At 46.2% G+C, this 131,799-nt stretch overlaps 1 protein-coding gene across 1 annotated transcript; it reads right to left on the bottom strand.

The window, feature by feature from the left end:
- Positions 1–19,395: 19,395 nt before the first annotated feature.
- Positions 19,396–78,924, bottom strand: CCNC (cyclin C). Its single transcript, XM_075340098.1, has 12 exons — positions 78,729–78,924; positions 72,820–72,926; positions 44,457–44,541; positions 41,872–41,941; positions 41,219–41,270; positions 39,593–39,648; positions 37,987–38,022; positions 35,970–36,061; positions 33,236–33,303; positions 29,274–29,353; positions 29,052–29,170; positions 19,396–20,621 (listed from the first exon to the last, which is right to left on the bottom strand). Exons 1-12 carry the CDS (start codon positions 78,758–78,760, stop codon positions 20,567–20,569), a joined length of 852 nt encoding a protein of 283 aa, XP_075196213.1. The 5' UTR covers positions 78,761–78,924; the 3' UTR covers positions 19,396–20,566.
- Positions 78,925–131,799: the final 52,875 nt, after the last annotated feature.

Genomic DNA, 131,799 nt, shown 5'->3' with positions numbered 1-131,799 from the left:
ATTCAGAATTTCCGTTTTTGTTACTTTTTTGTATTTAGAAATTTGTTGTCATTTTTTTAGCACCAAATACTTCAAAATTCCACACATCAAATATGGTGTTCTTCTTGTGTTTTACCTTTTTTGTTCCTTACTGAGGCCTCCCCTATGTGGCAAGTAGAAGCAGCTTTGCCTAAATAGCATGGGAGAATCGTACAGGCAATGAAGCTGGCTGGCAACATAGGCCATGAGCTGTAAGTAAGGGCTATAAAAATCCATCCATTCCAGAGATCAGAGAGGATTCTTAAAGAGTTAAAATCGCAAAGTTGCCTGTTTTTACAATGTAATAACTATTTCAGTTTCAGAATGATTTAACTAACTCCTTCATGGCAGTCTGTAAAGTGAGCCTGTCTGTACAATTTTGCAACATAAAGACATGGCTGTTATATACCTTTTTAGTACAGAAATCGGCTTTTTGGTTCTTTTTTAAATCACCATTTGACGTTTTCTGCTAGTTAGATTTTGTTGCACAGTGCACCTAATTGTTCCTCCTTGTCTGTGATTCCCCAGCTCCCCCTCCTACCTTCAGTCTGTGAATGATCTGCCTACTCTGATTGAATGACAGATCACTACTGAGATTTCAAAGACTAGAGGATGGGGGAGAGGGCAGGGAAGACAGCACCTAATCAGTAGAAAACTTAAAATGCTGATTACAGAAGAACTACAAAGAAGATTGTTTCCCCAAAGGTATGAATTTAATCTGTATTACAGAGCCATAAGTCAAGTTTACATTACAAAATCTTGCTGAGAGGTTCTCGCTAATACTTAGTAGAAAACCCTTTGAATGTTACAACCTGAATTTGAGCCTTGGCAGACTTAAAGATACTGTATGCTTTGGATCAAGGTCTTATTGAACACACAACATTTTCTCCGGATACTTGTTGGATTCAATCTTGCTGTTTTAATGTGTAAATTCTGCAGGATTCCAGTGCCATAAGAAGCAAATCAACCCCAAAGTATCATTGAGCCTCGGCCATGCTTCACTGCAGGCATTACCGAGCCACCATCATACCTGACTGTAGGCAGGGTGTTCTTTTCAGCATATGGTTCATATTCCTCCTATAGCCATACATCTGAACTACAGCCCTGAAAAGTTTGTTTCAGTGCTCCACAGAACAGTATCCTAAAACGTCTATGTCTTATTTATATGGTTTTGTGAATATTTGAGTCAAATTTTCTAGTGTTTTTTTTTTTTCCAGTAGAAATGTCTTATAGTGCCAGCATGGAGACCTTCAGCGTTTGGTTTTCTACTTATGCAAATTCAGTTCCTGGTGCGACTACCACAAAGTATTGCGGCATGTCTTTTGCAGTCACTCAAGGGTTATTGATCACCTTTCTCCTCGGTGAGCTAGTGGCTGCTAGCGTTGGCTTCCTCTTTCTTCCACGTCCAGGTGGTGTGGACAGTATGCCTTTGAACTTACAAATTATGCTTTCTACTGTCTCTGTAGGAACATTCAACACCTTATGTTTTTGTTTCCTTTTCCTTGTTTGTGCAAGGAAAGGATCTCTTCATTTTTAGGACCACTTTTTGACTTGGCTATATTTCTAACATGCAATAAAACCTCAAAGGCAACAAACCCCTAGCCAGTCATGCATTAGATGGGTTACATATCAAGCACATCTCCTGATGCAAATAATGAAGCCCTTTTTTATCAGCAGCTGGTATGCTTGAGTCAGTACCAGATTTACAAATGTTTGCTGTTATGAGGGATCTATTTAGGGGTTAAATCATTGAGACTGCAGTTTTCAATAAAAGTGTGATTTTGCATTAAAGGATTTGTTTGGGATTAGGGAAATAACATTCACAGCAAACTTTCCTCTCACCCAACTGACTCTCCTCAATTTATAATCTGGCTTTGGTCCCCACCACTCCATTGAGACTGCCCTTACTAAAATTTCAAATGGCTAACCCCAAAGATAACAGACAATTTTATATAGTCCTCCTAGACCTGTCCTCTACCTTTGACACAGTCACCTACTCTCTCCTACTACAGATTCTCTCTTCCCTTAGCATCAAAGACCTTGTCTTCTCCAGGATCTCCTCATACCTTCCTAACCATACATGTAGCATCTCCCATTCCTATACTACCTTCTCTGTTGGTTTCCCTATCTACACTTTTGGCTTTGGACAACTCAAAGTTCCTTCCAGTATCATCTATATGCTGATGTCACCCCTGTCAGACCAAGACGTCACCTGTCTGCTGTCCAGTATCTCAGAGTATCTAGCAGCCATATCCTCCTCCTTCTCCTAATCACACTTCCTTAAAGGAAATTAATTACGAGGATATTCGTATATAAGCTAAAGCCAGTGCTATACTGGCACTATCAGGCTGCTTATCTACATACCATTAGTGGTTAGCTTGGATGTTTAGGCTTTCAACTCCAACAAAGTAAACTTTAAAAAAATCATCAGCTACTTGATTGGCATTTGCAACAGAGCAGATTCATATGGATTCCCATCTCCTGCCTGTTGTTCCTCCCTCTCTCTGTTCTCTATGGTAAGTATTTTACAAACGATTCACTTTGCTGAAGGACCTGTGTGGTGTCATACCCATATGACCTGGTATCCAGCTTTGTTTCGTGAGACCCCGCCCCTTCTGGTCACGTGGGTATGACCTCACACAGGTCCTTCAGGAAAGTGAATCGATTGTATAATACTTACAATAGAGAACAGAGAGAGGTAGCAACAACAGGCAGGGGGGATGGGAATCCATATGAATACCCACCCAAAAATTATCTGCTCTGTTGCAAATGCCAATCAAGTAGCTGTTGATTTTTTAAAGTTTACTTTCTTTGTCGCTCCATTGGGAGACCTAGACAATTGGGTGTATAGCTTCTGCCTCCGGAGGCCACACAAAGTATCACACTTTAAAAAGTGTAACCCCTCCCCTCTGCCTATACACCCTCCCGTGCATCACGGGCTCCTCAGTTTTATGCTTTGTGTGGAAGGAGGCACACATCCACTCATGCATTCTCATATTAGTTATATCGGTTGGAAGAAAAGAGGGCCTCCACGGGGCCCCCGGCATGTTCCCTTCTCACCCCACTACGTCGGCGGTGTTGTTAAGGTTGAGGTACCCATTGCGGGTACAAAGGCCGGAGCCTCATGCCGTCTCCTTCACCATCCCTTAGCGGCTCTGGGAGAAGTGGGATCCTGACCGGTCATCCATTACTGGGACCGTGCTCCCTCCGCAGCCCCTGTGGGAATCTGCCGGACCGGAGTCTATTCAACCTCAGGGACCGGGCCCTGCAACTCTAAGGTACTCTGTGTCCCCATGGGGACTGTGCAGGGAGCGCCTTCTTCCCGGACGCTGCAGCAGCTGCTGATTTGAGAAGGCCGGCGGACTTCCGCGCCGACCGCGCCTGCTTGTCGGGCACGGTCTTAAATTTAGTCCCCGGCTTCATCGCGGCCTAGTAGCAAACATCCCGCCCCCGGGCCTGCCTGTCAGGGGTAAGGGCGGGACTGCCGACCTGACGTCGGATGTGAGGGCCGGAGCATCCTGTATGTTTCCTCCCCCCTCACTGATCACTGTGGGGACCCCAGATTCCCGCACTTTCCTGGCGCCGCCCACGGCTCCACTCCTCCCCTGAGAGCTCCGGCAGCCATTTTTTGGCATTCTGCCGGTGGAGGATTCTCAGGGAAGAGCTCTGCAGCTCTGGGAGACCTAAGGCAGGGAATCTGGAGGACACACGCTCCGCTTTTTAGCGGCGGTAAGCCACACCGGTCACCCGGTGCTGGTCCCCCTAGGGTGCCAGAATAGATACGTATTTATATATATATTTCTGTTCGGTCGGGCTGTATACCCTTTCCCATATACTCTCAGTGATCACTCTCCTAGGAGACAACAGCATGTCGTCCACAAGGAGCAAAGGTGCTAAGGCACAGGGTTTTTTTGCGGCCTGTACCTCTTATGGGGCTATGTTACCTGCGGGTTCCACCTACTCTCACTGTGAGCAATGCTCGACCCCTGCTTCGCTTGCTCAGCCGGAGCCTCGGTCACTAGTGGGCCCCTCGGCTCATGTAGACCCCCCTGCTCCCCCTGTCCAGGCGGCAGGGACAGAGTTCGCCTCTTTTGCTGAGAGACTCTCTGAGTCACTTTCACAATCCATGGCTCAGTCTATGGACAAATGGTCTGCCAAGCTGCTTGAAGCTTTGCAGTCCAGACCGGTCCTTACACAGGCCCCGGCCCCTGTTGGATCGTCGCCTCCAGGCCCCTCTCGGTCCGCACCGCAGCGCGCTCCCAGGTTGGGCCCTAGGTCTCACGTGGAGGACTCCTGCCCGGACCACACTCCTAGACAGGCTAAGCGGGCTCGCTGGGAATCTTCCCCGACTTCTTCTCGCTGCTCGGGTTCCCAGCTTGAGGACTCGCTGGAGGACGAGGCGGACGTCGCAGCTCAGGGCTCTGACCCTGACGTCGCCCTCAACCTTGATACACCTGAAGGGGACGCCTTAGTGAATGATCTTATCTCGTCCATCAACCAGGTGTTAGATCTCTCTCCCCCGCCTCCACCTGTAGAGGAGTCGGCTTCTCAGCAGGAGAAACACCAGTTTCGGTTCCCCAAATGTACACAGAGTGCGTTTTTCGATTACTCTAACTTCAGAGATGCTGTCCAGAAGCCCAGAGCGGTTCCGGACAAGCACTTTACTAAGCGCCTTACTGACACACGTTACCCCTTCCCCTCTGAAGTAGTTAAGGGTTGGGCTCAATGTCCCAAGGTGGATCCTCCAGTCTCTAGGCTGGCGGCTAGATCTGTGGTATCGGTTGCAGATGGCTCATCGCTAAAGGATGCCACTGACAGGCAGATAGAGCTCCTGGTGAAATCCATCTATGAAGCCACGGGCGCGTCTTTTGCCCCGGCCTTTGCAGCCGTGTGGGCACTCCAAGCTATCTCAGCTTGTCTGGCTGAGATTAATGTGGTCACACGTAATTCTGCTCCGCAGGTTGCGTCTTTGACTTCTCAAGCATCAGCTTTTTCTTCCTACGCCATGAACGCAGTCCTAGACTCTGCTAGCCGTACAGCGGTGACATCCGCTAACTCTGTGGCAGTCCGCAGGGCCATGTGGCTGCGCGAATGGAAGGCAGACTCGGCCTCCAAGAGGTTCTTAACTGGTTTGCCGTTTTCTGGCGACCGCTTGTTTGGCGAACAATTGGATGAGATTATTAAGGAATCCAAGGGAAAGGACTCCTCCTTACCCCAGTCCAAACCTAAGAGACCTCAGCAACGAAAAATACAATCAAGGTTTCGGTCCTTTCGTCCCTCCGCCAAGCCCCAATCCTCTTCGTCCAGCAGGCCGGAGAAAGGCCAGAGGAACTCCTATGCGTGGCGGTCCAAGTCACGCCCCCAAAAGGCCGCAGGAGGCACTGACTCCAAGGCGGCCTCCTCATGACTCTCGGCATCCCCGAGCCGCATCCTCGGTCGGTGGCAGGCTCTCCCGCTTTTGCGACGCCTGATGGCCACATGTTCAAGACCGATGGGTGAGAGACATTCTGTCTCACGGTTACAGGATAGAGTTCAGCTCTCGTCCTCCGACTCGTTTCTTCAGAACCTCTCCGCCCCCCGCTCGGGCCGACGCACTTTTTCAGGCAGTGGACGCTCTTAAGACAGAAGGTGTTGTGATCCCCGTTCCCCCTCAGGAACGTGATCGCGGCTTTTACTCCAACTTGTTCGTGGTGCCAAAAAAGGACGGATCATTCCGTCCCGTTCTGGACCTCAAACTACTCAACAGACATGTGAGCACCAGACGGTTTCGGATGGAATCTCTCCGCTCGGTCATCGCCTCGATGTCACAAGGAGACTTCCTAGCATCGATCGACATCAAGGATGCTTATCTCCACGTGCCGATCGCACCCGAACATCAACGCTTCTTGCGTTTCGCCATCGGGGACGAACACCTTCAGTTCGTGGCATTGCCTTTCGGCCTGGCGACAGCCCCACGGGTTTTCACCAAAGTCATGGCATCCGTTGTGGCGATCCTACACTCTCAGGGCCACTCGGTGATTCCCTACTTAGACGATCTCCTAGTCAGGGCACCTTCTCGGGTGGCATGTCAACACAGCCTTACCGTCGCTCTGGCGACTCTCCAGCAGTTCGGGTGGATCATCAACTTCCCGAAATCCAAGTTGACACCGACCCAATCACTGACTTACCTCGGGATGGAGTTTCATACACAGTCAGCGGTAGTCAAGCTACCGCTGGACAAACAGCTTTCTCTGCAGGCAGGGGTGCAATCTCTTCTTCGGGGTCAGTCACACCCCTTGACGCGCCTCATGCACTTCCTGGGGAAGATGGTGGCAGCGATGGAGGCAGTGCCGTTCGCGCAATTCCATCTGCGGCCACTCCAATGGGACATTCTCCGCAAATGGGACAGGAGGTCGACTTCCCTCGACAGGAACGTCTCTCCCTTGCAACCAAGACGTCTCTTCAGTGGTGGCTCCTTCCCAATTATCTATCGCAGGGAAAATCCTTCCTACCCCCAACCTGGGCTGTGGTCACCACGGACGCGAGCCTGTCAGGGTGGAGAGCGGTTTTTCTCCACCACAGGGCTCAGGGAACCTGGACTCCGGTAGAGTCTTCCCTTCAGATCAATGTTCTGGAGATAAGGGCAGTGTATCTAGCCCTATTGGCTTTCCATCGGTGGCTGGAGGGCAGACAGATCCGTATCCAGTCGGACAACGCCACTGCCGTCGCATACATCAACCACCAGGGCGGCACGCGCAGTCGTCATGCCTTCCAGGAAGTCCGGCGGATTCTGCAGTGGGTGGAAGCCGCAGCCTCCACCATCTCCGCAGTTCACATCCCGGGCGTAGAAAACTGGGAAGCAGATTTTCTCAGTCGTCAGGGCATGGACGCGGGGGAATGGTCTCTTCACCCAGACGTGTTTCGAGAGATCTGTCGCCGCTGGGGAACGCCGGACGTCGATCTCATGGCGTCACGGCACAACAACAAAGTCCCAGCATTCATGGCTCGGTCTCAAGATCACAGAGCTCTGGCGGCGGACGCGTTAGTTCAGGATTGGTCGCAGTTTCGACTGCCTTATGTGTTTCCTCCTCTGGCGATGCTGCCCAGAGTGTTACGCAAGATCAGGTCCGACTGCCGTCGCGCCATTCTCGTCGCTCCAGACTGGCCGAGGCGGTCGTGGTACCCGGATCTGTGGCATCTCATGGTGGGTCAACCGTGGGCGCTTCCAGACCACCCAGACTTGCTGTCACAAGGGCCGTTTTTCCATCTGAATTCTGTGGCCCTCAACCTGACTGTGTGGCCATTGAGTCCTGGCTCCTAGCGTCTTCAGGGTTATCTCAGGATGTCATTGCCACCATGAGACAGGCCAGGAAACCAACGTCCGCCAAGATCTATTACAGGTCTTGGCAAATCTTCTTATCCTGGTGCTCTGATAATGGTTTTACTCCATGGCCGTTTGCCTTACCCACTTTTCTTTCATTCCTTCAATCCGGAATGGACAAGGGTTTGTCACTCGGCTCTCTCAAGGGACAAGTATCGGCGCTCTCCGTATTTTTTCAAAAGCGCCTAGCCAGGCTTCCGCAGGTCCACACGTTCCTGCAGGGAGTTTGCCACATAGTCCCACCTTACAAGCGTCCGCTGGAACCCTGGGACCTTAACAGGGTGCTAACGGCTCTTCAGAAACCACCTTTCGAGCCGCTGCGGGATGTCTCTTTATCACGTCTTTCGCAGAAGGTGGCATTTCTAGTGGCAGTTACATCACTCCGGAGAGTGTCTGAGCTTGCAGCGCTGTCATGCAAAGCCCCCTTCCTGGTGTTTCACCAGGATAAGGTGGTTCTGCGTCCTGTCCCGGAATTTCTCCCTAAGGTGGTATCTCCTTTTCATCTCAATCAGGATATCTCCTTACCTTCATTTTGCCCTAATCCAATTCACCAATGTGAAAAGGATTTGCACTCCTTAGATCTGGTGAGAGCACTCAGACTCTACGTGTCTCGCACGCCGCCCCTGCGTCGTTCAGATGCGCTCTTTGTCCTTGTCGCTGGCCAGCGTAAGGGTTCGCAGGCTTCCAAGTCAACCTTGGCTCGGTGGATCAAGGAACAGATTCTCGAAGCCTACCGTTCTTCTGGGCTTCCGCTTCCTTCAGGGCTGAAAGCCCATTCTACCAGAGCCGTGGGTGCGTCCTGGGCATTGCGGCACCGGGCTACGGCTCAGCAGGTGTGTCAGGCAGCTACGTGGTCTAGTCTGCACACTTTCACGAAACACTATCAAGTGCATACCTATGCTTCGGCAGACGCCAGTCTAGGTAGGCGAGTCCTTCAGGCGGCGGTTGCCCACCTGTAAGAGGGGGCCGTTTCGGCTCTTTTTATCGAGGTATTCTGTTACCCACCCAGGGACTGCTTTTGGACGTCCCAATTGTCTGGGTCTCCCAATGGAGCGACAAAGAAGAAGGGAATTTTTGTTTACTTACCGTAAATTCCTTTTCTTCTAGCTCCTATTGGGAGACCCAGCACCCGCCCCTTTACCCTTCGGGCTGGTTGTTCTTTGGTGTACACATGTTGTTCATGTTGAATTGTTCTTTTGGTTCATGGTTTTCAGTTCTCCGAACATCCTTCGGATTGAATTTACCCTAGACCAATTTATAAGTTTTCTCCTTCCTGCTTTTGCACCAAAACTGAGGAGCCCGTGATGCACGGGAGGGTGTATAGGCAGAGGGGAGGGGTTACACTTTTTAAAGTGTGATACTTTGTGTGGCCTCCGGAGGCAGAAGCTATACACCCAATTGTCTGGGTCTCCCAATAGGAGCTAAAAGAAAAGGAATTTACGGTACGTAAACAAAATTCCCTTCTTCTTGGATTTAAAAACCTAAACATATGAGCTGACCACTACAGGTATGTAGAGAATCAGCCTGATAGTGCCAGTATTGCACTGGCTTTAGGTTATATATGAAAATCCTGATTGGTTTACTTTAAGCTCAATATTTGCGTGTAATAAGCAATTGTAGCATCGATAGGTTAATAGACCGAAAACTGATTACTCTAAAAACAATTTTTATTTATAAACATTAAAATTATAAGTTCAAGCTATATCTCATTGTATGTAGCTATATCGGTCAGTGAACACACAACCAGTCGTGCAGAGCTAGATATACTCTAAAGGGATATCAGACTAGGGAATTTAAGGATAGCCCAGTGAGGTTCTTCTTGATAGAAATTGTAATATCAACTAAGATGTTAAAAAATGGCCAGGTCATAGATCCCTAGTCCTTCACCTTCCTGGCAGCGGAGGTAAACACCATAATGTTTCGGGCGCCCCCGCTCCTCGTCGGCTATCCCTAGTAGGCCCTAGAACTGCCTGTGTGTCAATAATTGACCTAAAGCCCAGAAAGTGTGGTTAGTGCTGAAGTCAGGATTATTTAATCACACTAGGTGCATAGTCAATATGCTGATTAGTATTAAATATATTAGTTGGTCATAGGGGAAATCCCCATACAGAGTAGTTGTAAAAAATGCTCCCCTCAGATGCACTCTAATGGGTGAGAGGGAGTACACAGGTAGCTGTCAAAAATCCGTTACCCAGTGCAGATGACCAACTGCATTAAAGTGGACCTGTAAGAATTAAATCCCAGTAGGGTAAACTTAACTTGCTGGAGAACAACCTCACAGAAGATTCCCGACGCGTTTCCCCCACTTTGTTCGGGGTTCATCAGGGGATGTTACCATCTCATGACAATGCACATAATCCAGGTCACCTTTAAGTTTTCAGTGTCCTGCCAAAAGATCCCTCAAAGACTGTAAATGGTCCTCAGCACCTCACCCTGTCAGTATCGGGCTGAATAGGATCCTATTCAGCCCGATACTGACAGGGTGAGGTGCTGAGGTCCATTCTGCATTAACAGGAGGACCATCCGACTACCATTTACAGTCTTTGAGGGATCTTTTGGCAGGACACTGAAAACTTAAAGGTGACCTGGATTATGTGCATTGTCATGAGATGGTAACATCCCCTGATGAACCCCGAACAAAGTGGGGGAAACGCGTCGGGAATCTTCTGTGAGGTTGTTCTCCAGCAAGTTAAGTTTACCCTACTGGGATTTAATTCTTACAGGTCCACTTTAATGCAGTTGGTCATCTGCACTGGGTAACGGATTTTTGACAGCTACCTGTGTACTCCCTCTCACCCATTAGAGTGCATCTGAGGGGAGCATTTTTTACAACTACTCTGTATGGGGATTTCCCCTATGACCAACTAATATATTTAATACTAATCAGCATATTGACTATGCACCTAGTGTGATTGAATAATCCTGACTTCAGCACTAACCACACTTTCTGGGCTTTAGGTCAATTATTGACACACAGGCAGTTCTAGGGCCTACTAGGGATAGCCGACGAGGAGCGGGGGCGCCCGAAACATTATGGTGTTTACCTCCGCTGCCAGGAAGGTGAAGGACTAGGGATCTATGACCTGTCACCTGGCCATTTTTTAACATCTTAGTTGATATTACAATTTCTATCAAGAAGAACCTCACTGGGCTATCCTTAAATTCCCTAGTCTGATATCCCTTTAGAGTATATCTAGCTCTTCACGACTGGATGACCGATATAGCTACATACAATGAGATATAGCTTGAACTTATAATTTTAATGTTTACTCTAAAAACAATTTTTATTTATAATCAGTTTTCGGTCTATTAACAGTTGAATTCTCTAATTCCTATTAAAATTGGTGTGTAGCATCGATAGGTTCCCTTTAGTTGTTTGGTTTATTGTAAAACAGCAGAAAGCTTTATTTTGCTAATAAATCTACTTTGCAAGGTGAAAATGCAAAAACTTATTTTCGCTCACCGGTCTCTAAGATTGTTGGCCGAAGTTTTGGACGTGCTCACCACTTTGATATGTACAAGAAAACGATCCTCCAGCACCAACCTTCTAAAAGCTTGTGGTAATTTGAAATGTAAAAATAAAATCACAGCATTCAATGCGCAGAAAAAGCCCCGTCGGGCACCTGGTCAGCAGACATATTTCAGACTGACTTGTCCTTAGTCTTTGACTTATGGCAAGTTTTTAGAAGGTTGGTGCTGGAAGATCGTTTTTTTTGTACATACTTTGAAAGGTGTATTATGCTGTTTTGTAGCAGATGAGGTGTATTATGAGGTTCTGTAACAGTAGGTGTGTATTCTGATCTGCAACACCTGAGGTGTATTATGATGTTCTACAGTTGTGTTGTATATTATGAGGTCCTACAGAAGTGGAAGGATGTATTATAAGGTTCTGCAGCAACTGAAGGTGTAGTATGAGGTACATAACACACATCACATCTGCAGGAGAACTTTATAATACATGCCAGCTGCTGCAGAACCTCATAATACACACATCAGCTGAAGCAGAACTTTCTAATAGACACCTAAGCTCAAAGCAACTCAGCTGCCACAGAATTTCATTATACACATCTCAGTTGCTGTAGTACCTCCTAATACATAGCTCAGTTGCAGCAAAAACCTCATGATACATCTCATCTGCTGCAGAACATCATAGTAAATGTCTCAGCTGGTGCATGACCTCATAATACACACCTCAGCTGCAGCAGATTCTCAAATCTTAGGCTATGTGCGCACGTTGCGTAAATACATGCAGTTACGCTGCGCTTTGTAGCGCAGCGTAACTGCATGCGTCCTGCGTCCCCTGCACAGTCTATGGAGATTGTGCAGGGGCCGTGCGCACGTGGCGTTTTAGAGCGCAGCGCTTCGGCTACTGCCGAAGCGCTGCGTAAAAAGAAGTGACATGTCACTTCTTTCCTGCGCTTTGCCGGCAGCTCCTGCTCTGTCTATGGCAGGAGCTGCAGGCAGAGCGCATGGAATCGGCTTCACTACGGACATTTCTGCAGCGATTTAAAGCGCACATGTGCTCTTCAGATCGCTGCAGAAATTTCTGCAGTGAACTGTACGCAACGTGCGCACATAGCCTTAAAATACACACCTCAGGTGCTGCAGTACCTCATAAGTAAATTCTGACAAATGTTCTCTAGCGCTCCCTCGCCAGCTCTGATAAAATGTGATGAGCCGGCAGGAGAGCATAGTGTCAGTGCACATTGTAAGAAGATTAACCGGAATGCACGAAATTCAGAGACCAGAGCGCCACCCTGCAAGTTACGTGATGTTTCAGACCACTCCATTAACGGGAATCTGTCAGCAGGTTTCTGTTACCTCATCTGACAGTAACAATGTAGGCAAGAAGATTCTGAATCCAACTGTGTATCACAGATTACTGGGTGCAGTCGTTATCACATAATGAAAGAATTGAGTTTTAAGCATGTAGTTGTAGCCCACATCAGGCTCTCTCAATAAAGATTGACACCTCACATTCAATGCACAATCACAGCAATGGGCGTGTTGGATTTCCATGCACATGCATTACTAGTCCTGCAATTTTAATCACAGGGTAATAAGCCATTAGTTTAACCCCTTAAGGACGAAGCCAGTTTTGTACTTAAAAGGGAACCAAACATCAGCATTTTCCTATATAAGGTGCAGCCAGTGCAGTACTGGCACTATCAGGCACAGGCTGTACATACCATCAGGGGGCAGCTCGGCTGTTTATAAAGTTGAATTTCACAGCCTAATTCATGAAAATTCATGCACTTGTTGATTGACGGGTGCACCTCGCTGCTAATGTCTGGGTGGGTTATGCACGTGTATCCCCGCCCCTCCCCCCCCCCGCCGCCTGTTCCTCCCTCTCACTGGCCGTATGTAAATTTCTAATCTTCAGTTACACGGCGTCGGAGTTAGCGCCTGCGCATAGCGCTCATCTCCGGCGCCAGGTTTCTGAAGCCCACAGTATTATGGTGCATGAGAGGGCAGTGCATGCGCCCTCGCTTCTTCAGATCTGTTGTGACCGCGCGCGGTCACAACAGAACTGGAGAACAGCTGATCTTACCCTCATTAGCTGCAGCAGACGTCTCCTACGATATCGTCTGCTGCAGCTAATCGGTAAGATCAGCTGTTTTCCAGTCCTGTTGTGACTGCACGCGCTCCCGCGGTCACAACAGATCTGAAGAAGAGAGGGCGCATGCACCGCCCTCTCATGCACCATAATACTGTGGGCTTCAGAATCAGAAACACGGCGCCGGAGATGAGCGCTATGCACAGGCGCTAAATCCGATGCCGTGTAACTGAAGATTAGAAATTTACATACGGCCAGAGGGAGGGAGGAACAGGCGGCGAGGGGGCGGGGATACACGTGCGGAACCCGCCCAGACATTAGCAGCGAGGTGCACACGTCAATCAAAGTCCATGAATTTTCAAACTTTATAAAGTTGAATTTCACAGCCTAAACACCCGAGCTGCCCACTAATGGTATGTACACACTGTGCCTGATAGTGCCAGTACTGCACTGGCTGCACCTTACATAGGAAAATGATGATGTTTGGTTCCCTTTAATGCACAGGCCATTTTGTGCAATTCTGACCAGTGTCCCTTTATGAGGTTATAACTCTGGAACGCTTCAATGGATCCCCGTGATTCTGACATTGTTTTTTCGTGACATATTGTACTTCATGATAGTTATAAATTTAGAACAATATTTTTTGCTTTTATTTGTGAAAAAAAATTGGAAATTTGATGAAAATTTTGCAATTTTCAAACTTTTAATTTTTATGCCCTTAACCCAGAGAGTTATGTCAAACAAAATAGTTAATAAATAACATTTCCCACTTGTCTACTTTACATTAGCGCAATTTCTGAAACAACATTTTTTGGGATTAGGAAGTTAGAAGGGGTCAAAAGTTCAGCAGCAATTTCCCATCTTTTCAACAAAAAACATTTTTTAGGGACCACATCACATTTGAAGTGACTTGGAGAGGCCTAGGTGAAAGGAAATACTCAAAAGTGACACCATTATAAAAACTGCGCACCCCCCCTCCCCCCCTCCCCAAAGTACTCAAAACCACATCCAAGAAGTTTATTAATCCTTCAGGTGCTTCACAGGAACTAAAGCAAAGTGGAATGAAAAAAAAAGCAAAAAATAAAAATTTTACCTAAAATGTTGCTCTACTCCAAATTTATTCACTTTTAGAGGAAATAACACAACAAAATGGACCCCAAAACTTCTTATGAACGCGCCAATACCCCACATGTGGTCAGAAACCTTTATTTGGACAAATGGGAGGGCTCGGAACAGAAGGAGCAATATTTGAATTTTGGAAAGCAAATTATGCTGAAATAGATTGCGAGCACCATGTTGCATTTACATGTCCGCTAAGGTACCTAAACAGCAGAAACCCCTCACAAGTGATGCCATTTTGGAAACTAGACCTCTCAAGGCTTCTATCTAGGGGTATAATGAGCATTTTGGACCCACAGGTTCTTCACAGATTTTGATAACGTTACGTTGTCATATTGAAAATTTTCATTTTTTTCTCAAAAATGTTGCTTTAGCATCAATTTTTTCACTTTTTCAAGAGGTAATTCCAAAAATTTGACCTCAAGGTTTGTTAACCACTTTTTTATGAGCGCGGTAATACCTCACATGTGGTCTGAAACCTTTGTTTGGAGAAATGGGAGGGCTTGGAACGGAAGGAGCAATATTTGAATTTAGGAAAGGAAATTTGGCTGAAAAAGATTGCGGGCACCATGTCGCATTTGGAGGACCCCTAAGGTACGTAAACAGCAAAAAAAAAAAAAATAAGTGTCCCCATATTGGAAACTAGGCCCCTCAAGGACTTTATCTAGTTGTTTGGTGAGTACCCTGAACACCCAGGTGCTTCACAGAAGTTTATAACATTGAGCCATGAAAATAAAAAAATAAAATTCTACCACAAAATTGTTACTTCAACCAGATAGTTTTTTTTTCACAAGGGTAACAGGAAAAAAATCACCATGAAATATATTGTGCAATTTCTCCTGAGTTTGGTGATATCTTGTATGTGGTTGAAATCAACTGTTTGGGCACACGGCAGGGCTCGGAAGATAAGGCGTGCCATTTGACTGCAAAATTGGCTGGAATCAATAGCAGACGCCATGTTGCATTAGGAGAGCCCCTGAGGTGCCTAAACAGTGGAGGTCCCACACAAGTGACGCCATTCTGGAAACTAGGCCCCTCAAGGAATTTATCTAGATGTTTCGTGAGTACTCTGACCCCCCAGGTGCTTCACAGAAGTTTATAATGTTGAGCTGTGAAAATAAAAAATATATATTTTTACTACGAAAAATTGTTACTTCAACCAGATAGCTTTTTTTTTTTACAAGAGTAAAAGGAAAAAATCTGCACAAAATTTATTGTGCAATTTCTCCTGAGTATGCTGATACCTTATGTGTGGTGGAAATCAACTGTTTGGGTGCACAGCAGGGCTCGGAAGGGAAAAAGTGCCATTTGACTGAACAATTGGCTGGAATAATTAGCGGACGCTATGTCGCATTTGGAAAGCCCCTAAAGTGCCTAAACAGTGGAGATCCCCCACAGTGACCCTATTCTGGAAACAAGACACCTCAAGGCTTTTATCTAGGTGTATATTGAGCATTTTAAATCCACGAGTACTTCACAGAATTTGATAAGCTTAGGTTGCCATATTGAAAATATTCATTTTTTTTCACAAAAATGTTGATTTAGCATCAAATTTCTCACTTTTTAAAGAGTTATACCAAGGGGAATTTATACCAAGGGGAAAGTGTATCTTAGACCAAAAAATATAACCCTTTAAAAGTCAAGTTTATTAGATAAGCTTAAAAAAAATCAAAAAAGCCTCAGTGCAAAAATACCATACAAAAGGGAGAAGGGGACAGTTCTCACCCTAATAAGTACACCTCCCTCCTGTCCGCTACCTACCGCGGAGGTCGGCACCCTAATTAGATAAGAGATTGGCGCCCCCACTCCTCGACGGCTGTCCCTCAGGATTCCCTATCTCGTCCTCACAAAAGTAATGAATAGTATTAGGTCAGAGACAATTGGGCAGGGTTATACTAGTCTAGCGGACAAAAAAGTTGATTAACAACACATATGTACCATATTCCACTTTATATCAAAAGATTTGAAATATGGGCGCCCTCAGATGATATTAACAAGGGAGACAAAGTGTCAGCCGGATAACATGATAAATTGATTGTTATCCGGCTGACACTTTGCATACTATCTATCAAGCCTCTTGATCCTACTCTGGAGAAACGCGTTGAGGCAATTCTGAGACATCTCTGGGACACTCATATGAATTTTGCACGATAAGTTTATTAACTACCTCTATTTATTTGATTAGTTGCCCGAAAACTGATTGCACTTTATCATTTATGCATTAGCACTTTATATACGAGGTTTGATATTGAAGCATATGCACTTCATTAACCCCATGCACTTTATATGCTCGAACTAAGTTTTTGAACAGGGGCTGTATATTGCACTAGCACTTTAGCTATCTTTTGCTGGGTATTTGCATATGCACTTTATCATTAATATATAACCTTGTGATAGCAATTTGTGATTATGTTGATGTGCACTTTGATTACTATAATATAGGTATCCCTGTTTATCGAATTTCAGGGTATAGGAGGGCAACATTAGGGTAGTCTATCTGGTTACCATTCCATCTTTATTGGTAGTTTAGGGGAGACCTATATCTTATGGGATCTTCCTTGTTAATATCATCTGAGTGCGCCCATATTCCAAATCGTTTGATATAAAGTGGAATATGGTACATATGTGTTTTTAATTAACTTTTTTGTCCGCTAGACTAGTAACCCTGCCCAATTGTCTCTGACCTCATACTATTCATTACTTTTTTTGAGGACGAGATAGGGAATCCTGAGGGACAGCCGTCGAGGAGTGGGGGCGCCAATCTCGTATCTAATTAGGGTGCCGACCTCCGCGGTAGGTGTACTTATTAGGGTGAGAACTGTCCCCTCCTCCCTTTGTATGGTATTTTTGCACTGGGGCTTTTTGGATTTTTTAAGCTTATCTAATAAACGTGACTTTTAAAGGGTTATATTTTTTGGTCTAAGACTCACTTTTTAAAGAGGCAACAACAAAACGTGGACCCCACAGGTTGTTATTCAATTTCTTGGGAGCGCAGGGATACCCCACATGTGGCCAAAAACCTATGTTTGGATAAATAGGAGGGCTTGGAATGGAAGGAGCACCATTTGAATTTTGGAAAAAGTTGAAATAAATTGCGCGCACCATGTCACATTAGCAACGCCCCTTGGGTACCTATACATCAAAAAAAAAAAAAAAAAAAAAACAGAAGTGACCCCATTTTGGAAACTGGACCCCTCAAGGATTTTATTCAGGAGTATAGTAAGCATTTTGGTTCCACAGGTACTTCACAAAAATGTTGCTGTAGCAACAAATTTCTCACTGTTGGCTATGTGGCCATGATCCAGTGACACGGCGTCTAGTACACAGTGTCAGCCTTCCTGCAGAGATGTGAGTGTTGTCCACGGGAGACTGCAGCTGCCCATGCCCATAATTTGGGTTCAGGTGCTGTGGACTTTAGCTCTATTCTACCTGCAGAGAACACTCTTGTCTCCGCAGCATAAATTGACATGCTGAGGCTCGGGAAGCTGCACCACAGGTCGGTTTATGCTGCGGAGAAAAGAAGCACATTGGGCATGGGATTTCTAAAAATCCTTCCAGTGTGCTTCAACTGCACAACGCAGCATTATGGATGCAGGAAAACACAGCGTCCAAAATGCTGCAAACCCCAATTGTGGGCACACAGCATAAAATGCTACAATGGATGAATGGATAGATGTCAAACATATATAACGTCCCACCCCCCTGCATATTTAAGCTGGCGTCCTTTAGTGCCTTTCATGTGGCGCTAAAGGGTGCCTAGCCTTGTATTTAGCCAAAAAAAAGTTAAAATAAATGACGTGGGGTCCCCCCTATGTTTGATAGCCAGCTAGGGTAAAGCAGACAGCTGTAGCCTGCAAACCACAGCTGACAGCTTTCTCTTGGCTGGTGATCAATTTGGAGGGCTCCAAAAGCTGTTTTTTTTTTATTTTTTATAATTAAATAAATTAAAAAAAAACAAACAAACGTGGGTCCCCCCCCCAATTAGATCACCAGCCAAGGTAAAGCGGACAGCTGTGGTCTGGTATTCTCAGGGTGGGAAGAGCCATGGTTATTGGACTCTTCCCAGCCTAAAAAATAGCAGGCCGCAGCCGCCCCAGAAGTGGCGCATCCATTAGATGTGCCAATTCTGGCACTTCACCCCAGCTCATCCCGTTGCCCTGGTGCAGTGGCAAACGGGGTAATATATGGGGTTGATACCAGATGTTTAATGTCACCTGGCATCAAGCCCTGGGGTTAGTGATGTCACGGCGTCCATCAGACACCCGACATCAATAACCCAGTCAGTAATCAAAATAAAAGAAACAAATTTTATTTGAAAATACACTCCCCAATACATTCCCTCTTTCACCAATTTATTGAAGAGAGAAAACAAATACGGGTCTGGCGTAATCCAATATGGGGGTCCCACGACGATCAATACGCACTGTCCTAGTCAATGAAGAACAGACTGTTCCCCATTGGCAGGGAGAGCAGTGCAGTGACCTGAGCTAACATCATGAGGTCAGGCCAGGTGAATGCAGGGTATGACCAGCGCTGACTTCAGGGGGTTAGCTAGGTACATTACCTACGGTGATGGAAGCCGCTGCACTCCTGACTCGGCGCTGGTCACTGACTTCTATGCCCGCCGCGTTCTCAGATCACCTCTTGCGAGCGACCCGTGACGTCACCGCTAGTCACAGTCTTGGGCCGTCCGCGAGAGGTGATGTGAGAACACAGCTGTCAGTGACTAGCGCTGACGTCAGGAGAGCAGGAATTAATCACCGCACGTAATGAACTTTACTAACCACCTGACCGCAACGCTCATCATCCCTGCGGCTGCTCGCACTGCAGTGCGGGCATCTGCTGACAATACTGTGCGGGCAGCTGCGGACAAACGGCAGTGCAGGCAGCCGCGGGGCTGGCATGGGAGCGGACACAGACTGCACGGGCACTTGACGGAAGTCACACAGAAGTGCTTCAGTGGGTCCACAAAAAAAAAAAAAAAAAAAACCAGGAACTGACTAGGATAGACAGAACGGTCATGTAAATGAGCCCTTATATTCAGCATCCCTCAGCTCCCCTGCTGTGCAGGGTCCTCTTCTGATGCCGGCAAGTGACTTCAGCGTGAAAGTGGCGCAGCCCATGACTTGACTGCCATGAACCCTCACTTAGAAGCGAAAGTCAGCTAGTGGAATATTACCGTTTCCGACGCCTGAGATTATGGGCTTGGGAAGCAGTGAATATTCATTCTCTAACAACGAACACACATGATCACCCAGTCACTGCAGGAAGGCGACAGATGATTGATCAGGTGTGCCCAGTATTAAAAGAGAATGAATATTCACTGATCCCCATTGTCATAATGCCCCATTGTCATAATGCAGCCCACCACTTGACGTTGGCTTTAGTTTCAAGAGGTGTGTGGGATTATGGGCGTGACCAACTGAATATATGAGGGCACCCTTCCCCCTACTAGGATTTCCACCAGCAATAAGGCATATAGGCATTAGAGAGAGAAAAAGATTGCTGGACAACAGGGATCAACCAGAACATTGTGTAAATGATGAATTTTTATTAGTACAAAAATAAGTTTATATACAACCACACAAAGTACTGACTAATAAAAACAATTAAAATAGTCAAAAAAAAAAACAAAACAAAACCTATCAACATCCCATATGCAAACCCACAAAGGCAGAAAAATCTCTGTACACATATAAACTAGGCCTAAACCACATAATTGATTCAACCAATTGAAATGTATAAGCACAAACAATTATTGACTGGAATACAAATTGTTGTTAGAATATACAATCTGACACCACCATCACACTCTGTCATGAACAATAACCATATATCCTAGTGAATAGCTAAGAATTTAAACCTGCAAAAGGTGATCCTGGTCAAGTCCAGAGAGGTCTCAATCACAGTCTGAAAATCAGATGTCAAAAATAAACCCTCCCAACAAAAGATATATTACCAGTCCCAAGGATCAAATCAGAGTGTTAGGTGGTGGTTTACATTGTTCTGGTTGATCCCTGTTGTCCAGTAAACTTTTTCTCATGGATTACAGCTGTGAGGAGCAGTGAATATTCATTTACCTTATTAGAGGGCACTCATGTTCGCCCCAGCGCCAGCTCCTGTGACCCGCTCCCCCCCTCACAGCCACAACCAGGTACATCTGGACTATAAGATGACAAAGACTAGCATATCACAATATCATTTAATTGCTTAGGCGATTGCACTCCAGATAGCCAAGATCTGGATATTAAAACTTGTCACATAGCTACTGGCTGAAAAATAAAGAAATCTGTGCAAATATTTGAGAGCTGAAATCAGGGTTCAGCAACAGTGTGCTCACATTTGTAAATCCTTACTCATAAAAAAAAGTCCAAATAGTTTCTCCTCTCGTGACTGAAAAGGCAGAGACTGTGTGCCGACTGGTCAAGAATACTACTTCAGTAAAGATGGTGGATGATCACTATGGCAAAATCTTGATCCAGTTTGGTCCAGCGCTGAATAATTGCAGATTTTCACGACTGGCTGTAACTGGAGCTTTGGCTTCCATTTGGTCCTTGATCCCCTTCACTAGATTAAAAAAAAAAAAACCTGAAATATTAGCATTTTAGGTTGCAAAATATCCAAACTAAAGAATATGTTAAAGTTTTTTCCATCCGCTCAGATGGATAAAATTACAAAGTGCACAAAAAAAACCCCACAAGAATAACATGACTAATTAGCAATCCGTTGACCATAGACTCCAATGTAAAAACAAAAACGGATCCGGCAGACATCAGTTATTTTAAAACGAACAAAAAGTTGTGTTTGCAGAACTTTTTTGCCAACAGATCTCTGCAGGATCCATTTTAACAGATCGTTACAGGACTTGTGAACATAGGAATTTTAATAACAAGTAAGGCTATGTTTTCAAGGAGTCGTTTTTTGTTTTGTTTTTTTAATTTATTTTGTGCATGGCTTGATTGCCTATGTAACTGGCCACTGTTGCAGTGGTAGCCAAACATGAGCAGTGCTTACAAGCTCACTTTCACATAGATCTTGTAAGCACTGCTCTGAATTTGGATAGGATCGTTGTTAGTTTCAGCTCTTGGCTAACTTCATTGCCACTATGCTCCTGTAGTGCTCCAGTGACAAAGCTGACTTATAGCAGCACTGGAAGTGCACTTTTCTGGCCAGCAGTGAGACGATGCTTCTCATACAAATTGTCACTAACACAGGAGAGCATCATCCCTCAGGAAGCTACGAGGCTGGAGAGCTGTGCGCTCGTGAAGAGACGTTGGGGTCCAACCCTCAGGAAGCTACGAGGAAGGAGGGCTGTGCGTTCGTGAAGAAACGTTGGGGTCCAACCCTCAGGAAGCTACGAGGCTGGAGGGCTGTGCGTTCGTGAAGAGACGTTGTGGTCCAACCCTCAGGAAGCTACGAGGCTGGAGAGCTGTGCGCTCGTGAAGAGACGTTGTGGTCCAACCCTCAGGAAGCTGGGAGGGGAATGCCTTTAGACTTCAACCCCATTTTCTTTCCCTACTTTTATTTACTATTTTTACTATCACAATCCACGAGACAGAACTTTTTTATTTTTTGGCAACTTAAACATATAAAGGGCTTGTTTTTTGTGAGGAGTTGTATTTGTCAATGGGATCATGAAGTACATAAATTTAACTATTTTTTTTAATGGGAGGAATATAAACAAACCAGTATTTATTCAACTTTTTTGCATTTAATTTTACTCTTCACAAGCTGCACAACTGAAGTGTTAACTATATTTTGGGGAGGCGGCGGTGGTGGTGTGAAGTCACAGGTGGCAGCAGAGGTGCTGATGGCATCTGTACTGGCAGCGGCGGGTCTGTGCTGGTAGCGGAAGCTGCAGTGGCTGTGTGGCGCAGACCAGTGCGGCGGGTGTTCCAGATCCTCTGTTGGTGGTCTGGGCTTCAAAGAAATGGCGTCATGAAGTGGCGAGAGCTACATCTGTGAAAACGCTGACTCGGGCACCATCAGTTGAATCCTGAGCATCTGGGACACAGTCACTGCAACCAACACAGCGGTGGCCGCCCGCCCGCCCGCACAGAGGCCCTTGCACCAATTATCCACCTCCTGGTAAGCTATATTTGGATTTTAAGACACATCCCAAAATTTAGGGAGGAAAAGTGCGTCTTATATACGAAAAATACAGTAATTCATTTTTTGGCAGGAAAGTATGAATAAAAAAAAAAATAAAATCTTAAATTATTTTTCAATTTTATTATTCTATGTTGCTCACCTGGCATTATCTATACCTATATCATATTTTTTGGATTACAAGACGCACTTTCCACCAAACATTTTGTGAGGAAAATGAGGGGTGCGTCTTATAATGCAATGAATGTAGCTTACCAGGGGGTGGTGGAGAATGGTGACACACACACTCACTCTATCTCAATATCTATACACACACGCACATTTTTTAAAAAGTGTTTAAAGCGCTTCTGCACAACAACGAAGGGAATTTTGTTTACTTACCGTAAATTCCTTTTCTTCTAGCTCCAATTGGGAGACCCAGACAATTGGGTGTATAGCTATTGCCTCCGGAGGCCACACAAAGTATTACACTTAAAAGTGTAAGGCCCCTCCCCTTCTGGCTATACACCCCCAGTGGGATCACTGGCTCACCAGTTTTAGTGCCAAAGCAAGAAGGAGGAAAGCCAATAACTGGTTTAAAGACCAATTCAATCCGAGGAAACATCGGAGAACTGAACCATACCACATGAACAACATGTGTACCCGAAAAAAACAGAAAAACCCCGAGAAAACAGGGCGGGTGCTGGGTCTCCCAATTGGAGCTAGAAGAAAAGGAATTTACGGTAAGTAAACAAAATTCCCTTCTTCTTTTTCGCTCCTAATTGGGAGACCCAGACAATTGGGACGTCCAAAAGCAGTCCCTGGGTGGGTAAAAGAATACCTCGTGATAGGGCCGTCAAACAGCCCTTTCCTACAGGTGGGCAATCGCCGCCTGAAGGACTTATCTACCTAGGCTGGCGTCTGCCGAAGCGTAGGTATGCACCTGAAAATGCTTGGTAAAAGTATGCAGACTCAATCAGGTAGGTGCCTGACACACCTGCTGAGCCGTAGCCTGGTGCCGTAATGCCCAGGATGCACCCACGGCTCTGGTAGAATGGGCCTTCAGCCTTGAGAGAACCAGAAGCCCAGTAGAACTGTAGGTTTCAAGAATTGGTTCCTCGATCCCCCGAGCCAGGGTGGATTCAGAAGCTTGCGACTGTTTACGCCGACCAGCGACAAGGACAAAGAGTGCATCCGGGTGGCGCAGGAGCGCCATGCGGGAAGTAGAACCTGAGTGCTCTCACCAGAACCAACAGATGCAAATCCTTCTGAAATTGATGGACTGGACAAGGACACAAAGAAGGTGAGGTGATATCCTGATTGATATGAAAGTGGGATACCACCTTAGGGAGAAATTCCGGAATCGGACGCAGAACTACCCTGTCCTGGTGAAGGACCAGGAAGGGAGATTTGTATGAGAGCGTTGCTAGCTCGGAAACTCTCCTAAGAGACGAGACCGTTACTAGAAGGCCACTTCCCGAGAAAAGCGGGAAGGGAGACCTCTTTCAAAGGCTCGAAAGGCGGCATCTGGAGAGCAATTAGAACCTTGTTCAGATCCCAGGGCTCTAACGGCCGCTTGTACGGAGTGCTGAGACGACAAACTCCCCGTAGGAACGTGCGTACCTGAGGAAGTCGTTTCTGAAAAAATACAGATAGCGCTGAGACTTGTCCCTAAAGGGAACTGAGCGACAACCCTTTTTCCAACCTAGATTGCAGGAAGGAAGGAAACATAGACGATGCAACCGGCCAGGGAGAAACACCCTGCGCCGAGCACCGAGATAAGAATATCTTCCACGTCCTGTGGTCAATCTTGGCGGACGTTGGTATGCTAGCCTGTCTCATGGTGGCAACCACGTCCTGAGGTAATCCTGACGACACTAGGTTCCAGGACTCAATGCCACACCATCAGGTTGAGGGCCGTAGAATTCAAATGGAAGAATGGCCCTTGAGACAGCCAGTCTGATTGGTCTGGTAGTGCCCCCGGTTAGCCTACCGTGAGGCACCACAGAACCGGGAACCACAACATCCTCGGCCAATCTGTAGCGACGAGGATGGCGCGGCCGCAGTCGGTCCTGATCTAGCGCAGCACTCTGGGCAACAATGCCAGAGGTGGCACATAAGGTAGCTGGAACTGCGACCAATGCTGAACTAAGGCGTCTGCCGCCAGAGCTCGATGATTGTGAAACCGTGCCATGAAGCTGGCACATTGTTGTTGTGCCGTGACGCCATTAGATCGACGTCCGGCCTCTGTCAGCGGCGCCAGATCTCCCGAAACCCGTCCGGGTGAAGAGACCATACCCTTTCGGCCACACCCCGGCGACTTAGGAAGTCAGCTTCCTAGTTTTCCACGCCTGGGATGTGAACTGTGGATATGGTGGATGCCGTGTCTTCCACCCACATCAGAACCTGCCGGACTTCCTGGAAGGCTTGCCGGTTGCGCGTTCTTCCTTGGTGGTTGATGTATGCCACCGCTGTGGAGTTGTCCGACTGAAGTCGGATTTGCTTGCTGTCCAGCTGCTGTTGGAAGGTTTGTAGGGCAAGATACACTGCTCTGTGTTCAAGAACATTGATCTGAAGGGTGGACTCTTGCTGAGTCCACGTACCCTGAGCGCTGTGGTGGAGAAAAACTGCTCCCCACCCTGATAGACTCGCGTCTGTCGTAACTATCGCCCAGGATGGGGATAGGAAGGACCTTCTTTTTGACCATGAGGTGGGAAGAAGCCACCACCGTAGAGATTCCTTGGCCGCCTGAGAAAGAAAGACGACTCTGTTGAGGGAGGTCGACTCCCCGTCCCATTGGCGGAGAATGTCACATTGTAGTGGACGCAGATGAAACTGCGCGAAAAGAACTGCCTCCATTGCTACCATCTTACGTAGGAAGTGCATGAGGCGTCTCAATGTGTGCGACTGGTTCTTAAAGAAGAGATTGCAGCCCGTAGTGAATGCTGTTTGTCTAGCGGAAGCTTCACTATCGCTGAGAGAGTATGAAACTCCATGCCTAGATATGTTAGCGATAGGGTCGGGGTCGGATCTGACTTCAAAAAGTTGATGATCCACCCAAAACTCTAGAGAGTCTCCAGCGCAACGTTCGGGCAGTGTCGGCATGTTTCCTAAGAGAGTGCCTTGACAAGTAGATCGTCTAAATATGGGATCACAGAGTGACCCTGAGAGTGCAGGACTGTGACTACTGCTGCCCTGACCTTGGCGAAGACCAGTGGGACTGTCGCTAGTCGGAAGGTAGAGCTACGAACAGAAGGTGTTCGTCTCCTATAACGAAGCGTAGAAACGCTAGTGCTCTGGATCAATCGGCACGTGTGGATAAGCATCCTTGATGCCTAATGATGCTAGGAAATCTCCTTGGGACATTGAGGCGATGACATGGCGGAGGGATTCCATCCGGAACCGCCTGGTGTCCACGAGCTTGCTGAGCAGTTTTAGATCCAGAACGGGACGGAACGGCCCGTTCTTATAGGCACCGCAAATAATTTGGGGTAAAAACCGTGACCTTGTTCCTGAAGAGGAACGGGGGTCATCACTCTTTCTGCCTATAGAGTGCACCCTGTTTGCAGAAGAGTAGCGGCTCGGCCGGGAGGTGGAGAAGTTCTGAAGAATCGAGTTGGAGGACGAGAAGTGAGCTCTATCCTGTACCCGTGAGACAGAATGTCTCACACCCAACGGTCATTGACCTATGGCAGCTAAATATCGCCAAGGCGGGTGAGCCTGCTACCGACCGAGGATGCGGAGAGAGGAGGCCGCAAGTCATGAGGAAGCCGCCTTGGAAGCGGGTTTTCAGACTGTCTCTTTTTTGGGCGTGACTGAGCCCGCCAAGAATCTGAGCTCCTCTGATCCCTTTGAGTCCACATTGGACGAGGAAAAATGGGACCTGCCCGAGCCTCGAAAAGACCGAAACCACGACTGCCTCCTGCTCTGTTGGGGTTTGTTGTGTCCGGGCTGAGGAAAGGATGAATCCTTACCCCTGGACTGTTTAATGGTTACATCCAAACGCTCACCAAACAGTCGGTCAGCAGAAAAAGGCAACTGGTTAAGCAACCTTTTTTGGAAGCAGAATCTGCCTTCCATTCACTTAACGAGCAGACCAGGCTCTGCTTAAAAACACGGAGCAGCGGAGGCTACTGCCGTACGGTTCGCAGAGTCTAGGGCAACCTGAATCGCGTAAGAAACAAATGCAGACATTTGAGAGGTTAAGGATGCCACCTGCGGCACAGATGTACGTGTAACCGTGTCAATCTGTGTAAGACAAGCTGAAATAGCTTGGAGTGCCCCAAGGGTGAGAATGCTGGAGCCAACGGTGCGCCGACAGTCTCATAGATGGATTTAGACCAGAGATCCATCTGTCTGTCAGTGGCATCTTTAAGTGCAGCTCCATCTCCCACTGCAACTATGGATCTAGCTACAAGCCTGGAGATTGGAGGATGCCGCTTGGGACACTGGGTCCAGTCCTTGACCACGTCAGGGGGCAGGGATAACGTGTATCCTAAGCCGTTTGGAGAAGCGCATATCTGGATAAGTGTGGTGTTCCTGGACTGCCTCTCTGAAGGCAGAGTGGTCCAGAAAAATACGTGAAGCTGACTCCTCCACTGGAGGAGCTGGGTGAGAAATAACCAACATTCTATTGATGGACGCTATAAGATTATTCACTATGGCGTCACCATTAGGTGTATCCAGATTGAGAGCGGTCTCAGGATCAGAATCCTGAGCCGCTACTTCCGCCTCATTACACAGAGAGTCCTTCTGCTAGGACCCTGATGAAACCGAGGGCCGCTCATAGTGAGCCCGCTTAGGCTGTCTGGGACTGACGTCTGTGCAGAGCCGTGACTCTGGGATGCGTGTGACATTCCCGGAGCTGTTAGTTGTTCACACTGAGGGGGGCCATGGATCAATGATTCAACAGTGCCCATGTTGTGAGAGACATGTCCGGACTGCTAGGCTTCTAGTATCATAGCCATAGTCTCAGAAAATCTGTCAGTAAATACTGCAGACACCGTCCTCATCCTCTGGCCATTAGCAGAGACTCCGGCTGAGTTGGATATAATGGGGGTCTATGTAACCTGCCGGCCGTATAGCCGTACATGCTGTACCGGCTGCATAGAAAAACATGTGGTTCTGCACCTTTGTTTTACACAGAGAATATGCTGATAACTCCTCCGCACAATCCAGGAGGGTATATACAACGTGCGACCAAACAGTGCAATGTATATAGTACAAGCATATCTATAAGTGCACTTCTGCACTAGTGGGGTTAGCACCACAGGTGCTGCTTAACGCCTGTTGCAGCGATTGTGTGACTAACAGAATGCCAGGGTCTTCCACACTTGTCTCTGTATCGTACAGAAACTGACACTAATGGCTGCCGGCGTCCTTGTAGAGAAGGAAGCCGTGGGCGTGCCTGAGAAAGTGCGGGAATCCGGTTTCACAGTGCACACAGTGAGAGGGGTGGAGTATGCAAAACATACTCCAGCTCTCAGCGCTGCTGTGCTATGCAGCGTCACGCCCCTACCCTGACTGTCAGGCCTGTGGGCGGTAACGAAGGGAGACTAGGCCCAGAAGCCGGGGACTCGAGTTAATAAGCGCGGCCGGCATATCAGTGCTGGCCGGCGCGGAAGTCCCCGGCGCACCACAAATCCCAGCGGCGCCTTAAATAAAAATGGCAGCGGCGGTTAGCGCAGTAGTCACCCAATACACTAACACACCCAGCAACGCTGTGGTGTGCGATGGCACTAGTGCGGACAGCGCCGCTGTCCCTGGCGCACTAACACACCCAGCAGTGCTGCCGTGTGTCTGCGCGGTCCCCACAGGGACACAGAGTACCTCCATGTAGCAGGGCCATGTCCCTGAAGATACTCCGCTCCATGTCCAGCAGATACCAGGGGCTGTGGATGGAGCACGGTCTCAGTGCCTGGAGACCGATAGAATCCCACTTCACCCAGAGCCCTGTAAAAAGGGATGGGGAAGGAAGCAGCATGTGGGCTCCAGCCTCCGTACCCGCAATGGGTACCTCAACCTTAACAAACACCTCCGACATGAAGTGGGGTGAGAAGGGAGCATGCTGGGAGCCCTGTATGGGCCCTCTTTTCTTCCATCCGACATAGTCAGCAGCTGCTGCTGACTAAACAGTGGAGCTATGCGTGGATGTGTTGCCTCCTTCGCACAAAGCACAAAACTGGTGAGCCAGTGATCCCACTGGGGGTGTATAGCCAGAAGGGGAGGGGCCTTACACTTTTAAGTGTAATACTTTGTGTGGCCTCCGGAGGCAATAGCTATACACCCAATTGTCTGGGTCTCCCAATTAGGAGCGAAAAAGAAAATTAGGCTATGTGCGCACATTGCCTTTGTTACCACAAAGATGCAGCGTTTTTGGTCACTAAAAACGCACCCGCTGCAAAAACGCCTTGGTAAAACGCATGCGTTTAACGCGTTTCAGTGCGTTTTTGATCTCTGCGTTTTTCCAATGCATTGCATGGGTGGCATGACCATTTTTTTTTTTTTCAGCTCAAAAACACAGCTAAGAAAAAAGTTGTGCGCAGACAGCAAAAATGAAAACTCAGACTTTGCTGGGGAAGCAAAGTCATGCAGTTTTGAGCCCAAAAATGCCATGAAAACCGCACTGTGCGCATCTAGCCTTACAAGATAAATTAAAAAAAAAAAAATTCTGGTTGTCATATGGGGAGAGCCAGATAATTTCTATTTTTTGTGTGAAGGAAGAAAATTCCAGCATCTAATGAGGAAAGGGTTCTTTACAGTTAGAGCAGTCAGATTGCGGAATGCCCTACGACAAGAGGTAGTAATGGCAAATACCACCCGCATTTAAACTATAGGTGTAGGTTTCCCACCATACAACATAGTGATGCAGTAAAGTTCATTCTAAAATGTAGTCTGATTTCCAGTTACCTGTTGGGTGGTGGCTTTGGTTTTGGCATTTTACCAAGGATGGCAGCCATTTCTTTCCGCTCATCAAAATTCTTCCACTGATCATAAAGCTTCAGAATAACTCTAATAATTTCTAAGATCTGGCAATAATAATGATAAAAGAAGATACCATAAACCTAAGATGACAAGCAAACAGAATTAAAACACAATGATATGATGAGATTGAAGTGATAGGATCGATACCTTTTCCATGTCCACAGAAAGTTCTGCAAACCACTGACGTGCATCTTTCTGCTGAACAACACAAGCCACGTGCAAGCAGGCTGAAAGACAGTGGACATTTTTTACACTATATATCATTTTGGGTTTCTGTAAGTAAAATATTCTAGAAAATACTCTGTAACATTAACCTGAAGCCTGACAGCTATAACTGCAATGGCCACTTACAATATTACCGCAAATATTCTGAGCGTTATTACCATACTGTAGTTTAGAGATTGTGTGGTTGTGCTGGAGTATAACTTTCCCCTATTGTTAATAAAGTGATTATTTCATTCCTTCAACCCCCATCACATCAGACTGTACTTTACTTTTACACAATGTATTCTCTATTTTTAGATTTCTTTATGTTTTGGTGTGATAAGGATTTTTCCCCATCATCCTAAATGGAAAAAATTACAAAGTTCTTGTATATATACCTTGTTCCAAATTATTAGGCAAATTATATTTTTCTGATTGGTCGGTGCAAATGACAGTCAGTCTAATAAAAGTCATCACCCGTTAAAGTATAGATCGAATTTTCTTGAAGAATCCTCCCAATGATAACAATATAATCTTCAAAATTAAAAACCCCTCAAAATTCACTGTTCCAAATTATTAGGCTCCGTAGAGTTTCTAAACATTTTATATGCTTTAAAGAACTGAAAATGCTCATTTGTGGAATTTGCAGCATTAGGAGGTAACATTCACTGAAATAAAAAGCTATTTAAATCCAATACATCCTAACAGGCCAAATTACATGTTAACACAGGAAACCTCCTTTGATATCCCCTTCACAATTCTTGCATCCATTAAACTTGAGTTTTTGGAGAGTTTCTGCTTTAATTTCTTTGCATGTCAGAATAGCCTCCCAGAGCTGCTATTTTGATGTGAACTGCCCCCCACCCTCATAGATCTTTTGCTTGATGATACTCCAAAGGTTCTCTATAGGGTTGAGGTCTGGGAAAGATGATGGCCACAACATGGAGTTTATCTCCTTTTATGCCCATAGCAGCCAATGACACAGAGGTATTCTTTGCAGCATGAGATGGTGCATTGTAATGCATGAAGACGATTTTGCTTCTGAAGGCACGTTTCTGCTTTTTGTACCATGGAAGAAAGTGGTCAGTCAGAAACTCTATATACTTTACAGAGGTCATTTTCACACTTTCAGGAACCCTAAAGGGGTCTACCATCTCCCCATGATTCTGGCCCAAAACATGACTCTCCACCTCCTTGTTGACGTCGCAGCCTTGTTGGGACATGGTGGCCATCCACCAACCATCCACCACTCCATCCATCTGTACCATCCAGGGTTGCTCGACACTCATCAGTAAACAAGACTGTTTGAAAATTAGCCTTCATTTATGTCTGAGCCCATTGCAATTGTTTCAGCTTGTGAGCACTGGTTAGAGGTGGCCGAATAGTAAGTTTATGCACCACAGCAAGCCTCTGAAGGATCCTACATCTTGAGGTTTGAGGGACTCCAGAGGCACCAGCAGCTTCAAATATCTGTTTGCCGATTTGTAATTGCTTTTTAGCAGCTGCTCTCTTAATCTGATGGACTTGCCTTGCAGAAACCTTCCTCATTCTGCCTTTATCAGCACGAACACGTATGTGCTCTGAATCAGCCACAAATCTCTTCACAGTACGATGATCACGCTTACATTTTCATGAAATATCTGATGTTTTCATCCCTTGTGCAAGGCATTGCACTATTTCATCCTTTTCGGCAGCAGAGAGATCCTTTTTCTTTCCCATGTTACTTGAAAACTGTGACCTGCTTAATATTGTGGAACATCCAGTTTTCCTTTTATTAGGCTCACCTGGCAAACTAATTACCACAGGTATCGGAGATGGATTTCAGTGATCCAAAAGAACCCAGAGACAATACCATCAATGAGTTTCATTGAAAGAAAAAAAAATAATCGCTATGACACTTCAATCCAATTTGCATAACAATTTGGAACATTTTGTATAAGCAACATTGTAATCTATCCCTTATTAAAAATCCCCTCTGTTCTCAAAAATGAAAGTAATTCTATTTTTTACTGCTTGTTGCCAGGGTTACTGACACTTCTGCTGTCAATCCAGAGGCGACCAAGGTGTCAAGGAGTGCACACTTCCAAGATCTGCCATTGTGTTCCTTCTATTCTGCATTGGAGAGCTTGTGGCTGAACCATACTTCTTGTCTAAGCTGTCAATATTTAGAAGCACACCGATCAATATTTTTGCACTACATATTTCCCCCGTAACTGGGCAGTCAGATACAAAGGTAAACACCTATGTTGTCACAATCTGGGCAATGCTGGTTCTAGGCATTGGCTGCAGTTCTGTCATTTAGCAGTTGTCCCTGCGATCATGTGATCAAGAGAGACCAATGGCAGTGACACTGTGTATACAAGAAATGATTAACAACTTCCTTCCCTATTACTTGCCCTGCTGTTTCTGATTGAGGGCATTTAACAGAATTATCTGTGCAGCTACGATACTGCAGAACTTTATTTTTATGGCAAAGAAGAAGAGATCCCGTAAATGTATATAGGCACAACAGGGGATAAACGCTCAGCCTTCAAATGAGAGAAGTCTCTAATAGTGATGAGTGAGCACTACCATGCTCGGGTGCTCTGTACTCATAAAAGTCAGGCCTCAGACGGGCTCCAAAAGTGTACTGACTATAATGGAAGTCAAGGGGAGACTTCAGTATTTTTCGGGAAGATCATCCATAAAAATGCTCGAGTTCCACCATTGATTTCCATTATTTTCGATACATGAGTAGAGCCGTCTGACTGTTCTTTAGGAGTACAGAGCATCCAAGCATGGTAGTGCTCCCTCATCAGAACAGTCTAGTAGGTGACAGTAAAAGAAACCCCTATCTTTGTGGAAAATATCAAGAATTGTGAGTCTTGCTCATATCATAAATTTTTCTTATTTTAGAGATGATATTGAAGGGTTTTTTTCACGACAACCCCTCCTGGAACAGTTAGTCCCCATTAAAATTAAAACGGTCACTTCCTGTGTTGGTGCCGTTCATCGGTGTCACACTCACCTCTCCCAAGGCTCACATCACACGAGCTACGCGGCCAATCAGCGCGGGCTTTACTGTCACTGACTTCAGACGAATAGAAGAACAAGAGGAAGTGAGCGTCCAGCCAAAGCTATGACTTCCTCTTCATGTTCAATTCGTCTGAAGGCAGAGAGCGACGGCAGAGAGCGACGCCGGTACTAATTGGGAGCAGAGTTCGGGTGACACAAAATCCTCATATGAGCCCTGGGAGAAGAATGGTTGACACTGTTGGAATGGCACCAGAGGGGAGAAGAAACTTTTTATTTTACTGTGGGCAAAACACTAAGGCTGCTTTCACACATCCGGTTTTTCCTGTGCGGCACAATCCGGCGCTTTGCAGAAAAAAAACGCAACCTTTTTTTTTTTTTTTGCCACCGGTTGCATTTTTTTTTGCATAGACTTACATTAGTGCTGTATTGTGCCGCATGGGCTTGCGTTCCGTCCAATTTTTGCCGCATGCGGCAGATTTAGCCGATGCAGCGGCCGGATGGAACGTTGCCTGGCATGTTTTTTTGTCCGGCAAAAAAAAACCGCATCGCGCCGCATCCGGCCAATGCGGCGCGATTTGCAATGCATGCCTATGGACACCGCATGCAGCGTCCTGCGGCAAACACCGCATCTGGCCGCCGCATGCGTTTTTTTCCCCTGCGCATGCTCAGTAGCCGGCAAAAACCGGACGGGCCGCATCTCAAAAACTTATGCAAAGGATGCGGTTTTGTCGCCGCATCCGTTGTATAGGTTTTAGAGCCGGATTGGCCGGCTCTGCTAAAACCGGAGGTGTGAAAGCAGCCTAAGATTGAGAAGGGAATGTCTGAGTACTGGAAAACAATCCCTTTGACAGTAAAGATTTTTATTTTGATTTAAATGCCTTTACACTTACCAAGGGCAATCATGAAAGGAGGGTACAGCAGACACAGATCTGTCCTGTATGTGTCATTTACTATTCTCCTGCAGTAACAGAATAAACCATTATCAGTGACGCTCAACCCAAGAAAATACACAAAACACAGCTTGTGTCCCCTTTCGGGGACAATTTTCGTTTTGGAGCCTTCATTTTTTTCCTCCCCTTCTTTCATGAGTCTTAACAGTTTGTGTAAACATAGCTGTATAGGGGCTTGTTTTTTCAGGACAAACCGAAGTTCTTCCTGAGATCCTTAAAGGGAATGAGTCATCAGAAAATAAGCCATTGATTAAATCAGGCTTTTGTGTTCTATGGGTTTTTTTTGGCAAATACTATGTTTATATCACTTTGTATTGTATGCTGATAAATTGGTGAGACAACCAAAAAACAGTCAAGCAGGAGTTTCAATTTTCTCTTTACATTTTTATACTTTGATAAATCAAACTTTTACTGACAGGTCGATACCAAAATACACTTATTTTTTATTCTCCATTTTAGTAAATATAAAAAAAAGGTGAAGAAAAAAAAAAAAGGGACTTGAACTTGCGATTTTTCATTACTTGTTCTATATACTACAATATTGTGGTATTGCAATATATAGAGAAAATTATATTCTCCTATGATGCCTAGTCACATGTTTGAGGATTTTTTCTTTTCTTGCAGGAAGTGGTTTTGAAAGGTTTTACCTTAAACACTTTTTGCAGCCTTCTGATTGGACAGTGCAGAGTTTAAAATGGATCCCATTAGGAACCATTTCAAAGAGGTGACATGCACTTTTTATCACACCAGGCATTTTCCTAAATCTGAAAGGGCAAAACACAAAGGGTTTTTCCCCATCTTCAAGCTCCCATCCCAATTTACAGTAGATTTAATAATAATAAATAATAATATAATTAGCAAATACCTTCAATTGGAAATGTACTATATCTCTCCTGATATAGCCATGTCTCTTACCTTATGTTCAGGGCATTGCAGGACCTTACGTATCCATGGCTACAAACACTCATATAGTGAGTTAGTTGCTTGTGGTAGTAAGCATGGATACCTAAGGTCCTGCAATGTCCTTAACATAAGGTAAGAGACATGGCTATATCAGGACAACGATCCTACATTTCTAATTGGAGGGATTTGCTAATATTATTATTACACCTACTACATATTGGGATAGAATCTTAGAGATAGAAATACCTCTTTTAACATAAGAACAGCAAAGTGTTTTATACAATAAAAGTCTTTTAAACTTTTAGCCATTTCTCATGCGTTTAATGGAGCAATCTCACTTCAAAAATATCCTCAATAATCTGTGTGTGCACATGCTCCTGTATAGCTGCCAGGCACAGTTTCTGAGCCCACTCCATAACTACAGACTCAATATAAGATGTACTATTGCATCCTACATCGGGAAAAGGCCAATATTGCAGGAATACCCAGTTTATATTTTACACACACACACCAATAAAATAAAAAAAAAAAAAAAAAACAAAAAAATAAAAAACGACAACATGCGGTAGACTTATGTCAGCCATGCATGTTAGATGGATGTCGGCTGAACAATGGCCCATCTCAGTAATCTCTCCCATGCAGTGGAGCACTTGATCGGCTGAGCACTATTGTGCTCAGTATAAGTAAGCGGCTTATCTCAGAGAGAGCAAACGGATCAGCAATTCGAATTTGTACATTTTCAAGGTCCACAATACACATTAGACTATTGGTCGAATCTGTGGACATTGGAAGGTTCAGCTGACAAACGATACAATATGTCTGGGAAGGGGGTGGGCGCTTTACAGCACAAAGTATGTCACTAACAATGCAGAGTCACCAGCCCGGGATCACAAAATACATGCAACAGGGAAGAATTTTATTGATAGGCATATATAGGTTCCATCACTAATGGAGATAGCCAAGTACTGCTTGGAGTTGGTTAATAAGAATAAAAATGATAAGGTCATAATAGTGACTTATCTAATAATGCTCCACAGTGTATAGCTTTGGGGAATAAAGCCTGCCAGTTTCATTTAGTTAGGTTCTGTGGTTATTTAGTCTTAATTGACAACATCCAGAGGAGATTGTCTTATACTACTGCTGACATCGACTTCATGGAAACAAAGGTTGACGTTCTACCACCATCTGAGGAGGTGTGTGTGTATATGTGTATGTGTATGTGTATGTGTATGTGTATGTGTATGTATGTATGTATGTATGTATGTATGTATGTATGTATGTATGTATGTATGTATGTATGTATGTGTGTGTGTGTGTGTGTGTGTGTGTGTGTGTGTGTGTGTGTGTTACGCACATACGGATGCTCTATCCAGTGTCTAGCACCAGTCTGAGTGGACACCAGGATAATTGCTACTAACCGGCTCACTCTATGCTCCGTGTGAGAGCTGGAAGTCTCTTTTACAATGAAAGCCTATAAAGCCTTGTTCTGAAGCTCCATAGACTTACATTGTAAAAGTCACTTCTGGGTCTCACACAGCATGACCAAGAGAGTGTGCAGAGCAGTGATGCCATTGAGGAGTGTTGGACACCGGAGAAGGCGGCGGTAGGTATATATGTAGGTCAGTATATGTATTAGGGCTAGATTAAATATTCTATACTTTTACATTTTATCTATTGGACAACCCCACAGTGTATACAACTGAGGTGCAGCATGAAATACCCATTAACCACATCCAGACTTTGTACATTCGACACTAGAATGCAGCATTACCATGCCAGTGGAAGTAGCATGTCTTCTTGTCCCATATCTTGCACATATTGCAATAAAGGTCTATAAGGATGATAAACTATTAAGCAACAGTCCTGTATCAAATGGGCGACAAAATGATAAAAAGGGAATTAATAACTTTTGCCAAGTCATTCTGCAGGTCTTTATGCATTAGCTTACAATTAAAGGGAACCTGTCACCAGGTTTTTCCTTTATAAGCTGTGGCCACCACCTGTAAGCCCCTATATACAGCATTCTACAATACAGTATATAAAAGAGCTTAGGCCGTGTTGTATCATTTAAAAACACCTTTATTATATTCAGCTAGGGGGTGGTCCAGTCAGATGGGCGTCACTGCTCGTGGGTCCGGTACCTTCTCTCTACTGTGATCCAAGTACTGTAATACGCAGACACAAGGAAAGGGCAAAGACCGCCCACGCATGCGCACTACAATACTTTGATCTGCCATCAGCAGAGCAGATCAAAATGCGCCTACACAGGACCGTAATGCCAGCCTGTGTGGATGACTTAGTATGCATCATCCACACAAGGCTGAGAAGAAGGAGGATGGCAATTGCCGCAGAGAGGAGGCGCCGGACCCGTGAGCAGCAACACCCATCAGACCGCACCACCCCCCTAGGTGAGTATTATAAAGGTGTTTTTACATTATACAGAGCGGCCTGGGCTCTCATATACAGTATTCTGGAATGCTGTGCATAAGGACTCACTGGTGGTGGCCACAGCTTATAAAGGGAAAATCCTGGTGACAGGTTCCCTTTAATCTGGATTCCAAATTGAAGCTGTAAACATTTACCCAAGCTACACTTGTAATTCGTTTGTTAAAGTTATAACTGTCAATACTACTTAATGAACTTAAAGGAAATAGTAAGTCAGTTAGCAGGATTTCACCACCAAACTATGTGCGTGCACATCTAGCTCTTTCAATGTTGTGCTCAGCTTTCCATTTGTAAACCTGCCTGATGAAAGCGCCTCGGTACTCTGAAAGCTTGCAAATATGTTTTTGGTTAGCCAATAGTCATCACTCCTAAGACACTTGTCTCTTATTGAGGCATAAAAGTATTTACAAAGACAAGTCCAGCAATACTTTACATGGACAGTCCGTTTCTCAGTTACTGAGAAGTCAGTGTTTGTATTAATATGCAAATAAGGCAAAAGATCTATTTGTAGTTATGAAGCCTCTGTCACTCCAGCTCTATTCACCACTCAGCGTCACCTCCTCCTGTTTTAATGATAGCCTTTATGGTATGTGACTTCAGACAGAGAGCTGTCAATCAATCAGGAGGAGGAGGAGGGGAGTAGAGTTGTAGACGTGCTGAATCTCTGGGCCTCGTCACCTTAGACAGGGAATTCTGGCTCTGATGATTTGGTGTGCAACTCTGCTGCCAGATAGATATCAATGGACCATACTGAAAATATTAACACCCCATCTACAACAGAGGACCTCATTAGGCTAGGTAGGTGACTAAATAGGGCTTGGAGGTTTCCTAAGCATTCATTATGGAGGCATCTATATCAGGTCAGTGGGAACCCAACACTCAGCAGCTCCACTGATCAGCTCTTTTGGACTCCAGCGGAGGTAGGCTGTAAAGCATTGAACAAGGTGGAATAGCACAGCAGAGTGCAATGTGCAGTGACCCTGCTCATCAGCAGTACCCAGGAGCAGAGCTGTGCTGATCTGAGTCTGTATACCATTTCAGTCCAGCCTGTCCAGATCTGAAAACACATTATCAGGGGGATTGCCAGGTGTTGGACCCCCACTGATCTGATATGAAATATTCTAAGGATCTGTCATCAATATGATTAGTCTGAAAAATCACCTAAAGTGTATAGAAACAGAAAGTTTCATACACATCAAACAAACTTGACCGGGTATTGCTAAGGGCATTGAATACTTCACTTCTGGGATTTAGTATAGCCAGATTTTAATATCTGCCAACATATTTTCATTCCAAGAGGCAAGAATGAAATGGAGAGGCACGCCAATCATACAACCACTTACCATTAGCTCTAGCAGATAAAATTCACATTCCAGTATCTAAAAGGGAAGAAAAAACAAGTACATAATAAATAGGGGTTGTGGTCTGATGTGACAGATATACGTACAGTCACTGGGTGTTATGGTCAAATGGGTCCTGCCTTACTGCTACTGCATCATTGCGAGATTCCACTGGCTGCTTATAAATGCTATTCCTAATTATGGCGGCACGGGCCTGTGTTCTCGCGCTCTCGAAAAGTCCGCTTGACATTATGTACATGGAGAATCGGAATTCCTCTATTCAGGAGTTGTATACTTTCGCAATACTTGGTTTCAGTAGATGGAATTTCAACAAACGGCTGAATATCTCGAATTGTGATTATTCTCTACGACATGGTGATATAGTCTATATCACTTCTGTTCCCTTTCATTCCCCCTTTTTTCCTCCCATCCTATCCTTCTCTTTCTATCTTTATTCCTACATATAACTTTAATTAAACAAAAAAAGTTTTCCCGGTGTCTTCAGCTTCTATCGCCGCCGCTATGGACGGCCTCTGGTGATTTGTGACCCGGCAGGGGGCTCCAGTGTTCCTGGCCTCATTATAGCTCTTATAGAGTTACATTAGGAGCTTGCGACCTAACATCTGACTTCTGGCCAGTTAGAAGTTACTATCACAAGATAATGCTGCGGGAAAAGAGTGGCATCGGTAAAAGGCCAAGATGTAAAAAGGGAAGTATATGACAGGGGACTTAGATTTAAAGCACCACTCTAGCGCTGGAAAAAAAATTGCTAGAGTGGTGCTTCAACTGTCGGGGGGGTTGTCCTGTCCAGATAAATGAAACATCCGAGACTACTATTAGGCTATGTGCACACACAGCGTTTTTTTGATACTGCGTTTTTGGCCGCTAAAAACGCACAAAAATGCATAAAAACGCACCCGCAGCAAAAACGCGCAAAAAATGCACCGGTAAAAACGCATTTCACTGCGTTTTTGATCTCTGCATTTTTCCAATGCATTGCATGGGGGGGGGGGGGGGGGGAACACAGGAAAGAATGGACATGTTCATTTTTCTTTTAAGCTCAAAAACGCAGCTAAAAAAAAAAAAAAAAAGTTGTGTGCGCACAGCAAAAATGAAAACTCAGACTTTGCTGGGGAAGCAAAGTCATGCAGTTTTGAGCCCAAAAACGCACCTGAAAAACACGAAGAAACGCAGCGAAAAACGCACTGTGCGCACATAGCCTTAAACAGAGTGCAGAACAGATTAGATCTTCTGTGCCAGTGAAGACGCAGTAGTAGTGTATTGATACTATATCTAGGCAGCTATTACATGTCGTTCACACGATGACCAATAACAGCTGGTATTCGTATACTCCCCATTTGCCTTCACTGTACTTGGGGTGCAACAGCTGAACGTCTGTAGACAGGAGTCATTAGACCCACGTTTTCCTGACCGGGCCGTACATTAGGCAAGTCCTGTTCAGTGTATAATTAGCTACGAGATCTATTCAGTCATCCGAACATCTAAGTCTATTCATATCACAATAAAAGAAAAAGGCTGCAACAAACAAACAATCAGGTAATCCTATGTCTATAGGACAATGTAAAAAAAATGGCCATCTCCTACTTACATGGTTCATCCTGTAGGGAAACTCTTTAGGAAATGCATAGGAAAACCTAGTTTTTACTGTTAAAGAGGAAAATAGTATTTGTTTAATGATGGTGTAAACATGTTTTCTCATAACACTAAATAAGGAATAGGCAAAGTATTAAAAGGGTTATCCGGCTTATTTTGATTTTTTTCAATTATTTACACTATTGGGCTACATTGGGGCAGGTAAGTAGATAGTGACCACTTACCTGCCCTGCTGTCAGCCCCTCTCCCCCGGCTCAGAGGGGTCATGTGACTGCTCCTGCTGTGATTTTGCTACTTCCGGTCATTTCATGTCAACATGGGCAGGACCATGTTGACATGCAAATCTGCCACTGCATGTTGCCGCCCTGCTGGGCGGGTACAGTGCGATGAGCCCCGCCCCCTCCCTGTGCCCTGTATGTGCTGGACAAAACACAGGGTTGCCCGCTCTGTCTAGGACACTGTGAGCGCTGTTTGCCCAACAGTGTCCTCAGCTCATTATGTTGTATGGTGCCCGGGCAACTGTGACCCCCCTTCCCCGTGCGCTGTCTCTGATGAATGCAGCCTCCCGTGCTCCTCGCTTCTGAATACAGTCAGAAGCAGGGATGTCACCTGACACCAGCGAACAACAGCACTGAGCTCTGTATCGCTCAGCTGTAAGGACACTGCAATCATCATCACAGCATGGAGGAGAAGAGACAGCATGCTGCATGGGTGAGGAGAGGGGGGGGGCAGAGAAGAGCGTGCACAGCTGACAGAGTGGGGGGGCAGAGAAGAGAGCTCATGGGTGACAGCAGGGGGGCAGAGACGAGACTTATATATATTATATAACTCTAGGGGTGTGTGTGTGTGTGTGTGTGTGTGTGTGTGTGTGTGTGTGTGTGTGTGTGTGTGTGTGTGTGTGTATCCTATAGACTCACATTAGGGGCTATATATAATTTTCATTACATAGTACTCATTTATCTATCAGGTGCTGGGGCAGAATACTGACAGGGAATGTGTGTGCAGAGGGCGGGCATATGGCGGGGCTGGCAGGGGGCGGGGCTGGACACTGAGGACGGGGGCGGTGCCAGCTGTGACTGTGGGTTTGGCAGTCAAACATGTCAGTTAAGTTGTGCTGAATGTAAACAAAGAGCTACAGAGAATAAAGTGAAAAATCAAGAGAAACAAAAGTTAGAAAACAAAAAAATAATGTAGGGGTGTTTTAAATGACAATACAGCACAGATTAACTTACATTTTTTTTTGGAGTTTGTCGGACAACTCCTTTAAGAACCTCAAAAACCAAAATTAATTCTTCACGAAGTATAACACTGTGTGGCAGACGAGATGTCCTAACTCCTACACCATGTAGGACAGTTGACTGAAGGTCTCAGCCTCATGGGCAATTGTCATTTTTCAAGGCTATAATGGACAATACCTCTGGAGCACATGGCTGCACAAGTTATCATTTAATACTGCTTTTTGCATAATGAAGGCCCAGATAAGCAGCTAGACCTCACACTAGAGCATTACATGCACACACTAAGATAAATGGGCACTGTATAATGCACTGGGTTCCCCATTTGTGGCAGTTCTCGGGGTTTCCAATAGTTCCTGACCTCATGCTCACCTATAGATACTTACACACAGAAGTAGCAGCAGAGATTAACCTTGTGTTTGAAACAACACCAAATTCCTGAAATGGAAAGAAAAGTATTTTTCTACACAAGCCTCATAAATCTCAATCACAATGTGGAGATGGTAAGTAGATTACACTTTGGTCCGATCCATTCACTCCGAAGCGTTTACATGTTTATGGAGTAAAACACCTTGAGGCTATGTGCGCACTAGAAATGAGAAGTTTCTCAAGAAAATTTCTTGAGAAACTTCTGGGAGTGAAAGATTTCCGGACCTCCGGAAACAATCCGCACCAAATCCGCATGTGGATTTGCCGCGGATTTGCCGCGGAATAGCCGCGGAATTGCCGCAATTTTCCCGCGGGTGGTTCCCTGCGGAGTTTTGCAGGCTGTACTGCCGAAATCCGCAGGGTACCTGCGGAAATAATGGACATGTTCATTTTCTCAAGAAAGTTTCTCGAGAAATTCTTCTCAAGGAAATTTCTTGAGAAAAATCCGCACCAGTGCGCACAGCTTTTTTTTTTTTACCATAGAATTTGCTGGGAAATGTCTGCACAAAGATTGCAGACATTTCTCAAGAAATTTCCGCGGCAAATCCGCGGGTAAATCCGCAGGAAAAACGCACTAGTGCGCACAGAGCCTGAAAAGTCTTTGCCTTACCTCTACTTTGGATGCCAAAAAGACGCAGGTAGGTGCCATTAATACAGGGTCTATACTTTTTAAAGAATACCTGCAAAAACAAAAAAAAACATATGAAGAAGATTGAAACAAATTGCTTGCCTTTCTATTTCTGAGTGCCCACTTATTACAGCACTAGTGACTTTTCTGTCTGCTGCATATATGGGATGTACTCAGAACCCCAGTGACAAAGATTTAGGCAAATGGTGAACAAAATATGAAGCTTTAGCAAGAAAGGGGTATTCTCAAGTGAATAAGTTGCTTTCATTAGTGAAACAGAGTGGAAATAACTTTTCATTGTCTTGCTTTTTCTATTTTCTGTGACTCTCCTGCAATGAAAGCTTTTATTTTACATAGTGTGCAGCTTGTTTCCATGGAGCTTTATCATCAGAGCTGGCCCAAATAAGTGCAGTAGTTACAAGAAAAGTTAACTCCCAACATCCCAGTCACTTCTCTGCAGCCTATTGATTTCTATACATCATTTTGCTGCTCAACTCTTTCCCTCCTCCCTCTAAGCTCCTGACAGGGCTCTTATCAGTCCTGTGTAATCACTTGTCCATTTTATCCCTACCATTCCAGTAAAAGTTCCCTATTCCTCCCTGCTGGTCTTCGTTTATCCTTGCAGCAATCAATCATGTGGGGTATTTCACCACTGATCTCAAAGGTAATTAGATGACCAGCAGAATGAAATGGGGTTGCTGAGCTGAAATAGTTGGGGATGCAGACATAGCAGATATGTGGAGTGCACAGGATGTGAATGCTGCATCCAATGAAAACAGAGGGCCATCAGGAATAAATTAGAAAGTGAGCCGGCAATGGCAGTGATGAAACTGGCGAGAATACGTTTGCTCGTTGTCGCTTTACTGAAGCCTGTATGCTGATTTTTAATTAAAGGGAACCTGTCAGGTGCAATATGCACCCAGAACCACAATCTGGGTACATATTGCTAATCCCTGCCTAACCATCCCTTTATGTAGTAGTAGACATAAAGAAATCTTTATAACAAGTATATTCTAAAGATTTTTTATCATGTGTTAATGAGGCCAGCGACTAGTCGCAAGGGCGTTATTTCCATTGGCTAGTCGTCCCCCTTAACATGGAAGCCCGCCTTGGAAGTCCAGGGATGTTCTAATCTTGCACACTGAGCCAAAAACCAGCAGTGGCAACAGGAGGTGAGCGCGACCATGCCTCTGATGCTGCACATTCATTAGCATGTTAGCACGCCCACAGAGACGTGCTTACCTGCTAAGGGGGCCGACTAACCAGGGGAACTAACACCCTTCCACCTAGTCGCTGGCCTCATTAGCATATGATAAAAGATCTTTAGAAACACTTCTTCTAAAGATCTTTATGTTTGCTACTAGATACAGGGACAAAGGCAAGGATTAGCAATATTCACCCAGAACAGCTCATGGTTCTGGGTGCCTATTACACCTGACAGGTGCACTTTAAGTCAGAAAATCCCTTCAAATTATAGCAACCAAGTCCCTTATTCCTTTGAATATCTACAATAGTATTTTTGTTCCTACTGTAAAAGAGCTAAGTGCCAGCGTTTTTAGTACAATACCACAGTACAGACTCAGTAGTTGTACCACTTCGCGCTGCTAGCACCTTCTAGAATAGGGATGTCAAACTCAAGTGCACAGAGGGCCAAAGTTAAAAAAATGGACCAAGTTGTGGGCCAACTTAGTCCTGGGCCCCAGATAAGCCCTCCATACGGAACAGCGGGCCCCACATAAGCCCTCCATACGGAACAGCGGGCCCCACATAAGCCCTCCATACGGAACAGCGGCCCCACATAAGCCCTCCATACGGAACAGCGGGCCCCACATAAGCCCTCCATACGGAACAGCGGGCCCCACATAAGCCCTCCATACGGAACAGCGGGCCCCACATAAGCCCTCCATACGGAACAGCGGGCCCCACATAAGCCCTCCATACGGAACAGCTGGCCCCACATAAGCCCTCCATACGGAAAAGCGGGCCCCACATAAGCCCTCCATACGGAGCAGCGGGCCCCACATAAGCCCTCCATACGGAGCAGCGGGCCCCACATAAGCCCTCCATACGGAGCAGTGGGCCCCACATAAGCCTTCCACTCTGAATAATGGGCGCCTGACATTGCAGTGGTAATAAAATAAGACTGTGGCCCAGAGTTTGACATATGGGCTCTAGAACATTAGTACAGACATGTAACAGACAAGAATATAAAATCTCGTTTTGTAGCCCCTTGCATAAGGTGTATAGGCATGCTAGTGGGAAAATAACCACGACTAAGCACTATTTTATGTCAGACATTTTTTGCCTTGATACAATATTTATAATGTACTTGGAACCTTTACGCTCTAATATATTTGTGAGGTTTTATATCCAAATGGCTTGATACAATCATCTGAATACAAATATTTATTCCTCTGTAAATGCCCTATTAGCGATGTATGGGCCCAGCTGACAGAGGAGTACCCCCATTCCTGTGTTGACTGATTGCCTAGGGTCAGTACAAGATTACAAATTGCTACACAATGAATAACACATCATGACAAGGATTATCAAGCTGCTAAACTTACCGAGCATAGAACCTTTTGAAGTAAACAGTAGCAGTGGCGATGACTTGCTGTCTTAACTTAAGGTGTTCCCCTAAAGCTTGGATGACTAAAAAAATAAAAGACTAAATAAACCATTTGCATATCACACAGCATGCTACATTAACTTAACAATATGAAACTTAAAGAGGTCCTCTACACTCACTCCTGCATTCAGAAGAGAAGCTGAGCCCTGACGTCACATCTACAGGATACCCACTGCTTGAGCATACGACCCACGGGTATCTTACAACGGTCATACTCCGGATGCAGAAGTGAACAGAGCCACAATACTTGTTTATCACATAAATCAAGTTCATATAAAATATCCCAAAAGTCTAATAATCGCTAGGATCACCACCTCGAGAATAAACTAGGATTCAGGTCAGAAGGGTGATATAAATATATAAAAAATATCTAAAATATATATATATATATATATATATATATATATATATATATATATATATATATATATACACACACATATATATATATATATATACATACATACAACAACAAGGCAGAGTCCAGCAATACCGTGAGCAATCCAGGATGCTGTTAAAATTTTTTTCCTTTTTATTCATAAATTCATTAAAATATAATGGTCCAAGCAATTCAGAACAGCATTATCGCAGGAAAATAGCGCAGATAGGACTACGCGTTTCAGCGGTAAAATCCGCCTTCTTCACGGTCCAGAATCTGATCTGCTTTCCAAACATAGAACCTTATATACATCTCACTCCCATCAGGGTAATTACTAACATGTGTGAGAGATTTAAAAACATAAGCTAGAAAAGCAAATCAAACATGTAAGCTATCCGCATATTAATCAATATACAGCATGCATAAGAGTTATAAGGAAAGAATTCAGCATTTTGGAGAGAAATACAATCAGAAAATCCAATAACCTGACCATAAAATTATTTTTTAAGTGATACAAAAGCATAACACATTAGTAATAGCCAGCAACATATAATGCAACAATGTATCAATAGTGCATAATGATATCCATATGATTGTTAAAGCCCTGTGGCATGCGAGTCCCCAGCTCAAATATCCACCTACTCTATCTTGCTAGCACTTTATGAAAATCTCCCCCCTCAATGTTTTTTTTTCGCGATACGATGTATCACATATTTGTCCAGATACAGTAATTACGAGGATTCCATCCAGAAGTTTATTGTCTCTTCAATTCAGTTTCTTTTGGGTCACAATTATTTTTCGTTTGATGAGAGATACTTCCTCCAGACACAAGGCGTGAGCATGGGCGCTAAGTTTTCACCTTCCCTAGCTAACCTGGTTATGTCCGTGTGGGAGGAAAATTATATTTTTAACATTGATAACCCATACAAGGATAATATTGTTTGGCTGGGTAGATTTATTGATGATCTGATATTTGTCTGGAGGGGTAGTCTCTCGTCTGCGAAGGTTTTTTTTTCTTATTTGGATTCGAATGATTTCTATCTAAAATTTACGAGTAGTAGTCATGAGGTATCAACAAACTTCTTGGACTTAAAATTGACCGCAGATTTGGATAGCAATAAGGTCTTGATATCTCCCTATAAAAAAAATCTACTGCATGCAATAGTATTTTTTCTATGTTTGGAAAGCAGATCAGATTCTGGACCGTGAAGAAGGCAGATTTTACCGCTGAAACGCGTAGTCCTATCTGCGCTATTTTCCTGCGATAATGCTGTTCTGAATTGCTTGGACCATTATATTTTAATGAATTTATGAATAAAAAGGAAAAAATTTTTAACAGCATCCTGGATTGCTCATGTTATTGCTGGACTCTGCTTTGCCGTTGTTCACATTTGTATGGATGGACTCCTACGTCCTGATCCGGGCACAACGGAGTTAACCAGGTCAGCTGAGGATCCAGGTGATTCACAGGAGTGAGCTGGTCTACATTGTTGATTATTAAAGCAATTTTAAGAGGCATAAAATGTAACTTTTAAGGTCCAGTCACACTAAGCAACTTACCAGCGATCCCAACAACGATAGGGATCGCTGGTAAGTTGCTAGGAGGTTGCTGGTGAGATGTCACACTGCGACGCTCCAGCGATCCCACCAGCAACCTGACCTGGCAGGGATCGCTGGAGCGTCGCTACACGAGTTGCTGGTGAGCTCACCAGAAACCAGTGACCAGCCCCCAGCGCCGCGTGGAAGATGCTGCGCTTGGTAACTAAGGTAAATATCGGGTAACCAACCCGATATTTACCTTGGTTACCAGTGCACGGAGCTACACGTGCAGGAAGCAGTGCACACCGAGCACTGGCTCCCTGCTCTCCTAGTTACAGCACACATCGGGTTAATTACCCGATGTATGCTGCAGCTAAATGTGCACAGAGCAGGGAGTAGCGCACACTGCTTAGCGCTGGCTCCCTGCTCTCCTAGCTACAGCACACATCGGGTTAATTAACCCGATGTGTCCTGCAGCTACATGTGCACAGAGCAGGAGCCGGCACTGACAGTGAGAGCGGCGGAGGCTGGTAAAGATAAATATCGGGTAACCAAGGACAGGGCTTCTTGGTTACCCGATGTTTACATTGGTTACCAGCCTCCGCAGAAGCCGGCTCCTGCTGCCTGCACATTTAGTTGTTGCTGTCTTGCTGTCACACACAGCGATCTGTGCTTCACAGCAGGACAGCAACAACTAAAAAATGGCCCAGGACATTCAGCAACAACCAACGACCTCACAGCAGGGGCCAGGTTGTTGCTGGATGTCACACACAGCAACATCGCTAGCAACGTCACAAAAGTTGTTCGTTAGCAGCGATGTTGCTAGCGATGTTGCTTAGTGTGACGGGGCCTTTAATCTAGTTATATTAAAAGCTTTTTATCAAGCTAGTAACCCAAAGCTCACTGGACTGCTGGTGCAACCAGCTTAAAAGCGTAATGTCCAGGGAGCCTACGACATATAACAAAATAATCAAAAAAACAAAACATACATAAAGAAAATATTGAGCATGATAATCTCACTCAAGGAAGAGACAGTGGTCCCAATAATGAGTGCCAAAAAAATTATCAAAATTAACTCAATATAAAACCATATAGCGTGAAGTGGCCCTCAAAGGAGGAATCCACAAATATTAAGGCTTATTTACAGAATGAGTTGTAAATTATCTCACCCATTCATCGCAGCTTGGGGTAAACGAATCTGCCTCTATGGGTCCTCACAGCATCCAGCTGGCCCTATAATATCCCTGAGGAAAACTAATAGTATCTGTTACCCCAATGACTTCCGCCCTCACAAGGGCAGACCACATCTAACCCTCTCTTAGTGCCCCTAAAATGTTCCTGGCCCTCGTCCCGACGCGTTTCATCTCTCTAGAATCATCAGGGGACTCTGGAAACACATAGGAGGTCAGAGGTCCTAAGCCCAAGCTCACATAGCACCAGCAGTCCAGTGAGCTTTGGGTTACTAGCTTGATAAAAAGCTTTTAATATAACTAGATTAAAAGTTACATTTTATGCCTCTTAAAATTGCTTTAATAATCTATTTCTAAGTGGTATCCCTCTTTGAAGGATTGCTGTAATCATGGTCTACATTGTTGGACTCATATGCTGTTGGGAGCTTTGACCGTGCTTGTCTCCACAAAGAACAGCCTTTTACTATAGCAGGATTTACCTTTATTGATCAACTGAATACAGCATGTTACCATCCAAGGATTCCATGGGAGATACACATGACCATACGGTACGTCTCAATAAGCTTGCCAGTATTTTTCAGGAAGATATAAATGAAAATTGTCCTGTTGTTGAAAGTACTAACTCCATACTAAATAATTTGGAGCAATCCTTGCGCAAGGAGCAAAAGCTCTGGTGGGACCACAATTCCCTTAATGGTTATTTGGAAAGGAAAATGATACCGCGTCGTCTCAGATTGAAAAAAACAATCTACTACTGCTTATGGAGCGGACTTTCAAAAAAACTGGGACATTATTCTGAGTGAGTGTTCACTTAAATTGATTATAGAGGAGGAAGATAAAGAACTTGTTAAAATTAATAAAGAAATTGAAACTATTAAAAACTCGGTTAAGGATCTGGAAATTTCAGACACCATTACTAAATTCCAGGACTGTATGTATAACAACTTAAAGAGAAGGGAGAATTCCATTATAGCCATAAAGAAAAGAAAATTCTTGAGAGATCTTGAGGATTATAAGAATGATAAAATGTATAATTGGGCTAGTAATCCTCCCTCCATTTTGAGAAAATACAAGCCTTGGTAAAAGAAACCTAAGGTATCCTTCAATTCCACGGCCAATTATGATACCTCTTTTGGAGAAACATCGGATGAATTAACGGACTCCTCGGTTGCTTCAGTAGCCAGTATTCAGACTGGTGGAAAAAAACACCAAAAAAGGAACTTCCAGCAAGAAGGTGCCTTGCCAAAAAACGATCTTGCAAGAGGGGAGGAAGGAAACATAAGTCCAAAAGTCTATCATATGACGTTCCGCAAGCGCCATTAACAGAGATTCCTATATTTAATCTTTCTAGTTATATTCTGACAGATTCACAAATTGGACTTTTGTCTAAAGGACTAGGTTTCTCTCCAGTCAAAAAACTCAATTTGACACTATTGTTGATATCAATAGATTTGCACGCAATTTGACCCTTAAAGTTCATTATAATGAGGATAATATTCATGTGTATAATGATTTATCATCTACCAGTGTATCATTGGATAATAATTGTATTCATTTTAGTGAACAGGTAGCGGTCTCCAATCTAAGACAACTAGAGGGGGAGACAGAGCTGGAGCATAGGGTGAATTTAAATGACAGGTTTCAGACTCGTAATCCTATATTTTACCCAGTAAAATCGAGACCTCCTTTCCTTGATTTTTTTCAGGAAACAATTGAAAGTGAGTTGGTGTCTCTTTACAACCAGGTGGAACATCAAGAGGTTAAATTCAATCTGAGTACTTCTGAACATAGGGCAATTAATGAGCTGAGAGCAAACAGCGATCTCCTTATTGTCCAGGCGGACAAGGGGGGCGCTGTTGTAGCTCTCAATGCTGGTTTATACAGGAAAGTGAACTTGTTGGATCTGGAAAATAGTAGCACCTATGTTGAATTGCCATCAAATCCAACTAATTCATTTAATTCTGAATTATTACATCTGTTACAGGAGGGGATCAGTATGGGTGCTATTTCAGATAGAATTAAGAAGTTTATCTTTTGTGAAACACCGATTGTCCCAATATACCACTCACTCCCCAAAGTTCATAAAGAGGTTTTTCCTCCCCCTCTCAGACCTATTGTGTCTGGGATAGGGTCATTCAGTGAGAAACGAGGGGAGTTGGTGGATTTTTATCTTCAACCCCTAGTGCCATTAACACCAAGTCACCTTAAAGATTCCAAAAGTATGATACAGATTATGGAAAAATTTCACTGGCAATCTGACTATATGTGGCTATCTTGCGATGTGGTGGGGTTATATCCCTCTATCCCCCATCACGTCGCGATACGATGTATCACATATTATTTGTCCAGATACAGTAATTACGAGGATTCCATCCAGAAGTTTATTGTCTCTTCAATTCAGTTTCTTTTAAGTCACAATTATTTTTCGTTTGATGAGAGATACTTCCTCCAGACACAAGGCGTGAGCATGGGCGCTAAGTTTTCACCTTCCCTAGCTAACCTGGTTATGTCCGTGTGGGAGGAAAATTATATTTTTAACATTGATAACCCATACAAGGATAATATTGTTTGGCTGGGTAGATTTATTGATGATCTGATATTTGTCTGGAGGGGTAGTCTCTCGTCTGCGAAGGTTTTTTCTTCTTATTTGGATTCAAATGATTTCAATCTAAAATTTACGAGTAGTAGTCATGAGGTATCAACAAACTTCTTGGACCTAAAATTGACCGCAGATTTGGATAGCAATAAGGTCTTGATATCTCCCTATAAAAAACCTACTGCATGCAATAGTATTTTAATGGCTTCCTCTAGTCATCCCAAACATGTCATTCAGAATATTCCTGTGGGGGAGCTTATTAGACTAAAAAGGAATACCACATCTAGTGATAGATTGGAGGAAGAAATTGAAATAACTTGTAACAATTTAAAAAAAAGGGGGTATCCCAATTGGTCTTTGGAGAGAGCCAAGAAAAAAATAGCAGGCATTGATAGGGTTAAGCTGTTGGATTCTACTAAGAAAAAAAGACAGTTTGACTCCAAAAAGTCTGGGGTAGTTTTCAGCACCAACTATAGTCCCCAGTTTAATTCTATTGTCAAAATTATCAGAAAATATCTTCCGTTATTATCTCAGAATGATATTTTGAAAAACATTGTGGAAAATAATGATATTGCCTTTGTGGCAAAAAGAGCCCCAACCTTAGCTACATTATTATCACCTAGCATGTTCAAAGATCCAGACAAATTCTCCCCTAGCAACTGGTTAAAAACAATAGGATTTTTTAAATGCGGTGCTAATATCTGTAAGTGCTGCGGTTTTGCTAATAAGTCTAAAATATTTACATCTATTTCCAATGAAAAACAGTTTAATGTTCGTTTTATAAACTGTAATACGGAGAATGTAGTTTATCTAATTAATTGCAATATATGCCGCATGCAATATGTAGGCTGCACGATGAACCCCCTTAAAACCAGAATCCGCAAACATCTTTCAGATGCTAGCAATTTGCCAATGGTTGGTGCATCAGTAGTATCCCGACATTTTTCAAAAAAACACAATGGGGATTTACGCGGTTTTTCTTTTATGGGCATAGAGCATGTAAAAAGACCATTGAGAGGGGGAGATTTTCATAAAAAAGTGCTTGCAAGAGAGAGTAGGTGAATATTTGAGCTGGGGACTCGCATGCCACAGGGCTTTAACAATCATATGGATATCATTATGCACTATTGATACATTGTTGCATTATATGTTGCTGGCTATTACTACTGTGTTAGGCTTTTGTATCACTTAAAAAATAATTTTATGGTCAAGTTATTGGATTTTCTGATTGTATTTCTCTCCAAAATGTTGAATCCTTTCCTTATAACTCTTATGCATGCTGTATATTGATTAATATGCGGATAGCTTACATGTTTGATTTGCTTTTCTAGCTTATGTTTTTAAATCTCTCACACATGTTAGTAATTACCCTGATGGGAGTGAGATGTATATAAGGTTCTATGTTTGGAAAGCAGATCAGATTCTGGACTGTGAAGAAGGCAGATTTTACCGCTGAAACGCGTAGTCCTATCTGCGCTATTTTCCTGCGATAATGCTGTTCTGAATTGCTTGGACCATTATATTTTAATGAATTTATGAATAAAAAGAAGGAAAAAATTTTTAACAGCATCCTGGATTGCTCACGTTATTGCTGGACTCTGCTTTGCCGTTGTTCACATTTGTATGGATGGACTCCTACGTCCTGATCCGGGCACAACGGAGTTAACCAGGTCAGCTGAGGATCCAGGTGATTCACAGGAGTGAGCTGGTCTACATTGTTGATTATTAAAGCAATTTTAAAGAGGCATAAAATGTAACTTTTAAGGTCCAGTCACACTAAGCAACTTACCAGCGATCCCAACAACGATAGGGATCGCTGGTAAGTTGCTAGGAGGTTGCTGGTGAGATGTCACACTGCGACGCTCCAGCGATCCCACCAGCAACCTGACCTGGTAGGGAATCGCTGGAGCGTCGCTACACGAGTTGCTGGTGAGCTCACCAGCAACCAGTGACCAGCCCCCAGCGCCGCGTGGAAGATGCTGCGCTTGGTAACTAAGGTAAATATCGGGTAACCAACCCGATATTTACCTTGGTTACCAGTGAATAAAAAGAAGGAAACTTTTTTTAACAGCATCCTGGATTGCTCACGTTATTGCTGGATTCTGCCTTGTTGTTGTTCACATTTGTATGGATGGACTCCTACGTCCTGATCCGGGCACAGCGGAGTTAACCAGGTGAGCTGAGGATCCAGGTGATTCACAGGAGTGAGCTGGTCTACATTGTTGGACATACATATTATATATATATATATATATATATATATATATATATATATATATATATATATATATATATATATATATATATATATATATATATATATATATATATATATATATATATATATATATATATATACACATATACATATACATACATACATACATTCATATATACACATAATTTTATTTATTTATTTGCGAGTGGTCGGCACAGGTGACATCAGCGGTGGGTCGTGGTCGGCACAGGTGACATCAGCGGTGGGTCAGGGCCAGGGGGCCCGTTGCGGCCCCAGCGGTGGGTCAGGGCCGGGGGCCCGTTGCGGCCCCAGCGGTGGGTCAGGGCCGGGGGCCCGTTGCGGCCCCAGCGGTGGGTCAGGGCCGGGGGCCCGTTGCGGCCCCAGCGGTGGGTCAGGGCCGGGGGCCCGTTGCGGCCCCAGCGGTGGGTCAGGGCCGGGGGCCCGTTGCGGCCCCAGCGGTGGGTCAGGGCCGGGGGCCCGTTGCGGCCCCAGCGGTGGGTCAGGGCCGGGGGCCCGTTGCGGCCCCAGCGGTTGCTCTGAGTTTTATGACTTGAAAATGAGGATAAACCTGTCACACAGTCCATGAAACAGATGGCATTCGAGTGCTATCCAAGTGAATCACGGACACCTAAACTTGCAGTATAGTTTTGATCCGACCCCCGCATCAATATCAAATATGACTCCACTATTTTGAATGGACCCATCAGTCCGCAAAAAAAATAAAAATGTAATATCACAAACATGTGAACAACCATATAAACTATCAAAAATACAAGTTCTACTTCCGGATCCGGTCCTGGCTGAGGTGGAAGCTTAGAAGAGAAGCTCCTGCCACCCCTCACAGAAACTGACTAAAAAAGACCCCCCCGGATGAGCCACCAAACAGAGAGCAGCACAGGAGGTTACCTAAAGCAGCCAGCTATGGAACGGTACCTCCTGAGAAGCGCTGGAAGCGGGGAGGGAGCCTGGAGAAGCTGTGACATGGACAGAGGAGAAGATAAGATTATGGCGCTGAGGAGCCTGATGGGGAGGAGCCTGAGCGCATGGTGGGAGACACAGAAAAGCAAACACAGAGCTGGAGGGGGAGAGATAAGGGAGATATGAACGAGGAGTCACAGGAGGACACAGCAGGAGAGAGGTGGATGCAGGGGACTGATGAGGGCGGATCGCAATGGGAGGATGAAGGCGATATGGAGGCAGAGGGGAGAGAAGATGCAGGCAAAGCAGGGCAGCTCAGAGACACAGCAGTGTTGGAGGATGAAACTGACAAACAGTACAGGGAGATTAATCCCACTCAGACACACAGGAAGTCAAATGTAAGAATTAATAGTACCCCTTACAAAGGAAACAAAAAACAGCCTACTACACCAACATCACAAGCCTGCAAGTTATTGGGGGATGGAGGTAGTGGCCCAGTCCAGACAAAGAGAACTAAGAAAACAGCACCACCTGCAGGCCAAGACAAGTACACACAAAAGCTTAATGTGGACTATAAAAAAACTGGCTGAAGAAGTGACATCACACTTGTCAAAAGAGATTAAAGTGGCTATTGAGGCAGCCATACAAACATCATTAGCTAATATGCAAAAACAGATAAATGCCCATGCATCTAGACTGGCAGAATCAGAGCAGAGAATATCTGACTCCGAGGAGACAATACTGGCTATGCAAGCACAAATAGCAGCTCTAGAAAAATCTAATGAATACTTGAAGGATAAAGCCGAAGATTTGGAAAACAGATCGAGACGAAACAACCTACGTATAGTCGGGTTACCAGAGTCTGTGTCGATTGGACAGTTGGATAATATATGCGAGTTGGAGCTACCGCAGGCCCTGGGCATAAAGGCGAAATTCAGAGTTGAAAGAGCCCACAGAGTGGGTCCACTGAGACACCAGGAGGCGAATAAGGGAGAGGGCCAAAACTCAAACAAGAATACCCCGATAAGAGCCAGACAGGTGATTGTCAAGTGCCTTGATTATAAGCATAAGGAGGAAATATTGAGGGCCTTTAGAGAACGAAAGCGTCCACTACAATATCAAGGCAACAGACTGCTAATTTTTGGGGATTATTCAGCGGAAGTATCCAGAAGGAGAAAAGAATTTACCAAAATTTGCTCATTTCTGTACAACAAAAAAGTAAAGTGCCAGCTATTATACCCTGCTACACTGAAAGTTAGAAACCCCAATGGCTCGTTTGTATACTACAAGGACTACAAAGAAGCAGAAAACATTCTCATGGCAGAGCTCGACAAGACTAGGTCAGAAAGGCAAGAAAAAGGAGCTAGTGGAGAAGGGAATAATAGAAGAGGATCCCCCACAAGCTCAGGAAGAGATGTGGGACGTCTTGGGGGACAAAAGCAAGTCGAGACCAGGGAGGAAAGGAGGCCAAGCCCGGGTCTACAGCATAATTCTCGCCCGGAACACAGGAACCAACCCTTGGGAGAGAAACCATGATACCTTAACTGGAACTCGCTCATTATTTTTCCTTTTTTTGCCTGTTTTTTTTTTTTTTTTTCTTCCCAAACAGGAAGAGGCGTTGAGGAGGATGCATTACGGAGAGAGGGTTGAGGAGGTGAGAGGAGGAGGGGGAAGGGAGAAAAGAGAGGAAAACATCCCAAAGTCTGGGTCCTCTTCCCCCCCCCCCCCCTCTTTTTTTTTTTCTTTTTCTCTTCCTTCTTTCTCCATCTTCTTTCCCCTTGGTCTATTTTCTTTTTCTCCTTTGTCCAGGAACGTCATCCAAATTCAAATGAAGTGGGCTTGTTCTGGGCAGACTGATGGCTACCTGGAGTCAGAGATAAGTAGGACTGGAGAATCTTGCTGAGGTTTTGACATACTGTACTAATTTTTGCATAATTTTCAAAGGCTTATTCAAGTTAGTCCGGGGATAGAACATATATTTTATGGGGGGTGATTAGGGAGCTACATATTTTGGCTAGGAATAGGGGAGCTCACCAACGTGGCGGAAAGCACCGTGGATTTCTCGGAAGGGAAAATATGTTTTACAGTTACATGCTTTTTGTTGTATTTGTTATATTTGCAAGGTGGGGAAAGGGAGTGTCGATTTTGTGGTACCAACTGTGATTCTAGTGTCGAACATCTCGTCTTCCTTGATGCAGGGGCCCATAGGGGAGGGAGTAGTAAAAGCAGAATACACAGGTAAACATGATACAGATAACTACGTGGAATGTTAAAGGGCTGAGATCACCTAACAAACGAGCAATGATATTGAGACATCTGAAAAGACTAAAGACAGACATTGCCTTATTACAGGAAACCCACTTGGGGGGGTGGGGGGGACTTTTTCCGCATGAAGAAACATTGGGTGGGCACCGTTTACGGGGCAGCGGCACAAGGTAGAAAAGCGGGCACTATGATCCTAATAAATAAACAATTCAGTCATGAGGTAGTGGCACATGAGGCAGACGACCATGGAAGGTGGCAGCACTTAATCGTTAGTCCAGCGGGTAAACTCAGTATTTATAATGTCTATGGCCCAAATTCACAACAAATCACATTCCATGATGACATAAAGGCCACCATATTAGCAGATGGGGAGGCTAACATTATAGTGGGAGGCGATTTTAACACCGTCCCAGACTCAGCTGAAGATAGGAGGAGGGGCGAGGAGAGGACAGCTAATGTGGGCAGGAGTTTAGACAATAGGGATGTAACATTAGAAGACGTAGGACTGAAAGACATCTGGAGACTAACTCACCCACATGACAGAGTATACACACTTCTCTCACCCTCATGATAGCTGGTCACGTATTGATCAGTTCTGGATCTCGCAAGATTTACTGAGTGGAACGTAAGATTGTGTGATAGAGAATATGGTGATCTCTGATCATAGTCCGGTGAGATTGGGCATTAGAGAGAAATTCAGGAGAGGTACAGATATCATATGGAGATTCCCATCGTTCCTTCTCAGGCAAGATAATTTCCACAAGGTGCTACAGGAGTGGTGGGGAGAATTCGCAGAGGACAATAAGGAACATAGAGAGTCCCCAGTGATATTTTGGGAAACGGCAAAAGCGGTCCTAAGGGGCCGTCTGGTGGGGTACGCAGCCATGATCAAATGGAAAACCAATGAGAATTATAATTTCCATAGTGAAGCAGTACGGGTAGCATATACAAATTATGTGACAAATAGATCTCCCATGACAAAAGGCAGATGGCTGGAGGCAAAAGAGGGATTTGACGAATGGGCCAAAAAAAAGGAACAACCATTCTGGTCGCACAAGGAGGTTGACTTACATAGGTTTGGCAACAAGGCGGGAAGGATGTTGGCCAATCTGGCAAGGGGCAGCAGAAAGATGACAGTGATCTCTAAACTGAAAACAAAGGGGGGAGAGGTGACTACGGATCCTAAGGACATTAATAAACTGCTGGGAGATTACTATAGAAAACTATATGGGTCAGGGAATAACGACATGACTGATGAGGCAGAGTGGCTAAGACAAACCCAAATGCCTAGCTTGACGGAGGAAGATTTGAGTGCCTTAAACGCAGATATCACAATAGAGGAGGTGACGAGAACAATTGGGGAGCTTAACACCAACAAGGCACCGGGGACCTGACGGTTTTAACAGTGAATTCTATAAGGCTCTGAAGGATCTGATCTCGCCGGATCTAACCTCAGTCTTTAATGCTTTCCTGGGAGGGGCGGAAATACCCAAAAATTCCAACATAGCATATATTAAATTACTCCCCAAGGGAACCAAGAACCTGGATGATCCCTCTAGTTATAGACCTATATCGCTCATAAATCAGGATTTAAAAATTATGTCCAAGATCATGGCTAATAGACTGGCCGAGATCTTACCTAGGATCATTACGAATCACCAGGTGGGGTTTATTAAGGGGAGAAATGCAGTCACCAATATCCGAAAGACAATTCTAGTGGTAGACGCGGTTAGACTGGGTCTCACTGAGGGAGGGGCTAGACCTGCCCTAGTTACACTTGACGCAGAAAAAGCGTTTGATAATGTAAATTGGAGGTGGTTAGACAGGGTAATGGAGGCCATAGGGATTGTAGGCAAGATGAGACTTTACATTAGAAACCTTTATGCCAACTCGGGAGCTAGGGTACACACTCCGGGCTTTCTATCAGACGTGTTCCCTTTGATGAAGGGAACAAGACAGGGTTGCCCATTATCTCCTCTTTTATTCAACCTGGCAATCGAGCCGTTGTCAAGAATACTACAGGGACAAAATAGCTTTAAAGGAATCAAGATAAGGGGTTCAGAAGTAAAGACAGCGCATTTTGCTGATGACATCATACTTTATATGGGGAACCCCGGTGCGGATTTGCCACAGACTCTTGCCTTGATTGAAAAATTTGGCTCATTCTCCGGTTTCAAAAAGAACAAAAAAAAGTGCGAGATCATGTTCCTAAAGGGGCATCATGGGACAATGGGGGGACAAATAAGGGATGGCTGTCTATGTGGAATTCCTATAGCACAATCTTCAATTAAATACCTGGGAGTGCATATAGGAAGATCGGTGGAAATAATCTATAACTTGAACTATGGACCGCTAATCAGGAAAATTATAGTTCAATTAAAGGGATGGAAAGGTCTGCCACTTCCATTACTGGCAAGATAACACCTGATAAAAATGATGAGCTTTCAAAGGCTAAGTAAAGGTACGTTATTCCCATTAACAAGATTTTTTATTATTAAAGATGTAAAACACACCATCAGTGGAAAAAAATAGACCAACAGGTCACAGTGAAATAAATACAGTGAACACATACAGAATATAAAATTCCAATTTCTGTGGGACCAGAGGGCTCAAGACTTAACTTGGAAACAGAAAAGCATTCAGGCAGCGCCACAGATAGGAGGTTTTGGATGCTTGCTGTCCATGAACGTCCAAATGAATGTAAGTCAGTGCTCTCCAAGCGTCCCCTTGTTTCTTGTAAAATCAAGGAATGGCAACTGTTTCATTCAGTTTAGCAGAAATAAGCCATTAAATTCAAGATTTACATCAGTCTCCACCTCAACGCGTTTCCCCACATAATAAATATGTGGTTCATCAGGAGGCTACAAAAAAGATAAGTTCTATCAGCAACAAGTTGGAAAAAGTGTTCACCTAGATTGCACACTCATACATTACATCACAAATAGGCATGTAAAATAACAGAACAACACAGTAATACAATAGTACTTGCCCAGGGAGAAAGGGGTATTAGATGTGCAGATCCATGGCGCCCATCACACAGGATCCACGGCTAGTCAGGCAATGCTGAAAGAAATGTACTGCCATAGTCCAGAGAGGCGTCATGGAACTGCACAAAACTGGGAGATTTAAATAGCCCACGGTCTTCTGATCAGCTGTAGGCGGTCAAGGCAATCATGCTAATGCCGATATCGCCACCTGTGCGCATGCCTGATAGAATGCGCACACCTGAGAAAAACCCAGGAGACTGATATATTGTAGGCGCCTCCGTCCGCATCACAACTGCGCCTGCCCAGAATCTAAATGGCAGCATGCATGTGCCGACGGAGGCCCTCATGTGCCAAAAAGTAGGTGGATGTAAACAAGGGGACGGCGCATGCCTGAGGATCATGAAAATCGTGACGCCCACAGGAACGCCGCCGTCCAGATCACCACTGCGCCTTCGCAAATAAACAGGCAGCGCGCACATGTGGACGGAGGCCTCATGGTGCCAAAGTTAAGAAGAAGTAAATAGAAGCACAACGCATGCGCAAAAAACCAACGGAGCCTGCATATAGATAATAAGATAGTGCAGAAAACCGTATATATATGCGCAGGCGTAAGTAAAAAAGTACTTAGTGCCTCTTCCATGAATACAATATTCACCTTTAACCCCCATTAATATAGATATATCCTTAAATATATCAATGACGGTAGTGGTGACTATGGGATAAAAATAAGATAGATAATGAAAAGGACGCCACGACAGACATGACCCTTATTGATAACAGTGTATACCACAGAGGCGTACATGATCATACAGAGACGCCATATCAGATCAAACCCCTAGTAGGCACATAGATTACATAGGCATAGTATGGAATTTGATGAACAAACTGATAACATCGTGTTGTATGAAGTACTGTCAAAAAAGTTCAACAGAAATACAATCATTCCCAGTCAGACAAATCCCCCACTAGGTGAGGGTACATCTGTAACCAGGCTCCCATAGCAAGGACTACAATGCATAGATATTTACCAACAATATGGTCCATTCCAAAAGGAAAGAAGGTTTGCAAAGTAAAGCAAAACAGGTTTAAACTATACAAATTTTGACACCGCTTCAAAGCTAGGTGGGAAGGAAGCAGCCAAAGGAGAGCTGTTCATTCAGCCCCCTTGGGGTTAAAGATCCCATTTTGAATATCCAAGCGGATTCCTTCTGCAATAATGTCCTATCAAAGTCCCCTCCCCTAAGGTTGGGTTTCACCACCTCCAAAATGGAAAATCGGATTTGGGCTACATCCCCCCCATGTATCATATTAATGTGGCGGGAAATTGAAGTGTCCCGTTCATTCCTAATATCCGAAAGATGTTCACCTACCCGCCTCCGGAGTTCTCTTAGGGTCTTACCTATATAGTCAAGAGGACAAGTACAGGTAGCCCTATAGACAACTCCGGAGGTTTTGCAATTGCCAAAATCACGCAGAGGAAAAATCTTCCCTGTAGCTGCACTGATCACCCTCTTACATTGTTCCATAGATCCACAGTATTTACAATTCCCACAGCGAAACATCCCACAGATGCGTCTATCTAACCAAGTCCCCTGTGGTCTGGGTCCCTGGTACATACTATGTACTAGCTTGTCACCTATGGTACGGCCCCGCCTGTAAGTAATACTTGGAAACTTATTGATGTGCTTCACCAGATCAGGGTCAGCCCTCAGAATTTTCCAGTGCTTTTTTATCACTGAAAAGACTCTTTCGGACTGTACATCATATGTACCAATAATACGTGTGATGTTATGATCATTATCACGCACTCGGGGGACCATGATGTTATGTCTCTTGGTATTCTTAGCAAAGGCATAAGATTGCTGAATGATCCTTTTTGGGTAGCCACGGTCTAAAAATCGACCGAACAGGTCAGTGGCTTGTGCCTTAAAGTCTTCTTCCCTAGAGCAGTTTCTGCGTATTCGCAGAAACTGCCCTTTAGGAATACCCCTCTTAAGGGGAATAGGATGGTGGCTGTCCCATTTTAAAAGGGAATTGGTCGCTGTGGGTTTCCGGTGGGTCAAGGTGTGAATCTTACCCCCCTCATCTTTTTGTATGACCAGATCCAAAAAGGTAATGGATGTCGGGTCGCAGGTGTGGGTGAATCTCAGGCCTAAGGAATTGTTGTTGAGGCCCTTAACAAATTTCTCAAACTCAAAAATAGACCCTGTCCAGAGGATGAGAATGTCATCAATGTATCGGACCCAAAGTCCGATACATTGATGAGGTTCCCCATCCTCTCCCCCAAAAACTACTGTTTCTTCCCACCAGCCCAGGTATAGGTTAGCATAACTGGGGGCACAGGGGCTCCCCATTGCTGTACCCCTGAGCTGGTGGAAATACTTAGTGTTAAATAAAAAATAGTTATGATACAGGGTAAAGGACAGGAGCTCTCTAACAAACCTATTATGCCTCACACAATCTACAGCCCTTGACCTCAGAAAAAAATCAACTGCCCTGAGTCCCAGGTCATGGGGAATGGAACTGTAGAGTGCCTCGACGTCAATGGAGGCCAGGATGGTATCCGGGCCCACATCGACGTCTTCGAGGATTTGCAGAAGGTGGGGAGTGTCCCGGACATATGAGGGGAGGGATGTAACGAAGGGGCGTAAAACCTTGTCGACATAGTTGCCAACATTTTGGGACAAGGAATTAATGCCTGCCACAATGGGCCTACCCTTCAGAGGTTCAAGACCCTTGTGCACCTTTGGAAGTGCATAAAAAACTGGTATCACTGGGTGTTGCGGTACCAGATATTCATATTCACCCAGTGATATCAGGTTATCCTGCCTAGCCTCATTAAGTATAGTGTGGAGAATATCAGTGTAGGCTTTTGTGGGGTCACATGTTAACCGTTCATAGGTATCCAAATCATCAAGCAAGGCGTGACACATATCCAGATATTTCGTGTGGCTCAAGACCACAAGATTACCGCCCTTATCCGATTGCTTGATGATAAGATCCCTATTTTTTGATAGTCGGTCTAATGCCTGTTGTTCACCTTCCGTGAGATTAGACCCTATGCCATATAGAGAATGAGGTATTTTTTGGAGGTCCTCTTGTACAAGTTTTAAAAAGATATCAACACTAGTACAATTGGTGGTAGGAGGAGATTTTTTACTTGGTCTCTTCAAATCGGTAAAGGGACCATCACCCCTCCCCCTCGTGTTGTCCCTAAGTAGATCAGAAAGGGACTGAAAACATTCAAAGTCCTCCTCTAATATACCTAAGTCCCTACACTGTTCCCTAGTGTGGTGTTCAAAAAACAATTTCCACCTAAGCTTTCTTCCAAAGAGTTCCAGGTCTTTAATCCAGCCAAAACAATCGAACCTATTGGAGGGAATGAAACCCAACCCCTTAGATAACACTGTATAGTCTTCATGAGATAGAGAGGTATCGGAAAGATTTAATATCCTCCCCTGGCTTGATGGGCTCTGGTATGGGGGTACTGGCCCCCCATATATCGCTGCTCCAAAAAAGAAGAAGAACCAGAGGGGCCAGATGGCACATGCTGGGGCCCCCGATGTCCAAATTGGCCCCCTTTTCTTTTCCTTGATTTCCTTGGGCCTACCCATGAATGAGGGTTATGAGGTAATACGGCAGAAGAGATCGTATTGGTCCTAGATCTCTCGGAATCTGACGTATCCAGATCCGAGGATGATACTACTGAAGGTTGTCTAGTGGGAGGTTGGAAAGCCCTATCCTCCCTATATTCTGCTAGGTCTCTAACAAACTGAGAGTGTTTCCTCTCTTTAAGGTTGTTCTGAAATCTTTCTATTGAGGTCTGCAACAACCCTTCCCTTCTAATAAAATCAGGGTCGCTTTTTAAGCGTAGAGTATTATCAATAGCCGTATTCAACGCAGTGGTGGATGTTGCAAAAAGTTTTTTCTCCTCATCAAGTAGCAGATTCATAAGCCTTAAGGAGGATGCTGTAGATTCCTTCCGCCACAGAACCAAAAAACTCTCAGATGCTGTTCTTGGGGATGGATGTATATTAATTCTAAGCCCCCTAGGGACGATTTGATGTTTAAGATAGTTTTCAAGGCCTTTAATCTCCCACCAAGACCGGATATTATTCTTATAAAGGGCAAAAAGTTCCTTGAAGGAATCTTTCAAAGTGGAACCCGTGTTACTAGAGGAAAATTCCTCAGTAGAAAACACTTGGCTAGCTTCCTCAACCCAAGATGCTGTATTAACGGGACCTGTTAGAAATCCTGCCATACTTCACAAATTAGGTCTAACAAAATTAGGGACAAAGCCCGGGAATATTTATAAACAGTAAAGGTACGTTATTCCCATTAACAAGATTTTTTATTATTAAAGATGTAAAACACACCATCAGTGGAAAAAAATAGACCAACAGGTCACAGTGAAATAAATACAGTGAACACATACAGAATATAAAATTCCAATTTCTGTGGGACCAGAGGGCTCAAGACTTAACTTGGAAACAGAAAAGCATTCAGGCAGCGCCACAGATAGGAGGTTTTGGATGCTTGCTGTCCATGAACGTCCAAATGAATGTAAGTCAGTGCTCTCCAAGCGTCCCCTTGTTTCTTGTAAAATCAAGGAATGGCAACTGTTTCATTCAGTTTAGCAGAAATAAGCCATTAAATTCAAGATTTACATCAGTCTCCACCTCAACGCGTTTCCCCACATAATAAATATGTGGTTCATCAGGAGGCTACAAAAAAGATAAGTTCTATCAGCAACAAGTTGGAAAAAGTGTTCACCTAGATTGCACACTCATACATTACATCATCATCATCATCATCATTTTTATTTAACACTAAGTATTTCCACCAGCTCAGGGGTACAGCAATGGGGAGCCCCTGTGCCCCCAGTTATGCTAACCTATACCTGGGCTGGTGGGAAGAAACAGTAGTTTTTGGGGGAGAGGATGGGGAACCTCATCAATGTATCGGACTTTGGGTCCGATACATTGATGACATTCTCATCCTCTGGACAGGGTCTATTTTTGAGTTTGAGAAATTTGTTAAGGGCCTCAACAACAATTCCTTAGGCCTGAGATTCACCCACACCTGCGACCCGACATCCATTACCTTTTTGGATCTGGTCATACAAAAAGATGAGGGGGGTAAGATTCACACCTTGACCCACCGGAAACCCACAGCGACCAATTCCCTTTTAAAATGGGACAGCCACCATCCTATTCCCCTTAAGAGGGGTATTCCTAAAGGGCAGTTTCTGCGAATACGCAGAAACTGCTCTAGGGAAGAAGACTTTAAGGCACAAGCCACTGACCTGTTCGGTCGATTTTTAGACCGTGGCTACCCAAAAAGGATCATTCAGCAATCTTATGCCTTTGCTAAGAATACCAAGAGACATAACATCATGGTCCCCCGAGTGCGTGATAATGATCATAACATCACACGTATTATTGGTACATATGATGTACAGTCCGAAAGAGTCTTTTCAGTGATAAAAAAGCACTGGAAAATTCTGAGGGCTGACCCTGATCTGGTGAAGCACATCAATAAGTTTCCAAGTATTACTTACAGGCGGGGCCGTACCATAGGTGACAAGCTAGTACATAGTATGTACCAGGGACCCAGACCACAGGGGACTTGGTTAGATAGACGCATCTGTGGGATGTTTCGCTGTGGGAATTGTAAATACTGTGGATCTATGGAACAATGTAAGAGGGTGATCAGTGCAGCTACAGGGAAGATTTTTCCTCTGCGTGATTTTGGCAATTGCAAAACCTCCGGAGTTGTCTATAGGGCTACCTGTACTTGTCCTCTTGACTATATAGGTAAGACCCTAAGAGAACTCCGGAGGCGGGTAGGTGAACATCTTTCGGATATTAGGAATGAACGGGACACTTCAATTTCCCGCCACATTAATATGATACATGGGGGGGGATGTAGCCCAAATCCGATTTTCCATTTTGGAGGTGGTGAAACCCAACCTTAGGGGAGGGGACTTTGATAGGACATTATTGCAGAAGGAATCCGCTTGGATATTCAAAATGGGATCTTTAACCCCAAGGGGGCTGAATGAACAGCTCTCCTTTGGCTGCTTCCTTCCCACCTAGCTTTGAAGCGGTGTCAAAATTTGTATAGTTTAAACCTGTTTTGCTTTACTTTGCAAACCTTCTTTCCTTTTGGAATGGACCATATTGTTGGTAAATATCTATGCATTGTAGTCCTTGCTATGGGAGCCTGGTTACAGATGTACCCTCACCTAGTGGGGGATTTGTCTGACTGGGAATGATTGTATTTCTGTTGAACTTTTTTGACAGTACTTCATACAACACGATGTTATCAGTTTGTTCATCAAATTCCATACTATGCCTATGTAATCTATGTGCCTACTAGGGGTTTGATCTGATATGGCGTCTCTGTATGATCATGTACGCCTCTGTGGTATACACTGTTATCAATAAGGGTCATGTCTGTCGTGGCGTCCTTTTCATTATCTATCTTATTTTTATCCCATAGTCACCACTACCGTCATTGATATATTTAAGGATATATCTATATTAATGGGGGTTAAAGGTGAATATTGTATTCATGGAAGAGGCACTAAGTACTTTTTTACTTACGCCTGCGCATATATATACGGTTTTCTGCACTATCTTATTATCTATATGCAGGCTCCGTTGGTTTTTTGCGCATGCGTTGTGCTTCTATTTACTTCTTCTTAACTTTGGCACCATGAGGCCTCCGTCCACATGTGCGCGCTGCCTGTTTATTTGCGAAGGCGCAGTGGTGATCTGGACGGCGGCGTTCCTGTGGGCGTCACGATTTTCATGATCCTCAGGCATGCGCCGTCCCCTTGTTTACATCCACCTACTTTTTGGCACATGAGGGCCTCCGTCGGCACATGCATGCTGCCATTTAGATTCTGGGCAGGCGCAGTTGTGATGCGGACGGAGGCGCCTACAATATATCAGTCTCCTGGGTTTTTCTCAGGTGTGCGCATTCTATCAGGCATGCGCACAGGTGGCGATATCGGCATTAGCATGATTGCCTTGACCGCCTACAGCTGATCAGAAGACCGTGGGCTATTTAAATCTCCCAGTTTTGTGCAGTTCCATGACGCCTCTCTGGACTATGGCAGTACATTTCTTTCAGCATTGCCTGACTAGCCGTGGATCCTGTGTGATGGGCGCCATGGATCTGCACATCTAATACCCCTTTCTCCCTGGGCAAGTACTATTGTATTACTGTGTTGTTCTGTTATTTTACATGCCTATTTGTGATGTAATGTATGAGTGTGCAATCTAGGTGAACACTTTTTCCAACTTGTTGCTGATAGAACTTATCTTTTTTGTAGCCTCCTGATGAACCACATATTTATTATGTGGGGAAACGCGTTGAGGTGGAGACTGATGTAAATCTTGAATTTAATGGCTTATTTCTGCTAAACTGAATGAAACAGTTGCCATTCCTTGATTTTACAAGAAACAAGGGGACGCTTGGAGAGCACTGACTTACATTCATTTGGACGTTCATGGACAGCAAGCATCCAAAACCTCCTATCTGTGGCGCTGCCTGAATGCTTTTCTGTTTCCAAGTTAAGTCTTGAGCCCTCTGGTCCCACAGAAATTGGAATTTTATATTCTGTATGTGTTCACTGTATTTATTTCACTGTGACCTGTTGGTCTATTTTTTTCCACTGATGGTGTGTTTTACATCTTTAATAATAAAAAATCTTGTTAATGGGAATAACGTACCTTTACTGTTTATAAATATTCCCGGGCTTTGTCCCTAATTTTGTTAGAGCTTTCAAAGGCTGCTGTATCCCTTCCAGACAATCCCGCTATTGCTAAAACTAAAGGATGTGAATAAGCTCAACTCCGCGTATACAGAATTTCTGTGGGGGGGAAGGAAACCCAGAATAAAGCTGCGTACGCTGATGAAGTCAACAGAGGAGGGAGGTCTAAACTTTCCAGATGTCCAAGGATATAATCTTGTATGTATCATGAGGCATGTAATTGATTGGGTGAGAGGAACGAGTAGGCACTCAGATCATGCGATGGAAACTAAATATGCGTCACCGTGGGATCTGACGTCCATTCTGCACTCCCCACTATCCAGGGTTGAAGGGCACATAAGGAACTCAATTATATTCCGAGACACCATGCTAACATGGAAGTCCATAAGGAAAAAACTGGGGCTCTCATGGAAAGTGTCCAAGTACTTGAACCCCTGGGCATTCCCAAATTTTCCCCTGGGACGAGAAAACAAGCTATTTACTAGATGGAAAGAGAGGAGAGTCAGGAGAATGATAGATGTCATGAATGTGGAGGACAGGAGGTGGATGACAGGTCGGGAAGTGTTGGATAAGTACAACCTTAATAGCTCACATATCATCCAATATGAACAATTGAAACATGGAATAATAGGAGACCTTGTTGTGGTTGGAAGAGAGCAGAACAGAAGTTCGATTGATGAGTTACTGGAATGTGATGTAACAAGTATAAATGTCTCTAAAATTTATCGATCGCTAAGGGGGGTGCTTATCTCACGGGAGGATAGTCGGACTTTAACAGCGTGGGGGAAACAATTGGGAAGGGAAGAAGTGGTGGATGATATACTGAGAGGATGGGTACAAGTGCGAAAACATTACCAATGAGAGATGGAGAGACACTCAATTCAGAATTCTATATAGGGCCATTATGGGTTTCAACATACCAGGTAGGGATAGGTGGTGTCCTAAGTGTCAAAAAGAGAAAACGGATATGCTGCATGGGCTATGGGAATGTGAGACAATCGCTAGGTTCTCGAACCAAGTCAGACTATTTGCCCAGTCAACATGGGGAATTTTCAGCAAACTAGACTTAATGGTGTGGATTTTCCACTCCTTTGAGGGAGGAGTAGGAGGAGGACCGAGCACGCAGGAAAAGAGGAAATACGCAATAACGCATGACATAGCCATGATAGCTAAGCGTTGCATCTTAAAACACTGGATTCAAAGGGAGGGCCCATCCATAAAGGAAGTTATGGGCGAACTACACAACCTTCTGAAGTGGGAAAAACTAGAAGCGGAGAGGGATAAAGATGGGTTGACAGCCAAGTTTTTTGTGAGATGGAGACATTTTATTGAAAGCCAATTCACACAGGGAGAAATAATTAATTAACCTGATGGCACCTTTTGTTCACTCGGAGTGGTATATCCTGAGCGATATCCAGGACAGCCTGGTTAAACTAAGAATCACCTAGGAGGGGGCTCTGGAGGGAGGGGGAGACGAGACGATTGGGAATACCAAGGCACGCTAGCAAAATTGAAATCATTCAGGGACGACAGAGATTTAACGAATTGTATTGCATATGTTATATTATATTTCATTACCTCTGTTTTGGTTTAATGTTACTGTATACTATCTTAAATCGAACAGCAACATGGAACTCCAAATTGGGGTATCACCCACCTCTATGTCACATTTTGTCAGACGAATGTTCTTCTTTTGCAATGATACTTGTCATGTTTTTACAAATTTGAAAAATCAATAAAAAACGTTTTGGAAAAAAAAATACAAGTTCTGTGAAATACACGGAGAGAACGTGTACTAAAAAAAGCTGATGTTTGAATGAGCTCGTCAAACTTATCCTCTACATCTACACAGGCCACAGAATCCAGTTGTTGAATGATTACATTGTCACCATTCCGGCTTTGTCTCAGAGAGCATCTCCCCTTGATTGTCCTTTCTAACAATTAAAGCGTACTTTTACTTACAAAAGAAAGTGATTATAGTGCAGGACTCTGCAGTATAATCATTATTCTAAATTACTACATGTTTCATACCTGTTCTTGCTGGTAACCTGTTCACGGACCGCCTGCAGCACGGACTGCCTGAAGTCTATGTTGTAGGCTGCACTATACTAAGCATCATCCTACCTGTCACGCTTCATTACTATATGACGCTCCCTCCTGCACTGAAGACAGAGGCCTAACAGCAGAAGGCCGCTGCCTAGTTTGGTGCAGCCCCCAGCACAGACTTCAGGTGGTCCGTGCTGCAGATCAGCAGTGAAAACATTTAAATAGCGCGATTTAGAAAAATGCTCATACTGCAGAGTCCTGCATTAGGATTGCTTTTCTTTTGCAAGTGCAGGTACCCTTTAAGTATTAGAAAAGACAAAGTACATTGCACAATCCTTCCCCCCAACTCAAGTACATTGGCAGTTCTAGTCAAGGGACCTTGGATGGAGTTATGAGCACAATCTTCTGAAAAAGTGTTCCATTAATTATGGCTACTGTTTGAGGCCTCCTTCACCCCTCCATGCAAAACACAATGTTTTACACGGTCCGTGGTGAAGGTGCATGTATGTGTTCTACGTCAACTGTTCCTGTGCTGTCCCTATGACATCTGGATAGCACACATACAGCATGACCTGGTATACTTACCTGTCCCCAGCACGGCTGTTACTTCTGGGTCCGCAGTCAGTGCAGTGAATATGCAATAATGAGCGGCCCGGAAGCAACAGCAGCGCCAGAGGCAGGTAAGTATATGGTGCTTAAAAAAAAAAAAAAAAAAAAAATGTATACACCCTTTGAACTATCATAGAAAATTAATTTCCCGTTCTACAAGGTTAAATTTCTGAAAATGGAAAGCTTAAAAGTCCAATTTGAAAAATAAATAAAATGTAAATTTAACCTTGTACAACTGAGAATAAATATTGTATGATAATTCAAAGTGTGTATACATTTTTTTTTTTAAAGCACCCTGTATAAATCTTCTTTATTTTTACATGACCTGTGTTTTCTTAGACACATTTCACGCGTGTGTTCCACATGGACACATGATCCATGTCAAAACACAGACATGTGCGCAGACCCATTGAGTGTAATGGGTCTACAGGTGTTTGTGTCTCCAATACCTGTGAAAATGGATGTCACAAGTACCGTAGACATGGATGTGTGAAGGTGGCCTGAGGGTTAGCAACTAGTGTCATAAATAAGTTGAGTAATTCTTAGCTGAGATAAGTAAAAAGACAAAAAAAAAAAAATGTGTTGTTGAGCTCAAAATAGCTGCAAAAATGAGTGTGAGTGTATATTATACAACTAACTGATAAACTGAAATGTGAAAGTACAGTGGAACCTCGGTTTACAAGTAACCCGGTGTGCGAGCATTTCGCTACACGAGCAAAACTTGCTGTAAATTTGTAACTCCGTTTACGAGCAAGCTTTGCTGTACGAGCAAATACCGAACACACTTCCGGTTCCATACTTTCACTGCGCTCTGACCCACTCTTGCAGTCCGCACAAACACGCAAGCACACACACATATTATGCTCACCTTACCTACTGTTCCATCACCGGCCTCATGGTTCTTGTAGTTAATGGAGGAACTTCCGCTTTCAGCCACTACTCAAAGGCAGCACGCTGGTCAGAGGCAAGCGACTCCTACCTTTGATGTCAGCGCGCTGGCAGCGGAAGCTCCGGCATCGGTCGCGATGGTTACCCGATACACATCTGGTACCGGCGGACTACAAGAACCAGGAGGCCGGCAAGGGAACAAAAGGTAAGGTGAGCATAATGTATGTGTGTGTGTGCCTGTGTGGAATGGCACAACAGGGGACCAGGATGGGACATTGAAGTTGTGGAATGAATTGTCTGAGCTTGCATTATTTCCTATGGGAAATCTTGCTTTGCTGAACGAGTAACTTGGTTTACAAGCACAGTACCAGAACGGATTGTTCTCATAAACCAAGGTTCCACTGTATGTCCAGCACAGGAAGAAGAAAAAGCCTTATTTATTGGTCAAGTTAAAATCTAAAAACAACCATTCCATTTTTTGTTGCAATAATTTGTTTGGCTGTCCCAGCTGATGCACAGAACGTGTAGGTGGGCTGGCGATTGTAAAATATATTTACTTGGTAAACTGAGTGTCATTCCATATGAAAACGGCCGGCTACCTGTCGATTTCAACAGCTGTGCTAGCCCCATAATGCATCACAGCTGACACAAGGAAGCGGACTAAGCCATTGAAATAAGGCTAGGTTCACATTTCCGTTGTTTTGCATCAGTCACATGCGTTGCTTGACGCTTGTGTCTGATGTGTTGTACAACGGATGACAAGAATTGTAATTCATTGTTATCATAAAGCGGATTCCGTTGTAAAACGGGAGAGAGAGAACGATCAGCTGATCGATCTCAAAAGCCAGCGGCCGGGAAACCGATCGAGAGAGAAAATCGAGACCGATCGAGAGAGAAAATCAAGACCGATCGAGAGAGAAAATCGAGACCGATCGAGAGAGAAAATCGAGACCGATCGAGAGAGAAAATCGAGACCGATCGAGACCGATCGAGACGCACATTCATTTGAATAATTAAAAAACACAAGATTCAAGCATGCGCAGTGAAAACATAAGGATTCCGCTGCTCAAAAAACGTTACATGCTGCATTCCTGCTGCCCGATAGTCAGTCGTTCCACGACTGATGAGTCGGGCGGCGGATGCAGTGCAAAGGCATCAGTCGCAATCCGCCGCTCATACAAGTCTATGGGAAACAACAGAATACGCCAAACGGATTGCGTTGTTTATAAGAGCGGCGGATTGTGACTGATCATAAACAACGGAAATGTGAACCTAGCCTAAGACGTTAGCCAGCTCCTTCACACACAGCGCTGGTCATGTGCTGACAAAGAAAGGTTTCCTTGTCCACAAACCTAGGGGCCACACTGCCTGGACATGGGACCGCAGCAGCACCTGGGCAGTTACATTGTATTAGTATCAGTAAGTTATATAACATTGTATTTCGAGACCATTCTTGGCCGGACAACCCATCTATAAAAGAGAAGATAACTCATTTCAAATATTATTAAAACTGCAGCAAACGCTCCTTTAGGCCCCTTTGCGACGTCTGTGTTTCAGGTACTTGTGACATGAGCTTTTAATACAGATGCCACACGTACACATGTTATTCTCGGGAGTTACTCACACGTCCGTGTTTTCACACGGACCATGTGGCCCTGCACAGACAAGTCCGTTTTTCTCCGGTAGCACGGGTGTCATATGGACCACACACTGATGTGATCCGTGTAACATTTACCAGAGAAAACACGTGTCTTTGAAATTAAATGATTTTCTATACTCACCAGTCTCCAGCGGCGCTGTCTTTGGCGCTGCTGTCTCCTGCTTCAAGGCCCACTAATTATGCTCATTGCATATTCACTGCACAGCAGACCTGGAAGGAGCAGTATCGCTGGAGACATGGGAGCATCCAGCAAGCAGTGTGTGTGCAGTGACGTCCAAGAGGTCATCGGACTATCCAATGAACTGGGATGACCTTCTGATGACGCTCATGCGACACCAGTGCTATCGAGGGTGTCACGATAGTGACTTAAACTGGTTCATCAGAACTCCGATGAACCCGTGACGTTATTGCTGCGACACCCACGGTAGCGTGGTTGTCATCAGAAGGTCATCTGAGTTCATTGGATACTCCGATCACCTCCTGGATGTCACTGCACACACTGCTTGCTGGATACTCACCTGTCTCCAGAAATGCTGCTTCTTCCAGGTCCGAGGTGCAGTGAATATGCAAAGATCATAATGAGAGGCCCTGAAAGCAGAAAACAGCAGCGCCAAAGACAGCACCACTGGAGACAGGTGAGAATAGAAAATCATTTTATTTCAAAGACACGTGTTTTGTCCGATACGTGTCACACTGATGTCACACGTATGACCATATTGACGAGCGTGACTTGTACCTGTTTAAACACTTACGTCTGAAAGGGGCCTTAAAGTCATCCAGATACATCCAGAAACAGCTCATAAATGAGATCCCCTATAAGCAGTAAATTAAAGAATCTGGCAGCAGGTTTTTGCCACCTAATTGAGGGCAGCATAATGTAGGGACAGAGATATTGATTCCAGCGAAGTGCCACTTACTGGGCTGCTTAGTGTAGTTTTGATAATTACTGCTGATGAACCAGTGATTTTATCATTAGAGGACTACTTGGCCTGCTGTCAATTCATGAGCTCTGTATAACTGCTAGATCTGTAGAAGAAAACATTCATTTTGTCAAGCAAATGACAGCTCAGTAAGTGGCATCGCTGGAATCAGGGTCTCTGTCTCTACATTATGCTACTCTCAGATAGGGAAGCAAAAACCTGCTGACAGATTCCGTTTAATGTGCCTACAAAAGCAAGAATACCAAACATTAAACTGCTTACCATTTGTAAAAAATATCTGCAGCTTCCAATACTCTTCCTCACTTAAGAATTTCAAGTCTTTTTGTCGTTCCTTCAATAAATCTTGTTTATCGAGTATCCACTGCAAGCTAGGAAACAAAAGCACAAGAATGGATGAACATGTGAGAAGTATTATGTCTGCGGTTTCTAAGCTGAAGACTGGCAGGGTTGGGGGAATCTTTGGATGAAGAGTCCCCACAGTAACGTGAAGGGCTATTGTAGACGGGAGATACCACGTCCAGTCACTAGAGGGGAGCTGTGTAGCTGGACTAAACCTTTTCCCATCAAAATTACAGTTTGGGGATCGTGTGCCTCCTGGCAAAAAACAGATCAGTGATCGCTACATGGGAGCCCTCTCTAAGGCAACGTGCCCACGATCAGTATTTGTTGAGTTCTTAACGCTGCAGAATTTCTGTACCCTAGTTTACTTGCAGTTTTTCAATGTTTTTTAGTGTGTTTTTTTTTAATGTGCATTTTATTAAACATTTTTGATGCTGCTTTTTTTTTTTATGTTTGGTATGTCATCCTTTAAAGCGCACCAATCACCAGGATTTTCCTATATAACCTAAAGCCAGTGCAATACTAGCATTATTAGGCTGATTCTATATTTATCTTTAGTGGTCAGCTTCGCATGTATAGGTTTTGAAACAAGCAAGTAAAGTTTGTTAAATGAGCAGCTTTTGATTGACAGCAGCTGCCAATCAGCAAATAGCGGGGGTGAGTTTTCATAGTGATTCCTGCCTCCCTGCCTGTCTGTCTGTCCTCCCCTATCTGTTATTTCTGCTAATTCTATTATAGAATCGTGTTACTAAGTGGCTAGAAGGACCTGTGCTGATGTCATACTCATGTGACCAGAAGGGGTGGGGCCTCAGCCAACAGAAAAATAATGTTGCTTCCTGATATCAGCTATGTTGGCTGAGGCCCCACCCCTTCTGGTCATATGGGTATGACATCAGCAAGGTCATTCTAGCCACTTAGTAAAATGATTTTATAGTAGAATTAGCATAAATAATAGATAAGGGAGGAACAACAGGCGGGGGGGGGGGGGGGGGGGGAGTAATCACTATCAAAATCCACCCCAGCTATTTGCTGATTGGCAGCTGCTGTCAATCAAAAACCTGCTCATTTTACAAACTTCACTTGCTTGTGTTTCAAAATCTATACATACGAGCTGACAATTAAAGGTATATATAGAATCAGCCTGATAGTGCCAGTATAGCACTGGCTTTAGGTTATATAGGAAAATCCTAGTGATTGGTGCACATTAAATAAATCTGTATTGTTTTTGTAATGTCCTGGTATTGACATTAGGTGCAGATTACATGCTTCTTGGATGCGTTTATGCTGCAGAAATGCACTAAAAATAAGTGCATTTTTTTCACCTAATCTAATACAAGTCTATAGGGGGGGGGCGGGGGGGGGGGGAATTTAGAAAGATCAGCGGACCCCCAAAGAGAAATAAACATGTGGATTGGAAAAACGCACTGCAGCGTAACAAAGCACAGTAGATACGAGATTTCTACAAATCTCATCCGCTTGGCTTGAACTATAAAATGTCACACAGCGGAAATAGGAAGAGTCAAAAATGCAATAAAATCTCATTGTGGGCGCGTCCACTAATAAGACTTCATTCACACCTGAACTGGAGGCCTACTTTCCGATACTGTTACATTTACTGCAACAAGTAATGCAGCAATCAGCTTATTTATTCCAGTAACATTCAGCACAACAGGATGGTAAACCAACAGGCCCCAAACAAGTCAATGGGGCACAAGAGGCACTACTGGTATCTGGCATACAAGAGGTCCGGGGACTGCCAGCATCTCTAGACTTCTGCTCATACAATGAAACTTATAGGGAACCTGTCAGGTCCAATATGCACACAGAGTTACGAGCAGTTCTGGGTGCATATTGCTAATCCCTGTCTAACTGCCCCTGTATACACTAGCATAGATAAAGGGATCTTTAGAAAAAGTATTTCTAAAGATGTTTTACCGTATGCAAATGAGCGAGGGCACTAGTCCCCAGTCGGCTCCATTAGCATGTTAGTACGCCCCTGTGGGTGTGCCATCATGCTAATGAATGTGCAGCATCACAGGATGATTTCACTCACCTCTCTGATGCAATCGCGTCTGACGCTGGATTTCGGCTCAGTGCGCATGATCCCGGACTTCCGGTTATGCGCACTACTTTAGTTTGAAGCCAAGACGCGTACACCCAGCTTCATAGTGCGCATGACCGGAACTCTGAGGTCATGCACACTGAGCAGAAATCCAGCGTCGGACGAGATAGCAGTGGAGAGGTGAGAGAGATCATCCTCCGACGCTGCACATTCATTAGCATGATAGCACACCCACCCACAGGGGCGTACTAACATGCTAATGGAGGCGACTAGCCAGGGGAACTAACCCCAAGGGACTAGTGCCCTCGCTCATTAGCATACGGTAAAAATCTTTAGAAATACTTTTTCTTTAGATCCCTTTATCTATGCTAGTGTATACAGGGATGGTTAGGCAGGGATTAACAATATACACCCAGAACTGCTCGTGGTTCTAGGTGCATACTGGACCTGACAGGTTCCCTATAAATAGGAAAAAAGCAGCTCAGATGTAAATAGTGTCCAACTATCCAATGGGGTATATGAAAATAGGTTTTTGTAAACTAGGCGATCCATTTAATCTACAGAAATATGGATGCTGTGACTAAAATGGGATAGTACATGTAACTTGTCACCTGGAATGGTCAGTAGCACCCAATGAACCTGGTCTATTGCCTCCTTTGACATTTGCCATTCATGTACAGGGATGTGTGCACTGTGTGTGTGCAGCGGCCTCAGTAACGGAGCCTGTTCTTCTCTGCAGGCATCGGAGATGGCTCTGATCACGCTTTTACCTTCCTACGTGCCCTGACAATTGCATCAGCAGCAATTAAAATGTTGGGGGTGATGTAAAGTGTCCCAGCTACTATCGGTCCTCACAACACGAAGGTGCCAACAGCTTTGTTATGGACCAGGTGGGCCTACCGAAGGACCCCAAGTGTGCCCAGTCTATGGCTAGACTGCATAGGGGATAAGTGTACAGTAATGCAGGGCATTGTACAAGCACGTCAAAAGGATGATGTCACGTAGGAGACTAATAAAAAGGGGGAAGAAAAGATAATTGTTTCTAAAGGTTCATATCCCTCCTCCTCATGTTGGAAAGTAAACAAAATTCTAAAATAAAAAACATTTGGCATCGCTGCGAGAAAACTCTCCGAGCTAAGAAAATATATATCCAGTACTTTAAATGGCGGGACCAAGAGAACGGTAGAATCACTGTTTGTGGGCACAGCGCCCCCCAAAAAAGTGGAATAAAGACCAGAAACTCACCACAGAAAGGGTCAATTAGTCTATTATAAAAAGCCCTGATGAAGCGCTACTGACTGAATGGTAAAGCAATATTAGGTCAGACAGGGTGACCCCCCACCCCCCCAGACATCAGCCCCCCAGACAGGGTGACCCCCCACCCCCCCAGACATCAGCCCCCCAGACAGGGTGACCCCCCACCCCCCCAGACATCAGCCCCTCAGACAGGGTGACCCCCACCCCCCCAGACATCAGCCCCTCAGACAGGGTGACCCCCACCCCCCCAGACATCAGCCCCTCAGACAGGGTGACCCCCACCCCCCCAGACATCAGCCCCTCAGACAGGGTGACCCCCACCCCCCCAGACATCAGCCCCTCAGACAGGGTGACCCCCACCCCCCCAGACATCAGCCCCTCAGACAGGGTGACCCCCACCCCCCCAGACATCAGCCCCTCAGACAGGGTGACCCCCACCCCCCCAGACATCAGCCCCTCAGACAGGGTGACCCCCACCCCCCCAGACATCAGCCCCTCAGACAGGGTGACCCCCACCCCCCCAGACATCAGCCCCTCAGACAGGGTGACCCCCACCCCCCCAGACATCAGCCCCTCAGACAGGGTGACCCCCACCCCCCCAGACATCAGCCCCTCAGACAGGGTGACCCCCACCCCCCCAGACATCAGCCCCTCAGACAGGGTGACCCCCACCCCCCCAGACATCAGCCCCTCAGACAGGGTGACCCCCACCCCCCCAGACATCAGCCCCTCAGACAGGGTGACCCCCACCCCCCCAGACATCAGCCCCTCAGACAGGGTGACCCCCACCCCCCCAGACATCAGCCCCTCAGACAGGGTGACCCCCACCCCCCCAGACATCAGCCCCTCAGACAGGGTGACCCCCACCCCCCCAGACATCAGCCCCTCAGACAGGGTGACCCCCCCCCCCCAGACAGGGTGACCCCCCCCCCCAGACAGGGTGACCCCCACCCCCCCAGACAGGGTGACCCCCACCCCCCCAGACAGGGTGACCCCCACCCCCCCCAGACATCAGCCCCTCAGACAGGGTGACTCCCCCCCCAGACATCAGCCCCTCAGACAGGGTGACCCCCCCCAGACAGGGTGACCCCCACCCCCCCAGACAGGGTGACCCCCACCCCCCCAGACATCAGCCTCTCAGACAGGGTGACCCCCCCCCCCCAGACATCAGCCCCTCAGACAGGGTGACCCCCCCCCCCCCCAGACATCAGCCCCTCAGACAGGGTGACCCCCCCCCCCCCAGACATCAGCCCCTCAGACAGGGTGACCCCCCCCCCCCCCAGACATCAGCCCCTCAGACAGGGTGACCCCCCCCCCCCCCCCAGACATCAGCCCCTCAGACAGGGTGACCCCCCCCCCCCAGACATCAGCCCCTCAGACAGGGTGACCCCCCCCCCCCAGACATCAGCCCCTCAGACAGGGTGACCCCCCCCCCCCCCAGACATCAGCCCCTCGGACAGGGTGACCCCCCCCCCCCCCAGACATCAGCCCCTCGGACAGGGTGACCCCCCCCCCCCCAGACATCAGCCCCTCAGACAGGGTGACCCCCCCCCCCCCAGACATCAGCCCCTCGGACAGGGTGACCCCCCCCCCCCCCAGACATCAGCCCCTCAGACAGGGTGACCCCCCCCCCCAGACATCAGCCCCTCAGACAGGGTGACCCCCCCCCCCCCCCAGACATCAGCCCCTCAGACAGGGTGACACCCCCCCCCCCCCCCAGACATCAGCCCCTCAGACAGGGTGACCTCCCCCCCCCAGACATCAGCCCCTCAGACAGGGTGACACCCCCCCCCCCCCAGACATCAGCCCCTCAGACAGGGTGACCTCCCCCCCCCCCCAGACATCAGCCCCTCAGACAGGGTGACCCCCCCCCCCCCCCAGACATCAGCCCCTCAGACAGGGTGACCCCCCCCCCCAGACATCAGCCCCTCAGACAGGGTGACCCCCCCCCCCCCAGACATCAGCCCCTCAGACAGGGTGACCCCCCCCCCCCCAGACATCAGCCCCTCAGACAGGGTGACCCCCCCCCCCCAGACATCAGCCCCTCAGACAGGGTGACCCCCCCCCCCCCAGACATCAGCCCCTCAGACAGGGTGACCCCCCCCCCCCCCCAGACATCAGCCCCTCAGACAGGGTGACCCCCCCCCCCCAGACATCAGCCCCTCAGACAGGGTGACCCCCCCCCCCCCCAGACATCAGCCCCTCAGACAGGGTGACCCCCCCCCCCCAGACATCAGCCCCTCAGACAGGGTGACCCCCCCCCCCCCCAGACATCAGCCCCTCAGACAGGGTGACCCCCCCCCACAGACATCAGCCCCTCAGACAGGGTGACCCCCGACATCAGCTCCTCAGACAGGGTGACTCCCCAACATCAGGCAGGAGCACACTCAAACTACCAGTGGGGAGCGGTTCTGTTAGCAGGGTGCCCTCAGTCTGTGGTCCTCCAAGTAAGGACACCCCAGCGCTCCTCCCCGGAGGCCCGAGCTCCCCGCCTGCCACTTGCGGCACTTACTAGTGAGAGCTCTGCCAGAAGTTCCCCGCCATGAGCGCCACACCGGGAGCAATAACACCGAGCGCAGGGTGACGGTACTGCGACCTGGGATCCGCCGCTCTGCACCGACCGCAAAGAGCTGCAGCAAAGACTCCTGGAAGAGAGCCGGCGCAACCTCCAAATCCGTCCGGCCGGAACCAACAGCGCCTGGGAACCAATGACAGGCGGCTTCCGTCTGCTCTCCGCTCATAAATGATGCTTGGTAGAGGCACTTTCTGAGGCTGCATTGCTCAATGATTATAGTCTCTCAGAAGAGGGATCAGTGCTATTCACTGCAATCATCTCAGACTGAACTATGAATCTGCTCATCCTGAGCTACCCGATTCATGTCTGTGTATACGGAAGTAAAGGAGGTGATGACACCTGTGCACAGCTGGGAGACAATGACTTTTGACACTAGTTTATTTCAGTAATTCATAACAAAAAGGGAAACACATACATTATATAGAGTCATTGCACACAGAGTGATCTATTTGTTTATTTTTGTTATGTTAATGTTAATGATTATGACTAGGGCCGGACTGGGACTAAAATTCAGCCCTGGCATTTGGGGGTGCACTGGCCACTTTTAGCATGGTGACTGTGTAATATCTGTGTGCAATTACACGCTGCGACATCGCTAGCGATCTCGTTAGCGATGTGACATGCCAGATCTGCCGAGATCGCACATGTGACCGGCGCTATAAACGACCTATGTGCGATCTCGGCAGATCGCATCTGCAATCTGGCGTGTCACATCGCTAACGAGATCACTAGCGATGTCGCAGCGTGTAAAGCACCCATAAGGCTAGTTTCACACTTGCGTTAATTACCTTCAGTCGCAATCCGCCCTTTTGGAAAACAGCGGAATAGACTTGTATGGATGACGGATTGTGACAGAAGTACCTGCGTTGCTTCCGCTGGCCGACGCAGCATGTAACGTTTTTTGAGTGGCGGAATCCTTTATGTTTTCACTGCGCATGCTCATCTTTTTTTTAAATCACAGAAACTTTATTTTGTCTTTCGGTGGCCGAACGATCAGCTGAGCGCCCGGCAGCCGGCTTTTGAGAGCGGTCAGCTAATCGCCCGGCAGCCGGCTTTTGAGAGCGCTCAGCTGATCGCCCGGCAGCCGGCTTTTGAGAGCGCTCAGCTGATTGCCCGGCAGCCGGCTTTTGAGAGCGCTCAGCTGAGCGCCCGGCAGCCGGCTTTTGAGAGCGCTCAGCTGAGCGCCCGGCAGCCGGCTTTTGAGAGCGCTCAGCTGATTGCCCGGCAGCCGGCTTTTGAGAGCGCTCAGCTGAGCGCCCGGCAGCCGGCTTTTGAGAGCGCTCAGCTGAGCGCCCGGCAGCCGGCTTTTGAGAGCGCTCAGCTGAGCGCCCGGCAGCCGGCTTTTGAGAGCGCTCAGCTGAGCGCCCGGCAGCCGGCTTTTGAGAGCACTCAGCTAATCGCCCGGCATCCGGCTTTTGAGAGCGTTCAGCTGAGCGCCCGGCAGCCGGCTTTTGAGAGCGCTCAGCTGATTGCCCGGAAGCCGGGTGATCAGCTGATCGTTCACAATAGTCTGCTGCCAGTAAAACTAAAGAGAAAAAAAAGCTTTCCGTTGTTTTGTACGATCCATTGCATCCGTTGCATCCGTCACACAACACAATGCAATGGATGCCATTCAACGCAAGTGTGAAACTAGCCTAACACGACCATATAACATAGTCACGGCTGCATCCGGTATTACAGCTCAGGCCTATTTATTGCTCTTAGCAGCAGGACCTGGTGAAGCCGCTATTTTCCCTACAGAGCTGGGGCCCATAGATAATGAAGAGGATGCTGCTCTCCACATAATACTGCGTCGTCATATAGCTGATGGGCAGAGATACAAAATCAGATCCCCTGAGCTAATATTGATGACCTCTTCTACAGATAGGTGATCAGGGAAGCTTTTGTTGTCACTGGTGATAATTTTGGACACATACCACTTAGGGAATGTGCAATTACATTTTTTGGGGGCAGATCCCACCATGGAAACTACTATGAAAAATCCTCGAATGACCATCTGCCTCTCCTCGCTGTGCACAGGATCAGGCTTTTGAGCATCTTTTACCCACTTCAGGTTCCTAAAACCACCAAGTGATTAAAAGAAGTGGCCGGTCCATTCTTCTGGTGTTTTCTACTCGTTCTGTATTTTTCAATGCAGATCAATGGGAAGGCTCGGAAGATGCCGGAATCTACAACTCCCAGCTTGTCCTTAACAATGGTAAGGAGATTCTGGCAGTTGTTATCAGACCGGACCATACAGGAACCACAATACTGATAAGACGCAGGCAATATCACAAATAATCATTTACATCCAGGTACCTTTATAGGTGACATCTTCTGAGTCGTTCCCATCCTTTTTGTCTCCACGCAGTACAGACGCCATGATGAGGTTTCGTGCCCACCGCTCGTCTCTGAAGACCTCCATCTTTATTCTTCAGCAGCACTTCCCCTCACAGCACCTTTACAAATAAAAGTATCATTATACTGCCCCATAAATATAAATATCCCCCATGCTGTGCCCCTGAATAAATAATTGCTGTGCTTCCTTCACAAAATATCCCCCAACACTTCCCTTATCTAAAATACCTCCCACACTGCCTCGCTCCTTAATATACCCCCACGCTGCCTCTCTCCTTAATATACCCCCATGATGCCTCTTTTCATAATGTCCCCATACATAGCTTCTCTCCATAATGTCCCCTCCACACTGCTCTCTTAGTAATATACCCCCGCACTGCCTCTCTCCATAATGTCCCCCATATTGCCCCTCTACATAATATTCCCCCAAACTGCTCTTTTGTAATCCCCGCACAAACGCACAATACAATGCACCCCCATCACCCCCCCCCCACACACAATATAATGCACCCCCCATTACCCCTCCCCACACACAATACAATGCACCACCCATTACCCCCTCTGTTACGGTTGCTGCGAGCACTGGAGACTATGTCCAGATTTCTTGCTACTGCACATGTGCGAGCGCTGGAGACTAAGTCCAGATTTCTTGCTACTGCACATGTGCGAGCGCTGGAGACTAAGTCCAGATTTCTTGCTACTGCACATGTGCGAGCGCCGGAGACTAAGTCCAATCTTGGAGCCATTGCACATGTGTGGGTGACATCATCGCTGACACGAGGTCACATGTCTCTGACACCTTCTATGCCGATTGGTCGCTGGTCATGTGCTTGTGACGTCTTGCTCGGTGATAGGCCAGCATGACGTCACTCCTGTCGTTCTGGCAGCGGATTGGCTCTGGTGTCCTCCATCTTGGATGAGGCACAGAGTCTATATAAGACCCTGACACACGCCGCATGGTGCTCAGTCCTCTTGGTTCATGCATATGAGTAGACGCTCTGTGCGCGTTCCTCTAGGCATTCCTCTGTCTATGCTAGGTGAGCGCTACCGGCAGGGTAGCGTTCTTATACCTTACAGCTTCGGCTGCTGTCCGTATCCTTACCTCTTAGGGGAGCGGACATAGGCAGGTGCCTGAGGCACATGGTCTGGCTGGGCCTTGTGATTCTACTCGTAGGTGGACGTTGCCGCTAGGGTAACGTTCCTTATACTGCGTCTGGCAGTTGTTCGTATCCTCGCACACTAGGGGAGCGAACAGAGGTAGGAGCTTTGTGCGGCTTACGCTGCTGTTCGTCTCTTTTGCACCACTAGAAGAGCGGACCTAGGCAGGTGCCATATCTAGTGGTTCGTGTCCTCGCACACTAGTGGAGCGAACGCAGGTAGGAGCTTTGTGCGGCTTACGCTGCTGTTCGTCTCTTTTGCACCACTAGAAGAGCGGACCTAGGTAGGTGCCATTTCGCACACATTGCCTTTGTCTCTGTGATTGTTAACAGAGATCATTCCACACACCCTCCAAGTAAGGGAGGAATTGCTTTACTTACTTATTATATCCTTCTGTGAGTTAACAGAGGTATTGCACTCTGCCATAGTCTGCAGCAAAGTCTTTGCACGGTGGACCCTGACTGTCTGATACTCCTTTCGGTTATTATCAGACAGCCCCCCGTAACATTAGGACTGAGCCAAGGGTCTGGCAGTTATGGCAGAATATCAGCAGTTACACCGTTACATACAAGTACTTGAGTCACGGCTCAAGAGTATAGAGGATAAACCTCAGACCATGGTGACATCTGCACATGATCCTCGACTTGCTCTGCCAAACAGATATTCTGGCGATGCCAGATCATGTCGTGGTTTCATTAGTCAGTGTCAGATACACCTAGAGGTCAACTCTTCTCGCTTCTCTACGGAGAGGTCCAGAGTAGGCTTTATCATCTCATTACTTCAGGACAAAGCCTTAGAATGGGCGACTCCCCTATGGGAGCGCTCTGATGTGGTTACTCTGAGACATCAAGACTTTCTTGATGCTCTTAAGGCGGTATTCATGGGTCCGCAGGTTACCCATGATTCGGCCCTGAGACTGTTAGATCTATCTCAGGGTTCGTTATCCACTAGTTCTTATGCCATTGCTTTTAGAACTCTGGTGGCAGAACTAGATTGGCCAGAGAAGGTGTTGATTCCTATCTTCTGGAGAGGGTTGGCAGGCTATGTCAAGGATGCCCTTGCTACTCGTGAGGTCCCTGCTTCTCTGGAGGACTTGATCACAGTTGCAACGAGGATCGATGTACGCCATAAGGAACGTAGACTCGAGGTCTCTTCCTCACGCCCTAAGCATCGGGCTATTCCAGTTGTTGAGGGTCCACTACCATCTTCCTCAGCATCTGAAACATCTCCCACTCCTATGGAGTTAGGTCATACGTTCTCCAGACTACGCAAGTCTGGTCCTCCTATATGTTACGTATGTCGTCAGGCTGGGCACTATGCCAACAAGTGTCCTAGTCGTCAGGGAAACTCCCTGGCCTAGTAACCATTAGAGGGGGGTTACTAGAGACGTCTTCTGCACCCTCTAAGTGTTGTATCCCAGGTCAGCTCTCGTTATCTGAGAATACATGGCCTATTATGGCTTTTGTGGATTCCGGAGCTGACGGGATTTTTGTGTCCTCAGGATTTGTAAAGGGACACAATATTCCCTCTATCATGTTAGAGGCGCCTATTCCTGTCCGTGTTGTTAATGGAACTATGTTGTCTGACTCCATTACATTGAGGACAGTTCCCTTGCGCCTTTCCCTGTCTCAGGGTCACATAGAGGAGATTTCTTTTCTTGTTTTGCCTGAGGGTATAGACGACGTCCTTCTGGGTCTTCCATGGCTTCGGACTCATGCTCCTCACATTGACTGGGAGTCTGACAGCATTATTAGTTGGGGTTCGAAATGTCAGTCCCGATGTCTTCCCTTACCACCTAAGGTCGTTGCGGTTGCATCAACTGATCTCTCTCCCATACCTACACCCTATTTGGATTTCGCTGACGTGTTCTCCAAACAGGGTGCTGAGGTTCTTCCACCCCATAGGCCGTATGACTGTGCCATAGACCTTATCCCAGGTTCGGTTCCACCTAAAGGCAGGGTTTACCCCCTGTCGATACCTGAGTCAGAGGCCATGTCGACCTATATAAGAGAGAGTTTAGAGAAGGGGTTCATTCGTAAGTCTGTCTCTCCCGCGGGAGCTGGGTTTTTCTTTGTTCGGAAGAAAGAGGGTGATTTGCGTCCCTGCATAGATTACAGGGGTCTCAACGCAATCACAATAAAGAACAAATACCCATTACCTTTAATTTCGGAGCTCTTTGACAGACTGAGAGGAGCTCAAGTTTTTACGAAGTTGGATCTGCGGGGTGCGTATAACTTGGTACGAATTCGAAAGGGTGACGAATGGAAGACCGCTTTTAACACCCGAGACGGTCACTATGAATACCTCGTCATGCCTTTTGGGTTATGTAATGCACCCGCAGTATTTCAGGACTTCGTAAACGATGTGTTCAGGGATTTACTGTTATCCTCAGTAGTGGTGTATCTGGACGACATCCTGATTTTTTCTCCTGATCTGGAGACTCATCGTCAGGATGTCGTTCGTGTCCTTTCCCGTTTAAGGGAGCACTCATTGTTTGCTAAACTCGAGAAATGTGTATTCGAGCAGTCCTCATTGCCTTTTTTGGGTTACATTATCTCACAAGAGGGTCTGGCTATGGATCCTGCGAAGCTCTCTGCTGTCCTGCAATGGTCCGAACCTCATTCCTTGAAGGCGGTGCAACGCTTCTTAGGATTCATAAATTATTACAGGCAGTTCATACCCCATTTTTCTACTTTGGTGGCCCCTTTGGTGGCCTTGACTAAGAAAGGTGCTAATCCCAAAGCCTGGTCTACTGAGACATCTCAGGCTTTTGAGGCAGTAAAAAGACACTTTTCAACTGCTCCCGTTCTTCAAAGACCCGATGAGAATAAGCCCTTCCTCTTAGAGGTTGATGCCTCTTCAGTGGGTGCTGGTGCGGTCTTGTATCAAAAGAACGGTGCAGGTAGAAAAAGGCCGTGTTTCTTCTTTGCTAAAACCTTTTCACCGGCAGAGAGAAACTATACCATTGGGGATAGGGAACTGCTCGCCTTGAGATTAGCCTTGGAGGAGTGACGTCACTTGCTGGAAGGAGCGAAACATCCTTTCCAGGTCTATACAGACCATAAGAATCTGACGTACTTACAAACCGCTCAGCGTCTGAATCCTCGCCAAGCCCGCTGGTCCTTGTTTTTCTCCCGCTTTCACTTCTCCATCAACTATCTGTCTGGGAGTAAGAATAACAAGGCAGACGCCCTGTCTCGCTCTATGCTTTCTACCCAGGAAGAGATTGACGAACCTCGTCTTATCCTTCCCTCCAGGGTTTTTCATACGCTCTCCCCTGTGACGTTAGACCAAATCCCACCGGGCAAGACCTTTGTTCCGCCTGATCGACAGAATGATATACTGTCATGGGCCCACACCTCAAAGGTGGGTGGGCATTTTGGTATTAGGCGGACACGAGAGTTACTGGAGAGGTGGTATTGGTGGCCACACTTAGCCAGCCACGTCAAGAGATATGTCGGTTCCTGCTACTCGTGTGCTCGCAACCGTCCATTACGGCAGAGACCGGCTGGGCTCTTGCATCCTTTACCAGTGCCAGATAGACCATGGGAGGTGGTAGGCATGGACTTTGTGGGTGATCTTCCATGTTCACAGGGACATAGATTTGTGTGGGTCATTACGGACCATTTCTCCCGGATGGTTCATCTCGTACCGTTATCGAGAATCCCATCTTCCAGGGTACTAGCCAAACTATTCCTCAAGCATGTCTTTAGGCTTCACGGGATGCCAGATCGTATCATTTGTGATAGAGGCCCGCAATTTACTTCCCGTTTCTGGCGAGATCTTTGTAGCCTTCTGCAAATTGAGTTGAATCTCTCTTCGGCATACCATCCGGAGACTAATGGTTTGGTTGAACGTACCAATCAATCTATGATTATATACCTTCGACACTTTGTTGCTGAGAACCACGATAACTGGTCCTCCCTCCTACCCTGGGCAGAATTTGCCCTTAACAATTCGCTGGCTGAGGCCACTGGGCAGACACCGTTCGTACTCAATAATGGGCAACACCCTAGGGTACCGGTACCGTTTCCCGCTGCTGCACCTCCTCCTCTTGTGGCCGACTGGGCAACTAATGCCAGAGAGGTTTGGGATCGGACTCAAGAGTCGATCCAAGCAGCTAAGGACCGTATGAAGACGGTGTCCGATAGGTTTCGTCGCCCGGCTCCTGTCTTTTCTCCAGGGGACTTTGTGTGGCTCTCTGCAAAACACGTGAGACTTAAAGTGAGCTCTGTCAAATTTGCTCCTCGCTTCCTGGGTCCTTATGAGGTTCTTCGACAGGTAAATCCTGTAGTCTATCAATTGAAGTTACCTGTCCATCTTAGGATTCATGACAAATTCCATGTCTCACTGCTAAAGCCGGCTATTTTACCTCACGCTCGTGAAGTGCACTCTCCTGCCTCTGATTCCTCTCGCTCTAGCTATGAGGTACGAGCCATAGTTGGTTCTAAGATGGTTAGAGGGCGCAGGTTCTTCTTGATAGATTGGGAGGGCTATGGCCCGGAACATCGCTCTTGGGAGCCTGAGGAGGCTGTCCATGCTCCCGACTTAGTTGCCGATTACCTGCGTCGCCGGGAGGGGGGCCCTTGAGGGGGAGGTACTGTTACGGTTGCTGCGAGCACTGGAGACTATGTCCAGATTTCTTGCTACTGCACATGTGCGAGCGCTGGAGACTAAGTCCAGATTTCTTGCTACTGCACATGTGCGAGCGCTGGAGACTAAGTCCAGATTTCGTGCTACTGCACATGTGCGAGCGCTGGAGACTAAGTCCAGATTTCGTGCTACTGCACATGTGCGAGCGCTGGAGACTAAGTCCAGATTTCTTGCTACTGCACATGTGCGAGCGCCGGAGACTAAGTCCAATCTTGGAGCCATTGCACATGTGTGGGTGACATCATCGCTGACACGAGGTCACATGTCTCTGACACCTTCTATGCCGATTGGTCGCTGGTCATGTGCTTGTGACGTCTTGCTCGGTGATAGGCCAGCATGACGTCACTCCTGTCGTTCTGGCAGCGGATTGGCTCTGGTGTCCTCCATCTTGGATGAGGCACAGAGTCTATATAAGACCCTGACACACGCCGCATGGTGCTCAGTCCTCTTGGTTCATGCATATGAGTAGACGCTCTGTGCGCGTTCCTCTAGGCATTCCTCTGTCTATGCTAGGTGAGCGCTACCGGCAGGGTAGCGTTCTTATACCTTACAGCTTCGGCTGCTGTCCGTATCCTTACCTCTTAGGGGAGCGGACATAGGCAGGTGCCTGAGGCACATGGTCTGGCTGGGCCTTGTGATTCTACTCGTAGGTGGACGTTGCCGCTAGGGTAACGTTCCTTATACTGCGTCTGGCAGTTGTTCGTATCCTCGCACACTAGGGGAGCGAACAGAGGTAGGAGCTTTGTGCGGCTTACGCTGCTGTTCGTCTCTTTTGCACCACTAGAAGAGCGGACCTAGGCAGGTGCCATATCTAGTGGTTCGTGTCCTCGCACACTAGTGGAGCGAACGCAGGTAGGAGCTTTGTGCGGCTTACGCTGCTGTTCGTCTCTTTTGCACCACTAGAAGAGCGGACCTAGGTAGGTGCCATTTCGCACACATTGCCTTTGTCTCTGTGATTGTTAACAGAGATCATTCCACACACCCTCCAAGTAAGGGAGGAATTGCTTTACTTACTTATTATATCCTTCTGTGAGTTAACAGAGGTATTGCACTCTGCCATAGTCTGCAGCAAAGTCTTTGCACGGTGGACCCTGACTGTCTGATACTCCTTTCGGTTATTATCAGACAGCCCCCCGTAACACCCTCCCCATACACTATACAATACACCCCCCATCACCCAGTATATATACACACACACTACAATGCACCCCCCATCTCCCCCTTGCCACATACACACTACAATACACCCCCATCACCTCCTACACACACACACACACACACAATACACTCCCCATCACCCTCTTGCCACACACACACACAATACAAAGCACCCCCCATCACCCCCTCCACACACACACACACACACACACACTACAATGCACCCCCATCACCCCCTCTACACACACGCACACTGTACACTGCACCCTCATCACCCCCTCCACACACAATACAATGCACCCCCTATCACCACACACACTACAATGCACCCCCCATCACCACACACACATACAATACAATGCATCCCCCATCACCACACACACAATACAATGCACCCCCCATCACCACACACACACACACACACACATACACACACAATATAATGCACCTCTCATCACCACACACAATACAATGCACCCCCCATCACCACACACACACACATACATCACCACACACATTCAAATACAATGCACCCTCCATAACCCCCACACACACAAATACAATCCACCCATCACCACACATACGCACACACAATGTACCCATCACCACACACACCCGCCCCTCCCTCGGAATACAGTAGTCCCCCTCTGCCTGTCGCAAAGTTGTGTTCCTTCACAAATGTTCCACCATTATGTGCCCTCGGCTTGTCCCCACTCATCCACATTAAATTAAACCTGTCATCTTCAGCTCCTCCATGGAGCACTAACTGCTGCCCGTGTGTCTGCGTCTCCCGCAGCACTGTGATGACGTCAGCAAGGTGCTAATGTCATCACGTCGGGGGCGGGCCGTAGTCATGGCACTACACACTGTTCAAATGTATTTACATCTGAAAGACGCAAATACATTTTGAATAGGAAGGAGGAAGCTGCGGTCACCGCCACCGCCACGCTCCTCAGCAGTGTGTGCATGCCACGCACAGTATCACACAACAGGGCCGGCACAGCACAATGCGCTACCTCCTGATCCTGCTGCAGCTAGTGTGCGCACGGCAAATAATGCTGCCCGGCCTGCACACTGCTGAGTAGAGTGGCGGTGACTGCAGATAGAGCGGCCCACTACAGGCACCGGCCCACTACATGGACCGGCCCATCTGGCATTTACAAGAATTGCCCTATGGCCAGTCCAGGCCTAATTATGGATTACAGCCAGTGAAAACCCAAAAGTCATTATCTCAGAAAATTAGAATAATTATCACACAACACCTGCAAAGGCTTCCTAAGCATTTAAAATAGTCCCTTAGTCTGGTTCAGTAGGCTACACAATCATGGGGAAGACTGCTGACTTGACAGATGTCCAGAAAGCAGTCATTGACACACTCCACAAGGAGGGTAAGCCACAAAAGGTCATTGCTAAAGAAGTTTGCTGTTGACAGTGCTGTATCCAAGCATATTAATGGAAAGTTGAGTGGAAAGAAAAAGTGTTGTGGAAAAAGGTGCACAAGCAACCTGGATAACCACAGCCATGATTGGATTGTTAAGAAAAGGACATTCAAAAATTTGGGTGAGATTCACAAGGAGTGGATTGCTGCTAGGTGAGTGCTTCAAGAGCTACCACACACAGATGTATTCAGGACATCGGCTACAACTGTTACATTCCTTGTGTCTTGCACTCATGCCCAATAGACAATGCCACAAGCATCTACCTTCGTCAAGGAGAAAAAGAACTGGATTGTTGCTCAGTGGTCCAAGGTGTTGTTTTCAGATGAACGTAAATTTTGCATTTGGAAATCATGTCCCAGAGACTGGAGGAAGAGTGGGGAGGCCACAATCCAAGCTGCTTGAGGTCTACTGTGAAGTTTCCACAATCAGTGATAGTTTGGGGAGCTATGTCATCTGCTGGGGTAGGTCCACTGTGTTTTATCAAGAACAAAGTCAGCGCAGCCGTCTATCAGGAAATTTTAGAGCACTTCATGCTTCCCTCTGCCGACAAGTTTTTTGTAGATGTAAATTTAATTTTCCAGCAGGTCTTGGCACCTGTCCACACTGCCAAAAGTACCAATACATAGTTTAATAACCACAGTATCAGTGTGCTTGATTGGCCAGCAAACTTGCCAGACCTAAACCCCATAGAGAATCTACGGGGTATTGTCAAGAGGAAGATGAGAGACAACAGACCCAACAATGCAGACAAGCTGAAGGCTGCTATCAAAGCAACCTGGGCTTCCATTACACCTCAGCAGTTCCACATTCTGATAGCCTCCATGCCACGCAGAGTTGTTCTGAAGCCACTCCTTTGTTATTTTAGCTGTGTGCCTAGGGTCATTGTCTTGTTGGGAGGCGAATCTTCGGCCAAGTCTGAGGTCCAGAGCACTCTGGAAGAGGTTTTCGTACTTGGCCGCATTCAGCTTTCCTTCAATTGCAACCAGTCGTCCTGTCCCTGCTGCTGAAAACCACCCCCACAGCATGATGCTGCCACCACCATGTTTCACTGTTGGGATTGTATTGGGCAGGTGATGACCAGTGCATGGTTTTCTCCACACATACTGCTTAGAATTATCACCAAAAAGTTCTATCTTCATCTCATCAGACCACAGGTTTGTAGTGTGATCCAATTTACTTGTATTACGCTGTAATGTAGCAGTGACACCTAGCAAACTTTGTGGCTGTGTAATCCTAGCCTACGTAAAGGACTAGACTCCGATGGGCCCTGGTGCAAAATTTGTCTTCCATCCTGGTATATACAGTACGTCTTCCTTCCTGGGCCTCTTCCTGGAAAATATGTCTCCCATCCTAGTTTATATGTTCCATCCTGAGCCCATTTCTTGTAAATATGTCGCCATCCTGAAAAAATATGTCTCCCCATCCTGGGCCCATTCCTGGTAAATATGTCTCCCATCCTGGTATATACAGTACATCCACCATTCTCATAGATATGTCTCCCATCCTGGTAAATATGTCCCCATCCTGGGCCCCTTCCTGGTAAATATGTCCCCAATCTTGATAAATATGTCCCATCCTGGGCCCCTTCATGGTAAATATGTCTACCATCCTGGCAAATATGACCCCCATCCAGGTAAAAAAAAATCTATTTCCACCTGCTCGCTGGATTCCATCTGTTTCGCTCCTAATCCTGGTAACTATGCCCCCCATTCTGATATGTTTACCCAATCCTGGTATACATGTCAACATCCTGGGCCCCTTCCTGTAAATATGTCCCCATTCCTGGTATATATGTCTCCTTTCTGGTAACATATGTCCCAATCCTGGGTCCCTTCCTGGTAAATATGCCTTCTATCCTGGTATATATGTACGCCATCATAGCATATATGTCCCCTATTCTGGTATACATGTCAACATCCTTGGCCCTTTCTTTGTAAATATTTCCCCAGTACTGGTAGATATGTCCCCATCCTGGGACTCTTCCTGATATATATATATATATATTCCTTTATCCTAGGCCCCTTCCTGGTAAATATGTTCCTCATCCTAGTAAGTATGTTCCTAATCCTGGTAAATATGTTCCCCATCCTGGTAAATATGTTCTCCTTCTTGGTATATATGTCCCCATCCTGGTATATATGTCCCCTTCCTGGTATATATGTCTGCCATTCTAGTATATACAGTGCCTACAAGTAGTATTCAACCCCCTGCAGATTTAGCAGGTTTGATAAGATGCAAATAAGTTAGAGCCTGCAAACTTCAAACAAGAGCAGGATTTATTAACAGATGCATAAATCTTACAAACCAACAAGTTATGTTGCTCAGTTAAATTTTAATAAATTTTCAACATAAAAGTGTGGGTCAATTATTATTCAACCCCTAGGTTTAATATTTTGTGGAATAACCCTTGTTTGCAATTACAGCTAATAATCGTCTTTTATAAGACCTGATCAGGCCGGCACAGGTCTCTGGAGTTATCTTGGCCCACTCCTCCATGCAGATCTTCTCCAAGTTATCTAAGTTCTTTGGGTGTCTCATGTGGACTTTAATCTTGAGCTCCTTCCACAAATTTTCAATTGGGTTAAGGTCAGGAGACTGACTAGGCCACTGCAACACCTTGATTTTTTCCCTCTTGAACCAGGCCTTGGTTTTCTTGGCTGTGTGCTTTGGGTCGTTCTCTTGTTGGAAGATGAAATGACGACCCATCTTAAGATCCTTGATGGAGGAGCGCAGGTTCTTGACCAAAATCTCCAGGTAGGCCGTGCTATCCATCTTCCCATGGATGCGGACCAGATGGCCAGGCCCCTTGGCTGAGAAACAGCCCCACAGCATGATACTGCCACCACCATGCTTGACTGTAGGGATGGTATTCTTGGGGTCGTATGCAGTGCCATCCAGTCTCCAAACGTCATGTGTGTGGTTGGCACCAAAGATCTCGATCTTGGTCTCATCAGACCAGAGAACCTTGAACCAGTCTGTCTCAGAGTCCTCCAAGTGATCATGAGCAAACTGTAGACGAGCCTTGACATGACGCTTTGAAAGTAAAGGTACCTTACGGGCTCGTCTGGAACAGAGACCATTGCGGTGGAGTACGTTACTAATGGTATTGACTGAAACCAATGTCCCCACTGCCATGAGATCTTCCCGGAGCTCCTTCCTTGTTGTCCTTGGGTTAGCCTTGACTCTTCGGACAAGCCTGGCCTCGGCACGGGTGGAAACTTTCAAAGGCTGTGTAGGCTGTGGAAGGCTAAAAGTAGTTCCATAAGCCTTCCACTTCCGGATGATGCTCCCAACAGTGGAGACAGGTAGGCCCAACTCCTTGGAAAGGGTTTTGTACCCCTTGCCAGCCTTGTGACCCTCCACGATCTTGTCTCTGATGGCCTTGGAATGATCCTTTGTCTTTCCCATGTTGACTAAGTATGAGTGCTGTTCACAAGTTTGGGGAGGGTCTTAATTAGTCAGGAAAGGCTGGAAAAAGAGATAATTAATCCAAACATGTGAAGCTCATTGTTCTTTGTGCCTGAAATACTTCTTAATACTTTAGGGGAACCAAACAGAATTCTTGTGGTTTGAGGGGTTGAATAATAAATGACCCTCTGAATAAACTTTTCACAATTTAAAAAAAAAATAAAAAAAGAAATAACATTCTTTTTTGCTGCAGTGCATTTCACACTTCCAGGCTGATCAACAGTCCAAATGTCACAATGCCAAGTTAATTCCGAATGTGTAAACCTGCTAAATCTGCAGGGGGTTGAATACTACTTGTAGGCACTGTATGTCTTCTATCATGGTATATATGACCCCATTCGGTGCCCCTTCCTGGCATATATGTCCCCTATCCTGGTATATATTTCCTTATTCTGGGTCCCTTCCTGGTTTGTATGTTCTCTCTTTTACCTGTAAAAACAAAAAACATCAGGAGTAGGCAGACCCCTTCCACCTCCGATCGTGATTGCTACCTTTGCGACCAAGATCGTTACACACCTGCTCAGTTTCTTTATAAGACTATTGCAGCTCTTAGTAGAACATTTTGTCAAGGAGTACAACTCCCTTTAATGCACCAATTCGATCATTTTTTTTCACTGCTGGAGTGCTGCTTTAAATCTAAGTTCCCTAATCCTACTCTTATACTCACCCATTGGCATATTCTCTTCAATCTAGCTTCAAGAGGAACCTGAAGACCCACCTCTTCCGACATGCCTACAACCTACAATAACCCTCAGTCCAGTACACCACTGCGCAACCAGCTCTGTCCTGGCCTACTGTATCTTCACCCATCCCCTGTAGACTGTGAGCCCTCACGGGCAGGGTCCTCTCTCGTCCTGTACCAGTCTGTTTTGTAATGTTAATGATTGTTGTACTAGTTTTTCTGCATACCCTTTTCACTTGTAAAGCACCATGGAATAAATGGCGCTATAATAATAAAAAGTAATAAAATAATAATAATATCTTCTGTCGGTCTCCTACAGTTTTTGACCTGGCGGCTGCTTTGAAATTTCATGTAGCGAGCTAAAGGTCATTCTTCAATGCAAGTCTACGAGAGCCTTGGCCCTCATAGACTTGCATTGAGAGCTGGTGATGTAACCTTTGACTTCCAGCCAGTCAGAAGTTCCAGTCACAAAATGGTGCCACAAGACTGTAGTGGCGGCATTAAAAGGTGAAGACACAGAAGGGTGAGTACAGTGAGAAAAAAAGTACTTAGTTAGCCACCAATTGTGCAAGTTCTCCCACGTAAAAAGATGAGAGAGGCCTGTAATTGACATCATGAGACCTATGACAACTATGAGAGACAAAATGAGAAAACAAATCCAGAAAATCACCTTGTCTGATTTGGCAAGATTTTTTAAAAGTTATGTTGGAAAATAAGTATTTAGTCAATAACAAAAGTTAATCTCAATATTTTGTTGTATATATTTTGTTGGCAATGACAGAGGTCAATTGTTTTCTTTAAGTCTTCATAAGGTTGGCACACACTGTTGGTGGTATGTTGGCCCATTCCTCCATGCAGATCTCCTCTAGAGCAGTGATGTTTTGGGCCTGTCGCTGGGAAACACAAACTTTCAACTCCCTCCAAAGGTTTTCTATGAGGTTGAGATCTGGACACTGGCTAGGCCACTGCAGGGCCTTCATACGCTTCTTACGAAGCCACTCCTTTGTTGCCCTGGCGGTGTGCTTGGGATCATTATTATGCTGAAAGACCCAGCCACGTTTCATCTTCAATGCCCTTGCTGATGGAAGAAGGTTTGCTCACGATACATGGCCCCATTCATTCTTTTATGTACACGAATCAGTTTTGATCTTCACCATAGTGGATTGTGACTGTTTGAGGTTGTGAACAGGTGTCTTTTATACTGATAACAAGTTCAAACAGGTGCCATTACTACAGGTAATGAGTAGAAGACAGAGGAGTCTCTTAAACAAGAAGTTACAGGTCTGTGAGAGCCAGAAATCTTGCATGTTTTTAGATGGCTAAATACTTATTTTTGACCATAATTTGCATAAAAAAATAAATAATAAAAAAAAATCCTGCCAAATCAGACAAGGTGATTTTCTGGATTTGTTCTCTCATTTTGTCTCTCATAGTTGTGGTCTACCTATGATGTCATTACTTACAGCAAGATGGAATTGCAGCTGTATATTGCTCAGGCCAAAAGACTACTGCTACTCCAGCAGGATACAGCTAAACCCCCACTAGGTGGAGGCAACACAGGTGCAGGTGGAGCCATTCACACTCACTTCCAAATATGGAGGAGAATATTTTCTTTTTTGCTTTTTTATATTACCTATGATGTCAATTGCAGACGTTTCTCATCTTTTTAAGAGGGAGAACTTGCACAATTAGTGGCTGACTAAATGCTTTTTATCCCAACTGTATATTACTATGGGCTTGGATCTTTGATTAAAAGCACCACTCCAGCGCTGCCCCCCCCCCCCCCATTGGAGTGGTGGTTTAATAGTATTTCAGCTATATAACTGTAGACTTTCTGGTTTTATCATAGTGCGACACTTGAACGGTTTTACTTGTTGTGACCTTTTTATTATCTAATGATGTGCAGTTATTTTCTAGTGCAATGTCTTCTGACATAGTAGATTGAGTCGTGTCAGGTATACTGCAAGTGCTCTGAACAGACATGACAGATTCTACCCCTCACTCTGTAAAATATGCTTCAATAAGTTTTTAACGATTCATTCTGCTAGAGGAATTGCTATGCATGAATACAGATGTTAGCGCACAGCATAAGTGGTTACTGTTTTTTAAAGAGAAAAACCCTAAATGACATTTTACCAGACGGCAAACGTAATATTTTAAACTGCTAAATATATTTAAGGTATCAAGGGATATATGCAGTTCTATCAGTTTATGGAAAAACCCAGTGAATATACCAGTTACATTTCTGAAGGACCCTGCTAGTTTCACTGATACTAATTTTGTAAAATGTAATAGTGATGATCGGGCACTAAAATGCTCGCGTGCTCGGTACTCTAAAACGAGTAAATCGAAATGCTCGGGTATAATGGAAGTCAATGGGAAACGCCAGAATTTTCCAAAAGACCCTCGCAGGACATCTGGGTGGGGGGCATAATAATAACAACTGAAATGGATAGAATAAGCACACAAATGGAATTGGAGCAGCATTGGTAAGATGCCTGGATACACCTCTGACTCCCAGGTTGCTGCTTGGAACAATGCTGTGAGAGTACTACACCACTTTTGTGGATTGACAATAAAACATACAAAACCAAAGATAAAATTGATTTTACAGGAGAAAAATGTTAGGAAACTTTCCTTCCTGCATAAGAACTTGTATATAAGGCAAATTAAAAAAAATAAATAAATTTAAAAAACGCCTCCTCCCCTTATGTATGTGTTCACATGTAGCAGTTTTCCTATGTTTTTGGATTTTCTCATTGCTTTCAATGGTGTAAAAACATTCACTGGTAAATGTTATTTTACTAGTTTACTTCCTTATCTGGGGATGTGGTGAGTGTGATATGGTTAGACACATACTGTTTTATTTATGAAGGAGTGACTCTGAACCTCACAAAGCCTATTCGGACAATGCAAGAACTGCCAAAAATGATAAGGAAGAGGGACTCCAATACACACTGTATTAGACCTAAATGAGGGCCTCATACACATTCTGTTAAAATTGTTAGGTAGGGACTCCTACACTCATAAAGCCTATGCACTAAGCAAGGGCTGCCAAAAATTAAAAGGAGGGACTGAAATACCTCTTTGAAGACACAGAGAGAAGGGCCTCAGACAACATTTTATTACCATTTTTAAGGAATGGGACGCCTAGACTGGTAAAGCCTATGCAGTTTTTGCAAGGTATAGGAAGAATTCCAACAATGAATTGCAATACTGCCCGCAACAGATGTAGAGGGGGACTATGATTCAATTCTGATACAATTTTAAAAACATTCTGACTCAGAGACTGGGTATTATCTGTCTTCCAACCGACAACCTGTTTGCACTGTTTAGCCTTCAGGAGTGGTGTCTCGCATCCCCCTGCAAAGTGCGACAGGAAGGTAGGTCTCATGGATGAGCGTGTTTATTGTGCTCATGCAACAGGCACAATTTCACCTAGCCCATGACCTCGGCTTCTGCATGTGACATCAGCAGCACGTCCACTTCTCCGTCCCTTAACGCACGCATATTAAATTATGTATGCAGCTAACAGCTGTATTAATAGGGAGTAGAATCTAATATATGTGGCTCGGTCAACGTTTCTCGGTTTTAGGTTGCACCAGCAAGAACTGTGAGGAAAGAAACCTTGCCTATATGTCTTTTATGGTAAACTATCACTTCTTCAGCAGCTAGCAATACAGTAATAAAGCCTTCTCATAAAGCCTATGCACTAACTACAAGAATTGCAAGAAATACAAAGAGGCAGTCTGATACACCCTGCAAGACATGTAGAGGAAGGTCTTGCTATGGGTCGGTATGGGTGGGACTTCTACATAGGTAAAGCCGATGCACTAAGTGCAAGGGCTGTAAAACATAAACCATAAAATACTTAAAAAAGTATGAAACAACTGAAAATATGTCTTATATTCTAGGTTCTTCAAAGTAGCCACCTTTTACTTTCATTACTACTTTGCACACTCTTGGCATTCTCTTGATGAGCTACAAAAGGTAGTCACCGGAAATGGTTTTCCAACAGTCTTGAAGGAGTTTCCAGAGATGCTTAGCACTTGTTGGCCCTTTTGCCTTCACTCTGCGGTCCAGCTCACCCCAAACCATCTCGATTGGGTTCAGGTTTGGTGACTGTGGAGACCAGGTCATCTGGCATAGCACCCCATCATCCTCCTTCTTAGTCAAATAGCCCTTACACAGCCTGTAGGTGTGTTTGGGGCTATTGTCCTGTTGAAAAATAAATGATGGTCCAACTAAACGCAAACCGGATGGAATAGCACGCCGCTGCAAGATGCTGTGGTAGGCACGCTGGTTCTGTATGCCTTCAATTTTGAATAAATCCCCAACAGTGTCACCAGCAAAGCACCCCCACACCATCACACCTCCTCCTCCATGCTTCACGGTGGGAACCAGCCATATAGAGTCCATCCGTTCACCTTTTTTCTACAAAGACACGGTGGTTGGATCCAAAGATCTCAAATTTGGACTCATCAGACCAAAGCACAGCTTTCCACTGGTCCACTGGTGTAATGTCCATTCCTTTTGTTCTTTAGCCCAAACAAGTCTCTTCCGCTTGATGCCTGTCCTTAGCAGTGGTTTCCTAGCAGCTATTTTACCATGAACCAAACTTTTGGTCTGTACTGTATATATATATATATATATATATATATATATATATGAGATTATTTGAGGAAGGCCTCTACAAATTTTGTATAAGGGTATCAAACACACCCAAGAAAAATTGAGAGAGAGGGTTGCATCATGACACTGTTGAAATGGTGGATGAGGAGGACACATAGATGAAGAGAACCAGGACTGTATACCCATGTTTGCATGAGAAGCTGTGCATGGGAATACCTCGCAATACAAGGAACATTACAATTGCGTTTAGATTCGGCTGCTGTCATCCGGTGAGGTTAACACTTTTTTCATTTAGATAAGAGTCAGCCTGTCAGCATTTTCAGTTGACAGGCAGATGCACCTATCGGTTATTATGCCTCCTGCACGACTAAAAACTTGCTCAGACAAAACGCTAGCAACAAGGCAGGCCAGGTGTAGAGGGACAGTTCATGTAATGTCTCCAGATTGGATTCCTATATAGATGCACAGCACAGAGGAATCACGGAGGACGGTGGTATGGTCGACTAGTTAATCCTTCTCCATCTCCATAAACTTTCCCTCCTTGTCAGAGTACTCCTAGCATCAGGGCCTGGGCGCTGGAAGGATCTAATGAAAGTCTCCCAGATTTTTGATAGTGTTCCCCTGCCTCTATTGGTCCTGTGTGTGTGTCTCCCTTCTCTCTACTCCTTGGTTGTCCAAAGAAGTCTGACCTCTGCCTTGCCTCCAGCGTTGTCAGATGGGATTTTTTTGAACAATAGTTCAACTATGGTTTTCTGGTATTGCACCATTTTAGTAGCCCTCTCCGCTGCAAAAAGGAGAGATGGAAATTTCTCAATGTAGCTTGGATTGGGAAGGTGCACAACCAATAACTGGTGTTGGCTAAAATGCATATAACACAAGGGTAACGAGAAAGGCAGCAAGACATAAAGTCTGCCATGTGTGCCAGACACCCTACAGGCAAGACTTCCCTGTCTCCATCAGAGGAACAACTATCCATCTCCCACTCCCTCTCCTTCTTCTGGTCCTCCTCTTCAGGCCATCCACGCTGAACATATGAGAAGCTGGTGTTGGTGGTAACCTCTGTAGCGCAGGCAACTGTCGCGGGCGGAGGAGGGGACGCTGCGCTCTCCCACTGCTCGGGTCCAGCTGCCGCTGCGGCCTGCTGCTGCTCGGTGGCTCGAGCGATGGGCCGGATCCCGGGGACTCGAGCGGCGCTCCTCGCCCGTGAGTGAAAGGGGTTTGGTTTTTTTGGGATAGTTTATTGTCCGTGACGCCACCCACGGTTGTGGTGATTGTAGGGACACCACCGCTGCTCTGCATGGGAATCCCGGGAGCGGTGACAGGGAGCAGCAAAGTTGTTAGTTCTCCCCTCCGTGGGTAGGGGGTTGGTTGTCCCGGGGCCCAGTGATGAGTTGAGGGATAAGGGATGGCGGGGCCGGTGCAGGGCTTGGTGGGGTGCAGGGACGCGGGGGCAGCACTGTGGTACTCAGTCAGCCTGAGATGGTGACACAGTTCTCGGTAAAACACACGGCTGGAAAGACGGTTCCCACGGACGGCTGCTGTTGCTTTTCCCCGGTAGTTGACGGTGACGGTCCCTTTTCCTGCACCTAAGTCTATGTTGGTAACGATGGGTTCCAACCGGTAACCCGCTCCCCGGCTTGGATATGTGCCGGAGGAGCCCCTCTTTGCCCGCAGGCGCTGGCCCTGAGAAACTGGTGCCTTGGCGGTGGCGGTGTCTCTCTCTAATGGTCGGACTGTTGCCTTCAATCGGGACTTGGTTGTTGGGAGACCCAGAGGTTCCCTTCACTGACGGATTTGGCAAATTCACGGCGACTCCTAGCCTTGCCGGGATCCGAAAGGCCCCTGCCAATGGTGCTGGCTTCTCTTCATATACCGCTCCGGTACCGCCGGGCCCCCACCCGTCCGCGGTCCTTTCGGCAACCTCCAAGTAGCCTCTCCTGCAGACGGTCACCGCCATCTGCTGACCTTGCTGTCTCAGTCCAGGGCACACACCCGGACCAACTTCAGGCTTTCTCAACTGTCACTTTTCTCTGTCACTACTCTCACTGTCCTCCTTCTCCTTCCTCTCACTTTGAACTCTCCACTTAATCTGCCTGGTTTTCCCGCCTCCAGGGCTGTGAACTCCTCGGTGGGCGGAGCCAACCGCCTGGCCCACCCCCTGGTGTGGACATCAGCCCCTGGAGGAAGGCAACAAGGATGTTTGTGTAGCTTTGGTGTACCTATCCGGGGTGTAGGGTGTGATGGTGTTATGACCTGTGACCCCTGGCTTGCCCAGGGCGTCACACAACCATCTCCTGTTTCTCCTCCTCCACAGCCTCCTAATTCTCATCATCACCTAATTTGAGAAAATGAGGCTGAGCTGGGTAGTATCACCCTGTGTACTTTCTTCCTTTATCTCCACCTGGTCCACAAGCAAAGCTTACTCTTTAATTGTGAGCAGCGAGCATTTGAATAGATACAGAAGCTTGATGGTGACACTGATTATGGCATCATCGCCGCTCACCATCTTGGTTGATTTCTCAACGTTTTGTAGAACCACATAAATATCTATAGCCACTCTTCGGGTCTTATGTGCGAAGGCTATACAGAATACCGCCAGGCATGTTGTAGCGAGCATTTAACTACGATTATGGGACATGTGCATGTGTAAGGCAGAGCCAGAATACCGAGAGATATAGTGGTGACTGGGGACCAAGTATCATGGGATGGCCATCACCATTAGGTTGAAAAAAGCCTGAGTGTCCACAAACCTAAATGGCATTAATTCCAGGGCAAGCAATCTGGAAATGTGACCCTTTAGTGTTTGGGCTTGTGGATGGGTGGCTGGGTATTTCCACTTACCTTCCAAAGCCTAGTGTAGAGACAACTGAATGCTGCGCTGGAATAAGGAAGTGGACAAGGTTGTTGATGATATTGGCAAATGTACAACGACAGATGCAGAGCAAGAGGCATCTGCTCCTGCGTCCTGGACAGGGAATTGTCCAGTACGTAGCACAGGGTAAGGCCTGAAACACACATCCGTGAAAACCACGTCCGTGTAAAACGGGCCGTTTCTCGGGTCCGTTTTCCGTTTTTAGGTCCGTTTTTATGGTATGTGTGGCCTGCGTGTGTATCCCGTATGCTAGCCGTATGTGCGTGTGGAATGTCCGTGTGTGCGTGAGTGAAATAACTGACATGTGTGTGTGTTGTTCGTGTGAAATGTACGTGTGTGATGCAAAATGTCGTTACTACATGTCGGAAGACAGAGTAGCGGGATGAGAATGAACTCGGGTGAACTTCACCCGACTTCATTGTCATGCCGCGGCTCTGTCTTTGTGCCGTGTACTGATTAGCGGTCACCTGTGAAGGATTCACCAGTGACCGCTAATCCCCCGAGTGACTGAAGTGTCCCCCCCTCTCTCATACTCACCGATCCCCGGTGCGGCGCTGCACGGCATTCACACTGCTCCGGCGGCTTTTTCTAATTTGAAAAATCCGGCCGCTCATTAAACAATCTCGTATTCCCTGCTTTCTCTCCCCACCGGCGCCTGACATTGGTTGCAGTGAGACACGCCCACCACGCTGAGTGACAGGTGTCTCACTGCACCCAATCACAGCAGCCGGTGGGCGTGTCTATACTGTGCAGTAAAATAAATAAATAAATAATTAAAAAAAACGGTGTGCGGTCCCCCCCAATTTTAATACCAGCCAGATAAAGCCATACGGCTGAAGGCTGGTATTCTCAGGATGGGGAGCCCCACGTTATGGGGAGCCCCCCACCCTAACAATATCAGTCAGCAGCCGCCCAGAATTGCCGCATACATTAGATGCGACAGTTCTGGGACTGTACCCGGCTCTTCCCGATTTGCCCTGGTGCGTTGGCAAATCGGGGTAATAAGGAGTTATTGGCAGCCCATAGCTGCCAATAAGTCCTAGATTAATCATGTCATGCGTCTCCCCGAGAAACCTTCCATGATTAATCTGTAAGTTACAGTAAATAAACACACACACACCTGAAAAAATCATTTATTAGAAATAAAAAACACTAACAAATTCCCTCATTACCAATTTATTAACCCCGACAAAGCCCTCCATGTCCGGCGTAATCCACGGACCTCCAGGGTCGCATCCAGCTCTGCTGCATGCAGGTGACAGGAGCTGCAGAATACACCGCCGCTCCTGTCACCTCCACGCAGCAAATGAGATGAGTAGCGCAATCAGCTGCTGTCACTGAGTTTACCCGCAGCCACCGCTGGATCCAGTTACCTGACTGACAGCAGCTGATCGCGCTACTCATCTCATTAGCTGCGTGGAGTTGACCGGAGCGGCGGTGTCTTCGGCTGCTCCTGTCACCTTCATGCAGCAGAGCTGGAAGCGATGCTGGAGGTCCGTGGATTACGCCGGACATGGAGGGCTTTGTCGGGGTTAATAAATACGGCCTTCAGCCGTATGGCTTTATCTGGCTGGTATTAAAATGGGGGGGGACCGCACGCCGTTTTTTTTAATTATTTATTTATTTATTTCACTGCACAGTATAGACACGCCCACCGGCTGCTGTGATTGGGTGCAGTGAGACAGCTGTCACTCAGCGTGGTGGGCGTGTGTGACTGCAACCAATCAGAGGCGCCGGTGGGCGGGTAAAGCAGGGAATACGAGATTGATTAATGGGCGGCCGGCTTTTTCAAAATAGTAAAAGCCGCCGCAGCAGTGTGAATGCCGTGCAGCGCCGCGCCGGAGATCGGGGAACGGTAAGTATGAGAGAGGGGGAGGAACTGACCGACAGACAGCTAGAGGGACAGATAAGACAGAGAGACCGACCGACAGACATAGAGACCGACCGACGGACTGAGGGAGAGAATGAAACAGAAAAAGAAAAAAGACCGACATCACATAAAAAAAGCACAAAACGTACAGGGAGCAAACAGAGATGCATCCGTGTCACTCGGACGTGCGCACAGACCCATTGACTTTCATTGGGTCCGTGCTGCGTGTTGCGTGCAGAAAACGGACATGCTGCCGTGCAAAACGCACACAGGTACGGATCACGGACACGGACAAACGGACATGCATCAAAAACGCACGTGGAGCTTTTATCATACAATAACATTGGTGCACGTTTGGCCGTGTCTCCAGTATACACGGAAACGGACCAAACACGCACGTGTTTCACGGATGTGTGTTTCAGGCCTAAGAGGCAGTGGTGTCACCCACAGACAATGATTGTGGACCCAGGTGTTGGCCCACCTAATTGGATGCTTGGGTGACATGTGCCTGAGCATGGTGATGGTCACACTGGTTGTGGTCTGGCCCCTAATGAGTAGTATGGCACAGGTTGCAAATCACCATTTTCTTGTCTTCTGAACTTTCTGTAACAAAGCGCCAGACTTGGAAACACTTAACCCTTGGCCTGGGATCTAGCCACATGTGGGAACTCTGGGAAATAGTTTCCTGCCTTCTCTCTCTGGCCACCCCACTGCTTCTTCCTGGCTATTGTGGTGCTGCAGAACCCTCCCCTTCTGTGCTGCTGTGCTCGCTCTGCATGCCATTGTCCCAGATGCGTCCCGCCCCAGAAACGGTCGAACTGTTTGGTTCCAGACGTCGCTACTCGTGGCTCGTGGGTCTCCAGACCTGGGGGCTTGGGGTCCTGCCGAAACGTGATGGGGGGTTTTTTACAGGGGAGATAGGTAGTTCATGACGCCATCCGTGGTGTGTGGTAATATGGAGAACCGCCGCTGCCGTTGGGAGTACCCGGGGTGATGGAGTGGGGCAGCCAGATGACGTTACCCTCCACGGGTAGGGGAAGGTTCCGGGATTCTGGATGGTGGATCGGGGTGCAGGGGAAGTGCAGGCTCGCTGGTTGCAGGGGGAATCAGGTACTCACTCAGAAGGAAGGCAGACGCTGACAACGTAGTAAACCAAGTCTCTGGGTGCCGCTGCCCTCTTTGGGAGCTCGTCTGGGTCCCGTCTCCTGCAGCACTGCCTGGTGATCTGTGGCCTGCCTCTGGGCACAGTATTTTTAGAGTGTCTAGGTGGCCTGTCAGCTTGGAGCTTTCCAGGCCCCGCTCCCTACTAAGAGTAGCAGAGGAGCTTGCTCTCAGGGCTCACGCTTGGGATTTCAGTGGGCTGCTTTGCTTGGACAGCCCTATTCCCCTCATTGCGCTAGTGCCCCTTTCTCTGAGCTTCATGGGAATAGTCCATATAGGCCCTGTCCTCCGCAGGTTAATTGCCGGGTTGCTTGAAGCTTCTCCCCGACCTAGGGTCCATGTACCCCGACGTGCCTTCAGTCCCAGCCTGGCTATTAAACTGCGGCTGCTGGCTATCCTCCAAGACTAGCCAAGCACCCAGTCCCAATCTCTCGCGACCGGGTCTCTGACTCCACCGGGTCCAGACCACCGTCTGCAAGCTAGTCTGCTTCTCCCCTGGGAGCTCCAACTCCCAGCTTCCTCCGAGCTCCTCACAGCTCGAGGGCTACCACTGTTCTCTTTGCTCCCCTGGAGCCGACTCACTTGTCACCTCCCACCTCACTGCCTGGCCCCTAGGTGGGCAGCCTTATTCCAGCTTAGCAGCCCACTGGTGTGCCTGACAGGGTGTGGTGCGAGGTGTCACTAGGATTTGTAGATGCTGGTGGAGTCAGTACTGCAAGATGGGGACCCAGAACCATGAGGATTGAGTCCTGCACTAGAGATAAAGAACGTGCAGTACCCTGTGACGACCTGACTAGTCCAGGGGCGTCACACCACCTTCCCAGGCTGGGTCAGTGACCTCATCATCCATCACCTCATCTTCCACTTCAGCACTCTGGTCCTCCTCCTGACTTGTAAATTTAATATGACTTGTTGGCATCTTTGTCTCATCATCATCCACCTCTTGAGACAGTAATTGCCATTCCCCACCATCAGCTTCTTCTGACCGTGGCTGCTCAAATTTTTGGTCATTATCGCACACAATCTACTCATGTGACTCTTGCAACGTGCATGGTGAGATGCCATAAATAGAAAGGTAAAATGCTCCTTAAAGTGTCAAAGTGTGAGGTCACTTGTCTTCTGGTACTCGCCATGGTGGAGAAAGAAGAATCAGAGTTAGGATTATGTGGGCCAGATCTTTTGCTAGTGATGCTGGACCATGTAGAACACAGAGTGGTGCTGGGAAACAGACTGGAAGCATTATCTGCCATGCAAGCCACAGCCTGCTTGCACTGTCCTGTCTTCATATTGGTGATCCGCACCCCACTACAAAGTAGGACAGGAAGCTAGGTCTAGATGATGCATGTGTTTGGTATCCTCCCACAGCAGACCCAGTTTGCCCTGGCCCATAGACATGGCCTCTGCGTGCACCACCATCAGAGGGACGTCCACTTCCCTGTCCCTTACCTCATGCCTTGCATAATTTAAATTATGTATGCAGCGGTTTTATTAGAGAATAGAATGTATTTAAATTAGCTCTGAAAGGGACTGTTGGTTGCATGTGGCAGCACCAAGCATTGTACCTCAATGAACCCTGCCTAAATGCCTCTACTACACTAAACTAACCCTACAGTAATTGCACATTAAGAGCAATATTATTATAGAATAAAATGTATTTCAATTAGTTCTGAAAGGACTGCCCATAAATTGTAGGTTTTTTAACCCAAGAGAGGCATTAATTTGATAGGAACCCACCAATAAGAAGTTGCCATGGCGTTGGCTGTTGGACTCACATAAAACTGGCCAATTTTGTGTGCTAAGTATCTCATTTTTTATATGTTTTCAATAGCAGTAATGCATGTCTATATTCCCATATTTATTATAACACATGTCTGAGCACTACAGAGTACAACTGTCTCCTTTTTGTTACTGTTTTTTTGAATTGGCACGATGCTGGCATGATTTTTTCTTCAGGGCACACTGATGTAAATGTTTGTCTGGGTCACTTTGATGGTAATGTTCACAACAAAACTTCACTAAGTTGAAAGCACAATAATTTTAGTTTTTCCAAGGGGAAATATGAATCGCCGGCCCCAGGGTCGGGGTACTCGCCAGACTAGTCCTGGGATGTCAGCGGTGGCAGATCCCGGCTCTGTGACTCTGGCGGAGTCCTTTAATAAAAGAAGGGGGATGATGGCTATTTACAGATGGATAGAATTCATGATGCCACCTGTGGTTTTTGCAGCTATGAGGCTGCAGCTGCTAGATGGGACCCCCAGGGATGGTGTTATGACAGCTAAGGTATTTATGCTCCCCACAGGTGGAGTGGATAACCCCGGGGCAACCGTTAGGAGAGTCAATAGTAGGGATCAAGTAAACTTTAGCAGGAGCGGGATGTCTGGGAGTTGTAGTACTTCTAGCGGTATTCTTCAGGACTGACAGGGCACGGGAAGAAGTAGGCAATACAAGGGCTGCGGTTCAAGATGTCTTTACTCACATATTGTTCCTTATGCCCGCAGGGTGCCGGTCTCCACCATGACGGGCTCCAGGCGATCCTGAATTCCTTGGTTCCTAGTGCTGGTTGTGTGACCTGGTGGGCTCTTCCTCCATGCACCTGTTTCTTATTGGTGAATCCCCGTGACCTGAAGCGTTCTGGGGTCCCCTCTTGGTTTCACTGTCCTGGCCCGTACGGCAGGCAGCTTGAACCTCTCAATGGGTTGGACCTCTGTCCCAATTCCCAGGTTCTAGGTCTGCTGCTGTGCCCTAGACACTCTGGTAGACCGAGAAACGTAAAATCTTCTCTCCCGGTAGATTTATTAGGCAAGCTTAAAGCATCCCCTAATCTAGAGCTATACTGTATATCCCGTCTGTGCTCGGTCCGATGAGAACCGACACTGTACTCTCCCAGCGACCGTACGCCTTTTTCCACCAAAGTCACTAAGTGAGCTACTCCCTGGACCAAAGTCCATTCCTCGCTCTCCGTAAACTCCTGACTGACTCTGTCCACAGTAAACTGTCACTCTCCAACTTAGCTCTGCCCACTAAGCTCCACCCCCTAGATGGTTCTAGATACAGTGCACGCGGATTAAGCACCATAACCGGGTTACTGGTCGCAATGCATTAATGGGACCTGCCCCAGCCTTGATCTAATGTGTGAGCTAATCTGTTGTGTGTTAGGATGTGGTGTTGTGTAGAACCGACACTGATCACCCAGGAATCCGGGATGAGCACAGCTCCTAGAATCAGGTGCCGTACCCTCTGGTGACTGAAGCCTCAGGGGTGCCACATATACATTCTAGCATCACCCTAAAAAGCTGAAATACGGCTCTTGGCAGAACTGGCAAAATTCTGCTTTAGGCCTGAAACACACATCCGTGAAACACGTGCGTGTTTGGTCCGTTTCCGTGTATACTGGAGACACGGCCAAACGTGCACCAATGTTATTGTATGATAAAAGCTCCACGTGCGTTTTTGATGCATGTCCGTTTGTCCGTGTCCGTGATCCGTACCTGTGTGCGTTTTGCATGGCAGCATGTCCGTTTTCTGCACGCAACACGCAGCACGGACCCAATGAAAGTCAATGGGTCTGTGCGCACGTCCGAGTGAAACGGACACATCTCTGTTTGCTCCCTGTACGTTTTGTGCTTTTTTCATGTGATGTCGGTCTTTTTTCTTTTTCTGTTTCGTTCTCTCCCTCAGTCCGTCGGTCGGTCTCTATGTCTGTCGGTCGGTCTCTCTGTCTTATCTGTCCCTCTAGCTGTCTGTCGGTCAGTTCCCCCCCCTCTCTCATACTTACCGTTCCCCGATCTCCGGCGCGGCGCTGCACGGCTGTTATAAAAACTTCGGCGGCTTTTACTATTTTGAAAAAGCCGGCTGCCCATTAATCAATCTCGTATTCCCTGCTTTACCCGCCCATTGGCGCCTGTGATTGGTTGCAGTCACACACGCCCACCACGCTGAGTGACAGCTGTCTCACTGCACCCAATCACAGCAGCCGGTGGGCATGTCTATACTGTGCAGTGAAATAAATAAATAAATAATTAAAAAAACCGGCATGCGGTCCCCCCCCATTTTAATACCAGCCAGATAAAGCCATACGGCTGAAGGCTGGTATTCTCAGGATGGGGAGCCCCACGTTATGGGGAGCCCCCCACCCTAACAATATCAGTCAGCAGCCGCCCAGAATTGCCGCATACATTATATGCGACAGTTCTGGGACTGTACCCGGCTCTTCCCGATTTACCCTGGTGCGTTGGCAAATCGGGGTAATAAGGAGTTATTGGCAGCCCATAGCTGCCAATAAGTCCTAGATTAATCATGTCAGGCGTCTCCCCGAGATTCCTTCCATGATTAATCTGTAAGTGTCAGTTAAAAAACACACACACACCTGAAAAAATCATTTATTAGAAATAAAAAACACAAACAAATTCCCTCACGGCGTAATCCACGGACCTCCAGCGTCGCGTCCAGCTCTGCTGCATGCAGGTGACAGGAGCAGCAGAATACACCGCCGCTCCGGTCACCTCCACGCAGCTAATGAGATGAGTAGCGCGATCAGCTGCTGTCAGTCAGGTAACTCGCGGCCAACGCTGGATCCAGCGGTGGCCGCGGGTAACCTCAGTGACATCTCAGCTGATCGCGCTACTCACCTCATTTGCTGCGTGGAGGTGACAGGAGCGGCGGTGTATTCTGCTGCTCCTGTCACCTGCATGCAGCAGAGCTGGAAGTGACGCTGGAGGTCCGTGGATTACGCCGGACATGGAGGGCTTTGTCGGGGTTAATAAATTGGTAATGAGGGAATTTGTTTGTGTTTTTTATTTCTAATAAATGATTTTTTCAGGTGTGTGTGTGTTTTTTAACTGTCACTTACAGATTAATCATGGAAGGAATCTCGGGGAGACGCCTGACATGATTAATCTAGGACTTATTGGCAGCTATGAGCTGCCAATAACTCCTTATTACCCCGATTTGCCAACGCACCAGGGCAAATCGGGAAGAGCCGGGTACAGTCCCAGAACTGTCGCATATAATGTATGCGGCAATTCTGGGCGGCTGCTGACTGATATTGTTAGGGTGGGGGGCTCCCTATAACGTGATAACGTGGAGCTCCCCATCCTGAGAATACCAGCCTTCAGCCGTATGGCTTTATCTGGCTGGTATTAAAATGGGGGGGACCGCACACCGTTTTTTTAAATTATTTATTTATTTATTTCACTGCACAGTATAGACACGCCCACCGGCTGCTGTGATTGGGTGCAGTGAGACAGCTGTCACTCAGCGTGGTGGGCGTGTCTCACTGAAACCAATCACAGGCGCCGTGGGGGGAGAAAGCAGGGAATACGAGATTGTTTAATGAGCGGCCGGCTTTTTCAAATTAGAAAAAGCCGCCGGAGCAGTGTGAATGCCGTGCAGCGCCGGTGATCAGGGATCGGTGAGTATGAGAGAGGGGGGGACACGTCAGTCACTCGGGGGATTAGCGGTCACCGGTGAATCCTTCACGGGTGACCGCTAATCAGTACATGGCACAAAGACAGAGCTGCGGCATGACAATGAAGTCGGGTGAAATTCACCCGAGTTCATTCTCATCCCGCTACTCTGTCTTCCGACATGTAGTAACGACATTTTGCATCACACACGTACATTTCACACGGACAACACACACACGTCAGTTATTTCACTTACGCACACACGGACATTCCACACGCACATATGGCTAGCATACAGGATACACACGCAGGCCACCCATACCATAAAAACGGACCTAAAAAACGGAAAACGGACCTGAAAAACAGCCCGTTTTACACGGACGTGATTTTCACGGATGTGTGTTTCAGGCCTTATCTGTCTTTTCCCTGGCTCCTTCCTCACAATTCTCCCTCCCCAAAGAGACCTTCACTTTAGCAAGTGAGGGTATGTGTATATGACTACTTTTATTTTCAAGGGAACTCACTGAGTTTTTTAAGTAAAGCCATTGTTCAGAAAACTGGCCTTTTTTTTTCGTGAGCATTTTTTCAATTTTTTTTGGAGAGTTTTCCAATGTTTTATTGTTGTCCATTTTTATCATCATTTGGAAGTGACTACCATAATGGATGATGTTGATCTCAACGAGATTACATTTTACAAACAGTCAATGCTCGTCAGTTATTAAAATACTTTTGCAGTAGACAGTGAAATGTTGCATTTATCATGTTAACATTAAGCATAAACTCCACCATTTGTTTCTTTTACACATTAAAGGAGACACACGGGGATGATTGATGAAGATGATGACATTAGACGGCATTCTTCTTTGTGATGCATTATCCTGTTCGCCCAGTGATAGTGTTCATGTGACAGATTAAGTTTTATTCTGAAAAATATGGTATTTTTTTGTTTTATATGGGAAAAATGAATGAACAGTATTTTTTTTACAAGAGTGTTATATAAAACCTAGGATAATACCCTGCAGTAAGAAAATAAATAGTAATATCACATGTAATTAACATAGGGTACTTAAGGCTGGTTTACATGCGTCGATATCTCGTGCGATCGCAGTTGCCCCAATCGTTTGTGCGGCACGGGCAATTTGTTGCCTGTGTCGCACAAAGTCGTAACCCCCCGTCACACGTACTTACCTTCCAAATGACCTCGCTGTGGGCGGCGAACATCCACTTCCTGAAGGGGGAAGGACATATGGCGTCACAGCGACGTCACACAGCGGCCGGCCAATAGAAGCGGAGGGTCGGAGATGAGCGGGGCGTAAACAACCTGCCCACCTCCTTCTTTCCGCATTGCCGGCGGGATGCAGGTAAGCTGTGTTCATCGTTCCCGGGGTGTCACACGGAGCAATGTGTGCTGCCTCGGGAACAATGAACAACCAGACGTTCGATTTATAGAAAATTAGCGACGTGTCAACGAGCAACGATAAGGTGAGTATTTTTGCTCGTTCACACTCGCTCGTAGCTGTCACACGCTATGATATGTCAAACGATGCCGGATGTGCATCACTTACGACATGACCCTGACGACATATCGTTTAATGTATCGTAGCGTGTAAAGCCTGCTTTAGCTGACACTATTTTGGTAAAAAATGTGTGAAAGCCATCCTACCATGACAAGTTGTGTTCAATAAGAATGGTCCTATCTCTAGTAGTTCACCCTGTTATGAGCCAGCAGGCCTCAAAATAGAGCAGGACCCAGGCGGGTGTTACCGTATATACTCTGCCAAAAAAATCTAGAGAACAAATGACAAATTAATTGTGATCAGCCACGCTGCCGCCATAAGAATTTAGTGATTAAGTTGTATTTTCAGTCTAAACTTGTCTTTTCTACAGAAAATCCTTCTCCTCGCTGTGAATGGGTTAAACAACAAGTGAGCCTTGCAGTACTAGACTGGAAACCATGGACAGTCAGGGACTGGGACCAGCATATCACAGGGACCTCCTCCCCATCTGCCTGTTTGTGTTTTCCCTCTGGCTCCTGACATCAGCTGCAGCATACTACTGAACATACCTATGGCACATTTGCAATCCTGCAGGGACCTACAACGATGAGCGAAGCCTCGAGACCCATACATTTTATCCTCCAAGGAATATTAGTCTTCCCTTTAAGTATTTTTAAGCTCATCATGATATTTCATGACTTTTCTGTAAATTGAACCGTAGCGAAATATGTCATTTTTATTATTTCCCGGCTGTCCAAGAGCTCCTATTAGGGTGAATCCAAAAAATCAAGTTAGAAGCCGACTAAATATGCTACACAGTCATAACAAATGAGAGCTGCTGTGCTTCCCATTACAGGACGACGTTTGGCTGGGAATAGGGTTACTTTTTGCCTATATTTTTCGCACTTTCATCTATTTTGTGTCCCTTTCTCTCTTGAATTTTTCTTTAAAATATTTCGGCAGCACTGATATTACCAGGATGCCTCATGTACAAAACTCTTTTCCATATCCTCCCTGATGGAAAGTTAACAAGGATTGACTCCCGAAGAACTAGACAATCTATGTTAACCTTTTCCTGACATTGCAATTTTTCCATTTTTACGTTTTGGTTTTTATTTCCCTTTCTTTCAAGAGCCTTTACTTTTTTAATTTCCCATTTTTAATCTATTTACACAGTTGAAAAAAATAAAAAAATATATATATTATATATAATCAATATATATATATATATATAGATTATATATAATCTATATATATATATAATATATATTTTATATATACAGTTAGGTCCAGAAATATTTGGACAGTGACACAAGTTTTGTTATTTTAGCTGTTTACAAAAACATGTTCAGAAATACAATTATATATATAATATGGGCTGAAAGTGCACACTCCCAGCTGCAATATGAGAGTTTTCACATCCAAATCGGAGAAAGGGTTTAGGAATCATAGCTCTGTAATGCATAGCCTCCTCTTTTTAAAGGGACCAAAAGTAATTGGACAAGGCACTCTAAGGGCTGCAATTAACTCTGAAGGCGTCTCCCTCGTTAACCTGTAATCAATGAAGTAGTTAAAAGGTCTGGGGTTGATTACAGGTGTGTGGTTTTGCATTTGGAAGCTGTTGCTGTAACCAGACAACATGCGGTCTAAGGAACTCTCAATTGAGGTGAAGCAGAACATCCTGAGGTTGAAAAAAAAGAAAAAAATCCATCAGAGAGATAGCAGACATGCTTGGAGTAGCAAAATCAACAGTCGGGTACATTCTGAGAAAAAAGGAATTGACTGGTGAGCTTGGGAACTCAAAAAGGCCTGGGCGTCCACGGATGACAACAGTGGTGGATGATCGCCGCATGCTTTCTTTGGTGAAGAAGAACCCGTTCACAACATCAACTGAAGTCCAGAACACTCTCAGTGAAGTAGGTGTATCTGTCTCTAAGTCAACAGTAAAGAGAAGACTCCATGAAAGTAAATACAAAGGGTTCACATCTAGATGCAAACCATTCATCAATTCCAAAAATAGACAGGCCAGAGTTAAATTTGATGAAAAACACCTCATGAAGCCAGCTCAGTTCTGGAAAAGTATTCTATGGACAGATGAGACCAAGATCAACCTGTACCAGAATGATGGGAAGAAAAAAGTTTGGAGAAGAAAGGGAACGGCACATGATCCAAGGCACACCCCATCCTCTGTAAAACATGGTGGAGGCAACGTGATGGCATGGGCATGCATGGCTTTCAATGGCAATGGGTCACTTGTGTTTATTGATGACATAACAGCAGACAAGAGTAGCCGGATGAATTCTGAAGTGTACCGGGATATACTTTCAGCCCAGATTCAGCCAAATGCCGCAAAGTTGATCGGACGGCGCTTCATAGTACAGATGGACAATGACCCCAAGCATACAGCCAAAGCTACCCAGGAGTTCATGAGTGCAAAAAAGTGGAACATTCTGCAATGGCCAAGTCAATCACCAGATCTTAACCCAATTGAGCATGCATTTCACTTGCTCAAATCCAGACTTAAGACGGAAAGACCCACAAACAAGCAAGACCTGAAGGCTGCGGCTGTAAAGGCCTGGCAAAGCATTAAGAAGGAGGAAACCCAGCGTTTGGTGATGTCCATGGGTTCCAGACTTAAGGCAGTGATTGCCTCCAAAGGATTCGCAACAAAATATTGAAAATAAAAATATTTTGTTTGGGTTTGGTTTATTTGTCCAAATACTTTTGACCTCCTAAAATGTGGAGTGTTTGTAAAGAAATGTGTACAATTCCTACAATTTCTATCAGATATTTTTGATCAAACCTTCAAATTAAACGTTACAATCTGCACTTGAATTCTGTTGTGGAGGTTTCATTTCAAATCCAATGTGGTGGCATGCAGAGCCCAACTCGCGAAAATTGTGTCACTGTCCAAATATTTCTGGACCTAACTGTATATATATATATATATATATATATATATACACATATATAATTTTTTTACTTATCTTTTTAAATTATGTAAGTAGATGCATAACATTTGTTTAAAAAAAAAATAATTTGTATCCGTCATTTCCCGAGTCCTGTAATTTTCATTTTCCGGTCAGTGGAGCTGTGTGAGGTCTTTACATGGTGAGCTAATATTTTTATTCATACCATATAGCCATACATATCATGGTTTCATTGTGTCCTATAGCATTTTTGCTGAAAAACACAAATCTGGCTTCTTGATTTTTGTTCTCATTACATAATTTACCAGTTGAGATAAATAATATCATATTTTGATAGATCGGATGTTTACAGCTGCAGTGATGCCAAAAATGTATATATCTAGTACAGTATATATATATATATATATATATATATATATATATATACACAACAGTTCAAGAGTTTAGGGTCACTTAGATATTTCCTTTTTTTTTAAAGAAAACCCCTTTTTTTTTTTTTTTTTCAATGAAGCTAACATTAAATTAAAGAGAAATACACTCTATTAATTGTTAATGTGGTAAATGACTATTCTAGCTACAAATTTCTGGTTTTTAATGTGATTTCTACATAGGTGTATAGAGGCCCATTTCCAACAACCACCACTCCAGCGTTCTAATGGTACATTGTATTTTCTAACTGTATTAGAAGGCTAATGGATGCTTAGAAATCTCTTGACAACCCTTGTTCAAGTATGTTAGTTTTGCTGATTAGGGAAGCTAAAACTGACCTTCCTTTGAGCTAGTTGAGAATCTGCAGCATTGCATTTATTGGTTCCATTAAACTCTCAAAATGGCCAGAAAAAGAAAACTTTCATGTGAAATTCGACAGTCTATTCTTGTTCTTAGGAATGAAGCATATTCCATGTGAGAAATTGCCAAGAAACTGAAGATTTCCTACAACGGTGTGTACTAGTCCCTTCAGAGGAGAGCACAAACAGGCTCTAACCAGAGTAGAAAGAGAAGTGGGAGGCCTCGCTACACAACTGAGCAACAAGACAAGCACATGAGAGTCTCTAGTTTGAGAAATCGACGCCTCACAGGTCCTCAACTGGCAGCTTTATTAAATAGTACACACAAAACACCAGTGTTAACGTCTACAGTCAAGAGGTGACTCCGGGATACTGGCCTTCAGGTCAGAGTGGCAAAGAAAAAGCCATATCTGAGACTGGCTAATAAAAGGAAAAGATTAATATGAGCAAAAGAACACCGACATTGGACAGAGGAAGATTGGAAAAAAGTGTTATGGACAGATGAAAAGATGCTGGAAGAGTGCCTGACGCCATCTGTCAAGCATGGTGGAGGTAATGTGATGGTCTGCGGTTGCTTTGGTGCTGGTAGAGTGGGAGATTTGTACAAGGTAAAAGGGATTTTGAATAAGGAAGGCTATCACTCCATTTTGCAATGCCATGCCATACCCTGTGGACAGTGCTTGATTGGAGCTAATTTCATCCTACAATAGGACAATGACACAAAGCACACCTCCAAATTATGCATGAACTATTTAGTGAAGAAGCAGGTGTGCCGACCCCGTGCCAGCAGCCGTGCTGCTCGGATCCAGATCTGCGGTATGGCTCGAGGGACTCTACCAGACTCGGAGGTCACGCGGACACTCCGAATAAAAGGGGGGCGTATTTGTACGGGGATTGTTGTGAACTGTCTGTGACGCCACCCACGGTGTGTGGTGAAATGTAGCACCACCGCTGCTGTTGTGGGGCTTCCAGGGGCGATAGGCTGGAAGCTGGATGTTAACCCCTCCGTGGGCAGGGATGGATGCCCCCAGGGCCCAATATCTCTGTGCAGGGGATGATAGCGGTAGAGGCCGGCGCACCCGGTCAGGCCGGAAAAGTTACTCACAGTTGAATCAATCACACAAGTTTTTTGGTAAACCAAGGTGATGGTGGCCGGTTGCCACAGACGGGTGTATCTGGTCCCACACCCGGGCTGATGGCCACTGCCCCTTTCCTCTGCACTTTCGTGTTTTCTTGTGTAGACTTCCCGGTGTGTAACGCAGGAGCGGTCCTATGGTTGGGAGCCGTGCCCGTCAGACGCTGACCCGTGGGATCTACCGGGCCCTGGCGGATGCCCTATCCCTCTCTGTGGATGGTTTTCTACTTTTCGGGACTTAGGTTGGGACAGGACCTGGAATCCTGCCCTCAATCAGTTAATTAGCTAGCCCGTCGGTGCCGGTCCTGGCTTCAGGGTCCGAGTACCCCCTGGTGTGCATGGTTTCCGGGTCGGTTCTCCGGTGTCGGTACCGGCGGGCTACAACCCTGCCCCGGTCCACCTCGGATCTGCCGAGCCGTCTTCTCGTCTCCTGCTGGCGGTTAATAGCAGCAGGCAGAGCTCATTTATCCTTGGAAGTTAGCAATATACAATAGGAAGATCCACAATGATAAGGTTAAGTAGCTGGACCAATCACTGAGCCAATAAAATAAGACATAAAACGTAACTTTTACTATTCCATATATAAAAATGAACTGTAGTTCATAGATGAGTTAAAACCAGGGTTCACAGTCGTCACAATGATTAGACGATCAACCGGACCAGAATTTAGGGATATTAAGATCCTACACAACACGGACTGCCTCAGCTGGTTTAGCATTCAAATGGACAATTATGCCCTCATAAGCAGTCTATCCAACTGAAAAAAGAGGTATACACACAAATGGTTTGTCACATTAAGAACCCCAATCAGGGGAAACTGTCTCTGTGTGTATTATAGGCAGATTTTATAAACACTGAGGAATTAGAAATAAAAAATATTCCTCTCTGATAAGGAATGGTCTTACCAAATCCCAGAATTATTAGGCAGGCATTAATTTCAGGTTACCGGCTCAATCACGGGGGGCTGTTTCTCAGCACATCAGATCCCATACAGCCAGATAACCTCAGTCAGGCAATTTCAATGGTTCCCACTCCCAACGTTTCAAACTGGATCATCAGGGGAGTCCAAGTGGGATATCAGCAGTGGACGTCACTAAGCATCGCTTTTACATGACCCTCCACAGGTGCCCGATTCACTACAATATCAGTAAACACATATCAGAAAAACGCCCAGGGAACTGCCGATCAGGCCGCATTTGTCATGCCCCATGGTTGTATTAACTCACCGCATCCAGGCATGTGTCGAACCTGATTCAAGCTTGCCGCACTTGACATTTGGAGTGACGCTCCAAATATAGCACGGCGCATGCGCGGATTCGTTGGAATAATGACGCGCACTCCCAGAATGCCTCCGGGCCGGAAGTTACGCATCATCCAAGGCAGCGTCGCTTCGGAGACGTCACCGTCCTCACCCGATGTCGTCATCACATCCGGGTGAGTGGAACGCAAACAACTCCATTAGATGGATACACATGTTAGCGCTGCCTAGCAACCTCAGTTCCTAATACCATGGCTGCATTTATAGTTATATGGCATTAGGCACAGGTCCACATAGAAATGCCGGTATATATTAGCAATGTCACAGGCCAGGTTTATACTATGAAAAAATGATAAAAACGCACTAGGCTGGTGCAGCCAAAATGATGTAGGAAAAGAGACAGATATACCAGGAGGATTAAAAACAGAGAGCTTCTTGCAGAATAAGCTCGTGCCCATTCTAAAAAACTATCGGAAACACAGGGTCAAATGAAAGTCAGTGTCCAGATGGGACCCATAGAGGGAGGGCAAAAACCACCAGAGACGGCCAGAGGAACTATAGGGGCAATTATATATGTATGTTGTTTTGATTTATTGTTTTGAGGGGAATGGACAAGATCATCTAGACATGGTTCCCATAAAGGGGCAGGGTCCAAGAGACTAAGGTGCATACTAGTCACTGACCCTAGATGTAATTACACACTACCTAACATGTGGGGGTTGGCACCCTATCATAACCCACGCCCATGGTGCCCCCACTCGGGCGTCGACTTTCCCTCCTAATAGGGCCCTAGTTCTAAGGTGCTCCTAAGAAAGGGGAGAAAGAAAGGGATTCATTTAGTCCCATCGGTACCATAGTACCCAGGGTATAGATCCAGAAGCATTCCTTCTGGAGGATGGTCTTGTCCCAGTTTCCACCGCGTAAGGGAGGGTGGATCAAATCAATGCCCATTACCCTAAAGCTTCCCAGATCGCCATTATGGGAAGCATTGAAATGTCTTGCCACTGGTGTGTAATTTTTATTTATGATGTCATTTTTGTGTTCCCCCACTCTGCGCCTCAACTCCCTGATGGTCTTGCCAACATACAGCTTCCCACAACCACAGCTCACCTTGTACACCACCCCCTTTGATTTGCAAGTTATAAACGACCTCAAAGAGTATACTTTACTGCCTGTTGAATTTTTAAATTCCTTTCATTCTTCTACATACTTGCAATTGATGCAGTCATAGCACTTGAAACAGCCTTTCACATCACTTTTTTTGGCTGGTTTATTCTCTTGAAAGTGGCTATGGACCAATCTATCACTCAAGGATCTCGCCTTTCTGTAAGTGACAGATGGGTGATCCGAAAGATGTTTGTCAATCGCAGGGTCCATATGTAATATGGGCCAATGTTTAGACAGTATTTTCCTTAGGTCCACTGCACCATTATTAAATGTTGTAATGAACCTTAAGGTGTCCGGGGTGGTGGCATTTTGACTGTTGGGATGTAGTAAACCACTACGATCCAAACTGCACGTGCACTTGTAGGCCTTCATAATGACCTGATCAGGATAGCCCCTCTCTCTCAGGCGTCCCATCAGGTCAACTGACTGTGTTTCAAAAACCGCATCATCTGAACAGTTTCTCCGCATCCTTGTAAACTGTCCCTTGGGAATCCCCCTCTTAAGGGAGCCTGGGTGGGCGCTCTCCCATTTTAACAATGAGTTCAAGGAGGTGGCCTTTCTATACGTTGTTGTTCTTAAGCGGCCCTCTGGTCCTCTTTCGACCAAAAGATCGAGGAACGCCAACTTATCTCCACCTACTTCACTAGTGAAGCGTAGGCCAATGTTATTATTATTCAATTTAGCCATAAACGCGTGGAACTCCACCTCCGAGCCCTTCTAGATAAGAAAGACGTCGTCTATGTATCTAGTCCACAAGACGACGTCCTCCGTATCTATCAGGCCACCAAAGACCACCTTCTCCTCCCACCAGCCCAGGAGGAGGTTGGCATACGATGGGGCACAGCACGTACCCATCGCAGTCCCCCTGAGCTGATGGAAGAACCTCCCATCAAAGGTGAAGACGTTCTTGGTCAAGCAGAAAGTGAGGGCCTTGATGACAAAGTCGTTGTGCTGCATGTATTGATTCCCCCTAGTGCTTAGAAAATACCTCACTGCCTCCACTCCAGCCTCATGGGGGATGGACGAGTACAGAGCCTCCACGTCGATACTACATAGAAGCATGCCTTCCTCGAGAAAGATATCGTCAATTCTAAGTAGGAAGTCAGTGGTGTCCCTCAAGTACGAGTTGAGGGAGACCACGAAGGGTCTTAGAATCCTGTCAACATAGATGCTCAATTTCTCTGTTATACTACCAATACCCGACACAATGGGGCGACCTCTCAAGGGGTTACACCCCTTGTGTATTTTTGGCAAGATATAGAACGTTGCCATTACTGGAAAAGTAGGTAATAGGTAGTCAAACTCATTTTTTGTTTATAATATTCAAGACAAGAGCTTCGTCTAACATGTTCCTTAGTTCGTTTTTAAATCTCAAGATTGGACTTGAGTCAAGTCTGGCATAACATGCCTCATCATTGAGGATCTCAAGACAAATGCTTTTATAGTCCTTGGAGTCCAGTATCACCACATTGCCCCCCTTATCAGAGGGCTTGATGGTGATACTGGAGTCCTTTTCCAAGATTTGTAGACTGAGCATTTCCATTTTTGACAGGTTATACTGACCCCTACGTGTTCTTGTGCTATTTTTTATGTCCTCAGTCACCAAATTGACGAAAACATCTATCGCATCGGTCTCTGCACAAGTAGGCGGTGTTTTCATGCTTCTATTTTTGAGGTCCGTAAATGGCCCTTCACCAAGGTCATTAGGATTGGTATCACTCAGGTGAAAGAGTAATCTAACGTCTTCTAAAAGGTCTCCTGGAATTCCTAGTTCAGCTGATGATTTCTCATTTTGTCTGTCAAAAATTTTTTTCCACTTAAGGCGTCTAGCAAATAAGTTAAGATCCTTAATTGCTGTAAACTCATTGAAATCAGTGGTGGGGACAAAGGACAGGCCTTTGTTGAAAAACCAGTAGCTCAGTATTATTGAGGGGTCTGGAAGACAAATTTATCACCTGAGGAGCTCCACCCATTACATGGGATTTCTTAGGAGTACCTTAGAACTAGGGCCCTATTAGGAGGGAAAGTCGACGCCCGAGTGGGGGCACCATGGGCGTGGGTTATGATAGGGTGCCGACCCCCACATGTTAGGTAGTGTGTAATTACATCTAGGGTCAGTGACTAGTATGCACCTTAGTCTCTTGGACCCTGCCCCTTTATGGGAACCATGTCTAGATGATCTTGTCTATTCCCCTCAAAACAATAAATCAAAACAACATACATATATAATTGCCCCTATAGTCCCTCTGGCCGTCTCCGGTGGTTTTTGCCCTCCCTCTATGGGTCCCATCTGGACACTGATTTTCATTTGACCCTGTGTTTCCGATAGTTTTTTAGAATGGGCTCGTGCTTATTCTGCAAGAAGCTCTCTGTTTTTAATCCTCCTGGTATATCTGTCTCTTTTCCTACATCATTTTGGCTGCACCAGCCTAGTGCGTTTTTATCATTTTTTCATAGTATAAACCTGGCCTGTGACATTGCTAATATATACCGGCATTTCTATGTGGACCTGTGCCTAATGCCATATAACTATAAATGCAGCCATGGTATTAGGAACCGAGGTTGCTAGGCAGCGCTAACATGTGTATCCATCTAATGGAGTTGTTTGAGTTCTACTCACCCGGATGTGATGACGACATCGGGTGAGGACGGTGACGTCTCCGAAGCGACGCTGCCTTGGATGATGCGTAACTTCCGGCCCGGAGGCATTCTGGGAGTGCGCGTCATTATTCCAACGAATCCAAGCATGCGCCGTGCTATATTTGGAGCGTCACTCCAAATGTCAAGCGCGGCAAGCTTGAATCAGGTTCGACACATGCCTGGATGCGGTGAGTTAATACAACCATGGGGCATGACAAATGCGGCCTGATCGGCAGTTCCCTGGGCGTTTTTCTGATATGTGTTTACTGATATTGTAGTGAATCGGGCACCTGTGGAGGGTCATGTAAAAGCGATGCTTAGTGACGTCCACTGCTGATATCCCACTTGGACTCCCCTGATGATCCAGTTTGAAACATTGGGAGTGGGAACCATTGAAATTGCCTGACTGAGGTTATCTGGCTGTATGGGATCTGATGTGCTGAGAAACAGCCCCCCGTGATTGAGCCGGTAACCTGAAATTAATGCCTGCCTAATAATTCTGGGATTTGGTAAGACCATTCCTTATCAGAGAGGAATATTTTTTATTTCTAATTCCTCAGTGTTTATAAAATCTGCCTATAATACACACAGAGACAGTTTCCCCTGATTGGGGTTCTTAATGTGACAAACCATTTGTGTGTATACCTCTTTTTTCAGTTGGATAGACTGCTTATGTTGGCATAATTGTCCATTTGAATGCTAAACCAGCTGAGGCAGTCCGTGTTGTGTAGGATCTTAATATCCCTAAATTCTGGTCCGGTTGATCGTCTAATCATTGTGACGACTGTGAACACTGGTTTTAACTCATCTATGAACTACAGTTCATTTTTATATATGGAATAGTAAAAGTTACGTTTTATGTCTTATTTTATTGGCTCAGTGATTGGTCCAGCTACTTAACCTCATTTATACTTGGGAAAGATTCAGATCAGTTCTGCAGCTTGCATCAAACATTCTATATTGTATTTAGTGAAAAATAGAAAACATTAATTTTAGCTGAACCAGAGCTGCTTTGAATTGATTGCTAATTCACCATTTTGTCACCTAAGGCTTTTCTGCTATTTATCAGGTGTTTTTTCTCTGACATTTCTGTACCATACCAATACGTTTTTCTAGTGCTGTAAGGACCGATCTCATAGATTCCTAAACCTTTATTCCCAGTCATCCAGCACCTCAGTTGTGTTGACTAGTCCCAGAGCTGGATCAAACCACATTGCCTGAAGCATCTGTGTGTTGACTGTGGGCACCTAACTGCAACACAACATCATTAGTTGTGCCCATCTTCAGACATTAAACTACGGCCCAGGCACAACTAACGTATGGATCTCAGCCTATATTTGTTAATATGTTTGCTCATGTAGCAAAGGGCTTTACAGACATCATCATTGCTGTCCCCATTGGGGCTCACAATGTAAATTCCTTATGAGGATGTCTGTGGAGTGTGGGAGAAAACTGGAGTACATGGAGGAAACCTGCACAAACATGTGGACAACATAAGTTAGATGGGCGGCAGGGTGATCCGGCAGTCATGGCAGTTACTGCCTTCAGGCTACAGCACAGCCCTAGGTCACGTCTTTGCACCGCAGCCGCCTGTCTAATAAAGGGGACGGGTTGCTAGGACTTGTGGTGCGGGGCACTCAGTTTACGGCCGGAGGCCAGGACTGTTTCTCGTTTCTTCTGGGCCACTTCCCAGCTGCCGTCTACAGCAGGCCCCAATGTCCCCAAACATAACACACACTGACACAGTCTCTTCTGAATACAAGCATTTGTTTACTTGTTACATCTCGCCTTAGGCGGGCACATCACTTTCTAGTTACAGGGGTCACATTAGACATTTGCGATACGGTCTTTGCTATACACTCCAGTCCTCTACTACCGCCGTTGCTATTAGCAACCGGGGTTACATTCAATTTACCGGCCAGCCACTTCCCTGGTACTCGGGCCCCCGTTGGTGTCCCTAAGCTCCTCATCATATCTTTCAGTTCATTGATCACGGCAGAAACAACAGGTTTTTTTTTTCAGTCAGTCAGGCCCTACTTTTCTCTCAGTGGCTCACTGACCTTCTGCTGACCGAGGGAAGTCGTTTGGTATCTGCCAGGGAATGGCCACCATCCGGGCCCCACTACATGTCCGACACCCGGATTCGGCCCAGAAGGCCACGCCAAATCAAAGTTATTGGAGTTTTTCTTCACGATGCCTCTCACAGATGCTGTCAACTCCTCTCCCTCAGGGACTCTCCTCACCAACTCACTTCTTAACCTCTTTTGGCTCAGATCTTGTTTGCCATGTGACCAGTGTTTGTGACCTTCTGCTTCTCTACAAATCTGTAAATAAATACATTTATATTTTCATTCCCTAAGGCTGTATGTCCCGTATTTATGTAGGGTGTATATGTAGCGCCCCACGGGGCAGGTGGTTAACCTACTCATTGCCGGGCCATTACGGGTCGAGTCAGGCGATGTCACGGGTAGCCTTGCCCGGTTCCGTTGCCCCGAGTCATACAGTAAATGGTGGGGAAAGTGGGGTGTTTGGTAAAGTTTGTCGTGACGCCATCTCTGGTATTCGGCCAGGGAGTAGCTGCCGCTTCAGAATTCCTCCCTGGGGCAGGTGTTATGGCAGCCAGGATGGTGTTGCTCCCCACAGGCAAAGCGGGCCCCGGGTGGATGACGAGGTTTATAGTACACGGTAGTGCTGCAACACGGGGCGCCGGCACCAGCAAAGACAGGGACGACACAGGGGGCTGCGGTTCACAGTTCTCTTTACACATAGTTGGAAAGATGCCCCGGAGGTGCCATTCTCCGCCGCAATGGGCCTCAGGCAGTCCCGGGTAAATTAGAGGCAATCACAGGTGTTTGTGGAGTGTGAGACCTCCCTTCCTTGCGCTTGGTTGTGGATCCCCATGGCTTGAAGCGGCTTGGGGACCCCAGTATCTCTTAAGTTTCCCTTCCCATATGCAGGTGGCGTTGATCCTCGCCGTGGGGCCTGGCTGAAATCCCGACCCCGTATCCTCTGTGTCACTGTGCTCCGGGAAAATTGGTAGTGGGTGATGGGACTTAGAATCCCCATCCCCTGCAGATTCTGGCAGACAACAAAGAGTATAATCTGCCCTAGGGCTTCTGCACCCTGTCAGCGCTGGCATTGTGGGAACGGTTAGGCTCGACCTCCAGCTACCATTTTCTCCTCTGTCTCACCATCTCCACCGATTGCCTCTCACCCTCTTCCAGTCTGCCCGGTCATGGTTATAGAAGCTCTCAAGCACTCTCTGTAGCAGCCGTTATACTACAAGTCCCATGATGTTCTGGCACTTTCTACTTTCCCAAGATAGCTGTGAAGCACGTATCCTGGGTGGTCTCCCTGAGGGGAGATGGGATACACCCCACCAGGGACCTGTTGTTCCTTCTCACTCCCAGACTGATCTGACTAGAAACTGTTTGTGTCTGCTCAATTCCTCTGGCAGCCCCCACCCTTGGGATCACTAATTGGTGGTTGTTGCGCTGGTAATCGGGAACTTCCCAGGCTGGCTGGCTGGCCTCCTGTGTAATCGTCGGACTGGATTTTGTGTAAGTGAAACAAACACCAGTGATTGACTCCTTCATCACCCAGGATAAAGCATTGCATCTTAAGTCAGATACAATACCCTGTGGTGACTGAGCCTCAGGGGCGCCACATTTGTTAATGTTGGCTTCCTAGATAGCGGTCATAGAGTGCATACCGAGAAAATGTTTGTACTAAATTTCACACCTTATGGTACCGAACATCAAGTCAAATTTCTGCATTGTTAATATTACTTGTAGCTTCATGGTACCAAAATCTGCTATTTCTGACCAGTGGAAATCTTTTTATCACATCTTTCATGGTTTACAATTTTATTGATTTTTACTATTACAGAAGAAAAATATGTGTGGGGCACATAGAGGTTTTATTCTGCATAACTCCATTAGTAGAGAATAAGGTGATATTATCCAACACATTCAAAGCAATGGAGGAATTTCTTCTTGAGGCTTTACTACCAAAGGCAATAATGTTGACAAATAGGACTCTTTACAATAGCTTTCTGCGTGCTTACGGGTCTGCAATTTAAGGCCATGGGCGTTATTGTCCAGTACACAGTCAGGGCACATAGCATTGCAATGCACATCTGCACTAAAAAGATCTATACAATTCCCCATAGAAGATATGTTCTGTACACATTGAAAAGGAGGTATTTTCAGGTGACTGCTGCTGTATAAAAGCAGTCTTGTTAGTAAACCCAGTCCAATGAATCTTTGAGTATTTGGTTAGTTGACAAGATGCATACACCTTTGAAGCATCTGTTCCTGCCTGTTGGCTTTCATTGGCACACAGCCTTGCCAGCCCTGTGCTCTCCACATGATTGCACTGGCACGCTGCTGCATCTATTATAGTCCTGATGGTGAAGCACAGTATGGGCATTATCTTACCGTCTCACACACCCAGTCACAGAGAAGGGTTGGCACGCTAATTGTCACAATTATGGTAGCATGCCAACCAACATTTACAACATAAAGCAGTTCTTATATCTTCTGTCATCTCCAACATGGGTTTACTGTACAACTGTGCTCACATATAATAAATACCATGTTTTTCCAAAAATAAGACCTTCCCTAAAAATAAGCCCTAGCAGGAATTTTCAGCATTTTGAGAGCAAGGCTTAAATATAAGCCCTATCCCGAAAATAAGCCCTAATCATGGTTCAATAAGGAAGTGTTTAAAAAAGTTAAAGAATACTGCAGGACACTTCATTATAGACAACAGACACCTCGAAAACTTACTCACCAAACGCCGAGCGGGAGGCCCTGCAGTGGAACGCACACACACATCAGATCTCACACCCACACACATCAGATCACATACCCACACACATCACATCACATACACACACACATCAGATCCCACACCCGCACACATCAGATCGCACACACAATCACCCATCAAATCGCACACACACACATCAGATCTCACACCCGCACACATCAGATCCCACACCCGCACACATCAGATCGCACACACAATCACCCATCAGATCGCACACACACACACACACACACACACATCAGATCTCACACCCACACACATCAGATCGCACACACAATCACCCATCAGATCACATACCCACACACATCAGATCTCACATCCGCACACATCAGATCACACACACAATCACCCATCAGATCACACACCCATACACATCAGATCTCACACCCACACACATCAGATCGCACACACAATCACCCATCAGATCACATACCCACACACATCAAATCTCACATCCGCACACATCAGATCGCACACACAATCACCCATCAGATCACACACCCACACACATCAGATCTTACACACAATCACAAATCAGATCAAACACACCCACCACATCCAGCGATACCGATTTCTTCTGGCTGGCATTATCCTGAGATGCAGTTCAGTGGAACGCAAGGACCTGCGGCTGCGGATGGAATGCTTACAGGACCTGTGATACATAACTTCCTCCCATCTCTCCTTGCGGCTGAAGGCATTCTGTACCGCTGGATGTGGTGAGTGACTAGTGAGTGTGTGCATGATCTAATTGGTGATTGTGTGTGTGCGCTCTGATGGGTGATTCTGTATATGAGAGTGTTTTCATGATCTGATGTATGTGAGTATGTATGTGAGGGGAGGATGGCGTTAAGCATACCTGCTGCGAGGGCCCGCTGAAGATCACAAGGATGACCTGGCAGCCACACAGTCATCCGGGTTCTGATAAGTATGAGTCTCCTGAGTATAGGGGGGGGTCCTGCTTTTTTGGGGGGTAAACTTACCCAAAACAATGTTTTTCCAGGAGTAAGACCTACTCCAAAAATAAGCCCTAGCACTCTTTGGGGGGCAAAAAAAAGTATAAAACACTGTCTTATTTTTGGAAAAACACAATAGTTGTTGCTTTAAGACGATCTTGAATCAAGTATGTGCACACCCCTCCTAATTGTTGTGTTATGCCCTATGCATGGTATACAAACATACAGCTATGTCATCTCCAGAGACAAACATTGGTAATAGTATGGGTCATACTAAAAAAATACTTGACGTTGGCATAGTGGAGTCCTGGTGACCCCTTAACTGCTACCATACCCCCACCCCCAATACTTAACCCCTTATTGAAATGACCACAGACACATAATTGGATAAAATGGCCACAGCAGCCTTTTATTTAACATAACTTATAATAACATTTATAAAACAGGGGGTTGTGGTCCTCGAAGCTCAAACAATCTGGTGATCACCCAATACTCCAATCCTACCTTCCCCCTCAACCCCATTACTCCCAGCCGCAACCACAAACTCGGGAGCACCAAACAAATATGAGGGGGAAGGGTTAAACCACCAAGCACGGGAACCGACCCCACCAAGCCGATGTTCCCCCATGATCACCAGACCACTCCCCAACCAGTAATTAACGGGGGGGATTCCACCTCCATTGGGACCCCCCAATCCAATTTTCACCAACTTCGAGGACCCCACCCCCACCACCACCTCTGCCACTATGACCCAGACAAACAAACAAAACAAAATAAAACAAAACAAAAGGGGAGGGTGGGCGGGACAACTACTTCAGCTGCAGCCGCAGCAATGCCAAGCTTTTCCCCGCTCCTAGCCTAACGGTCCCTAAACCCCCACCCCTCTCCCTCTTCACCCTATCCCCCCTAGCCACGTCATGCCGGCCTCCACCTACCCCCTGGGGAGGGGGTGGAGGTTCCAGCCGGGCACTTGACGTTGGCATAGTGGAGTCCTGGTGACCCCTTAACTGCTACCATACCCCCACCCCCAATACTTAACCCCTTATTGAAATGACCACAGACACATAATTGGATAAAATGGCCACAGCAGCCTTTTATTTAACATAACTTATAATAACATTTATAAAACAGGGGGTTGTGGTCCTCGAAGCTCAAACAATCTGGTGATCACCCAATACTCCAATCCTACCTTCCCCCTCAACCCCATTACTCCCAGCCGCAACCACAAACTCGGGAGCACCAAACAAATATGAGGGGGAAGGGTTAAACCACCAAGCACGGGAACCGACCCCACCAAGCCGATGTTCCCCCATGATCACCAGACCACTCCCCAACCAGTAATTAACAGGGGGGATTCCACCTCCATTGGGACCCCCAATCCAATTTTCACCAACTTTGAGGACTCCACCCCCACCACCACAACGAGAGCGCTTTGACCCCCTCAAACGCTCGAGACCCCCCTCTACCGGACAATGCCATGGCCCGCTCAATACCCTCCTGAATCCCCAAAGTCCACAAATCTGTCCCCACTGCATTCAGGTGAACCCCATCTGCCAACCAGTAATCCTGATCCACCGCCTCCAAATCAAAATGACGGACCGCCACCCCCCCATTCCTCACTACAAAACCCGAAATAGCCCGATTGATTTTTATACGGGTCTTATTCAGCCTTTCAACTGACCGAGCCCTACGCCATGTCCGTCTCGGGACAATCTCTGACCAGACCGTCCGAAGTCCTGGTACAGCCACCCACAGCCGAAGTAAATCATGTTTTATATCTCTGATCAACTCCCGGCCCGCCACCATTCCCACATCATTCCCCCCAACGTGCAAGACCAGAATATCCGGCGCCCGGTCCAATCGCATTGCCCTGTGCACCTCGGGCAACACCCGCATCCACCGCATGCCCCGGATACCCAACCACCGGAGTACCGCCACATTTCGTGCAAAGCCCAGCTGACGACCCTCCGATCGGATGTCTGCCCGGATCGCTGCCCAGTGCACAAAGGAGTGGCCCAATATCCAGACCAAACGGGAAAAGTCCCCTGCAAAGGAAGACAACAAAAACATTACAGTACCATACCATAACACAACAAATCCAAAACTCCCCACCTCATAGGCCATGCTAAGGGCGCACGTAACTCAAATATCTCCTGGATTCCCACCGACCTATCCTCCGTACTATCTCCGGACTCAACCCGCACACAGCCGCCTCAGTTGCTGCTCCAATCCTAAAGGAATGAGGCGCATAACAACCAGGATCCAGGCCAAGACCTTCCACACACCTCCGGAAAATTGCCCGAAACTGATAATTCGACAAGAAAGAACCATCCTCATGACAAAGCAACGGCCCATCTACCCGCGGTCGCAACCCCCTAAACTCCCGCAAACACCGCACCGGACACATTGCCGATTCCGCCACCATCCCCAGTAACACCCGCCGTCCTCTGCCAGATTGATCCGTCTTGGACCTCCGGAGCCAAAATTCCACGCTGGTGTCAGATAAAAGAACATCTCGCGCCTGAATCCCCCCGGAACCTTGCCGACTAACCGCCACCAATTCCCCAATCCGGAGCGCCCCGAAAAACGTAAACGAAAACGCCAGCCGAAACAAAATAACCTCAAAAACAGACGAACACACTGCACCCAGGTGGGCCCCCATTCGCTCCAAGAGAGCAAAAGACACTGGCCTCCTTCTATCCCCACAACTCTGCCCCCGGCGAAACCCCCTCAACGCCTGCCGCACCAAAAAGTTTTTCGTCAAATCCGGCCTATTCCGCAACTTAAAACCAAAGGCCAGGCCCGCCACCACCCGACCCACCTTCGCCTGGGACCAACCCCATGCCGACCACCGCCCAATCCACAAGAGTAACACGCCTACCTGATCCTCCACCGACCGAATCAAACCAAAAGACTGCACCCAAGCCTCCCATTGCTGCCACGCCTGCTGATAAGCCGTCCAAGTCGCCTCTGCCAACGATCCTTTGATCAAATGTCCAACTGCCCTCATACCACACTCCAAAGTTCGGGAGGGCACTGCAATCCCACGGCCATCGCCCCCGGCGCCAATTCCCTGAAGCGATCCCACTGGAAACGAGAGAGAGCATCAGCAATAGAGTTCAACACCCCCGGCACATGCGACGCAGATACACAAGCATTAATGGACAAACAGGCCAGCACTAATCTCCGCAAAACTTTTATCACCGGAGGGGAATTGGCCGAGATATTGTTAATTGCTAACACGACCCCCATGTTATCACAGTAAAACCGCACCCGCCTGTTCCGAAATTGCTCCCGCCACAGAGTCACTGCCACCAAAATAGGAAAGATTTCCAACAGCACCAAATTCTTCACCAGCCCCGCCGACCGCCAAACCTCCGGCCATCCCTCTGCACACCACTCTCCTCCAAAATAAGCCCCAAAACCCTGACCCCCCGATGCATCGGTAAACAAGTCCAACTCCGAATTACCCACTAGAGGCTCCATGAAGAGGGACCGCCCGTTATAGTCCGCCAAAAATCGTCCCCACACCTCTAAATCCGCCTTGACGTCGGCTGACAGACGCACAAAATGATGAGGCACTAGCACCCCCGCAGTGGCCATCGCCAGCCGCCGTGAAAAAATCCGCCCCATCGGCATCACCCGACACGCAAAATTGAGTCTGCCCAGCAACGATTGCACCTCCCTCAGGGAAAGCTTTTTGACCCTCAGCGCCCTTGCTACCTGTTCCCTGAGAGCGACCACCTTATCCGCCGGTAACCGAAACTCCCACTTGTCCGAATCAATAACAATGCCAAGAAAAGAAATACATGTCCCCGGACCCTCTGTCTTCCCCGGCGCCAACGGGACTCCAAAACGCTGAGCTACCCACTCGATCGTTGCAAGCAAACTCTGGCAAACCCCCGCATTACCAGGACCAACACAGAAAAAATCGTCTAAATAGTGAATAACAGACTGCAAACCCGAAACATCCTTAACCACCCACTCCAAAAAGGAACTAAATGCCTCAAACAATGAACAAGACAACGAGCATCCCATGGGCAGGCATCTGTCAACAAAATAATTCCCTTCCCAAAAACAGCCGAGCAAGCGTACACTGTCCGGATGAACCGGCAACAACCGAAATGCGGATTCAATGTCCGTCTTAGCCATCAAAGCCCCCCCATCCACACCGCCGCACCCAGGCCGCCGCTTCATCAAACGACGTATACACCACCGAGCATAGCTCAGGATCTATACCATCATTCACCGATCCCCCCCCCCGCGGGTAAGATAAGTGGTGAATCAGCCGAAACTTATTCGCCTCCTTCTTCGGCACCACCCCCAACGGTGAAACCACCAGATCCGGAAAAGGCGGGGACCGAAAAGGCCCCGCCATACGCCCCAAAGACACCTCCTTTTCCAACTTCTCCCGTACCACCTCCGGATGCTGGCTTGCCGACTGTAAATTCTTAAAATGCCCCTGCCCCGGACCTGCTCCAGAAGGAATGCAAAAACCGAACTGAAAACCCCTCGCTAGCAACTCTGCCTCCTCCCTCCTAGGAAACCTATTTAGGTAAGGGAGCATCTCTCGAAGCTTCACTGGAGTCTCCCCCTTTTGAATTACCAGGCCCCCCCTTGACCCTGCTACGTCGGAAACACTTTGACGCCCCGTGATTGGTGCCACTACAGTGTGAGCAGTGGTGTTTAAACTTACACTGCTCCCCAAACTTGCACTGGCCCTCATTGAAGAGCCAGCAAAGCCCTGCTTTCTGCGATCCCGGCTGACCTCCGGCTCCCCCGCCGGCCTGCTGGCCGTACCGCCCCCCAGCCTGGCCGGAAGCCCCGGCCGCCCCTGGAAAGGATTGCCCATACCGAGTCGGTGCCATGACCCGCAACCAGAGCCCAATATCCTTCTGGTCCCATCTTATGGATGGCCGAATGGCTTTCCGCTGACGAAACTGTTCGTCGTACCGCAACCAGGCCTGCCCCCC

Source organism: Anomaloglossus baeobatrachus, chromosome 3 (genome assembly GCF_048569485.1).
Source record: "Anomaloglossus baeobatrachus isolate aAnoBae1 chromosome 3, aAnoBae1.hap1, whole genome shotgun sequence".
Taxonomy (NCBI): Eukaryota; Metazoa; Chordata; class Amphibia; order Anura; family Aromobatidae; genus Anomaloglossus; species Anomaloglossus baeobatrachus.
This window is presented reverse-complemented; position numbering and strand designations above follow the sequence as displayed.

Excerpts from the sequence above, each read along its gene's own strand:
- CCNC (XM_075340098.1), bottom strand. The coding sequence starts at position 78,760 with ATGGCGGGGAACTTCTGGCAGAGCTCTCACTA. Across the intron at positions 72,927-78,728 it reads TTCTGGCAGAGCTCTCACTA|CTTGCAGTGGATACTCGATA; the intron begins GTAAGTGCCGCA and ends TTTGTTTCCTAG. Across the intron at positions 41,942-44,456 it reads TTCAAAAGGTTCTATGCTCG|GTATTCTTTAAAAAGTATAG; the intron begins GTAAGTTTAGCA and ends TTGTTTTTGCAG.